The sequence below is a fragment of the Ursus americanus genome, chromosome 17, assembly GCF_024610735.1.
Source record: "Ursus americanus isolate L20-20 chromosome 17, mUrsAme1.1.p, whole genome shotgun sequence".
Classification (NCBI taxonomy): Eukaryota; Metazoa; Chordata; class Mammalia; order Carnivora; family Ursidae; genus Ursus; species Ursus americanus.
In genome coordinates, this window is record NC_142143.1 from 788404 (window position 1) to 929135 (window position 140732).

Here is a 140732-nt window from a genome sequence, read left to right on the forward strand (position 1 = left end):
CGGACGGCGCCACGGTTCCAGAACCACCCGGCGGGCACAGGGTGGGATGAATATGTGAGGGGGCACCTCCTTGGGGCCAGTGCTTGGGGGGCGTGCTCTGCAGCCCCTTCCCACAGCTCCCACGCAGTCACCCACATGCCTCACTGGACAACAGCAGCCCGAGGCCACAGGTTTTAAAAGCTGGACAGAAAAGTAGACCACCTCAGAAGCAACAGGACCAATGCGCTGCAAACACTTGTGCTCTGCGGGCCTGGGGCGTCTGCAGAAACGACCGGATGGACGGCCAGGGCTGCACTCCAAGAAAGATCCACAGACACGCAGCCTAGACCATGGGCTCTGATGAGCAGGGACTATGTCCACATTAACCACCATGTGCCAGGGGCTGGTCGGGGCCCAGGGGAAGGAGGGCCACTGGGTCACCGAGTGAACAACGTCTGTATCCTGCGCTTCCTCTGTGCTCCCTTCTTTCAGGGCACAACCCACGACGCCCAACAGGTCGCCCCTCCTGCCCACGTGCAGCCCCGCGGAGTCACCTCCGTCCGCAACCCCACAGCCGACCGGACGGGGCTGCCCAAGCGCCTCTGGGGCTGGAGCCCTGCTCTGGCAGGGGGGGCGGCCTCCCCCAACACCAACAGGCTGGGGAGTCCTGGCACAGGCCGCCAGCTCACAGCTCGCTGTCCTTGCGCGGTCGGACCCTCCCCAGACGCAGGCCTCAACAAGTGTGCCAAGTACACTTGTGCCAAGTACACACGCACACGCATGTGAGCGCCCGGCACTCCACTGGAGCCCCCCTCAGCTCCCAGAACTCACGGCAGGTGTGTGCAGCTCTTCACGTGCAAAACGGAGACACAAGAGCTCCTTGTCCGGGAAAGCCATGGGCTCTGATACCCGAGCTTCAAACAGCCGTTCTGGACGCGCGGACTCGCTTCCTGAAGCTTGGTTAGATCCCGGCTGGGGAAGACCGACGGCGGGCGGAAGCCCCACGTCAGCACGATTCTCTGGTCTGTCCCTGGCCGGTGCTCCTTGGGTGTTTGAACACAGGCTGCTCTCGGGGGACGCGCGCCGTGCCTCGCAGCTGGGAGGCCCGGGAAGGGCGTGCGCGGGCCGCACGGCGGAGGCCACCCTGTGCTGCCCGCAGGCTCTTCCCCTGCGGCACCCAATACACAACAGCACTGGCTGTGGACACGGGACCCGGAGGTCTCGCCGTGTCGCTCCGTCATCAGAAACGCTATCCCTGACGTGAGAATCACATCTCCGCCATCCCCACCCCAGGTCGGGGGCCAAGACGGAAATTCCGACCCCGGAGGCTGCACAAGCGTGGCTCCCCAGAGCGGGACCCTCCTGTCATCCGCAGAATAAAAAGCCAGTGTCGTCCAGCGTAGAAAATTGCAAATAAAAAGTTTAATTTCAAAAACTGAGTTCACCATTTATAAATACACTAAAACATAGTCAATGCAAATCCAGATTAATAATATTTTTTTTTTAACAAAACAACTTTTCTAAAAGGTCATAGGCAAATGAGTGACTTGTTTCATCCAGAATATTTAATTGGTTTGAAGTAAGAAAATGAACCCTTTTTAAGATGTTGAAGCAAAAATTCTGAAGACATATCATTGTTAAAAGAATGACAACTGACGCTTCATTCTGCTGTCCTTGGGATTCTAAAGCACCCCAGCGATGGCTGAATCTTCCCTATTATATATATAAAAAAAAAATCTAGATGCCTAAGGCTATTCTTACAACTGCAACATAACAACCTCCTCCCTGTTAATGAGCCATCTCTTCTAAAAAGAATTTTATACATAATTTGATCAAACTGGGGTCAGTGGGGTCAGTGCACAAATCTCAAAAGATAGCTTCCTGGTGTCGAGACAGCAGGTGTCCGGGGCTCGTGATCAGGGTCGACCACATGAAACCTGAACGCGGAAGCACAGACCGGGAACGCGCTCTACCGAATCACCGCAGAACCGACATTCCAGGACACGTCTAAGTGTAGTTTCCTCTTCAAATGCCACACCTCTGCTGCAGTAAACAGTTACGTTCCAGAATATTCTCTGTACTCGACCTACTTTAGAGCCTGCAGTTAAAAACTGCTCAGCGGGATGGCTTGAACTCCACCTCCTATTTACAGATTTCATCGAACAGCCACAAAAAGCTGTTCTGTTGAATTAAAGCAATTTTTAACTACGATACAGTACCTGATTTGTGGTTTTTACATAATTGAATAAAAAGCCTACAGAATAAAACTGTTTACATCTCCTCTGCCATTCTAGGAAAACAAATTACTAACCCCCCACTTTAAAAAAACTTTACAGTTATGAAGGAAACCCTAATCATCGTATTTCATCATCGGCAAGACAGGCTCTTCCTTGCGGGCCTGTGGGAAGCCCGCGGCGACGCCCGGCCTGCAGGACTGGGATTAAGGCACACGTAGACATTACAGTGACGCCGGACGGTGAGGCTCGTGCCCGCCTCATCCCACACGGCCCCTCCCGGGGCGCGCCCCACCCGGGACAGACGGCCGGTGCCTGATGAGCAACGACGGTTTTCGTCCGGCGGCTCCGCTGCCAGTTTCAATACTGAAAGTATATCAAGGGAAGATTCACTTTCAAAAAGATGAGTTTTTCAAAATGTTCCATCATGAGCCTGGACTGGCCGAAGCTACCGTTCTCCGTCGGTGTGTTGAACAGCCTCTCGGAAGGGACGATGCTTGGGGGGCAGCCCAGGAACCTGACGGCCAGCGCGGACAGGCCCGGCCAGGCCGACTTCTTCAGGCTCCAGTAGGTGAGGGGGTCACAGCCGTGCTCGAGCACCTCCTCCTCCAGATACGCCAGCACCATGTCCTCGGGCACCTTCGTCTTCTCCCTGGGGCCCTTCTTCGTCATCTTGGCCATGAGGGACCACAGGTTGTCCTCCCCGACCGCGGCCTGCGAGGGGGAGCCCGCGTCACACCCGTTGGAGACGGGCGCGTCCTCTGAGGTAGAATTCAGCACTTCCAGTTCCCTGATAAGATCCTGCTTGTACTGCTCCGCCTCCTCCTCCGAGAACAGGGAGGCCTTGTAGCGAGGGTCCAGCAACGTGGCGAAGATGTACCTGGGGTCGTGCAGCGCGGCCGCCAGCCGGCTCGCCATGGCCTCCTTCAAGGACTTCAGCATGGTGTCGATGCCCGTGGTCTCCTCGAAGAGCATCTCGACCTTGCGGCTGAGGATGTGGATCATGGGGATGACCTGGCTGAGCGTGGACACGTGGGTGCTCATCTCGCGGCTCGCGGCGTCGAAGGGCTTCAGGGCGTGGCACACGGACTGCATGACCTCCCACTGGTCGCAGCTGATGAGCTCTCTGAAGTTGCACTCGATGGACATCTCGTTGATGGCACGCTTCTGCTCGATGAGCCGCTCGAGCATGTGGAAGGACGTGTTCCACCGGGACGGCACGTCCTGCAGGAGGTGGTGCTGCGGCAACGCGTACTCCCGCTGCAGCTCGGCCAGCCTCTCCTTGGCCCTGGGCGACCGCTGCACCCGCTCGCACAGCTTCCGGGCGATGCTCAGGAGACCCTGCACCATGCGCTGGCTCTTGAGGGCCTCGCTGACCGCCAGGCTGACCGTGTGGCTGAAGCACTGCACGCTGGCGCGCTCGCCCTCGCTCAGCGTCTTCCCGATGCTCGCGTTGTCGGTGACCGTGATCCCGATCTGAAGGCCGGTGGACGTCACCCAGGCCTCCCACCAGCACTCCAGCTGCTTCCGGATGCCGCTGCCGCTGTAGTCACAGTCGACCTGCGACACGTCCAGCAGGGCCGAGCAGTGGTGGTCCTCGCAGTACGGCCGGGCCGACGACGCGAAGGTGACCCAGTGGGCGGTGAGCGTCAGGTACTCGCGCGTCTGGTTACTCATCCATATTCCGGACGTGAAGTGGATCACGCCACTCTCCGCCTCCTTCAGGTGCGACAGGACTATCTGTTTCACATTATTGTACATACCTGGGATGGCCGTCCTCGAGAAGTAGGAAGGTGAGGGCAAAGAGTACTGAGGTTTCAAGTATTCGAGCAGCCTGTTAAAGCCAACATTGTCTACAAAAGAATATGGCTGGAGATCAAGTGCAATCATTTCCGCTATGAGACTTGTGATTTTTTTGGCAACTGGATGGGAATCATAAAACTTCTCGTTGGCGTCGTCGAAGGAGGACGCTCCCGCCAGCTGCGAACTCAGGGGCCCCCGGAGGCTGGGCGAGGAGGCCCGCGGCGCCCTGGGAGCGTCGGTCTTGAGCACGCTGCTGTGGAAGCGCTGCAAGTGCCGCAGCAGGCAGCTGGTGCCCAGGTTGGTGGGCTTCTTCCCCCTGCTTATCGTGCGGCCGCAGTGCAGGCACACGACCTTCGTGGGGTCTGCGGAGCAGATGGAGAAGTGGTTCCACAGCTTGGAGGTCTTCTTGCTGCTGACGGGAAAGAGAACCTGATTGTTTTTCGTAACCATGGTTGGCAAGTCAGTCAGTTTGGAGGAGGGACCTTCTGCGGAAGCCAGGGTGGCGTAGGGAGAACCAGCCAGACTGGCGCCCAGAGAGCCCTTCTGGCCGCCCACAACCTCCGGGTGGCGTCTGCAGAGGTGCCGCATCAGGCAGCTGGTGCCCACGTCGCCCCTCTTGCCCCGGCTGATGACGCAGGCACAGTGTCTGCACACTGCCTTGAGGCTGTCCATGGGAGCCAATGAAAAATGCTGCCAAACCTCTGACTTCAGCCTCTTCATGACCTTCTTGGTCTGCTGGGACACGGCACCACACTCCAGCAGACTGGGGCTCGCCCCGCCAGCCTGCGGCTTCTCGGGGGAAGACGCCAGCGAGGCCTCGCCCACGTCGTCAGAGGACAGCGCTGACGCGTCTTCCATCAGCGCCTCTCCGGCGTTCAAATGCACCTGCAGGTCCTCGGTCAGCCGGTCGGGGGAGGAGGACGCCGAAGGGGACTCCTGGACCAGCTTCCCAGGAGAGGAGGACACGGAGCTCGGGTCTCCGTCGGGAGGCGGCAGGGCGGGCAGCAGGGTGGGGGGCGCAGCATACGGGGGCGGGATGCCCGTGCCCCCGCCGTTCTCCTGCAGCACGATGGAGCGGTGCGCCCGCCACATGTGTCTGATGAGGCAGCTGGTGCCCAGGTCCTTCCCGTTCTTGCCCCGGCTGAACTCGTTCATGCAGTGCACGCACACCGCCTTGGAGTTGTCCAGGGGCGACAGGTAGAAGTGCTTCCACACGGCCGACCGCCTCCTGGACCCCGACGTGCTCTTCGGGAGCGGCGGGTTTTTCTCCACCCCGTTCTCCGCGCTCTCCTCACAGGGGAGGGTGGGGAGGTGCGGCGGCCCCCCCAGGGCCTCCCCCCTGCCATACTTGTCAGGGGCGCACCCATCGGAGGGGCCCTCTTCAGACGAGACCGCAGACACGGACTCCTCCGTCACATCATCGGGGGATGGGACCTTGGGCGCCAGAGCCGGGGCGAGCTTGATGGGCGACAGCACAGCGCCCAGGTCCCCGCTGTCGGCGGGCTGTGGCGGGAGCCGCAGTGCAGGGGGCGAGAGGGAGGGCAGGGCCGGCAGGCCGCCGTTCTCCTGGTCAAGCACCGTAGGGTGTGCCCGCCTCACGTGCCTCATGAGGCAGCTGGTGCTCAGATCCTTCTCGTTCTTCCCTCGGCTGAACTCCTTCATGCAGTATGTGCAGATGGCTTTCGTGCTGTCCCGGGGGGAGATGAAGAAATGCTTCCAGGCCGGAGACTTCTTCCTGGAGCTCACGCCCCGGCCCGAGAGCAGGCTCTGTGTCACGGCCTCCATGGCCACGTCGTACAGCGTGCTGCTGTACTGGGAGAACAGAGACCCATACTCCTCCTCCTGGTCAGCAGGGAGGCACTTCCCAGGGGGCTCGCGGCCCCGGCCCGCCTCCCTGGCCTCCGCCCGCTCCCCACCACCCTCCGCCTGGTTACTGTCCTGCTCGTTCTTAAACGCCACTCCTTCCAAACTGTGATTAGGGATTCGAACAACATCTTCCTCTTCTACTTTAAAATTTATTTTATCAGAAACAAATTCACCATCCCTTTTGGGATGAGTTTCCTGGTTATTCTCCATGACTGACCATAACTACTCTGGCTGCTTCGTCACGTTATCTTAGGTGGGTAAAGACCTGATCCAAAGTGTCATTTGTGCCCCCAAATGTACGTTATCTTCAGCTTTTAAAAAATAATTCCATCTTTCGAGCTGCGTATGAATGTGGCTGATCATAAACCTGACCGAAGACTACGGCACGTGGAAAGCACGCCACCTCATCTCAGGGCGTGGTGTGCCACCTGCCAGGCGCCCCGCCACGACCCGCTTCTCGGCGCAGAGACGAACTGACGCAGCAAAGACCTGCGTCTTGTCCTGGAAACCGGGCCGCCGTCATCTTGATAGCAGGGTGACCCTCTTGCATCATCTATAAAAGAAGATGGAATCAAGGTGAGCACTGACCTAAATCATACACTTCAAACCTATCCCGTCATGGATAAAACAGCCTCAATACACACAGGAAAAATTCCATAATGGTAAGTTAAAATTGAAAACACTTGTTCCTTGACGTTTCACAATCCACTTACACAAGGAAAATATCCCAGAACTACAAAATAAGCAAAATATAAAGACGTGAGCTTAAGTTCCAACGGCCTATTCGTTAAGGGTTGGGGGAACAGGCTGGTTGGGCCCCACAGGGTCCAGAGCCCCCAAGAGCAGCTCTCCTCATACTTTGCTGTAAGAACGAATATATCAACTGGGGACGAAACCCAGCTGACCTGTGAGACTCAATTCACAGACCAAACACTGAACGTCACAAAGGAAAGAGCAGCTCCCAGCATGTGACAGGGAGTCCGCTAGAGCCGAGCTGCGCCGGGCCAGGTCCTGTCTGTCCACGGTGCTGCACAGGCACCAGGAACCGGGACCGGCAGCAAACGCGCAGAGCCGGCCTGTGCTCAGGGGGGGGGAGGGGCACGACGACAGGAGGCCGCCAGGGTGGAGGGAGCAGCTCACGGAAAAGCTACTAAGGCAGCACGCGAGGCCGTTCCCGCGCCCGGCAGCAGAGGCACCAGGAAGAGGGCGTGTATATACAACAGAGGGTTCTAGAAAACCTACACCAAGCTTACTTATTTTCCCCCTACACCAGCCAGGGGTTTACAATAAATACAATCAGCACAGAAAAACTTAAAACTATTCATAACCCCAAACCAGAATGCCAAGTGGGAGGACAAAAGGCAGATTCCTGACCCTTTGGCCCAGCCAGCCCCCAAATAAAAGCCAACAAGGAGGAGAAATCAAGAACATGAGAGACAAAGAATCTGTGGGCGGAGAAGGGGTGTGTACAGAGTGGCCACGGAGGCCACGGGTCAGGGAGGACCAGGTCCCTCAGCATGACTTGGCCAAACCTGAGCTGCCCAGGGCGCTGGGGCCCTGCCTGGCTGGGAGGCTGTGCCAAGCCGAGGGCAGTGCCCATGCACATGCCCTGTGGGGTTAGAGGGTGGCTGCCTGGGCTGCTGGGCTGGGGTCTGGCATGGGCTCTGCATGCACGTTCCAGTGCCCACGGAGAGGACGGGATCGCTGCCTGGCCCATGCCGGCCTCAGCCCCAGCAGTCCCTGGGAGTCCGGCCCCAGACTCACTCCGCGCCTCCAGCATCTGCACGGACACGGCATCCTTGGCCATGTCACGCCCATCCTGCCCACCTGATGCCAGCCAGCGGGGCCAGTGTCTAAACATGGCGAGGAGCACTTCATCCACCGGCGCAGCAGCGGCAACCCCATGGGGCTCTAGCTCATCCCTGGCCGGGCCCACCGGCTGCCCTTGGGCTGCAGGCCCCACAGCGAGGGCCCCACGAGCTGCTGTGGAGCTGCTGCCTCGGGTCTGCCCGGGCCACCGCGAGCCAGCTGCTCCCTGCAGAGCTGACTGCCCTTCCGCCGAGGCCCCTGTGGCCATGGGGACGGCCCACGCCGGTGGCACGGAGGTTGTCAGAATGTGAGTGGTGAGAGCTGCTTGGTCTATACCCCTGCCCCAGCCAGCGCCACGTCCCCTTCCTGTGCCCCTGCCCTGTGCCCAGCCACGCCGCACCCCCTGGACGCGCCCTCTCGCGTGGCAGCTCCCATTCCCACCTGGCTGCACGGCTCTCCCGCCTCACTCATCAACGTGCACCTGGGCATGCCAGCGAGCAGGCCCGAGCAGCGGCTGTGCCCTGCTGTGCAAACCGAGGCTGTCCGGGGGCAGCACCCGACAGCGGCCATGCCAGCCAGCCGGGCCGTCACCAAGCGCCAGGAGCCAAAGCAGCGAGGCCAGCCCAGACTGTTCCAGAGCAGCACGCTTCTGAGAGCAAAAGGAAGCAGGACCAATAATAACACTGAGATGACAGGCTCACTCGCGGCCTGCCCGGCAAAGCAGGACATGCGGTCACCCTACAAAACTGGGTGCACTTGACAGCTAGCTCCCGCCAGAAGCAAATGCAGGTTTTCCAGAAAGCATCCCAAATCATGAATTCCACAGTCAGCCAAATACTCAGAATAAAAAATGAACTTCTAAATAAAATGTCAGGAAGCACCAAGGAAGCAGGCCACCAGGAGTGATAGCCAGCAGAGGCACCAGATTCAGAGCCTCTGGACTCCCCGGCATCACGGCAGAGCACAGAGTCGTTACACGTAACCGTATTTCTAAAACAGAGCGTGTAATTACACAGCTCGTAAGTACAATTAAGTGGACAGTTTTCTCAAAAATAAAATACAGAAAACAAAGAAAAATGAGCAAAAAATAAGACACTATAAAAATGAGAAGCCAGATTTGGAAAAGACTTTTTAAAAAATAGAACTGTAAGTATATAGACATCAAAACCACACTGAGACACCCGCCGGGATGGCTCGACTCAAAAAGACAGACAACAGCAGTGTTGACAAGGATGTGGAAAATCGGTGGCCTCACGCACTGCGCTTACCCTGGGGCGTAAGACGGTGGGGCCCCTTCGAAAACCACTCTGGCAGCTTCCCAAACGTACACGAAGTCGCCATATGACCCAGCGATCCCACCTCTGTGCAGATACCGAGGAGGAACGAAAACGTGTGCTCACTCAGAAACCTGTACATGACGAGCAGCAGACCAGAAGTGGAACCGCCCAAACGTAATCCGTGAGTGGATGAAAAAATGTGGCGTCTGTACAACCACAAGACCGTGCCCACCACGGACCCTGACGTCACCGAGCTAAAGGAAAGCAGCCAGACACAAAAGACCTCACACCATGTGACTGAACTCACATGCCACGCTCACGGACAGGCGGGTCCACAGACACAGAGCAGTGAGGGGAGGCGGGGGCCGGGGGAGCACGACAGGAGTGACCGCTGATGAGCTGGGAGCGTCCTTTGGAGTGATTAAAAACTCCGGAATCAGATAGTTGCAACCTTACGAGTATTCTTCAAAAAGGTGTATTTTATGGTGTGTGAATGACATTTCAATAAAAAGAAATTATATAATTTTTTTTTTTTATTTGACAGAGATAGAGACAGCCAGCGAGAGAGGGAACACAAGCAGGGGGAGTGGGAGAGGGAGAAGCAGGCTCCCAGCGGAGGAGCCTGATGTGGGGCTCGATCCCAGAACGCCGGGATCACGCCCTGAGCCGAAGGCAGACGCTTAACGACTGAGCCACCCAGGCGCCCCAAATTATATAATTTTAGAATTAAAATCAAAAGAAGGGACACAGGTGATGACAACCAGCTGAAGAAGCAAGTAACAAACTGAAGACAGGTCCAGACAAAGAGACTCCTGAGAATGCAGCGTGGACACGGGAGCAGACAGACACAGAGCACGGGCTGGTTGCAGGGAAGCAGGCGGAGGAGCCGCGGTGTCAGGGGGGCTCCCGACACAGCGCCCACAACTAAGGGCAGACGTGCATATACACAGAAGCACACGGTACAGCAGACAGACTGAGTGAGTGGATCCAGACAGACACACGGACGAAACTGTAGAACAGAGAGGGTGGGGGAGACCTCACAAGCAGACACTTGTCAGGACCCAAATAAAATAATATATTGCAAAAATTACGAAGAGAGTTGGAGCAATGTGAGCACTAAGTACATATCCGGATCTGTTAAGTATTTATTTGGAGGGTGAGATGGTGTTATGATGAAGTTTTATGTTCGAGTGTGTACAGACGAAACGCTATGCTGTTTGGGCTGTGCTTCAAAATAATCCTGTTTGGGGTGAGGGGTGGACAGAAGGTACAGATGAAGCAAGACTGTCCACGTGGATGATCACGGAATGGGCACGTGGCGGGCGTCACTGGATGCAGTTTACAGTTCTCACTACTTGTAGATATGCTTGAATTTTCCATAATGAAAAAGATTTTAAAATTACAGCCAATAATCCTCATAAAAATAAAATAAAATTCCTTTTAAAACATTAACAATTCAGATTCAGTAATAAAAACTGTAATACACCAGGACCAAACAGGGCTAATCTAAGAATGTAAAGTTCATTTAACATTTGAAAACGAGTCAATATAATTCACCACAGCAAGAGAATAAAAACCAATCATTTCAACAGTGCAGGAAAAACACTGGATATAATTCAACACCATTCATGATAAAAATTCTCTGCAAATGAGAAACAAAAATTTGTTAACCTGATAAAGGACACATAAGAACAGCCTACAGTCAGTATCGCTCATGCTTCAGGACAAAGACTGAACACCACCCTCCTAAGACGGGAAAAGGACAAGGGTGTCTGTCCCATCACTCCTGATCAGCGTAATGCCAGCAGCAGGGCCCAGAGTGGGGGGGGGGGGGCGGGGGTATGCAACATAAGACACAGGACACACAACCTGAAAACACGGCTGTCAGATGGTCTTCACTCACGCTGGACATGTGTGGGGTAAAATCATAAGGAATCTACAAAAACTACTAAAAATAGTAAGTGAATTTAGAAAATCACAAGATACAAGGTTAATATAAAAAAGCAATTGGGGGCACCTGGGTGGTTCAGTCAGTTAAGCATCTGCCTTTGGCTCAGGTCGTGATCCCAGGTCCTGGGATCAAGTCCTACATCAGGCTCCCTGCTCAGTGGGGAGTCTGCTTCTCGCTCTGCCCCTTCCCCCTGTGTGCTCTCTCTCTAATAAATACATAAAATCTTCAAAAAAAATAAAAAATAAAAATGCAATTGTTTTTGTATACAGAATTGAAAAATGAAATGTTTAAAAATTCCACATTTAATATATAAATGTAATATATAAAGATATAAAATATGTAGAGATACCTTTAAAAAATATATCCAAGACCTGTACACTGAAAACGGAAACACTGCTAGAGATGGAGTTCTTGATCTGGAAAATCCAATATCGGTAAGATATCAGTACTTCCTGAATTGATCTATAAATTCAATGCAATTCTAATCAAAATCCCAAAATGCTCTTTTTGCTATAGCTGATAAGCAGAGCTGAAAATTTATATGGAAATACAAAGAACCAGGAATAAATAAAGTTACAGTTTACCCCTGAATGACACAAGGAGGTTAGGGCGCTGACCCCCATGGACTCGAAAATCTACGTGTAACTGCCGATCCCCGCCCCCCAACTTCACTGCGGCTGCCTGGAGACACAGCGGGTCTTGGACAGCACATGCATCCACTTCTACACAGATTCCCCCCCCCCCCCCCCCCGCTCACTACAGGACAGTTCTTAATAACAGTTTCTTTTCTCTAGCTCACTTTATTGTAAGAATACGGTATATAGTAAATATAACAGTCAATTGACACATTTTATGGTTACATACATTGTAAAAAAGAACACAGCTGGAGGACTTACAGTGACCTCCGCTTCTGGCCATGATAGAGTGATGGGGGTGGGCTCGCCTTCTCACATTAGACAACTAGTACCCCAGATAAAACATATGGAACAATGTTTTCCAGACCCTGGACAAGAGGAGAACAGGAAGCACGGGGCAGGGATCCAGGACACGGAAAACGAGTGTGGTGAGCCCTACGGCCAGCAGGCTTGCCACCTCGAGCACAGGCTACCATCTAGGGCGCAGGAACATACACAGACCCGGTGCTCCCACCAGGCAGCCTGGTTCGAATCTGCAGCACAGAGGACTGAAGACGAAGAAGCTTCACGGAGCCCAAGGGACCTGTACAGGGCTCGCTCACTGTCACTGGTTGATGGATCTGGGTAAGTGTAAGGAACCACCCTCAAAAAACCAGTGGAAAAAGCAGATGGAAGAATGACCAGGGCTCAGAGGGCTGGGAATGGCTTGTGTTCCCAAGAGGAAACAGCAAGGAGAATCCTCAGAAGGGCATAGACTCAGCAGGACACAGAATACTAAAGGCAGCTCAGAAGCCACCCTAACAAAGCCTCAGCACGAGCCCCAAGAGGGTGAAACTGCAACTAACTCATCCCATCCTAAGACAGGTCTCAACACTGCTTACAGGAACGTACAACACACCACACCCAATAAAGTAAAATTCAAGATGGCTGACATCACACATAAATTACCAGACACACAAAAAGACAGGAAAACCCGACCCCGAACCAGGAGAAGACCATGAACAGACACAGACCCACCTAGGACACAGACGGTAACACTAGGAGACGAGACCATTAAAACAGGCATTACAAACACAATGGTATAATCTGAGGAGGTAAATGAAATGATAAACATAAGGACAAACTATAAAAAAGACCTAGGGGTGCTTGGGTGGCTCAGATGGTTCAGTGTCTGCCTTCAGCTTGGGTCAGGGGGATCCTGGGATCCAGCCTGGCATCCGGCTCTCTGCCTGGCAGGGAGTCTCTTCCCCCCTTCTCTGCCCCTCCCCCTGCTTTTGCATGCTCTCCTTCTCTGTCAACTAACTAAATAAAATCTTTTTAAAAAAGGACCTGGGGTGCCTGGGTGGCTCAGTTGGTTAAGCGACTGCCTTCAGCTCAGGTCATGATCCTGGGGTCCTGGGATCGAGTCCCACATCGGGCTTCCTGCTCAGCGGGGAGCCTGTTTCTCCCTCTCCCTCTACCACTCCCCCTCCCCCTCCTCAGGCTTTCTGTCAAATAAATAAAGAAAATCTTAAAAAAATAAAAAAATTTTAAAAATGTAAAAAAGGACCTGAATTGAAATTTCTAGAGATGAAAATACAGTATTTGACATGAAAACTATACTGGATGGGATTGACAGCAGTTTAAACACAACGAAAGAAAAGATCAATAATTATGAAGACACAGCAACAGAAATAAAACAAGAGGAAACAACAAAGAAAACAACAGAAAAATTTAAAACTTGTGCTTCAAACACCACCACTGGGTGAAAAGACAAGATGTAGAATGAGAGAAAATATGTGCAAACCCTCTATCTGATAAGGGGTTAATATCTAGGGTAAACAACTGCTACAACTGAACTCCCCAACTCAAGGATGGACAAAGGCCTGGAGCAGACATACGGACGGCCAGAAAGCACATGGGAAAGGCCTGACGTCATTAATCTTACAGAACTGCGAACCGAAAGTACAAAGAGTGATCACTTCACACCATCAGGATGGCTAGTATTGAAAAGTAACAGTAAGCAGGTGAAAAAGCGATAAGGTGTGCAAACAGTGCAGGTGTGTTCCTAACAGGCGACAAGGCTAGCATTTTACATGCATCTCTGCCGTCCGCAGGTCTGTACGAAAGACCTGCCTCTGCTCTCGCTAGGCTGGGCAGTTCCTAACTCTGAGTTCTGAGAACTCTCTGTGTATCTGGAAACAAGCCCTTTATCACATAGGTGACTTGCAAGGGTTTCCCCCGGTCTCAGACTTGTCTTTGCCTTAGCAGTGTATTTTGAAAAGCAAAAGCTTTTAATTTTAATGAAGTCCAGTTTACCAATTTGGTTTTTTATGGATTGTGCTTTTGGGGTTATGCTAAGAAATCTCTGCCTAACCCAAGTCACAGAGATTTTCTCCTGTGTTTTCTCTTCTAGAAGTTTTACCACTTTATGTTTTACATTTAGATCTATGGAATATTTATATTAATTGTCTTGTATATGAATACCTAACTGTTCTAACACCATTTGCTCAAAGACTACCCTTTTCAACAAAGGATAAATGCCTTTGTAACTCTGTTGAAAATTAGTTGTATGTAGACATACATATGTGGCTTATGTCCACACCAAGGTTTGTACACAGCATTGACAGCAGCTGTTTACCTAAACAGGATATAAATGTGTGTATTTATTTATCAAACTGTGTACTTTAAACATGTGCTATTTACTGAGTATCAATTGATTCCAGTGTGGATAATATGAGAAACATGCGTGTTGGTCTCCACCCCCGGGTCCTGGCACAGAGCTCCTGAAACCCTGCTAACCTCCTGGGAGCCTGGAGTGTCTTCTATTGTGATGAGGCAACTCTGGGTGGGCTCCTGGGTGGGGGCTGGTCATCAGAGAGACCGAGCTGGGACCCCAAGCTGGGATTTTCACCCCACTCCCCATTCTCCAGAGGGGGGAGCAGGGCTGGGGATTCAGTAAACACCTGATCACACCAATGTGATAAAACCTCCATAAAAATCCCAAAGGTGTGGGAGTCAGGGAAGCTGTAGGTTGGTGAGCACGTCCACATGCTGGGAGGGTGACGCGCCCCAACCCCACGAGGCCAGAAGCTCCTGTGCTTGGGGCCCTCCCAGCACCTACCCCGCACGTCTCTATCCGGCTGTGGATAGACGCAGGATTGAGGCTGTAGACCCAGCTTCATCCGTACCCCTCATCACACCCTTCGCTAAGTGGTAAACGGAGGAATGGGAATCTGCCCTCCCCTGAGTTCTGCGAGCTGCTCCAGATGAGAAGATTCCAGAAGGGGCTCCTGGGAATCCCATTTGGAGCCACATTGGACGGAGGGACCTGCCCCACCCGAGTGCTGCCTCTGAAGCGGGGGGCAGTCTCGTGGGACTGAGCCTTTCCCTGTGGGACGTGACACTAACTCCGGGCAGATGGTGTGAGCACTGCTCAGTTGGAGGACACCCCATGGGGGCTGGAGAACTGGTCACGGTGGGGAAAAGCACCCACATATTTGGTGACCAGAAGCAAAGTATTCTGTGACTGGAGAGTAAGAGTAAAGGAGAAACAGGAGAGTTTCCCTAGACACACAATTAAACCTGCTTTTTTTTTTTTTTTTTTAAAGGTAGGGATTGTCAGATTGGATAAAAAAGCGAGACTAACACTATCGCCCACAAGAAACAAACTTTAAACAAAGACACAAACAGGTTAGAAGCCAAAGGATGGAAAAGGTGTCCCATGCTGATACCAATCAAAAGAAAGCTGCAGTGGCCGCATTCGCGTTAGATGGAGATTGAGAATGGTATTCCAGGGACAACAGGGGCACCACGTAAAGTGACAACGGGCCAAGGCACCAGCCACGCACACCGACAGAGCCAAAGGGAGACGAGAGGGGGCCGCAATCACAGAGATCCAGCATATCTAACCCAACAAGCAGACAGAGCGCCCGAGAGCGCACAGAAGCTTGAAAACACTGTTCTCACACGACCTAACCGACATGCACTGAACTGCTCAGCCAGCAAAAATAGAATACGTACTATTTACAGATGCACACAAAATGTTCGTCGAGATCCATGGTTCTCAGGACAATAAAGTCAATTTCAACGAATGTGAAAGAACCAAAATAAATCAAAGAAAGGTCTCTGACAAGGGAGCTGAACAAGAAATCAACAACAGAATATCTGGAAAAATCCAAAATGTTTTCAAATAAATAACCCTTCTATATTAAGCCAAGGGTCAAAGGAAAAAATCACAAGGAACAGTAAAACAAATTTAATCCCAAAGTAAACAGAGAGAAGACAACAATAGAGAAAAGACGTGAAGTCACTGAAATCAAACACTCGTTCTTTGGAAAGATCAGTAAGATCAAAGACAGAACATCACCAACACCAGGACTGAAAGAGGGGACCACCCTAAATCTCATAGGAGTAAGGGTAGTAAGGAAGTACATAAATAACCGTATGACAGTAAATTCAACAACTTAGATGAAAGAGACAGATTCCTGGAAAGACACACATTATAGAAACTCAATAAAGAGGTAAGCCAAACATCTATTTAAAAAATTGAACCTGTAGTTAAAAAACCTTCCCCCAAAAGAAACTTCTAGGCCCACCTGGTCGCATTGAATTCTACCAAACGTTAAAGAAAAAGAACCAGTGAAACACAAACTCTTCCATAAAATAAAAGAAATACTTTCCAGCTCTTCATGAGGTAGTATTACCGATACCAAAAGCAGAAAGACACTACAAGAAGATTCATATCCCTACGATCACAGAAAAACTTCGACAAACTTAGCAAGTTCTTAAAAATTTAGCAAATCAAGGGGCACCTGGATGGCTCAGTCAGTGGAGTGTCTGAGTCTTGATTTGGGCCCCGGTGGCGATCTCAGGGTTGTGATACTGTGATATGGCGGAGTCGAGCTCTGTGCTCTACAGGGAGTCTGCTTGAGATCCTCTCTCCCTCACCTTCTGCCCCTCCCTCCCCACCCTCATGTTCTCCCTCTCTCTAAAATAAACAAATCTTTTTTAAAAAACAAATTAGAGATAACATACTGTAAGTGGGGTGATCACAAGAGTAAAATATTAACAGAATAACGGAGGAAAGCCATGGTCACATTACAAAGAGAAACATGTAACACAATGCTTCTATCCCCATTCGTGACAAAAGTACTTGACGAAGCAGAGAAGACAACTCCCCAGCCTTCTGAGGACCACTGGGAAGAGCTACGGCCGCCAGCACGGTACACAGGGATAGACAGAGCTTGTACCCTGCAGAATGGCGCCCCAGCCACACTCCCGCCAACACTGTACCGAAGCCCAGGCAACAGGCAGATGGAAAGGACAGGGGACACTGCCGTCCTTCACCAAAGGCACAGTAATCTGTGTAAGAAAGGTCTTAAGGCTCTACAGAAAGACACTGGTCGTGCAGCACAGCCCTTCTGTGCTGGCCGCTGTCTCACCCCCCAGTGCTCACTTTCCCGTTCGGGGACCATGCTGTCCTCCGTCCTCTGCAGGTGGTAAGGTGGGCCATACTCACTGAGTGTTTACTACGGGCCATCTGTTAAGAGTCACCTGCATTATCTCATTTAAAGCACATGATGGGCCCCTGAGCTTCAGCTGATTAAGCATGCAAGTCTTGGTTTCCGCCGTGATCTCAAGCCCCATGTCAGGCTCGACACTCAGCGTGGAGCCTGCTAAAGTTTCTCCCTCTCCCTCTGCCCTCTCCATGCTTGCTCTCTCTCTCTCAAATAAATAAGTCTTTTGAATAAATAAATAAACAAACCATGTGACAATCTTTTGAGGACGGTTTACTTTGCCTTTTCTCCACAGAGAGGCTGAGAAACCCATCCCGGGCACACTGGCATGGGGGGGGGGCAGGCACAAACAAGAGCATGGGAAAGAGGTGGCCTGACAGCACAGCAATTCCCAGCATGAATGAACGCCTGCAGACCACAGGCTCGAGAACCCCTACCAAACCCAAAATTTTTATTTAAGAAGTGCTGAAAACAAGGGATAAAACATAAAAATTACAAGGGACAGAGGAACGTGTTTAAACAACACCAGAGTGATAAAATCAGCAAAATCCAGATTATGGGAAATTCTTCAGGACAAACAACCCAGTTTCCTTAACAATTTGTACTTGAATCCCGACCTTAACTAGCAAACTATGTATGAACATTTTTTAGACAATGTGGGAAATCTAGATACAGAATATTTGATATGAAACTATTTTTAAAGCTATGATAAAGGTATTGTGGATACAATTTTTTTAAAAGATTTTATTTATTTATTTGACAGAGAGAGAGACAGCCAGCGAGAGAGGGAACACAAGCAGGGAGAGTGGGAGAGGAAGAAGCAGGCTCCCAGTGGAGCAGGGAGCCCGATGTGGGGCTCGATCCCAGGACCCTGGGATCGCGCCTTGAGCCGAAGGCAGACGCTTAATGACTGAGCCACCCAGGCGCCCCATGTGGATACAATTTTTTTTTTTATTTTTTAGATTTTTATTTATTTATTTGACAGAGAGACAGCCGAGAGAGGGAACACAAGCAGGGGGATTGGGAGAGGAAGAAGCAGGCTCCCAGCGGAGGAGCCTGATGTGGGGCTCGATCCCAGAACACCAGGATCACGCCCTGAGCCGAAGGCAGATACTTAACGACTGCGCTACCCAGGCGCCCCAGCCATGTGGATACAATTTTAAAAGAATCTCATTGAAATAGGTCCAAGTGAAATGTGATTTCGGGTATTTGCTTGAGAATAACTGAGCGGGGGAGACCGATAAACAAACAGCCATGAGTTGGTACCCGCTGAAGCTGCGCGAGGAGTGCATTTCCTAATCTCTGTCAGAATACTTCCGCAAGAAGTATACTTCCATGAGAAGTAGTCTAAGAAAAAGAAATCAGACAGACTGCTGACTTTTTAAGAAAAGCAATGTGACCTAGGAGACAAAGGAATGATACCTTCAAAGTCCTGGGGAAAAAAAAAGCCAAACCAGAATAAAATACTCAGTGAAAATATTCCTGCAGAAATTGATATAAAATAAAAACACTGTCAGAAAAATCAAACACAGAATGTGTCCCCAGGGGGCTTGGACTGAAGAGAATGCACAAGGGGGTCCTTCAGGCAGAAATAACACAACTCCCCAGGGAAGTTGAGTAACGCAGAGAGGACAGCAACCACGAGAGAACAGTAATGGTTGGGGTACAGAGCAAGGTGCTTGGTCCGCCCATTGCACCTGAGGGCCTGTGCTTCCGGGCCCATTCAGTGGAATTAACTAAAACCATCAACACACAAGCAAACCTACATGCGTGTGCACGGTGAATAAAAACCAGAATTCTCACTGATACCTCCAATCTCAACTCAACATCCCAGGATCATTCTAGCCTCCCTTTTTTCTGTATCTGTAACTTCTCTCTCCAACAGTGTGAAATCTGGCTCCCACTCTCCTTAAATGGCATACTCATTTGCTCAATCCTACAATATCCAGAAAGTAGTTTCAGGACACTAACCCATACTACCAAGGATAAACAAGCTTTCAAAGTAGAGACAGTAGTTTATAAAAGCTCCTCTTTGGGCTTGCAGGTTTAGCACTGTGTCTAAGAGTTTCTTGGGTCAGTCTTCTCCCTTAAATGTAGCTGTTTTATTCATCTGAAATACAATTAGGTTCACTTGTTTCTGATGACAACACAGCACAGAACTAGAAGACCAAAACCACAGTCTCAAGGAGGATACCAGCACCAGCGCAAAACCAACTAGGAATTTCCTTAACTCCAAAATATAAGCACAGAGAACAAGCCAAAAATATATAGAAGGCCCGTGTGGTAGTAGATCTGTCCGGGAAAAAGCAGCCCTGGGCAGGTGATACACTGAAACCCCGAAGCAACCCAGAGGTGTTCGCTGGAGCCCCGAGGCTGCGCTGCTCGAGTCAGGGGTGTTTCCTGCACTGCGGTGCAGTGCTCAGGGGTCCACGGGAAGGTCCAAAGACGCTGGAGCAGAGCAACCAGCCAAAAAGTTCCTTCCAGGGCAAAGATGTGCATGAAAGAAACTGTGGGAACAGACTACATCGAGCAGCTTGGGGATCAAAGAAGAGAGGACGGTTGAGAAGGGGCCTCAGAAAGCCAGCCACTGCTCCAGAACGTCAGGATGAGGACCTCTGGAATCCACAGCTCCATAAGAACCAGGAGAGCGCTGCCAAGTTGTCCGTGTCTGAGTGGCCAGAGCTCTGGGGATTAACGAAAGGCTCACAACAATCTGAGGAGGGCTTACTCAGAAAACGACTGGGCCTCTGTCAGAACAGTGACTTGTGACATTTGAACGGCCATCCTTCTTCCCCACGGGAGCCGTGAAACCAGCAGCCCCACAGAAAGTCCCACGCGACAGCCCTGCCACTATTTGACCTTTGTCACAGGTTCCTGGAAAAGCCCCATTCACAGGGCATGGCTGTGAGGCGACCTGACTCAGAGCTTGCTTTGTGAGAAAAACCCTCTCCCCAGGGAGTTTGCTAAAAAATTGCAGCTGTTTGTTTTCAACACCACAGCTGCTGAAGCTGCAGTACCAGTCGGGGCCAGCAAAGAGCCTGGTCAGAGGCTTAAAGGGAAGATCTGGGCAAAAGATGTGTGTGGGGAGCTTTGAAAAGCTCTGACAAGTTCCTGGGGGTGCAGAAGGACATGCACGCACACAACTGTGCACACACCCAGGAAAGACCTGGACAGACACCCCAATCGCTCCCCTCTGGCCGCCCCTGAAGTGCGGCGCAAGCAGAGGGTGACGGCGAGGGCAAGGTGCTCCAGGGCACAGGGTGACGGCGAGGGCAAGGTGCTCCAGGACAGAGGTGCATGTGCACACACAGCCTCCAGCAGACATGGCAGACACACCAGGTCAAGGCATTTAAGGAAATCTCTGACCAGTCCTTAACTGACCACTAAGCTACCCAGGCAGAGACTTCACTGGCCAAACACTACAAGGAACACAGACTTTCTAGAATTCCTTCAGGAAAGCCACAAGAGAAACAGGCTAAAACAAAACAAGTCGCCAGCAATAACAACAAACACGAGAGCGAGGAGGATCTGATGTCCAGTTCTCAACAATACCAACGTATTACAAAACTTGCAAAAAGCAGCAAAGTATGGCCCATATATGGAGAAAAAAAAAAAGTCCAAAGAAACTGTCCCTGAGAGGGCCCAAATGTTGGACTTACTAGACAAAGACTTTAAATGAGGCATTAGAAATGTGCTGACTGAATTAAAGCAAACGGTGTATAAAGACAACATACAAAACAATGAATAACAGTCTCACCAAAGAAATATCAATATAGACGGAAAAATCATAAAAGAGAACCAAGCAGAAATCACTCGTTGAAATGTAGAAGTACAAGGGAACATTCCCTAGATGGGTTCAGAATCGGGCAGATGAACCAGCAAACCTGAAAACAGGTCAGCTGGAACAGCCGGACGGGAAGCCAGCTGAGCGGCAGAAGACCATCCACCACCCTGCCCAACGGCTGCACCGACACCCGCCCCCCCCCGCCCCCCCCCCCCCCCCGCGCAAAAGGCACCATATGCGAGGCCAGGAAACAAGCTTTACTACATTTAAAAGGGCTGAGACTATACAAATATGTCCTTCACCTGCAATGCAGTTAACTTATTAAACAGTAACAGAAAAGAATTTGAGAAATTAATAAATATTTGGAAATACAAGTACATTTCTAAATAATCCATGTGTCAGAAAGAAATTACAAGGGAAATTAGAAAGTATTTTCATCTGTGGGGCACCTGGATGGCTCAGTCGGTGAAGCGTCTGCCTTCAGCTCAGGTCATGATCCCGGGGTCCTGGGATCGAATCCCACAGCAGGGAGCCCGCTTCTCCCTCTCCCTCTGCTGCCCCCCCCATCTGTGCTCTCTTCCTCTCTCTCCGTCAGATAAATAAAATCTTAAGAACAACATATTTTCATCCAAATGAAAGTAACATAACCCACCAAAATTTATAAGATGCTGAAGTGCTCAGAGAGAAATTTATATCTTTCAATACTTGTATTAAGAAGAACTTGAATCAATAATGTAAGCACTTCTTCAAAACACTCCACCCCAAAACCGTAGAACACACATTCTTTTCACATGCACATAAAAGGCCACAAAACAAGTCTCAATAAATTCCAAAAACTAAAATCATACAGAAGTGCTGACTCACTATGTTGTATACCTGAAACTAATGTTACACTGTATATTAACTGGAATTTAAATAAAAACTTAAAAAAACCCCTGAAATCATACCATGCATGTAAAAAAAAAATGATAAAGTAAGCATTCATCTTAAAAAACAAACTGGAAAAAAAGGCAGGAAAAGAGGCAATAATAAAGACAAGAGTTGGTATGAATGAAATGAAAAACAGAAAAGTGGTACAGAATATCAACAACACCGGAAGTCGATTCTTTTAAAAGGTCAAGCAAATCGACAAGTCCTTACCTAGATTAGCCAAGAATACAAGACAAGGTTCGCGAAAATGTGGGAACAACTTTGTACCAACAAGTTCAACAACTTCAGGTACAATGGAAAAGTCCCTAGAAAGTGATAAGTTACCAAGAGTGACTTGAGAAGAATTAGAAAACCAGAATGGACCTATAACAAGTACAAAAATTGAATGAGTGATTTAAAATCTTCCTGCAAGAAAGTCGTGTGCCCAAATGGCTTCATTAGTGAATTTTTTCAAACATTTACAGAAGAAATACTATTGACATGCCACGAACTCTCTGAAAACATAAGAGGATGGGATATTTTCCAGCTCAGTCTAAGAGGCCACATCACCTCCATCCCAAAGCCAGACAAAACAGCAAGGAAGAACTACAGATCACTAGATGCACGAAGGAGGCCCCAATGTTTTCCAGAGTACAAGAGGACCACAGGGAAAGCAGCACCATGGAGCCAGAAAAAGTTGCCTAAGTCATATCACCTTACATTAAAACAAACAAAACAAAAAACCCTAGTATTATATAAACACAAATGTGACAGACAGAATAGTGGGCCCCTCAGAAGTACATGTCTTAACCCTCAGATCTGTGAGTATGCTGGGTTACATGGCAAGGAGGAATTACTAACCAGGCTGCTTGTGGAATTAAGGAAGATTATCCTGGCTTATCTGCGGGGAACCGAGTGTGATCACAAGGGTCTCTGTAGTGGGAGAGGCAGAAGACAGAAAGGGAGTGACACCTTCAGAAAAAGGGCCATGTTGGGGCACCTGGGTGGCGCAGTCGGTGAAGCGACTAACTTCACCTCAGGTCATGATCTCAGGGTCCTGGGATCAAGCCCCGCATTGGGCTCCACACTTGAGGGGGGGTCTGCTTCTCCCTCTGCCCTTCCCCGCTCATGCGTGTGCATGCTGTCTCTCATATAAATAAAACCTTAAAAAAAAAAAAAAGGCCCATGCAATGTGGTGTTGCTGGCTTTGAAGACTCAGGAAGAGGCCCACTGGCCGAAGGATGTGGGCATCCTCCAGAAAGAAAGGAAGCCTACCAAAAAGACCTTGATTTCAGCCCAGTGTGACCCATCTCAGACCTGACCTCCAAATTTATGTTGTTTTCAACCATGGGTCCTAAGAAAATATGAGAAATAAAATACCATTTCAAGAATAAAGACTTAGCTAGAAGCACCGTAAGAATAAATAAACTCCACAACTGATTTCACTTAAAAGAAACAGAAGAGGAGGGGAATATTTTTTTAATGAAAAACAAATGAAGGAATAAAAAAAGACCCCAGAGAAATGAATTGAAAGGGTGGTAAAGAAGATCCAACACACACATAATCAAAGCCCCTTCCCCACCCCCGCAAAAATGGAGGCGACAAAGCCAGGGACAAGAATACTAAAAACTTAAAAACCTTTCCTGAAATAAAACTTGTGGAGCTCCATATTGATAGAGCATGCCGTCTGAATGAGAAATCCATGCCTCGCAACACTAAAAAAGAATGCTATTCAGGCAAAAAACAAAGTCGCTGATACGGGAAAGAAAGTAAAATTACCATGCATTTGACAGCAATGCTTTATGCTTGAAGACAAGAGAATAATATTTAAGGTATTCAAAGGAAAAAAAATGTGAGCTGAGGATTTGACATAAAGTCAAACTGACTTTCAATTACAGCGGACACATAAAAACTATTATCAACATGCAAGAATTCAGGTAATATTTTCCATGAGTCCTTCCTGAGAACCCCAGGAGAGAAGAGATCTCAACCAAGAAAGTCTAGAGACACCAACACAGGGACAGGTGTGAGCACTTAGCATGTATTTATTTGCAGAGCTAAGACTGATGAGGGTTTCTGGGAGAGAAACGCTAGGCTCTGCAAGGACTATGGAGGACAGAGAGCAGGTCTCATGCAAACCGTGACGATATGGGTGCCGTGCTACTGCCGGTCAGTCTGAGACAGTGACACATGTGGCGACACGCACAGCAAATGAGCACCTAGTGATGGTCTAACACTCTCCTCCGTCCTGGAGAACCGGGGTTCCTGGTGGAGAGAGGTAGGGATGCAAGATAAAAAAGGTCAAATAAACAGGCTGCCGTCTGTGATCAGAATATACATGCTGGCTCTGTCCACCGCACAGACCCAGAAACAACCACCAACCCAAGAGCCATGAGTGTCCCTAACGTGCAGACTGTGGATCTGAAATATCATTTCCTATCAACAAAGACCAGGGCTTCTTGACAGAGTGGCTTATCCCAGGTCTGGGGCAGGAAGAATTCACAAGCCTGGAGCATCTTGGCACATCAGAGAGCAGGAACCTGGGAGAATGAGCTAGAAGTGTGCCACAAGTGTCTGGGGGCTTATAAAGGCTGCTGCTGCTCAAACGCGAGACGATCTCAACATAAGGAAGGACCATGAACAAGACAGGAAAATTCATCCAATATGTTTATTGATTTTTTTAAGATTTATTTATTTATTTGACAGAGAGAGAGACAGCCAGCGAGAGAGGGAACACAAGCAGGGGGAGTGGGAGAGGAAGAAGCAGGCTCATAGCGGAGGAGCCCGATGTGGGGCTCGATCCCAGAACGCCAGGATCACACCCTGAGCCGAAGGCAGACACTTAACGACTGAGCCACCCAGGCGCCCCCATCCAATATGTTTAAGTCTGAGTTCGTAATACTAAAATAAAATCCTCAATGGGTCACCTTTGGAGGATGATAGAAAATTGATTCATTATTTTGAAAACATGAAGAGAAGAACCGAGCATTTATCCTGGGTGTCCTACATGAAGCGTAGAGCTAGGTGACCAAATCATAATGATAGGCCCCTCTTACTAGAAGTCCAGCTCATAGACAAAGCAGCAGTGACTCTGCCAGAACACCGCACTCTGTGACCTCTGTGACCTGTTACGAATTAATGCACGTGCGTCTGTGCGTCGCTGGCTTGGCCAGCATCAAAACAGAGAGACACCAGGGGCACCGGGGCGTCTCCGTTGGTTAAGCATCCTATTCTCCACCTCGGCTCAGGTCTTGATCTCAAGGGTCGTGAGTTCAAGCCCCGTACTGGGCTCCGCGCTGGGCACAGAGCCTACTTTTAAAAAAGAGAGACACCAGACGTTAGGTGCCTCCTCAGGGAGCAACACAACATCCCTGTGAAGCAGTCCTGCCAGAGGCTGAAAACCAGAATCTGGTCAAACCTCTATATCCAAGTACCCATTTACAGGAAACCAAGGATAGATCACACTACACGGGAGGACCGCCACCAGCAAAATCTAGACTGTGAGAAACACAAGCCCAACCACAAAAAACTTCCATGGGAGCGGGGAGGTGAGCTAGTGTCTTCTGAATAAACAGGCAAAACTACTATTTCGAGGTACGCAACTCAGCCATCAAATATGAAGAAAAGGAAGGAACTGCCAAAATGGTGAGGTCAGCAGTTACTTCTGTCAGGAGGAGGGAGGGAGGGACACAGGACAGGGACAGGATACAAGGGAGGATTCTGGGGCCAGCCAAAGTTTCTTTCTTGACCCAACCGATGGTCACAAAAATGTCTGCCTTACAATAACCCCTCAAGCTGTACATTTACTTCACCCAGGTTCTGTGTCTGTGCTAGACTTTAAAAAGTTTAAAAACAAAACAAAACAGGGGCGCCTGGGTGGCTCAGTCAGTGACGCGTCTGCCTTCAGCTCAGGTCATGATACCAGGGTCCTGGGATCGAGCCCCGCATTGGGCTCCCTGCTCAGCGGGGAGCCTGCTTCTCCTTCTCCCGCTCCCCCTGCTTGTGCTCTCTCTCTCTCTGTCAAATAAATATATCTTAAACAAACAAACAAAAACCACCTTATGAAACTACACTGAGGGTATCGTGGTGTTGGGTCCAGGGGCCAACAGACCGACGCAGACTGGAGAGTCCAGGAACAGACCCACCCACCATGTCTGCACACACCTGGTTTCTTAAGCCAGAGATGATGCGGAGCAGTGAGGAAGGAGCATCTGTTAAGGAAATGGTGCCAGGACAATGAGATCGCTCTGTGGAAAAAACACACTCGACTGCTAGTTCACACCAGCCCCCAAATCACACTACATGGACGGTCACACTAAAAACAGAACAACGAAGAAGAGGGGAACATATCCTTTTAACCTTGATTTAGGGCAAAACAGATCTACCGAGGGAAGATGGACAATCAGGCCACGTGAAAATTAAGGAAGTTAAAAGTCAAGGAAATACAAATTAAAGCCACAGCAATGTATACTTTGTAAAATGGCTACACACACACACTCTCTCTCTCTCTCTCTCTGACCGGATAATGCCAGATGCTGGTGACGGTCTGCGACAGACAAGTACGGCCACACTGGAACACGTTTGCTAGCACCTGGTAAAACGGGTGTCATCCATGACCACTCACAGGGTCACACCAACAAGATGCGCGTAGACGCGCGGCAAAGGACAAGTCCAAAGGTGTTCGTGGCAGTATTCGTACTGGTCCAGAGCTGGCTACTGACACACGCTATGATACATCCAAGCAGTGGAATACCAAGCAGTGTAACACAGAGGAAGCAACCGCCCTCGTACCCAGCAACTACACCGGTGAGCAGGAACTGGACACCAAAGAACACAGGCTGTGGGATCCCCCGGATATGAAGGACAGCGGTATGAGCCACAAAAATTATGAACTTTAGGTTTGGAGGGATGGGGGCACAGGGGCAATTTTCCATCTGCTGACTGGTGACGACTCACTAAGATAAGCACTTCTCTGCATGCATATGCACTGCTGCACAGTGAAAGGTCACGGGCACCTGGGTGGCTCAGTGGGTCGGGTGGCCCACTCTGGATTTCGGCTCAGGTCAGAATCTCAGGGTCATGTGACTGAGCCCCGCGTCAGACTCCACGCTGGGTGTGGAGTCTGCTTGTCCTTCTCCCTCTGCCCCTCACCCCACTCACGTGCATACTCTCTCAAATAAATAAATAAATATATAAATAAAGAAAATCTCTTTTTAAAAAAATAAATAAAAATAAGAGTTAAAAGCTGGAAATCCTCTACGCATCTCTCGGCAGCGGCCATGTGAGTGCCCCACGATGCCTCTGTCCCACCTGAGCAGGAGGGAGTGCCCCCACGGCGGCCCTCCTGGCAGATGAGAGGTCGGCCCGACTGCCCTGGGTGTGAGCGTGCATCCACACACATACATGTCTCCAAGGGTGTGTAAAACTTCACTCCAATAATCATGAAAGGCTTACACTTTCTATTCTATTTCTCTATTGCTTGACTAATTTTGCTGTTATTTCATAATCATGATTAGCAAAAATACTGTCATTTAATGCAGCAGTTTACTACTAAAGAAAATCATGTTTTCCTACTATTTCAGCACAAATTAAAGGAAAAAAAGAAGCATGTTATCTTTGGTTTTCAAGCCACAAAAGGATTATGTTGCTGAGGCAGTTTTGATAATTTTACATATGTGTAAAGACTAATTTGGTTTTTGCCACCTACCCCAAAACTCAGGAGGGGATTTATCTGGATGGCATCCGGAAGCAGTTATACTATACCATGGCTCTGACTATTCTCCAGCAAACAGAAATAGGGTAATCAAGGACAATGTGTAACACAGAATCCTTCCAGAACAATCGTCGTCACTGCTACTCACAGCCTGGGTCCCCCAGGACAGGAGGCGGCCCCAGCTCTCTGCAGCCCAAGGGCTACCTGGATGCCGGGCACTACGACGATGAAGGAAATAACGTCATACTCTGACACGGAGCACAGCAATCCCAAATTGTGATGAGAGCCAAGAGACGGAAGGGAGAGGAGGAGAGACAGAAAGAAGGCACCCAAAACCAAAGTCTCTTGAATTTATTTACTTTTCATTTCAAACACAAAACTACCAAAAAGTAAAAGGGAGCTCATCAGAGGTTCCTTCCTGTAGGCTAGAGAAAGTAAATGCACGGAAATGGTCTCACTTGGAGAGTCTACCGTTATTTTTTATTGAAAGGATGAAAGAAACCGCTTTCCGACTACTCCAATGCGGAGGGCAGGAGCAGAGACGGCGCTCAGAGGCACAGCGGCCCGGCTCCCGCCCGTAGCCGCTCACACTCGGTGACCTTCTAACACAGCCATCTATTTCACGATGTCAAACCCTTCGGCTACCAAGCATTTCCGATGTAGTGAAGTATATTTTCCCTTTTCACATCCAAGTTAAAGCATATTAAAGAAACACTACTCCAAGAATTGATCTCACTGGGTCAGACTGCCAACGACCCAGAGCTGGGAAACATTCTCCGTCCGCGAGGCTGTAAGAAGCACTCATGGGACGACACGCGCGGCGGGGGGCGGCGGGGCACGCGACACACATGAAAACACCTCCTACAATCATATCCCTGGACCCAGCAATCCCACAACTAGGACCAGACCCCCAAGATAGAGCTCATCAAGTACAAAACAACACGTGCCCCAGTCATCACACACACACCGTCGCACTCCCCAGGCCGAGCTGGAAAACCACTCCACGCCCGTCAGGAAGGGCCGCTACAGTCACAGACATGGTGAATAAAGAAGGGAGATACACACAGTGTGAACAGTACTTGCTACCTTTTATGACAGACGAGAGAGGAAACCCAAGATTTTTGCAGGAAAACCAGAAACAAAAACAGTTGCTTGCCTATAAAGAGTGGAGGAAACAGGGATGTGAAATTTCTGATATCTTTCATATGATTTTTGACTTTTGAGCCATGTAGCGATTTTGAACATAAAAATAAAATTTAAAAATTCCAAATCTGAAACAAAAAAACCTACCTGTATATCAAATGGACAACACAACCACAGACAAAAGAACATTCATCAAGAGGCTTGTTTTCAAACACAGCACTTAATCCTCAACATAATATGTACCAAGAACAAAAGGAACTTAAAAACAAAAGCACCCAAGGGGCACCAGGGTGGCTCAGCCGGTGGAGCGTGCAACTCCTGATCTCAGGGTCATGCGTTCGAGCCCCTTGGTGGGTATAGAGACTACTTAAAAATAAAACCTTAAAGACAAACAGACAAATACCAAAACACCTTAAACTCTGCTAAGGAGTCCCATTAGTAGTAGTAACACAATATACTAATTTTACACCCTGTTTTATGTATACTTGAGCATAAAATAAGTAATTATGCCAATACATTAAGAATCAAGATTTTCAGGATAAGGATAAATTTTAAAAATCAAAGAAATTAAGTAAAACCATATAATTTCGTACTGAAAATATCAGTATGAACTCACCATGTCTTAAAAAAACATTTCCTAGTTCTGTCCATCAGATAGGTGCTTAAAATCGTGACAATATGCAAACACAGTGCACACACCAACACTTTTCTGCACGGAAAGGGACCGCAGCACTTTGGAGCAATCCCTGCTGGCAGGTCGGGAAGGGAGGGCTAGGGGCCAGAAGCGCTCTCAGAACGATGCTGACGCCGCGGGAGGACCAGGAGCTGGCGCAGCGGGGCGCCTAGCTGCTCAGCTACAACCATGTGAACGCCCAAACACAAACAGAAGATCTGAATAGACCCTAATACAATGAATACATAAAAATCCATTACTCCGCACTGATTTTCAAGACAGAAAAAGGAAAAACAGAAGCATTTACCACAGTGAAGCTAAATGTCATGAGTACTGCTCCCCTGATGAGTGGTGACAAAGGGGGAGGGTCCAGCATTTGTCCTTTCGTCTCAGGACACCCAGATGAGGGGACGCAGATAAAATACAGAACATGGGGAAGCTGGCATCAGTACGAGGACAGCCCCCAGAATGGTGCGGCAGGAAGCACACAGCATCGCCTTCATGAAAACGTGCCTGACTCCAACTGAGCCTCTTGCCACCAGATCACAGCACACGGGGAAGCACGGGAAGCAGAGGAACAAGTAAAACGACACAGCACAAAACAGATCCGGAACACTAGGCAGACGCAACACAACTTGTCTAGTCTCTTCAAAACGTCAATGTCACGGAAAACCACCAGGGTGGGCGACGTTTTCTCCCCGAAGAACTAAAGAGACATAATGGCCAATGATGACCTAGACTCGATTCTGGTTTGGAGAAATCAGCTACCGAAGATGACTGGGGGCAAGTGGGGGGATGGAGGCAGGGACTGGCCCGGGGGGATGCAAAGAGATTACTGTCCCCTGTCCTAGATGTGGTTTCAGTGATGGTGTGCGGGTCCAATAAGAAGAGTCCCTTTCTGCCTCTTTGGAGAAAAGGACATTTAGGGGTGACATGCTGGGATAGCTGCAATTTCCTTTGGAAAAGTTTGGCAAGCACCAGATGGGCAGAAGGTAGCAGTCACGGCTACACTCTCACAAGCGTTCTCTGTTAAGTCGGAAACATCATGATAGAACCTTCAAAACACTGAAGCACAGCTGCGTCCAACTCAGGGTTCACACCCTCTCGATGAATCAATGAGCCACAGCGATACCCCTGCCTGGTTCACACTTGGAGACAACAGTCTTCCCACCAAGGTCATAAATTCAGATCTGGTCTATGTCTGAGAGTACCTTTCACATATTCTGAGCGTGTGTCACCATAACTAACGCATTCTAGGGGTGGCAAGAGCATCAAGTGCCTCAAAGTCACTGTGCTCACACAAAGAAAAACTATAATCCAATACCAGCTATGCAGAGATGGGGGGCAGAGCCAAGAGCCAGGGACAGCTTCTAAGGGTTAAACTTCAGAAACCCAGAACCAGAGCCCTTTCCATGAGATGTGGTCAGAAATCGTGATAAGGCTACCTTGGAAACAAAGCACATTCCAAAGCAAGCAAACAGACCATGTTAAGGTCAGCTGGTCCCTGTTCTGTCCCTGAAATGTTCTGGGTCACAGACCAGGGCTATTTGGGTGGTTCTGTTCACTCGTTCTTTGTGTCCCCTAACCCAACACCAGCACCCTTGCTGCCTACCTTTTTCCACGGGGACCGGGGCAGTCCTATGAGGGATAGGTCTCAAATTGCTGCTGTGGCTGGAAGCTACCAAGAGTTTTTAAAGCGTCCTTTTACTTACAGGATGTGGAATATGGCCTCTGCAACAAAGTCACCAGAGCTCTCCCGAAGAGCTCACTGCTCCTGACGCTGCTCCCTCGCGAGACAAGCAAGCGAGCAGACCATAAGGTGAGAATCAGTTAGCAGTGGCCTTGGGTGAAAACTCAGCCTCTCATGGTCACATCTGTGGAGGTGGTGAAGCAGGACAGAGCAGGTGCAGGGCCACACAGCCAAGGGCCAGCTCCTCCCCATCTAGATCAAGAAGCCATCGCATAGAGAGCACAGCGGTGGGCCAGCAGGGGACAGCCCACCCCACCCCAAACCCAGGCCACTATCAGCGGTGAGTGCTGGGGAAGGGCTGGGGTGCAGCTGCTGGGGGGCCTTTACAGAGCGGTGCCCATCAGGAGCAAAGGCTGCCGCGGACCCGAAGGGTACCCATGGGACTCGGGCTCAAGCAGAGGGGCCAGCCTCTTCACCACACTGAGGCTTCTTCCTTGGAGCCTCCATCTGTGGCCCCAGACCCTTCATGCTTGACTCCCTCCGAGAAGAGGTCTTCCTGAAACATACTTCTCAAACAGAAACTGCCCATCACCTCTGCCCACACCTGCCTGTACTTTTCCTGGGAGCACTCGCTGGGCCTTTTTCTCTGGTTTAAGTCTATCCCCAGCATCACTGCTTAGGTTGCCTGAGGGCAAGGCCTTCTTTTCAAAACCATTGCTGTCCACTGCCCCCAGCAGGTAGAACCGTGCTAGGTACAGAACAAGAGGCCAGAATCCTCACAGAGTCAAGCACCTGTGTGTCTCCCAGGACCCTGTGCCTCAAAATTGGGAGCATGAGAAGGAAAGGCCTTATTTTTCTCCTAGCAGTGCTTTCCAGAATTTGAACCACCAAAAGCACATTATCAAATAATTAACAGGAAGTGATCTGAGCCATTTCAAAATGAAGAAACATCTGGGTGCTGGAAAGTGGGGTGAGGGAGAAGGGCAGGAAGACAGGGATGTAAAGAGGGCGAGCCCCTGGGAGGGGCATGGACCGGAGATCTGTGGAGTCCCGATACTGCAGAGGCTACAGGAGGGCCAGGGTCAGAGGCACATCGTGACTCTTTATGCAGCTAAATTCACTAAAACACAGAACGTAAATAAGAACGGATTCCTACAGCTCATGTTCTCAAGCCCTGAGATTTAAATAGTGCCTTAAAAACCAAAGAGTAATCAGAGGAACGATAGTCGCAGACTGGAAACTGTGTTTTGTGCAGAGAAGCTCAGAAGGAAACAGAATGCTGGCGAGGGAGAGCCATCCGAGGCTCTGGCGCCACGTCCGTGCCCAGCATCAAGCACCTGCTTCCCTCCCCTCACAAGGCAATCATCCCGGCAAAGAAGGAAATCAGACCAGAGTTCACAAACCGAAGGAGCTAAGGCCAGGCAAAGGAAAGCTGCAAACGCAAAGCGAAGACAAGGCATGCACTGCCCATGATCCCTGTTCGGCCTGCTGCAACGGCTCCACCTCCCAGTTGTGCTCACTGTCCAAACTCTATGCTGGACAGGGCCTGAAACGCACATGCACACGGTTCCTCCACTCAGTGAGTACCGCTCATCAGCTCCACGGCACAGACACAGGATTCAATCAACTGCCCTCATAATGTACTTTAAATCTTTCTCCAAGGTGTTAGAACATTCTTTCTGCAGCGTGAGCTACTTACAAACCTCCTTGTTTGCACACAGTGACATTAAAGGAGAGCAGAGTCTTCATGGCCAAAATATCAGAAATAACCAGAACAGTGTGTGCGGGAAGGGGAGGCTGTCAGGTAGTCACCTGTCAGGTACACGGAGTCCCAGCTTTCTTCCAACATAGGGGATTAACCACGTCCTCTGAAACGTTGTGGATTCACAGAATATGTCTTACATCGTGCTAGATCTTGTACTGAGAAAACGCAGAGCATGACAGGGAGATAGGACCTGCGTTAGGGTTTTGGGAGGTGTGTGTCCCTGCACCAACATCCCACAGGAAGCCCTCAGAGTACAGTCCAACTCCTGTGTGCGCTTTTCTCTCAAAAGGTAGCTTTGTTTAGTGACCAACTGAAATTTGGCTTATTCATAGTATTTTTTTAAAGACTCCAACTAAATCCTTTCAAGTCTCCTAATTTTATCACAATATAGACAAAACAAATATTAATATTTCTATATAAAAAATTACAAAGGATACCCTTGCTTTAACAAACCCTCCTCATTAAAGTCTGAAGTGATTTTTTTAAAAACATTTATTTATTTATTTATTTATTTATTTATTTATTTGACAGAGAGAGAGAGAGACAGAAAGCATGCGCACGAGGGGCAGGGGGAGTGGGAGAGGCAGAGGGACAAGCAGGCTCCTCGCTGGGCAGGGAGCCCCATGCGGGACTCCATCCCAGGACCCTGGGATCTCGGCCTGAGCAAAGGCAGGCTCTTAACCATCTGAGCCACCCAGGTAACCCTGAAGTGGATTTTTAAAAAACTATGCACTTGATCTAGTTAGAGTTAACTTCAAAACAAATAACTTCCCTTTTTTTCTTTACAAAGAGAATACCAGCAGACGCTTCTCCTGATGGCCCAGCCTGGCAGAGACTTGCTTCCAGAGAGGTGCACGCGTGCACGGGGGGTCACCCCACAGCGGCAGAAAGCACAGGGGCCGCAGGGGGCCCGGACGCCCTCCAGCAATGGGGCGCGGCTCACAGAAAAAGAGCGAACGAAAGAAGACACACAGATGACCGAGTTTGGGTCTAGAAAAACTACGGCTGAAAAGCATGTGCAGTTACACTTCGCAACCTGACTCACATCTTATCCACGAAATCTGAACAGCGGCACCCGGACAGAGACGACTAACGAGCCTCACCAGCATGTGCTTCCTGAGACATTTAACCGACGCCGCCGGCTCGCTCTTCCCGGAACCACCACTCAACACCAAACACATCTAGAGATAACCCGAAAGGCAATTTCTAAGGCAGCGCGCAGGAGCGGCGGCGGGCAAAGTGCTCGGGGGAGACTCGAGGAGCCCCAGCACCTAACCCCCGGCCGGGCCTCCCCGGCCCCCGGCCCCCCAGCACCCGGGCCCGCGGCGGCGAGGGGCGGCCGGCCGCACAACTTTCTACCACTCGAGGTGTTTTGTCAACAGAATGCTGCCGTCCGGAAAACGCTCCTCGGGCGCGACCTGCCCGGCCCCGCCGCGCGCCAGCTGTCAGCCGGGGGGCCTGGGCGCGGGGGCACGGGCCGGGGGTCCCCGGGGAGCGGGCCGGCCCAGGCGCTGCGGGCCCCGCGGCCGAGTCGGGCGGTCCGGGTGGGGTCCAGGCCACCGGAGGCCGCGCCCGCGCCCCTGAAGCCGCCCCCGGCCCGGCGCACACAATGTCGCGGCGACCCGGGCCACCCCACCCCACCCTCCCGGCCCCGCGGCCCGACCCCGACCCCGCCTCGCCCCGCCCCCCGGCTCCGCCGGCCCCGACCCCGACCCCCGACGGCGCGCCAGGACGGCCGGGCCCGGGGCGCGAGCTCGCGGCCGAGGCAGAGCCCGCCCCGGCCGCCCGCCGCGCACTCACCGCGGGCGCGGGGCTCGGGGCGGCGCGGCTCCCGCCCGCCTGCGGACGACGGCCGGCGCGGGCGGACGCTCCCATTCATTAGCCACGGCTTTGTCTGCCCCCGCCGGCCCCTCCCGCCGCCGCCGCCGCCCGCCGCCCGCGACGCCGCCGGACGCTGCGCCCCTCCCAGGGCCCCGCGCGGCGCGGGGCGGGGCCGGGGGCGGGGCCGGGCGGGCGGGCGGCACCAGAGACCCATGCGCGGCTGACGGGGCGAGCCCGGGCCGACCACGCAGGCGCAGTCTCCGTCCCTGGGCCGGGCCGGGCCTACTACGCAGGCGCGGCCCTGCTCCCGGACCGGGACGACCGCGCAGGCGCAGTCCCCGCACGTGGGCCCCGCCTCCGGGCTGGTGCGGACGAGCCTCTGAGGAGCAGATTCCGCACGCCGGCCTTTTGCCCGGGCCCGGCCAAGCCGGCCGCGCAGGCGCAATCTCCGCGCGCCGGGCTGGTACCGCGCCCGGCTGGGCCAACCGCGCAGGCGCAGTCCAGGCGCGCCGGCCCCGCCTCCCCCCTTCTCCGGGTTGCTGGCGGGTGGGCTCCTGGAAGGGCTGCGGGTGGGCTCCTGGAAGGGCTGCGGGCGGTGGCTGGGCGCGCGGTAGCCGTGGCGCCCCTGGCCCGGCCGTTGGCGGCGTCCCACTCGCGCTTGCCCGGCGTCCAGCCCGCCCGGCCGCGGGGCCCCGGAGTGACGGGGCGGGGAGCCCACCTGCTGCGGGCGCGGGGTCGCGCTGCCCACGGGGCCCACGGTCGCGGGACGCGCAGCGCGGGGAGCCGGGCTTACCCAGAAGCAGCGCGAGTGTCCTCCTTCGTGCACAGGGGCTCCGAGGCTGCTGCGGCTTCGTGCTGGGTGCCTTTAAGCCCTTAAGTCTAAGACGATAAGGTGCTTCCACGCGCGGCCTTGTTCTCTGGACCACAGGGATTAAAACTTAAACCCTGTGGGGGCGAGGGAAGAAGACCCTCCCTGCGGTGACCGCACCCGGAGGCCTCAGGGTGGTGGGCTGGGGCTCCTGAGCTGCGTTCGGGGGGGGGGGGCGGCGCCCAGCGGCGCAGCTGCTGAACACGCGGGAACTCGGGCCCTCAGTGTATGCAGGAATCTGGACGTTTAATGTACAGTTTCCTGATACGAACTTGTGTGTCGACCGACCGGCTTGTGCAGACGAAATGTGTCCTAGAGACCGCTCCTTGTCACCCCGTTTTAGACTACAGCTGATTTTGCATGAAAACGAGGCGGGTGTTCACACGTCTTCACTCACAGACTGGCCCGCTGCGGTGAGTCGGGCTGTGCCCCCCTGCCCAGCGCCCTCCATGGCTCCCTTCGCACCCCTCCACCGGTCCGTGACCTTTTCCCGGGCACCGCTCTGCTCCAGCCTCAGGGGCGTGACTTCTGTGACCGAGCCAGGCAGACGGGGCTTAGGACTTCCACATCTATAACGTGCTAGCTTATTATCAAATTTCAGTGGCAGCAGAGTGTTCTTTTTTTGTTTTTTGTACTCCCTGACGGTCCGCCTCCGAGAGTGCTGCCTGGCCCAGAGCAGCGGTGGGTACTTGGTGGATAGCTTATCCGGCAGCGTGGATACTACGGGCACAGTCCAAATCCAACCTGCCACGTGTTTGTGGCTTTCGGTTTGTTTGTTCTTTTTTTTAATTTGCCCCGAGCTAAGAGTATTTTCTCGTTTTTTAATAGCTGGGAAAAAATCAAAATAACAATATTTCATCACATGTGAAAATTATATGAAATTCAAACGTCAGTGCCCTCGTGGGGTTTACTGGAGCACAGCCACGCCCGCTCACTCAGGTACTGGCCACAGCAGCTTTCGCAACATCCAAGCCAAGTGGAAGGGTCCTTGAAACAGACACGTGAGGGCAACAGCTAGGAATATTTGCTACCTAACCCTTTGCAGAAAAGGTTGTGGACTCCTGCTCTAGATGAATCAACAGCCTCCTGCCTGGTCCCTGCTGTGGTCACCTGTGCACTGACACCTTCCGGGCGCTCCCTGCGTCCCTCACAGCCAGAGTTCTCGCAGCTGTGGTGACCAGGCCCACACTGCCCTCCCGCGCTGATTTGGCTCCAGCTAGGCTGTCCTCTGTGCCGCACCTCGGGCCTTGGCTCAGGCCGTTCCCTCCACCTGGAATGCTCTGCCTCAATTGTCTGCCTGCCTCACCCCTCACCTGTGCAGATCTTTGCCCAAATGTCACTCTACCGACCATTCTCCATAAGGTAGCACCCCTACCCCCGTCTCCCAGTTTCATCGTTCTCTGAGGTTTATAGGGCCAGCCTCCCTAACTACAATGAACACTCGGGAGAGCGGGGCCTTCTCTGATATGTGCCCTGATGTATCCATACCCAGCATGAGAAGAGCACGCACGTCCTAAGTGTTGGCCGAATACGTTGAGTCCCCACGACTGCCAGGCACAGGCTAGGTGTGGGCATGAGCGATTCCCCTGGCAGAGTGGCAGCAACCCTTCCCAGGTCACCCTGCCTCCTGCACCTTCCACAGCCTGCGGGTCAGCCGGGTGTGGCCTGCTCTGGTCCCTCCCAGGAAGGATTTCATTGTGTAGGTAGGGTGGCCGTGTAATCGCAGGCCTGAAAGGGACGCTCCGAGCGTGAAGGGGAGTGCTACTGACCATGAAGCGAGCACCCACACAAACCGGGCTGTCTCAGCCGGTCAGGATGCATGGCGGCCCTATTTAAGAGCTGTGTCCGTTCACGTGACACATCTTGGATGAGCACTTTCCACCCTCCTGGGAGACTGTGGCGGGAAGGTGACACAATGGTGGCAGGTGCAGTTGGGTACTGACCCCAGGTGAATCCAAAGTCTCCGGACTCCAGAATTCCCACCCTCCTGGGCAGCCCCCCCCCCCACTATGATCCCCCACCTGCGTATCCCCCATCCAGGTATCCCCATCGCTGCTCTCCTGGGACCTCTCAAGCCTCCTGGGGTGGGTGTGGCCCAGAATGGAGGCTCCAGCCCCCCAGGACCTGTGGGAGGAAGTGCCCTGCGGCATTCTGTTTTTGTAGCGTTTGCATTGCCAGCTTGTACCATGAGAGGCCAGAGAAGTCCAGGCCTCTAAGGTAAACGTGTGGAGGTGCCCCACAGTTTTTCTCTGGGGCACTCATGGCCTGGAGCGACCTTTCTTTTTTGGGCTAGATGAGCTGCAAGGGCCTGCACTTCACTGCTTCCGGAAAGCCGGCCACACAGCCCTGGAACCTCAGAGCTGTGCCAGATGGTCACTGTCTTGGTGCAGGAGGGGACGTTGGTGTCAGGGTACTGCCAGCCAGCCTGCGGAGTGATGCGGCCAGGAACAGCCAGGTGCGCGGCTCCCTGGTGCAGACTAGGTGTGCAGTGAACACTGGCACCGGCTGCCCATAGCTGATGTCAGGGCAGGCGACCCGGCGTGCCCAGGGCCACCGGCCAGCCGCCAGCCCCAGCACTGCTGCTGAGACCTCGGGGCTTCCCTCTCCGCACCGGAGAAGTGGGAATGACGGTAGCGAGGGAGCATGAGGACGGTGTGAAGCATCCCCCGGAGCCCCCGCACCTCCAGACCTGCTCCTCTGCTTGGAGGGTGGGTGGAGCCTGTCTGTGTGGAGGCCGCAAGGGTGGAGACAGCCAGCTGGTGAGAAAGTGAGGGTAAGGAAGAGGCTGGGAACAACCCCTGGGGGCTTCGTTGGGGTTTAGCCCTTCCTGGGGTGGAGAAGAGGGGGTTGAAGGAGAACTGGGGTTGACTGTGTCAGAACCTCTCAGGGTGGGGGCGGCACTGAGATGATGGTCCATGGGGAGAACCACAGCGTCTCCAGCAGACACCGTGGGGGCCTGAGGAGGAACATACAAGACTCAGTGAGGGTCTGGAGGTGACAGGAGCTACAGGTGGGGCACTAGCAAGCCGTGATGACCTCAGCGGAGATGGAATGGCCTCGGGGAACACTGACAGCAGTGCCTGGCTGGACGAGCCTCAGCACATTGGGGAGACGAGGGGCCTGGTGCCTGGGCTGGGGTCCTTGGAGGGTGCTCACAGAAAACCTCAGGCACCAAAGCCCTGGGACAGGCACCAGTGACGGTGTGGAAGGTAAGTCGAGCAGGGAGGGGCCAGGTTTCGGAAGGGTCTTGAGGGTTGGAGTGGGCAAAGGGCCAGGGACGAAGACGGATGGTGACCTGATGATCCCAGGGGGAGCAGCGGTGTCTGATGCTGAATGGAGCCGCCAAAACCTGGGAAGCACCGTTGGTGAGAAGGGGCGGGTGCCCAGGTGAGAGCAGGCCGCAAGTGGTGCAGAGGGGTCAGGTGGACGCACGCTGGCCCTGGCCTTCCTGCACGGAGGAGCCTGCCGCCTCGGGTTCCACTTTATTTTCCAAGGTGGAAATGGATTTGGAGTTCACGGTCATAACTAGGATTGCCAGATTTGGCAAGTAAAAGTACAAATATTGCAGGGGACATCTTCATATGACAAAATTATCTGAGTTTAAAATTTAACTGGGTATGCTGTAGTTCATCTAGCAACCATAATCATAACAGGAATGCCCTTGGCCACAGACAGTCCAGCCAACACCAAAGGAAAGGAAAATGGAGACCTATCTACACTCCCGCCCCGAAGGATGACCCGGAAAACAAATTAGGTGTGTTTTATATACAAGCTCGCAGATTACAAAACAGAAAAGACTTTACTGTGTGTACTCTTTTCTAAGCTACTGTTTTCACGTGACCAAGTACGACTCACCTGTGTTCAGATCACAGATGCTGCCGCGCAGGCGCGTTTCCGACGGCTGCTGGTACCGCACGGTGCGGGCGAGCGCACAGCCCGGCGAGGCGCCTCGCCGGGAGCCCTTCTCCGAGAAGCCCACCTGCTCTGATGCCCTGGCAGGTCCCTCGGGTTATTTCTTCAGAAAACATTCTTAGCAGAGGAGTGTTTTCAACTGAAAATTGTACGGAGGTAATTATAGACTCATATGCGATGCCAAGAAAAGACGCGGAAGGATCCCTGTGCATGTTAGTTATGCCCGAAGGTCACCAACGTTTTTTAAAATGATAGTAGGAGGGGCGCCTGGGTGGCTCAGTTGGCTGGGTGTCCAACTCTCGGTGTTAGGCTCAGGTCGTGATCTCAGGGTCCCGCGTGGGATCGAGTCTTGCATGAGGCTCCGCGCTCAGCGCAGAGTCTAAGATTCTCTCCCTCTCCCTTCCCCCCTCTCAAATACATAAATAAAATCTTTAAAAATAACTAAACAAAATGATAGTAGGAGAATCACAGGCAGGGTATGGACGCTGATACAGTTCACTGATGTCACTCCAGGTTCCCCAGTTTTTTTTTTGTTTTTTAAAGATTTTATTTATTTATGTGACAGACAGCCAGCGAGAGAGGGAACACAAGCAGGGGGAGTGGGAGAGGAAGAAGCAGGCTCATAGCGGAAGAGCCTGATGTGGGACTCGATCCGGGATCACCAGGATCTCGCCCTGAGCCGAAGGCAGACGCTTTAACGACTGCGCTACCCAGGCGCCCCGAGGTTCCCCAGTTTTACTTGTACTAGTGCATGTATTAAATTCTGCACATTAAAAAAAAAAGTTTTTTTTTTAAGTAGGCTCCACATCCAGCACAGAGCCCAACATGGGGCTTGAACTCAGACCCTGGGATCAAGACCTGAGCTGACATCATGAGTCAGACGCTTAACCGACCGAGCCACCCAGGCGCCTCTGATTCTACATGTTCTTTGCGCCCAAGCTGGTTCGTGGATCCACAGTGAAGGCTGAGGAGTTCCAACACGGATTGCTCCTGCCCACCTTTCGGAACCACGGCCACCTCCCTCCTGCCCCTGCCCTGCCCTGTGCTATTCCTAAAATTGTGTCATCTTAGTGTTGCACAAAGGGAACCACGTGGCGAGTAACCTGCTGGGCTGCGCTCTTTTGCTCAGCGTAACTCGCCGGAGATGCGGCCCAGCTGCTGGGTGTCTGTGGCTTGTCCCTCCGCACTGTGAGCGGTGCTCCGCCGTGGGTGGCGCGCGCCGTGTTTCCCTTCTCACCTGCTGGAGGACATCTGGTTATTCCGGATTTGGTCCATTTACTACGAGAGATGCTATGAATACTTGTGTGCAGCTTTCGGTGTGAACAGAAGTCCTCATTTCTCTGGGATAATCGGGCAGGAGCACAACTAGGTCATGTGCCGGCTGCGTGTTTCGTTTTCAGAGCAACTGCCAAGCTGTTTTCCAGAGTGGCCGCACACTTTTGCTTCCCCCCCCCCCCCCGGACGGCGAGCGAGTGTTCCAGTGTCTCCACATCCTCACCAGCGTTCCTGTTCCCCGGGCTCACCACCTTTGACCTTTGACACCTAGTTTGCATTTCCCTGCTGCCTAAGGCCCTGGACATCTTTGCATATGCTCTTGCTTGGAATGTCTCTTCCTGTCTGTGGCAGGGTTTTACGTGGACGACTTACTTTTTTGAGAGTGTATATATTCTGTCTCTCAGCCCTTTGTCAGACAGGTGGTTTGCAAACCCTTCCTCCCGGTCCGCGGCTTGTCTCTCCGTGCTCTCCAAGGGTCAGTCTGAGCAGAGGTGTCTGATGTTCATGAGGTCTAGTTTAGCAATATTTTCTTTTATGGTTGTGTCTTTGGTGTCAAGGACTTTTTGCCTAGCCCTAGATCCCAAAGATTTTCTCCTATTTTTCTCTAAAAGCATTATAGTTTTAAGTCCGTGATCCATTTCAAGGTAAGTTTTGTATAAGGTGTGAAACCCTCAGGTTGAGTTTCTTCTCCCCCTCCTTCTCCTCCCTCCCCTCCCCCTCTTACCTCCCCCTGTCAACTCCCCCTTTCCTCCATCTCCTCCTCCTGTCTTTCTTGCCTTTGGGTGTCTAATCGCTCCAGTGTGATTTGTTGAAAAGGCTATCCTTCCTCCGCTGAAATGCTTCTGCGTTTGTCAGGAATCAGTTGGACATGTTTTTGTGGGTCTATTTACAAGGTCTCTATTATTTTCCATTGATCTGCGCTTCTCTCCCTCTGCTAAAACCACACAGACTTGATTACTGTAGCTATAAGTTCTTGAAATCAGGTAGACCAGTTCCTACCACTTTCCTCTCCTTTTCAAAACTGTTATAGCTAGAATTGTTCCTTTGCCATCTCATATACGGTTTAGAATAATCTTGTCTGTATCTAAGAAAACTCTTGCTGGTATTTCGATAGGCATTGTGGTAAACTCGTATATCAATTTGGAGAGAACTGGCATTTTTACTATTTTGAGTTTTCTAACCATGAACATGGTGTATCTCCACATTCATTTAGGTCTTTGACTTCTTTCATCAGCATTTTATCATTTGCAGCATACAAGGTCCATACACGCTCTTTAGATTACTCTTAGTGTTTCACTGGATTTTGAATAATTGTAAATGGTTGTGTTTTTAATTTCAGTGTCCTTGTGTCGATTGCTAATAGTTGTGGTAGAAGCAAGAAGAGCTGATGTTGCAGATGAAGTCAGAAGGCAGTCTGCGGGAGAACTCCCCCTTGCTTGGGGGAGGTCTGCCTTTTGTGCTGTTCAGGCCTTCAACTGATTGGATGAGGCCCACCTACGTTATCAGGGCAATCTGGTTTACTCAAAGTCCACTGATTTAAATGTGACCGTCATCAAAAACACCCTCACAGAAACAGCCAGAATAACATTTGATTAAATACCTGGGCACCGTAGCCCAGCCAAGTTGACACATGAGATTAACCATCACAGTCCTCTTAATACCCTTTTGATGCCTCCTGTTTCATTCTTGATGTAATTGTCTTCTCTCTCTTCCTTCTTTGTCCGTCTTGTGTGAGGTTTGCCAACTTTCTGGACCTTTTCAAAGAACTAGCTTTTTCTTTTTCTCTTGATTTTCAATTTCCAATTTCATCGGTTTCTTTTTTAAAAAATATTTTATTTATTTATTTGACAGAGAGAGAGAGTGCTCGTGCACACGAGCAGGGGGAGGGACAGAGGGAGAGGGAGAAGCAGACTCCCCACTGAGCAGGGAGCCCGATGGGAGCTCGATCCCAGGATTGCAGGACCACAACCCGAGCTGAAGGCAGACGCTCAACCGACTGAGCCACCCAGGCGCGCTTTTTTTTTTTTTTTTTTTTTTAAGATTTTATATATCTACTTGAGAGAGAGAGCGGGTGCCCGTGCACACAAGCAGGGGGAGGGGCAATTTCATTGATTTCTACTCTTATATTTCTTTCTTCTTCTTGCTCTGGGCTTATTTTACTCTTTTTTTTTTTTTTTTGGTAGGTACTTAAGGTGGGAGTTTAGATTATTGATTTGAGAATTTTCCTCTTTTCTCAGATATGGATTTAGTGCTATAGGTATCCCTCTTAGCACTGCTTTTGTTAGGTCCCAGAAATGTTGATATACTGTATTTTCATTTTTTTCAGTTCAATATTTTTAAAAAGAATTTATTTATTTATCTTAGAGAGAGAGAGAGGAGAGAGGGTGGGGGAGGGGCAGAGGAAGAGAGATTCTCAAGCAGACTCCCCACTGAGCACGGAGCCTGATGCAGGGCTCGAGCCCACGACCCCGAGATCCCGAGCTGAGCCAAAATCAAGAGTTGGGTGCTCAACCGACTGAGCCACCCAGGCGCCCCTCAGTTCAATATTTTTGAATTCCCTTAAGCTTTCCTCCTTATTTAGAAGTTTGCTGTTTAGTTTCCAAGTATTTGGAAACTGTGGTCTTTCTGCTGTTGATTTCTAGTTTGATTCTGTTATAATTAGAGAACATACTCTGTATGATTTAAATTCTTTTAAATTTGTTGAGGTTTGTTTTGTGACCCAGGATGTGGTCTAGCTTGGTTAATATTGCATGAGTGCTTGAAAAGGATGTGTATTCTGTCGTTGTTCGGTGGAGTGCCATATGAATGTTTAGATCCCATTGGTCTCTGGTGGCATAGAGTTCTCCATCTTTGTTGACTTTCTGTCTCCTAGTTCTATCAGTTGCCGGGAGTAGGGTGTGCAAGTCCGTGACTGTAATTTTGTTTTTTGTAATTTTAGGTGCATTTTCCTCCTTTTAACTCTGTAATGTTTTGCTTTATGTATTTTTAAACTCTGTTGTTTGATGCATACACATTTAAGATCACTGTGTCTTCCAGACGGATCGGTCCCTTTATCTTATGTAATGTTCCTTTTTGTTCCTAGTAATTTTCTTTGCTCTCAAGTCTAGTTTATCCAACTTTAATATATAGTATAATAAATGATAACATAGCATACTGTATATATTGTAGTGCATAATAAATAATGTACCATGGCCACTCCTACATGTTTACTAATATTTGTGTTATATATCTTTTTGCATTCTTTTATTTTTAACCGATACGTCATTATGTTTGAAGTGAGTTTCCTGGAGACAGCACATAGTTGGGTTGTATTTTTTTTAAGTAGGCTCCATGACCAACATGGGGCTTGAACTCATGACCCTGAGATTGAGAGTTGCATGCTCAACTGACTGAGCCAGCCAGACATCCCAGGGGGGCTGTATTTTTTTAATCCATTCTGACAATCTGTGGTTTTAATCAGTATGCTTAGACCATTTATGTTATTTTTTTTCATATATCAGGGCTTAAGTCAGCCATTTTATTATTTGTTTTCTGTTTATTCCCTCTCTTTCCTATTCATCTCTTTCTCTTTTCCTATCTTCCTGCGGGATACCTGAACGTTGTTTAGAATTCTGCTTCAGTTTTTTTTATGTGTTTTTGAGCATAACGGTTTGTGTAGCTTTCTCAGGGGCTCTCTTAGTATTATAGCACACAGGCCACTGCCTCCATTTTAGCACTTGGAGTGAAGCATAGAAACCTCACTTCCACGTAGCTCCCTTTACCATCCCCACTTAAAAACATATATAATCGTTTACGTTATTTCCTATATAAACTTAGTGCCACATCAGACAGTCACAAGTTTTGTGTCAGCCATGCCATATAATTTAAGAAACTCACGAGAAGGATGATCCACTACACTCACCTCTGTTTCGCTCACTCCTTTGCTTTTCTTTCCTCCCTGAAGTTCTAAGCCTTCTGTTTTCATTTCTTTTCTCTTTGGAGAATTTCCTTTATGTGTTCTTTAAGGGTAGTTCTGCAGGGCTTAAGTTCTTTTGGTTTTCGTTGTCTGAGAATGTTTTTATTTCACTTTCATTCCTGAAGCATGTTTTCACCTGAGTCAGAATTCATAATCTAGAGCTCTTTCCTCTCAGCACTTGAGAAATGTGCCACTTCCTCCAGCCTCTGTGGTTTCCGAGAGAAACCCACCGTTATTCCCATTGTTCTACTCTTATAGGCAATGTGCTGTTTCTCTCTGCTTTCAAGATTTTTTCATTGCTGTTAGTTTTCAGAAATTTAATTATTGTGTATGGCACAGATTTCTTTGAGTTTATCTTGAGATTTGCCCAGCTACTGGAATGTGCCAAATTTGGGAAGTTTCTGCCATTAGCTCTTCAAATATTGTTTCAGCTTCAGACCCTTTCTTCTCTTTCTGGGGTCCAATGATACAAATGTTAGATTTTTTTTTTTATAGTCCCATGTGTTCCTGGGGCTTTGTTATTTTTTCTTCAACCTCTTTTCTCTCTATCGCTCTGATTGGGTAATTTCTGTTGTTGTATCTTCTGGTTCATGGATTCTTTCTTCTGTCATATTCATTACGCTGTTGAACCTCTGTACAGTGAGTTTCTTACTTTGGTGTATTTTTCAGTCCTGTAACTTCCATTTGTTTTTTTGTTTGTTTCTAAGAATTTCTATTTTCTCATGTGTTTTAGGGTAATTTATAATTAGTTGTCGAAGCATTTTTGTGATGGCTGCTTTACAGTCCCCATCAGGTAATTCCAACATCTGATTCATCTCTGTGTTGGCATTTGTGGATTATTTTTTCTTATTTCAAGTATGATTTCCTGGTTCTTGGTATGACAAGTGATTTTTAAAATTGTAATCTAAACAGCTTGGATATTATGTTAGGAGACTCTGAATCCCATTTAAACCTTCTATTTCAGCAGGCATTCATCCTGTTTGGGTGTAGAACATCCTGGCCCACTGTTGTGGGTTGTGGTTCCAAAGGAAATTTAGTTCTTAGAGCCCTTGCATTCCTACTCTGGTCTATTTTTTTCATCTGGTACCACTGAAGCTCCCACTTAATTCTGCTGGTGCTGTCTATGGGGATGGAGGTGATTCCCTAGGCTCCGCAGAGCTGGTAGGTGGCTGTGCGAAAGGATGGTTCTGTGGGATGGAGAGTACTTCCTAATCTCTGCCAGTTCCCCCAGGGGAGGATAGTTGGGCTCCCCTCAGCTGCTGGGGGGAGGGCGGGGAGAGGGTGGGCCTGGGCTGCTTTCTGCCACTGGTTGGTCTGGAGATGCTGGACCTGGACGGCCTTCTGCTGAGTAGGGCATGGGAGACTCCAGGCTTCTGTGCTATTCCTCAATCCTGGGTCCCCAGCCAGACTCCCTCCATTTTTCTATAATTGTCTGCTGTATTGTTTCCTGGTTTTAAAAGTTGGATGAGCAGGGAGAGAGGAGTCCACATCATCTACTCTAAACCAGAAGTCTCTCGTGTTATTTTTTATTTTTACTTACGTGATTATTTCTTCAATATATTTTTACAACAACTTTCTTAAGATGTCATTCATATACTATACAATTCCACTCATGTTAAATGTACGACTCAGTGGTTTTTAGTATAGGCACAGGGTTGTGAAGCCCTCACCACAGTCAATTTTAGAACATCATCATCCCCAGAGAAGTCCCATACCCATTAGAAGTATGTCTCCATTTCTCCCTTCCCTGAGGCGTTTTCTGTGTCTGTAGATTTGCCTATTGTGGACATTTCACGTACGCGGGATCAGTCAGTATGTGGCCTATTGGCATCTTTCCCTTTGCATAATGTTTTCTAGACTCTTCCATGTAGTACATTTCAGCACTTCATCCCTTTTTGTTCCATTCATGGATATGTCGCACTCGCTATTCATGAGTCGATGGACATTGGTTTATCTTCACTTATTAACTATCACAAATCATCTGCTACGAATCTTCATGAACAAGTTTCTGTGTGGACATGTGTTTTAATTTCCTTTGGGTATATAACCAGGAGCGGAATTTCTGGGTCATATGGTAACTCTATGTTTAACACTTTGGGAAACTGTCCAACTGTCTTCCAAAGCAGCTGCACCTTTTTACATTCCCTCCAGCAACATCGTCCCCACATCCTCACCAACACTTGTTACGATCTGACGTTTTGATCCCAGCCACCCTAGTGGGTGTGAAGTGCTATCTCTTTGTGCTTTGATTTGCGTGTCCCAAATGATAAATGATGCTGTACATCTTCTCATTTGCTTATTGGTCATTTGTATGTCTTTTTGTCTATTCAAGTCCTTTACCCATTTTTAATCTGGTTGTTTGTTTTTTCGTTGTTACGTTGAGGACTTTGGCTTTTATTCTGAGAGAGACGGGGAGCCACTGGAAGGTTCTGAGCCCAGAAGTGGCAGTATCATTTGGGCTGCTGTGTCGAGAAAAAGTATACAGTTTCCCAGGTGAAACAGAGACTAGTCAAGATACTGAGATAATCTAGGTGTGAGATAATAGTGACTGGCTCTGGGGTAGTAGCAGAGGAAGTGGTGACACAGGGCTGGACACAGTTTGAAGGGGGAGCCAAAAAGATTTGCTGATGGATCTGATGGGCTTACCCAGGAAACATGAAGTTACCATTTACTGAAAAGGTGGATTAGTACCCTACGGCTGCCATAACAAACTGGCCACAAACTGGGTGACTTAAAATAACAGAAATGTATTGTCTCATAGCTTAGAGGCCAGCACTCCCTCTGAAACCCGTAAGGCAGGATCATCTCCTGTCTCTGCCAGCTTCTGGCGGAGAGCTTTCCTTGGGCTTGTACCTGCATCCCTCCAATCTCTGCTTCCGTCCATGTGGACTACTCGTGGTCTGTGTGTCTGTGCCTAAATTTCCCTGGACACCAGTTGTGGGATAAGGACCCACCCCAATGACCTCATCTTATCTTGACCATCTGTAAAGACCTATTTCCACGTGAGATCCAATTCACAGCTACTGGGGATTAAGATGTCAACATATTTTGGGGGACACAATTCAACACATAACAGATGAGGAAGGCAACAGAAGAGAGGTTTGGGGATGAAGGCCAGGAGCTGAGTATCAGGCATGTAGAGTTTGAGATGCCTATTAGACATTGTACAGGGATGCTGAGAGGCAGCTAGATGTAGGAACTATCAAGACATTATTTTCAAAAAGTTAAAAATATGACTCTACAGCTCTAAAGTGAGGATGTGTCCAAGACTTATTTAAATAATTATGAGGAAACCAGCTTGATGGTAAGGTTGGTTCAAAAGACCAAAGATGGGGCACCTGGATGGCTCAGTTGGTGAAGCATCTGCTTTTGGCTCAGTTCATGATCCCGGGTCCTGGGATCAAGCCCCATGTTAGGCTCCCTGCTCAGTGGGGAGTCTGCTTCTCCCTCGTCTGTTTGTGCGCTCTCTCTCAAATGAATAAAATCTTAAAAAAGACTGAAGACTGAAGGGAGTATTGGTGGTGGCTGAAGACAAGCCTGCTTGAGCAAGCCTGGTAATTTAGATTAAAACTGGGTAATGATCTACAGGGCCATAAAATGGCAACCTCTTCCAATTGTAATTTCTTTAACCAGACAGAAATAATTTCTGTCACTTACTACTGGACAAAATTCATGTGCATTGCTATCAGACAGGGGTCATTTTATCTAGCTGTTTCCTACAAGTTGAAGTCTACCCTTAATGATTTGTAAAAAAAAATAATAATTAATAGTAAATAGCAGTGAAACAGGTGCACACTCTTGAGAATAAAAAAAATCCTCTTGGCAGGTCTGCTAGATAATATTTAGCCTCCCACCAAAGGACCCACTACCATCCCTTTACCCATTCTTTTTTTTTTTTTTAAGATTCTATTTATTTGAGAAAGAGGGGAAGAGAGTGTGAGCATGGGGGGGGGTGGGGAGGAGAAAAGAGAGAGAGGGACAAGCAGATTCCTGGGCTGAGCACAGAGCCCAACACGGGGCTCGATCTCACAACCCTGAGATCATGACCTGAGCTGAAATGAAGGGTTGGGACTTAACCGACTGAGCCACCCAGGTGCCCCCTTTGACGCATTCTTAAGTTTTGGAAAATTTTTATCAACCCCTCCTTATGATGATAAATTATCTACAAAGGTTATTCTTGACCGCAGAAAGCTGGGTCTTCCTATGTTGGGAACTGATTCATCTACAAAGGTGCTGTAGAAGTGGTAATTAACCTGTATGAGCCTCCTTGTTGGGCTGGCCCATCTGAGTCATGTGGTACTACCCAATGATCAAGTCCAGAAAATCAACTTCTGTTTGGAGATGTCATCATAAGGAATGTGGGGTTGAGCCTCTCTTATGCCTGAGATTTCTTTCATTTGCTCTTTTATTCCTAATTAGGAAACAGAACCAAACTAACCTCCCTCTGATTTCTTTGCAGCACCTGTACAGGTGGGTACGTCCCTCTCTTCTCAAGGACCATGGTGCCTGGCACAGTTCTTGCTTCCTTACTGCTTGTAGGATGAAGGTCGGGCATACCACGGGACAGGTACCTGAATAGGGTGGGTCTGAGGGCTCTGTGGGCATTGATTCAACACAGATGCTACAACCCTCGTTCCTAAGGTGGGTGGGTCACACTGAATGTAGTCTCAAATGTGACACCCACATCAGGTCTTGGTTGCACAATTTCTCTGATTCTATTTTGGTAAAAAAGAGGACTGATTTCTATTGAAACTCTGCAAATAACTAAATTTCTATTAAAAGAGTCAGCAAAAATGATTTTTTTCCCCTGAATTCTGAAGTGAGAATACCATTTAAAGAATGTTGTGTTTGTTTATGGAAGCACAATATACTAGATCAAAGGTTAGAGCTAGATCAAACACAAAGAAAAAGGACTTCATCTGACTTCTGCTAGAAAAATAGAACATGACAAAAGAACACTGATGCCCTCTCCTTGCCTCTGTCAGGCCCAAGCTCTCATCTGGACATCTTTTGGAGGTACTTCTTAATGGAGGCGGGGTACGGGGTGGTGGTTGAGGTCTTGGGTTAACTTTCTGGCTGGTACAGCCTCAACACACAGTGGAGACTGAGCGAGCTACCAGGTGAATGCACAGAGGCTTTCCACTGTTTCAAGAGTTCTACAGAGAGAGGGTAGAATGAGATCTGTTGGATCGGAATTGGAGCTGTCTGTATGAGCTTAAGCTTTATTAACAGATATCAAAAAAAAGATACGAGGTGTGTGTACATACTTACACGTGTATTTCCTAGCTCACTCTGTTGAGTGTACATGGAATCACGCTTTATATTACAGTCTTGAGTTACTGCCGTTCAGTATTGTGTCTAAGATTCGGCCACATGGCTCCAAGTGGTACAACCATTCATTTCAGCTGTTGTGTGTTATCCAACCGTTGTATGGATGCACCTCACTTTATTCATTTTATTGTCCAAAGACATTGAAAGTATTTTTTCCTCTCAGCATTCTGCTATTAAAAACACTGCTGTCTTGGGGCGCCTGGGTGGCACAGCGGTTAAGCGTCTGGCTTCGGCTCAGGGCGTGGTCCCGGCGTTGTGGGATCGAGCCCCACATCAGGCTCCTCCGCTATGAGCCTGCTTCTTCCTCTCCCACTCCCCCTGCTTGTGTTCCCTCTCTCGCTGGCTGTCTCTATCTCTGTCAAATAAATAAAATCTTAAAACAAACAAACAAAAACAAACACTGCTGTCTTGAACACTGATGCACATCTCCCTATGAACCAGTACAGGTTTCTTTGGTGTTATGTTCAGGGATGGAATGGATCTAGGAGTACGTATCAGCTTAACCCTAGAGCTGGGAATCGGTGTGCACATGTGGCAGCTTGCATTTTCTCCAAGTGGCCACAACTTCTCCCATACCACATGTTCCTTCCTCTTAAAATGTGACTTTGACACTTGTCTCCACAGAGGGCAGAGGTCGGTGTCTCATCTCTCTAATCTGGACAGGCTGGAGCACAAGTGATGCTTTGTGACTTCTGGGACCACAATATGAGAAGTGATACAGTTCCCACCTGGTTCTCTTGGAACTTGGACACCATCCCACTCAGTCCACAGCTGGAACCAGCCTACCAGCCACATGAGTGCACCATCTTGGATGTGGGCCCTCCAGCCCCCAGTAGGGAGACCCCAGGTGGGGAAGTGTGGAGTAGACAAGCCGTGCTTGCTGAATCCTGCCCAAATAGGAGATCCCTGTGCAAAAGGAACAATTATTGCTGTTTTGAGCTACAAAGTTTTGCACGTAGTCTGTTACGCAGCAATAGACAACTGATACACACGTCCAGCTCTACCGGGTAATGCCTTATTACTACCGAGATAATTGTACCGCAGGACATTCCAGCCAGCAGAATATGCGTATTTCAGTTGACCCACCTTCCTGTCGTCACTGGGTTTGACTTGAACGTTTGTGCTCATTTCGTGTGATTTTAGTTTGCATTTCTAAAGTTACTGGTGAGGTTACTGGCCCTTCCATGTTCTTTTCTACAAAGAGCCCGGGTATGGACTTGGCCCATCATTCTATTGGCTTGTCTTTTTCTGATGGATTTGAAAGGATTCTGGACACTAATCATTTGCAAGGTATACATGTTGCAGATATCTTCCAGTGTAGGTGTTTGTCCATCTTCTTTACAGTCTCATGAGGAACAAAAGTTTCCATCCTTTTATTTTCAATCTCTCTGTGACATTTTTAGATCTTTTTTTTTTTTGTAAATAGTAATGATATATGCCATTTTGAGAGTCTCTTTTAATAGATGAATTTAATTCAGTTGTGTTTGTGATTATGCAAATGCTTGAATTTCTTCCTGTCATTTCACATTATAGTCCTTATTTATCATACATTTATCTTTTTCTGTTTTCTGCTTTTTCTTCAGTTTTCCCCCAACTTCTTTCTAACAATTTTAAAATCCTCTAATAGTACGAGAACTTTAGTGTGCTTTTTCTTTCCTGCTGTCACCTCCCCTTGCCATATGCCGTATTGGGCTCATCCAGGGTTTTCTCTCAAGTTGTTGTTTGATTTTCTTTGCTGGCATCCATGTCTTACTCTTGGATACTTTTCATTTTGCCTTAGTCTATCTTTCAGCATTTTTCTAGAGACTTTGTATGCAGTAAACTTCGATGTTTACAGACTGTGAAGACACCTTTATTTTTGCTGTGTCATGAATGAGTTTCACTATATATGGAATTCTTGGTTCAATTCTTAGAATTTTGACAACTGCTTCTTTGCCAAGTGACAATCAGATTCAGTCTGATTAAAGAAGACCCTTCTTCCCGGAAGGTTGTTGAGCTCATCTCTTTATCCTTGGAATTCCAGAATGTCACTCTGACATGACTAGGTGTGTGTCTTTTCTTCACTCCTCCTGGGCATTCCTTCTGTCATTTAAGAAGCCACCCTCCCTCTCCTGTACTGTGAAGAAGGGTGTCCTGGTTCTCATCTTGTTTTTCAGGAGCCTCTTACTTTTGCTCCCTGTCGTGAGATCCTCCAGGTTGTGGCTTTGCATGTGGCCGGCCCAGCCCGCTTGTCCTCTACTACTGGGTGCCCTGGCGAGTTCCGATTCTCATCAGTAGGTGTCTGCAGAGCAGAGGACACACTTGCAGCTCCGGGGTCTGGTGCAGATGTGCTTGGGGCCGCCATGCTGGGCCAAGCATGTGTCTGGAGGGGGCACCAGCTTCAAGGGGGGACTGTGGCTGCAATCCTAGACCACCCTCCACGCCTTCACTTCTCAATCCATAGAATGGGGCAGAGAAGCACAAGCACTGGTCAGCAAAAGGCTGGTGGGCTCTAGCTCCCACTGAGAGGTTTGGGATGTCAGAGCCCGCCCACTTCAAGTAAGGCCTTAGCTGGAGGGTCCCGGGCAATGGACTCTGCCCTGTCTGCCCATATAAGGAGAAGATCTTACCAGCTCAGAAGGACCTAGCCTCTGCCCTGGGGGGAGGTGTGTCCCTTCTCTCCCTGAGGAGCCTCTCAGGCTGCCACAAGGAGGGGCCACCTGCCAGCTCCTTTCCCCCAGGGCCCCAGCCCTCCTTCAAGGTCACTGTGCTAACCAGGAAACCGAGGAACCTATCTAGGCTTCTCCCTGGACACCTGGGGTTCACCTCTCCCCAACCAGCACCCCCAGTCTGGTGGCCTTTATCTTGGGAATCCTCCTCCCTCCCCTGCCCAGTGTCCTGTCCCCACTTCAGGTTAGCCCTCTCCCCCGGCTGGCGACCCTTAGTCCAGTCGCCCTCTCTGGCCCTCAGCCCAGTGTCCTGTGGCGCCCTCAGTCCGCACATCCCGTCCCTCCCCAGGGTCCCCGCACACCCCCTTGGGCCCTTGGCCCCCACTCAGGCCCCGGCCTCCCCCTGAGGCCCCCGGGCCCCAACTTAGGCCCCCTGGCACTGGGTCCTGGCCCTGCCCTGAGGCCCCCTGGTCCGCGGCCCTCCCCCTCAGACCGCCGGCCCAGGGTCTCCGCCCCCCCTTGAGGTCCCCGGCTCTCCCCTTCAGACCCTGGGCCCAGGGCCCTCCCCCGAAGCCCCCGGCCCAGGGTCCCAGCCCTCTCCCTGAGGCCCCCGGCCCCCCCTGCGGTCCCCGGCCCAGGATCCCCAGCCCTCCCCCTGAGGCCCCCGGCCCCCGACCCAGGGTCCCGGCGCACCGTCCTCCCCCGCCCCCCGGTCCGGTCGCCCCCTCCTCGCCGGCGCCCCTCAGCCCGCCCCTCCCCCGGCGGCGCGCGTCATGGCGGCGGCGGGCGGGGCGCGTCTCGCACGCAGCGCGCCGGGCGGAGCGCTCGCCGCATTGTTTGCTTCGCTGGGGAGCGAGCGAGCGAACGAGCCGGCCCGGGCGTCCGATCCTCCCCGCGCCCGCGCCCGCTCCCCGCGCCCGCCGCCGCCACCGCCGGCCGGGCCTCCGCGCCGGGCCTCCCCGCCGGGCTCCGCGCCGCCCGCCGCCGCCTGCGAGAGCCCGAGAGCCCGCGAGCCCGCGGCCGCCGAGCCGAGCCGGGCCGGGCGCCGCCGACAGGAGCCCGCGCCCAGAGCGGCGGCGGGCCGGGCCTGCGCGGCCGTTGGCGGAGGAGCCGCGGGCGCCATTAGCGCCGCCTCGGCCGCGCCGGCCTCCGCGCCCGCCGCCGGGCTCCCGCGGCCGCGGCCCCGAAGGTGAGTGGGCGGGGGCCGGGCCGGGCCGGGGCCGCCGCCGCCGCCGCCGCCGCCGCCGCCTCGCCCGCCGGCCTCTCGGGTGCCTGTGACGACGCCATGTTTGGCGGCCGCGGCGGGCGGCGCATTGTCCGCGGGCGGGCGGGTGGGCGGCCTGAGGGCGGCCGGGGTGGCTGGGAGGTCGGGCCGGGCGGGAGGAGGCGGAGGTGGCGAAGAGACCAGGCTGTGGAAGCCGGGGTGTCGGGGAGGCCGGGCGGGGAGGCCAGGGAGCCGGGGTGTTGAGACCAGGGAGTCAGGGAGATCGGGGAGGCAGGGTAGGCCGGGGTGGGAGATCGGGGATCGGGGAAGCCGGGGTGTCGGGGAGCCGGCGTGTCGGGGAGGCCGGGCGGGGAGATCGGGGATCGGGGTGACCGAGGAGGGAGACCGAGGAGCCGGGGTGTCGAGGAGGCCGCGGTGTCGGGGAGGCCGGGGAGGCCGGGGAGCCGCGGCGTCGGGGCCCGGGTGTCCGGGAGGCCGCGCTCGTCCCCGCCCGGCCCCCCTGTGCCGGCCGCCGCGGTGACTGGCTGCAGGAAGGGCTGGGGGAGCGGCCGCGCGTCTCGACCGCGGGCCTCTGCCTCAGAGACGGCGTGGTAACGCGGACCGGAGCGTTCATTGTGCCCGAGCGGGTCGCATTATGTAACAGATACACTCGGTTTGTTTTGCCAAGACAGGAAACTCCCTGCAGTAGGGCCGGACTTTAAACGTTTCCTAACCGAGAGCCTTGGGCAAGCCTCGCGGATCTGGCGCTCGCCGGCTGGTGGTAGGTGGGTGGCCGGGCACGGGCAGGCGCCGCGCAGAGTCGGTGGGAAACGCGCTCCGCTCGCGCTTGGCTGCCCCTTTTAGAAGCAGCAGCTTTACCGAGGCGGAGTGTAGAGCAGTGTGCCCACTGCTGTGAGGGCACAGTTGAGTTTTGACACAAGTCTGTGCGCCCAGGAAACCGCCACGCCCATCGAGAACGTTTTCATCAGTCCAGAAATTTCACCGGTGCTTGGGCCCGCGTCGAGTCAGGGTGGCATTTCCGAAGCTGCTCTGCCGGGCACCGAACGCAGCACGGGGGCTCAGGCGGTCCTCCCGCAAGCCTGTGAGCCTGTGAGCCGAGTGCCGTTGGCAGCAGAGGCTGGGGTAGTGGATGTGACTTGTCCCCAGCCAGGCAGGAAATGAACTGATTGAAAACGTGAGCTGATCGTTGGTGTGCGGGCTTCCTCTCTTGTGGCTCACTCGGCGTTTCTGCGTGGATGTAACTGAATTATTGCTGGAAGGGCTGGCTTATTGTCCTTGCTGACCACCTCCCAGTGGGAATGCTTGCTGCTCTAGGGAAGCGCCCAGTGTGGATGGGGCCTCGTGGCCAGTTGCAGTCAGTGGGTGTAGGGAGTCTATGGGACAGGAGCCGGTCGGTCACTCTGTGCTCCTAAACGCCCTTTCCCCAGCACAGTTACATGTTCAGATTATAGACCTGCCTTGACCAGTAAGTGTTAGATGAACTTCTTGTCGAAAGTGGCTGAAGAGCCCATTGGGAGAGTGTGGGTTTTGAAGGCTGGTTATAGTTAGAGCTACTTGGTGCTGTGGCTAGAGGAGAAAATTACATGTTTGCTTTGAACCTGGTGAGTAGCCAATTGTCGCTCCTGCCCCATCTCAGGAGCAACATGTGACGTTGTCCCTGGGTGCATTAGGGTCCCCTCCTTGCAGGCTGTGGTGCTGACACCCTTGGGGTGCACCCAGCTCCCTTCACAAGGGATTGCTGGTCCAGGGCTGGCTGGCTGGGGGCTTGGCTGCCCATTCTGGCAGTCCAGGGTGGTCCAGGGCTGAGTGGGCACCTGGACACTCCTGACATGCAGGTGAGTTGGGTTCCGGCTGGCCACAGTGTTTTCTGTGCTTGGTTTTACAGGGAATTCCTGTTAAGTTTCAACATAAAACATGGATTCCTATTTGACAAAAGGAGAAGAAAAATCTGAAGTCTGCTTAAAAAGTGCATTTAGGGTCTGCTGGGATTGCCTCTCAGGACTTACCAAGTGCTCTTTGAGGGCTTTTCCCCAAGACCAGCTGGGTTGTTGTGAGGCTGTGATTCAGGCTCCTGGGGGCTCCCTAGTCTTGGCACCCCACATATACAGTGGGCCTGGGCTCCAGCTTGGAACGTTCATTTGTGAGCCAGTCTCTTAAAAGATATCTTGCTTCCTATCAGTAAAATGTGGTGGTTTGGAGGGAGGAGTCAGTGGTCCTCATTATCAGCTCCTAGGGTGACATCTTGCTTGACGGCTGGTGGTCCAGAGTCAGGAGTCTTCATGTGAAGGAGACTGAAAATAGATTCCGTTACTGAGTTAGATGGTGGAGGTCTGAAAAGAGCAAATTCTTGTAAACGTCTGTGGCCAGGCTATCAGGCACCTGAACCACTGCTGGCAACCCCAGGGCGGGGGCCCTGCGGTGGTGTGTGGCGGTCAGGGGTGGCGTTCACTGTGGGGGGTGAGCAGAGATGCCCTCCGAGGACCGTTGCACGTGTCGTCTGGTTGTACGTGATGAGGAGGAAGGCACAGCCGGCCCCACAGTCTCACCAGCAGCTGAGAAGTACCCCTGGGGGGAAGGGGCAGGTTGGCTGCGCTGTGGGGGTTTCTGGGGTGGTCGCTGCTGACGCCCTCTGGAAGCCGGGTTGGGCCTCCTGGGGGTAAAGACTGCTCCCCAGACCCGTATGGGCCTCCCCACTTTGGCCCTGGCATGTCTTAGTGGCCCTGTGCCCCAACATGGTGTGGAGGCCGTGTTGACGGAGAGGATGGACCACTGTGGTCAGACCGCCAAGGCTTCTGGCAGCTGGCAGGGGTGTTGCCCTGGGGCTGCAGGGGCATTCCTGGGCAGCAGCAGGGCAGGGGAAGAGCTGGTTAAGGGGGGTGTTGGCCAGGAGTGGGCAGCCACTGAGCATGCTCGCGTTGCTGTCGTGACCTCCATGCTTGCTGGAGTCCAGCCCTGTGTGTGGGCTTTCTTGGGCTCAGGGCTGGGACCCCTCAGGAGGGATGCTGCAGTCATCTTGGTGACCTGTTAGCGTGGTCCAGGACGGTGACTGGCGAGCCGTGGGAATCAGAGTGGCCTAGAGGGACTTGTGCCTCTCAAAGGCCACTCCTTGCTGTTTCTTGCGCCTTCTGGTCCAGGCAGTCCATGAAATTTGATCGTGAGTCCTGGGATGAGTGGTTTTGGAAACCTTGGAGCGATGTTAGCTGGGAGTTTCATTTTGATTTAGATTGAGTTGGTTGGTTCGCTCTGCCCCCAGCGTGTTTGGTGGTTTTCTTGTCTTGTGTCTTCCGCAGGGAGTTAACTTTATCTCTGCCTCTGTTTTAGGGAGTCAGTACCAAATGAGGAGGAAAGGACGATGTCATCGCGGCGCTGCAGCGAGGCACCCTTCCTCCCCGTGCAGTACTAAGCACTCCCCCACGCGAGAGACTCTGACCTACGCGCAAGCCCAGAGGATGGTGGAGATCGAGATCGAGGGGCGCCTGCACAGGATCAGCATTTTTGATCCCCTGGAGATCATATTAGAAGATGACCTCACTGCTCAAGAACTGAGCGAGTGCAACAGCAATAAGGAGAACAGTGAGAGGCCCCCAGTGTGCTTACGAACTAAGCGCCACAAAAACAACAGAGTCAAAAAGAAACATGAAGCCCTCCCCAGTGCCCACGGCCCGCTGGCGTCGGCCAGTGCGCTTCCTGAGCCCAAGGTGCGGATCGTGGAGTACAGCCCGCCCTCCGCCCCGAGGCGGCCTCCGGTGTACTATAAGTTCATCGAGAAGTCGGCCGAGGAGCTGGACAACGAGGTGGAGTATGACATGGACGAGGAGGACTACGCCTGGCTGGAGATAGTTAACGAGAAGCGGAAGGGTGACTGCGTCTCGGCCGTGTCACAGAGCGTGTTTGAGTTCTTGATGGACCGCTTCGAAAAGGAGTCCTACTGCGAGAACCAGAAGCAGGGGGAGCAGCAGTCCCTGATCGACGAGGACGCCGTGTGCTGTATCTGCATGGACGGCGAGTGCCAGAACAGCAACGTGATTCTCTTCTGTGACATGTGCAACCTGGCAGTGCACCAGGAGTGCTACGGGGTGCCCTACATCCCCGAGGGCCAGTGGCTCTGCCGACACTGCCTGCAGTCCCGGGCCCGGCCCGCCGACTGCGTGCTCTGCCCAAACAAGGGAGGTGCCTTCAAAAAGACAGATGACGACCGCTGGGGCCATGTGGTGTGTGCCCTGTGGATCCCGGAGGTTGGCTTTGCCAACACGGTGTTCATTGAGCCCATCGATGGCGTGAGGAACATCCCTCCAGCCAGGTGGAAACTGACGTGCTACCTCTGTAAGCAGAAGGGCGTGGGTGCCTGTATCCAGTGCCACAAGGCGAACTGCTACACCGCCTTCCACGTGACGTGTGCCCAGAAGGCAGGCCTCTACATGAAGATGGAGCCCGTGAAAGAACTCACTGGCGGTGCCACGACCTTCTCCGTCAGAAAGACCGCTTACTGTGACGTCCACACGCCCCCGGGCTGTACACGGAGGCCTCTGAACATTTATGGGGATGTCGAAATGAAAAACGGTGTCTGTCGAAAAGAGAGCTCTGTCAAAGCGGTCAGGTCCACGTCCAAGGTCAGGAAGAAAGCAAAAAAGGCTAAGAAGACACTGAGTGAGCCCTGTGCGGCCCTGCCGCCTGTGTGTGCTCCCTACATCCCCCCTCAGAGGTGAGTGCACGCAAGCGTGGGATGGAGGGGGAGCCTGGGACGGGGGGCGGGGTGCCAGCTGGGGATCTTGGAGCTTTCTGTTGACCTGGCTTTCTAATGGTCCTTTCTCCCCTGAGCTGCAAGGACCTCGGAGCCCATAGCTTCCGACTGCAGGAATTAGGGTTTGGGGCCCTGGCGCCACCACCTTCGACGTGATAAAATGCTGTTCCTCGCTCTGCTCCTCCACCAACTTTGGGAGCCTTGTGGCATTTTAAGAATAATTTCTTGTAAAATGAAGGGGAGGGTAAGTGACGAGTGGAGATCAGAGCGGGGCTGCCAGGAACTTTGTAGACGGAGGCCGCTGGTCTCCTTCCTGTTGTGTGACAGCCTTTCTGGGTTTCCTGACCCTTTCCTTCATGGTGTGAATATTGCCTGGTCAGCGTAGGGCTCTCCAACTTAGAGCAATCCACAGCGATGGTGGTGGGGGGGAGGTCCACAGTGACTGGGGGGATGGGGCCCACTGTGGTTGTGGTGGGGGGGGCCTCAGTGGTCCGGAGGGTTCACCGTGGTGGTGGTGGGGTCCACAGGGGTGGGGGGTCTGCAGTGGTGGTGGTGGGGGGGGTCCACAGGGGTAGTGGGGGTTCACAGTGGTGGTGGTGGGGTCCACAGTGGTGGGGGGTCTGCAGTGGTGGTGGTGGGGGGTCCACAGGGGTGGTGGGGCCACAGTGGTCCGGAGGGTTCTCCGTGGTGGTGGGGAGTCTGCCGTGTGGGAGGGGGCTGCAGTGGTGGGGTGAGGCCCTGCCTTGCTCTTACACATGTCCCCGGGGCCAGTCCCCATCCAGCTGTGTCTGCTCTTGCCCCTGAACTTGTCTCCTCCTCTCCGCCTGTTCCTGCCACGGCTGACTTCCTCTTCGTATTTTGTTGGGAAGGTGAGGGAGTGACTTCATGCTCTGATAGCGGAGCCTGAGTGTGGGAGAGCGGACGCTCACTCACACGCTTGTTGAGCTTTGAGGATGAGCGTGGGGCTTTCAGGCAGTTTGTGCAGGAGACGGCCCTGAGACGGTGAGGTTGAGGTGCACATCGCTGTGTGCTCCTGGGAGCAGCTTGTGCCTTACTACCTGCAGGGGCCTGGACGCAAGTGTGTCCCCTGGAAAGAGAACCTGCTCGTCTTACAGACTGAGTGACAGACTTGCGGGATATTTTAATGACTGAGAAGTAAAAGTTATCTTAAACGTATCGAATATTAACGTTTCGTGTTGTTTTCTTGTGTGTCTGTGATGTAGGAATTCATGCCTACCTGTTCGTTGTGTTTGAACAGTGTAGTTTGGTTTTAACATGTCACGAGTTGCGTCAGGCTCGCTCAGGAGGTTGTAAGATGTCGTGGGATGTGTCAGGTAGAAGACTGTCTTCTCCCGAGAGAGTAAGCACTTGGCATCTCTGAAGAATTAGAAGTAGGGGCTCCCGGGTGGCTCAGTTGGTTAAGCGTCCGACTCTTGATTTCGGCTCAGGTCATAATCTCAGGGTCCTGGGATCCGGGTCCGCATCGGGCTGCATGCTCAGCAGGGAGTCTGCTTCCCTTCCTGTTCCCCTCCTACCATGCACACAATTTCTCTCTCTAGAATAAATGAATCTTTAAAAAAAAAAAGAATTAGAAGTATGACTTTTTTCTGCAAATGAAATTTTGTGGAGCAGTACATACTCGTTATAGAATCAGTAAATTCAGACAGAAGCGAGTAAAAGTGCTCGTCCCTCGTATCCAGAAAAAAACACCGTCAGAACCAGGGTGTCTCTGCGCAGATCAGTCAGCTAGACTTTTTAAAAGATAGTTTTACTTGCATTTCTACCTGTGGGGCAGAAAGCGTGAGATTTGCATCAAGAGCTTCTGTTGAAGAGCCCTAAAACTTTAGCTCTACTGTACCCTAAGTAACTGAAGGGAAAAAAACGCGACCTAACAAACTGAGAAGCCAGACGTGCAATGTGCTCGCTTCTCTGTGCCCAGCACCATGTGGTTACATGCTTCCGACGAGGGTGCTGACGAGGGACTGGGCTGGGGGCTGCTAGGCCATTTGCAGGAAAAAGCATTTCCAGCTGGAGAACGTGGGCACTCACAGGTCTCCGGTGACCAGGCCTGACTGAGAAGAAAACTCGTGCTTTGCACCTGAGTACTTCAGAGCAGGTGACGTAGCTGAACCGCGTACCGAAGGTGTCGTCTGGCCCGTGTTTGGTTTTTTCTTCTTCTAGTTTAGAAATAAACTATTACTTCACTTTGGAGCAGAGACCAAAGATGGACCTGGGTAAGGGTTTGTGGCCGTGCCGTCTGGGTTGCCCAGACTTTGGGAGACCTCGATGTTTTAGATCTCCCAGCCACCCTTAGCCAGTGGGTAGTCGTGGTTGGACCACCCTGTGGGTTGTCAGGGCCGGTGGCCCGGGCTTGCCAGCCACTACTCTTAGTACCCTGAAGCCGTGGCCTGAGGTGTGTCTGGTCTGGGGGCCCTGCTCCTACGGAGCGTGCGGGAGGCGCCAGTGGAGGGTGGATGGGTGGAGTACTGTGCTCTGCCTCGGGTGGGCTGAGTGGAGTCTGGCGGGGTCCTTGCGCTGCTTCGCGCTCTGCCTGGGAGGGTCCCGCCGTCAGTGTGGCCGGCAGCCACAGAGTTCTTCAAGTGTTGTTCCAAGGTCTGAGTTGTGCCCGTCCTTGTCTGTCTTGTCTCCATCACTGACTTTCATCACAATATTTTTCTAACATAGAAACGATATGAAACTGCAGCAGATAGAAAAAGTCAAGTCTAGAGAGAGGAAATCCCATCTCCTCCCTTTTTGCTTGCCTTCCAGGAAAAATCAACGCTTTGTGCTGTTAGAGGCCTTTTTCTGTTCTGAGTGGTGCCTTTTCTTGAGTAGCTGCTCTTCTGATGAGACCCTTCTCTGGTTCCTCATCGTTCCGTGCTGCTTCTTGGTGGGGGGTGGGTGGGGAGAGACCAGTCGAGGTGGGCACTGGAGAGAGGGTGACAGGCCAGAAGGAAGGACTCGGAGAGTTGTAGCTTTCTAGTTGCCTTGGAGTAGAGTTGCCCCAGAGCCCCAGAGCTCTCTCTTTTGTTGCTCTTTGCTGGGTGCTGCTCTTTATTTGTGGAGGAGAATGGCCTCTAATGAACAGAGGCTGATTCGCTTTGTTGGTCTGGATACCAGCCTGGTACCCAGACGCTTGGGCCATTTATGTGTGCGTGGCTCAGGGTGCGTGCACACCTAATAAGTTGTTAGCTAACGATGAGATGGAGGATTGGGTCCACAGCTCAGTTAACTCGGGCATCCCTGGTAGGTGCCCTCCTGCTGACCAGACGCCAGATTGGACAGACATGGGAGACTGAGTCCTTAGTAGCCATTTGACAGAGAAATCTTACGCTTGTTGAATATAACTGCAAAAAGTCTGGACTTGAGCTTCGTATGTCTTTTTTGCCATGTTTCTGGCAGTTAATTTGACTATAATTGAGAAAAGCTCTGTAGGGCTGTGGTTTGGGGAAAGGAGAGGAGCGCTGGCTTGGCCCTTCTGGCAAGGTGGGAGCTCTGGCCACCCCACAGCTGCGTGGGCCCTGTGTTTGCTGCCATCTGAATGTGGCGCCCTTGCCGGCGTGGGGTCCTCAGGGAAGGGCCTGTGTAGGGTCTAAAGCAGCGGCTGCTTTGGAAAGAAGCGTTAAAAACCAAACCGAGAAGTAAACCTGCAGGTTGTGAGTTGTGTGTTCTGTGGAAAAGCAAGCTGCTAGTGTTTGTGTCCAGCCATTTAGAAAGTACTGGAGTGTGGGCTTCCAAGTGCTCTTGGAATATTCTCATTCCCACCTACCCTGACCTCTGCTTTCCTTGGTTTGAATTCAGGTCGAGGGGCTGGGGTTCTCATCCTGGGAGTGTGTCCTCCGCAGACCGTGCAGCCCTCCAGGGCTCTCTTCCCGGGAGGCTGGGGGAGGTGGGGGGGGGCCGGGGAGGCGCAGGGTACGAGGCGCAGGGTACGTTGCAGCTGGCGAGCAGATTTGTTTTGACCAGAGAGCCGAGGTGAAGAGAACGAGAGCTGGGGAACCTGGGCGCCTCACGGTGTGTGTGTCGCCGGCTCCTCCCAGTGTTGAGCTTAGCAAGCTTAGTGAGCGAAACATAGCGTTTGTGAGTGCGGTGCCGTGGGCCACGGGCCATGGCCACGGTCACGCAAAGCATCAGGGCACCTCGGCCCGTGCCTGGTGCGGCCCCTCCCACCGTCGGACCCCTCCCCCCGGGGTGCTCTAGTGGGTAGTGGTCTCTGCAGGGAGCCGCTGTGCTCAGCACGCCTGCATCCTCACCGTCCCACTGGATCTGGGTCTCTCCCCCGAGCTTCCCAGGTGCTCAGTCCATGGGAAGAACCTGCCAGAGTAGTGAATTCTGTCATTTCTGTTTATATTCATTGTATTTGCTTATTTTGGCAGAAAGAGGATTGAAACTTACTAGAAGTTTTCTGTAATCCTGGCAGTGGGTAATTGCCACACCGTCTCACCACTGCTCCCGCCTCGGTGTTACCTGGGCTGATGAGGGGCAAAATCTGTGTGCTGTGCACTTGGAGCCCGTACTTGCCCGCCACGGTAGACGGACTGACGGTGTTGGAGCGCTGTTGGAGGCGTCACGAGGGAATGCCTTCCATAAGCCCGGGTTGAGGGTAATTATTTCAATTTTTTATCTGGAAATAACTCTAAATTTATAAAATGTTGCAAAAATAAGGAGAGAAACGCCCAAATCGTCTTTACCGAGTCATCTCTTACTAATGTGCCATCCCATTTGCCTGGCACATGGAGTAGGCCCACGTGTCCCCCCGCACATCTCCTAGGATGGGACCGACCTCTGGGTGAGCAGCGGTGAAGCAGGGCCTCCATTCGGGACCTGTCCTGTTGGGTGATCCTGCTGGGATCTGGACGCTTCCAGAGCTACTCCCAAGTGGGCCAGTTTTGGAGAAGACAGCCCCTTCTACCCTAGCAGAGTGAGCCTTGTTTTGGGTTTGTCTGGTGTCCAGAGAGGTGCCATGTGTCCCCTGCCTGGAGGGAGCGACATTCCCCACTCCCTGGTGACCACAGTGTTACTGGCGCCTCCGTGGGACAATTTCTGCGTTTGTGTTCTCCCGGCTTCCAGCCCACGGTCTGGGAGAACCTTGGAGGCTGTGCGGCGACCTGACTCCTTTTCACAGTGGCCTAGGTGTCCCGCCTGTGGGTTCTCTTCCCTGAGAGGGCTGTAAACGGGTGTCCACCTTAGCCCTCCCTCCAGTTTCTCCTCAGCGGGATCTTTCCCTTCTCCTCTCCTTGTGCTTTGCAGTAGGACCTGGACAGGTGGGAGGTGAGCATCTGGTGGCCCAGCTGGCTGTCGTTGTCGACCTGACCTCAGGGAACTCGGCCCTTGGTTAGGTAGCTGCAGGCAGCCGCCTTGTCTTGGGTGACATACGTGCCCCAGCCACCTCTCTGTTCCGTGATTGGAGTCCTGAGAAGGTGTGGAGGGGACGTGACCTGCATCAAACTCCTGGGAGCCGTGTGCACAACCACATCCCTCCCAAGGCAGATTCTGGCCTTTTCAGGTCGCAGGGCTTGGATTTCACGCTTGCCACCCTGACCTCATCTGACCTTTGAGCTGTTCCAGAAGCGAGTTGTACCCATCATAAAGACTCGGGACACTTGAGAAGGTGTTACGAAGGGAGGATGGGATCTAAAATCCCACTCTTCAGAGGTGATGCTGAACGCTAAAGGAGCGCTGCCAAGTCCCTTTTGGGCCCCTCCAGTCCCGTTAGCCCACCCCTCACAGCAGCCACTCGTGAATTGGGGTGGGTTCCTCCAGTTCATATTCTGGTTTCTCAGCACTTGGGCGCACACGGTCTGCTGCTGGTTACGCACTGACCTTGAGGACCGTGCTGTCACGTGTCGCGTCTCCTGGTGTTGCCGTTGGTCTGGAGGTGGGCCGGTGGCATTGCAGAGGACCATGCTGCTCGTGTGGGAGTTTCCCTGGCTCGCTTCAGAGCTGGGTGTTCTTGGGTCCTGGCGTGCTGCCCTCAGCACGAGCTGGTGTGTCTCAGTTGCAGCCTGGGGCGGGGGCGGCGGTGTGCGTGTCCCTGTGGCTGAGGAGGCCCCCGCCTCGAGCGTGCGTGGCGAGGTGGCTCTTCTGTGCTCATCGCATGCGTGTCTCCTCCCCTCGGCTTCTCATCTCGTTTGTAATTATGTCTGTAAAAAGACTCCAGCTTTGGAAATCCGGAGCCCCCTCCAACAGTTACTGCACCTGGAGGTCTCCCTTGCCTGTCCCTTTCTTTCTGTCCTCATCTCGTCCAGTAGCAGGTCTGTGTAGAGAACAGGTAAGAATTCTTTTACTTACTTATTTGAGAGAGAGAGAGGGAGAGAGAAGCAGACTCCCCACTGAGCAGGGAGCCAGATGTGGGACTCGATCCCAGGACCCCAAGACCATGACCCGAGCTGAAGGCAGACACCTAACTGACTGAGCCACCCAGGCGCCCCTGAGAACAGGTAAGAATTCTTAACACAACCATAATGTCCTGGTGTCTTGATGAACGGAACTTTGTTCATTTTACTGTGTTTTCCTGTGCGGCATGTGCGTCCTGGGTCTGGTCTCAGGCCGCCTCTGTCCCTCCTCCCCCGCGGTCTTGCCGCTCTCCCGTATCTCCTCCAGCAGTCCGTAGCCCTTCTGTCTGGTTTTGTGTCTTCCCCACCACGGCCGGCCAGCGGCCCAGTTCTGACCCCACAGCTTCCAGCACTCAAGCCCCATCCCTGCACCTCTGGCCGCCCTGCCTGACAAGCACGTGGTGTCCCTACAGAGCCCTGATCTGCATAGGGCTGACCCTTTGTTGGGTTGCTCTCCCCACATGCGGGCCCAGGCCTACTTCTCGTGAAGGCCGTATCCCTGTGGGAAGCCTGGACTCCACGGCATGGCTGCTGCGTAAACACGAGCAGCCCCGCCTCGCTGCGCGTGGGGGCTGTTTTCAGGTCTTGCAAAAGTTCGTGGTGTTCTCATAAAAAATGGAGTATTGTAAGTAGTGTGTTTTTTCAAGTTGTTTTTTTTTTTTTTTCTATTTGTAGAGATGCAGGTTTTTTTTTAGATTGATACAATGCATTGTACTTTATTAGATTATTTTTGTGGACAGTATGTGAGGAAATGATGGTGTGGGTGGGCTTTTCTGTCCGTTCGTTTTTCCTGTCTTTTATCCAGGCCCGGGGCGGGCCAGGACTGCCAGCCCAGAGTTGATTTGATAGGGTGGGAGTGGACATCTTTGCCTTGGTGCTGGCACTTCACAAGAGTTTGCCTTTTATTGCCCACGGGTTTGTATTTGCTTTATTTTATGGTTGGTGCTTGTCGTATCTTGCTTAAATAATCCTTCCTTTCCCTGAAGGCCTCAGGATGTTCTTCTGAAAGCTTTCAAATGGCCTTCCCTGTCCGTGTCCCGCCATCTCCTCAGGCCTCAGTGCCGACCAGTTTCTCTCGATTTAATGGCTATGTCTTGGCTGTGGTTGGCCTCCCTGCTCGGGGTCAGCCCCCAGGGCGGGCCACCGTTCCCCAAAGTGTCCCAGCGTGTGTGTCAAGGCCTTGGTCACTTGTTGAATCTGTGTCCCTCACGTCCATGTCTTCAGTCACTTGGGGATGAGTTTCTTTAATTTTTCGGTGTGGATAACCATTTTTCTCTCTCACCATTTACTGAGCGATTTCTCCTTTCCTAGAGGTCTGTAATTGCTCTTCCAGCCACGGGCCAGCTTCCTTGGCCTCCTGCGGCCCTAGCAGCTTCTTCGCACACGTGTGGTTCTTGCTCACCTGCGGTCCCTTTGTGTAAGTTTTAGAGTCATCTTGTCAGGTTTCTTGGCAGCCCTTCTTGGGAATTCGGAAATTCCATGGAATCTACAGACCAATTTGCAAGCGATTTGTATACTTTTTATGTCTCGTCTTTTTCTTGCTAATCCTACTTAGTGTTGAGTGTCTCTTATTTAAATCTTTGAGGTCGCTCAGTAATGTTTTATACTTTTCTCCCCCCATGAAGGCTGTCCACATCCAGTCCTTAAATTTTCCTCTCGTTTCCATTGGCAAGAATATCCTCTGTAGGGACACCTGCGTGGCTCAGTCGGTGAGGGGTCTGCTTTCGGTTCAGGTCATGATCCCAGGGTCCTGGGATTGAGTCCCGCATTGGCTCCTTGCTCGGCGGGGAGCCTGCTTCTCCCTCTGCTGCTCCCCCTGCTTGTGCGGTCTCTTGCGCTTGCTCGCTCTCTCTGGCAAATAAGTAAATGAAATCTTAAAAAAAAACCAAAAGAGCATCCTCTACAGTTCTCGTGGGAGCGGGGAGGGCGGGCACGCTCAGGTGGGTTCTGGTCTCGAGCAGCATCTCCCCCTGCGCCTGTCGCTCTGGGTCTCGGGTCCAGCCCTGCTGGCAGGACCCTCGCTCCTCGGTGTGAGTTGTGCCTCGTGGTTCACCTGTTGCTTTTCCACATTTTTTGAGATAATCACAGTCTGCCCTCTTATCCGTTGGTCTGTGAGTTCTCTTTATAGGACTTGGAATCTCAAGACCACTACTTTGCCTTCCTGGGACAGACCCACTTGCTCGTGGTGGGTGGGGTCATTTTATACCCAGATGGACTTGTTTTGTTTCAGTTTTGTGTGTGTGTTTGCAAGTGAGTTTGGCCTTTCCCTGTGTCCCTGCTGCCCGCGTGTTGGGGCGGCGGCCTCCTTGGGATGGGCTGCACCTGCTGTCTCCCCAGCTGTTGGCAGGAGGTTGCCTGGTCTGCTAGTGGCACCTCTCTTCTGAGAAATGGTCTTTTTTCTTTCCTTTTGGGGGTAGGAGGAGAATTTTAGACTATTGATTCTGTTCCTAAAATCATTACTATGAATCTATTGAGGTTTTCTTTGTGCTTCTGAAGCCAGTTTTGGGAGGTTGTGTTTTTCTCTGTGTTGGTTTCCCATCTCCGCTTTTCTGAATCTCATTTTTAACTGATTTCCGGTTGTTTGTCCTCTCTGCGCTCAGGCCGTGTCTGTCCTCCTGCTTCCTTGGGCAGGGCTCCCCAGAGCTCGCTCACCAGTCTCTCCGAGTGCGGCACAGGTGGCTCCTCATGTCTTCCTGTTTCCGTTTCACTAGGTGTTGCTTGTTTGGTTGTCCTTGACAGACAGTGTTGTCTGTTTCAGGTGACAGCGCGGTGATGTGAAACTCGTGGGTATTGTGGGTGTTGAGCCAACGGCACGCCCTCTGTGGCGCGGAGCCGAGGTGGCGGTGGCGGGAGTGGTGACCTGCCGTGAGCACAGGTCCTGCGGCCGGCTTCCCGACTTCCCTGACTGGGGTGCTTAGCATGTTATAGAGTCAGCCTTTCTCCTTTCTAAGGCATTTTGGATATAAACCACCAAAATAATTTTGAAAAGCAGTGTACCACCTCCCACATTTTTGAGTTGAAATCCAGCGTTTTTGACCCTAAGATCAAATAGGTGAAAGGTGTAATTTTTGAAATATCCAGAACAGGCACAAGTTACGAGGTTTATCATTCCCGAAAGTGAATTGAGTGAAATCTGGGTAGTCGGGCTGTGTGCCTCTGTGTCCTCCCCCCTGCCCCCCCGGGGCCAACCGCTGTCCCGCCGCCACCATCTCTGGGCCTGGAGTGTCAAGGTTTCTTCCTCATCCGGTGGGGCTGCCGTTGCCAGCATGCCCTCGAGCAGACGGATGCTGCTTGGCTTGAGGCTCCTTCCGCGTGAGGGCGTGTGCTGGGCGCATGTGTTCAGGAAACAGGGCTTTGCGAAGATGACTGGTTCGTGGATGGATGTCCTTGCTGCTCTGATGAGACAGCCCTCCCTTAACCCTCTTCCTGGTTTTTGTTGTTGTGGACGTGGACCTGCGTCTTGATCGCGGATGTAAATAGATGGTGTCAAAGCAGTTTTATCATCGCAGGTACTCAGTTTAAAACATTTTGTGCCAAATTATAAGCAAAGTCACAAATTTATGTTTTACCAATCGACCTTCTGTCAGGCCCTCCCTCAGTTTCTCCAGAAGCCTGGTTATTTTTCATTTGAACGCACTTTGTGTATGAGATATATTCAGATAGGCTTGAGAAAATCAATCTTTTAATCCTTTTATATACCTTTGGCAAATACTGTATTTAAAAAAAAATATTTAAAGGGGCACCTAGGTGGTGCAGTCAGTTAAGCGTCTAAACTCGATTTCGGCTCAGGTGGTGATCTCAGGGTCGTGAGGTAGAGCCCTGCGTCGGGCTCCCTGCTCAGTGGGGAAGTCTGCTTAAGATTCTCTTTCTCCTTCTGCGCCTCCCCATGCTTGCATGTGTGTTCTTTCTCAAAGAAGAAAGTTTTAAAAAAAGTATTTAAAGTAAAACAAAAGGAGAAAGGATCATAAAACAAATGTGTGGCTGTGAGGTAGACACACCCTCGTACACACCCTTGTGCCATGTACTTGAGAAGACAGAGTCTGGCCGCCCCCTCCCGAAGCCCTTCCTGCAGCCCTTCCTGTCCCCAGGACTCCCACTGTCCTCACCTGTGTGGAACTCACCTTTTTACCCTCTTCCTGAACACCGGGGTGTGCCGTGCCTTTAAAATTACACGAGTCTTCTCTGTGTCTGCTCTCGTAAAGGTCCCTTTTGGTCTCTGTCCCTTTGGAGTAGCTGGGTCCCCGTCCTGCCGCGGGTCCCCTGGGCCCCTGTCCCTTGGCCAGGCTTGTGTGGCTGGCCTGTCTGTGGTGTGGTTTAGCATGTTCCTTTGCCCTCCCTCTGCTCGCTGGTTGGGCTGGGTGGGTGCAGGGTTGATGTGGGCGTGCTCAGCATGGGCCCTGCTGCTGCTTCCTGGGAGGTGCTGTGTGTCCGACAAGGTGCGTGGTGGGTGCCTGGGTGCTCTGCGCCCACCCTGCTCCTTCAGGACTCTTTGCAGCTGGTGAAGGAGAGTCAGCTCAGTGGAATGCGGCTTTTCAGTGAATACTCTAGGACACCTTGAAATCCATTTTCATCAAAGCCGTGTTGCTAATGTCTGTGAGCTGTTCGTGGCTCAGAGATCCAGACGCTGAAGAGATGGTGGCTTGTTTCATGAGGTTCAAAGTCTGTATTTATGAGCGTGTCGTCAAACAGCGTTTCCTTGAACTTCAAATTGTTAAGAAGTACTTCTGTTCACATTGCCTCATTTCACTGTTGAAGCAGCTGAGTGTGTCCTTGCATTGAAACACCTGTCTGCAGACGGGGAGATCCACCGAACCGTGCGCGCTCAGGCTCGTGCTCCTTGCTGCACCTGGATCGTGCCGCAGTTGCGAACGGTCAGACAAACGAACAGACAAGGCCCCATGAGAGTCAGCACGGGCAGTGCCCAGGACCAGCACAGCCACGTCTGCAGCCGAGGAGCTTCGTGCAGAATCCAGGCATTCCCCAGCACCTTCCGCCACGCTGGAGAAGCTCGTGGGTGCTGCGACAGGTGTCCTCCCCCCGCCTCCTGCAGAGGCCGTGTGAGCCAGGGTCCTCGCATGTGCAGACCCACGGCCCCATGCTCCTGGGCAGGCTGTGGACAGACTTGAGCATGGGTTCTGCACCTGCCCGCACAAGCTCTTGGCGTCTTCTCTAGGGTCTCATGGGGCTTTTCTGGCAAAGCCTGGCTGTGTCTGGCATGGAGCTGCCCCCTCCGTCAGTTCCTCAGTATCGAGTCCCTTTGCGGGACAGACACTCGAGCTGTGCCTTGCCATGAGAGGCCGCGTTGGTTCTGCGCATGGAATGAGGTCTCGCGGACACCGGAGCAGGACGGCCCTGTGGGAGGCGTGCCCTTCAGAAGTGAGCAGGCTGACTGGCAGCAGGGCTTGGAACAACCTTGAAAGGACGTGGGGCTGGACATTACAGAGCTGGGGGTTCTGGCTGTCTTGATCACGGATCGTTTTGTAAAAGTTAGGACTTACAGTCTTCAAAATTTGGTCTTAAAATTCCTTGGTTTCGTCCTGACATTTTGATGTTGGGTATACAGTGAGGCACCTTTTGTTTCGTTTGTGTTTGCGTTAAGTTCTTGGTTTATGGTTGAGTTTATGTTCTCTTTCAGTGTCTTTGTGAGGCATATTGATGGATCATTGCTTTGTTTCAGCAGGGAGGATAGTAGCAGGGATGGGGACGCTCTCCGGCTCACCTTTTAGGTTTTTAGATGATGATTCTCCTCTGTGCAAGTGTTTTCACAAACCCCGTGCATTTTATAGTCCCTGAAGGGAAGCTGTGTCCTGCGACTTGCAGATGCCCGTGGTCGTGCTAGTAAGGAGCAGCTGCTCTGTCTGCAGCCCTGACCTCTTTCCCTCTTGCGGTGACTGAGGGGGACCAGTGCCTCCTCACCCCACCTGGTACAGCAGCTTTTCATGGACCTGGGTGTGGTCGGCGTAACATGGAAGGAAGTGAGAGCTTCGCTCAGTGTATTTTCCTTTTCCGTGTCTGGTGTCTCTGGTAGACACTCGCGTGGCTTACAGCGGGTGTGACTGTGGGTAGCTGGAGGTCGGCCTGGTCCTGTGCACCATGGACGGCTGGAGGGCTGAGCATAGACCATCAAGTACGGACATTGGCTTGTGAAAAGTGACCCTGTTCTTTCTAGTTTCCACGATGAAAACATGTTCCTGTGCTCCTTTAAAGCTAAACTCTTGAGTTTTCCGTGTTTTAGATTAAATAGGATTGCGAATCAGGTGGCCATCCAGCGGAAGAAGCAGTTCGTTGAGAGAGCCCACAGCTACTGGCTGCTCAAAAGGCTGTCGCGGAACGGTGCCCCCCTGCTGCGGCGACTCCAGTCCAGCCTGCAGTCCCAGAGAAGCACGCAGCAGGTACGTGGCATCTCCTGCTCTCCCGACACACGGGGCCGACACAGCAGCTCCCGTCCCGCCCCAGGCTCTGGTCTGCAAGCCCCGTCTGGTCCGGTGCTAGACGCGCCCACGGGCCTGTGTCTGCTCCGGGCTGTGTGAGCTGTGGTTGTGTGGGTGACTCTCATCTGTCCTTGTTTCTGTACATGTTGGGGGCGCCCAGGGAAGTTGTTAACCGTGCTGGTCATGTGGGGTGGGCGTGCCGGGGGTGGGGGGAGCAGCAGGAGGTGAGACCTGGGCCCCTAGGACCTGGGTTTGTGTGCTGGGCTGGGAGTTTGAGTTTTGGAAACGTGCAAGGAGTGGTTTGTTTCTAGGGCTTTGCTCTGAAGGCCTGCTTCACGTTGACCACATTGGGGGGAGGGAGGGGGACGAGAGCCCCGATGAGTGAGAGGAAACGGGCTTTGCCTTTTAAAAAGAACAAAACCAGACAAGCTCTTGTGTTTTAGTACATCTGGTTTTGTAGAACCATCTGAGAGTGCGATGCGGTTCTGGAAGGATGGATTTGGAGAGTAAGAAATTGGCTCCATGAGATGTCACAAACATAAAAGGAAGACAAAAATGGTTCTTCGGCACATGGCCCAGAATTCTTGAGTAGCGCACTTCGTGCTGTGGGGAGCGGGCAGCTTGGTAGGGAGAGCTGTGTCTGTGATTGGCCTTGGGCTAGGCCACCTGCTCAGGCTAGGAGGCCGGGGGGACACGGCAGAGAGTGCAGTCTCCTTGCTGCTCTTTCTCTGCCATTCTGGGCACATAGCGGAAACTGTCCTTCCCGAGGGTTCATGTCGGATTGCCGTGTGGGTGCTGTGCTGCTGTTGTCTGAAAGGCTTTGCTTCTCTCCTTCGATTCTGAGTCACCAGGTGGCTGTGTGTGTCGGAAGGGACACCGTCAGACTCGGCTGGACGCTGTGCTCCCTGGACCCACTGGATTCCTGGTTTGTGGGGTTGTCTGGGGGTGCGGTCACCCCCTCTGCGGTGTGCTGGGCTCAGGCTACAGCTCCCTGGAGGGAGCTTGGCTGTACCAGGCGCGGATCCGTCCCTCGTGTCGCCACCCTCCCCGTGCCGGCAAGGGGCGGCCTAGATGAGTGTCTGGCTGTGTGGTGATGACACCCCGTTCACCCCATATGTCAGGAGAGGTAGCTCCTGTATGTCTGCTGTCCCTCTGTCTTGGTCACAGCTGGAGACCCAGGTCAAGTGTGACCCTCTTCTCATTGCCCCTGGCCTGGAGGATGGTGGGGAACCGTTCACCTTGACTTTTTTTGATTCTATGGCCAAAAAAGATTCAAAATATTAGCACATTTAAGTGCTCAGTTAAAAAAAAATGTAGGTTTTAACATCTTTTCTATACTTTTTGAAAACCACAGCAAAAGTGAAGATTCTGGGCCTCTGTGGGGTTGCCCTTAATCCTTTTTCATCTCTGGGGAAGGAAGGGCGTGTGTCTTGGAGCCGATGCCCCTCTGAGGTGTGGTGATTGGGCCGACCCCCCCGGTGGTCCAGGCCGGTGCCTGGTGCCCTCAGCACTGTCTGAGTCACTTCCACGGATGTCCAGGGTTGCTGGGCCAGGGGCTGCTGGGTGGCGTGTTCCAGTGTACTGAAGGGGGCCCGCTTAATCTGGGGTCCCGGTGATGCTGGATGCACGCACCCTTGTGGCCAGGCTGCTCCAGTGTCCCGAGGTGCGCCGGGCTGTGGGCTGGCGCGGACGCGTCCCTTGTGTGGTGCACCTGCCGCCCGCCCTGGGGGCCACACGCAGCCTGCACACGCTTGGGCCTAGGCCCTCAGAATCCCTGCTAACCCGCATCACACTGGAGGTCTCTGTTAGCGACGTCCGCTTCAGTGATGAGCTGCCTGTTCGTCCCTTCCCTTCTCCCCTCTGGGGATGGCGTTGGTGTTTGTGCCCGTGGGACACGTGGGCCAGTGGGAGTGACCTGCCTGGGGCTGCCACGTATGAAATACACGTGTAGGGACAGGAACGTGAGCTGTGGGAGTGTTCGTGTCCTCGGCAGGAGGGACCGCCTAGGCTTGAGTCTCTCTGCACAGCTTGAATGTGGGTGTCCTGGAGCGCACCTGGGTGGAGTGCACCTGGGGTGACCTGCAGGGTGAATTCCTGTGGGGTGAGTTAGTGTGTGGTTGTTGGAAGCCCCCTGGGCAGCCTGCATAGGCGCCCCGGAGTCGCCCTGTGGAGGGACTGCATCCAGACTGTCCTTTCCTGCTTTACCCTGTAGGGCTGATGACTTTGCGGGGTCCAAAACAGTAACGTTCCACGTGGAACATTTAGGGCTTAGTGTAATGTTCATATGTTTTTGAAAATTGGGGCGTACTTGATGTTAGGGTTTAACTGGACTCGTTTGTCTGTATTTCTGGGTGCCCACTCTGGGCCAGGCTGTGGAAGAGGTCAGGTGCAGCCCTTCCCTCCCATGGCTGACCTTGCAGTGGGGAGATAGACAGATGGGACAAGCTGGTCCAAGAGCGAGGTCCCCCACGTCCAGGCAGGCAAGGTGCCTCGGGTGCCGGGCCCTCAGGTTGGCACTGCTGGACGCTGCCGTACACAGTGGTCTTGGAGGAGCTGCCTCTGCTCTTCTGGTCTGGCCTGGAGCACAGGGTCCCTGTGGGCACCTTCCTGGGGCCTTCATGGCCCAGTCTCCAGAGCCCATCTTCCACCATCCTCAGACGCTGGTTGGGATGAGGGTCAGTGGGCGAGTGCTGGGGGCAGGTGGAGGGCAGAGCTCCTGTGTGTCCTGTCCTGCATGCCCTGGAGCCAGCATATCATATCTCTGGCCCAGTGCGAGGCTTCTCTCTGATGGCGTCTCCCCTTCCTCTCTTTGGGACCTCGCGGGCACCTGCTGTGCCGGGGCTGAGCTTGTGGCCTTCCACCCAGCTGCTGTGGGCGTGAGGTTCCGCAGTGGGGCTGGGTCCCTCTGTCCGTCCTGCTGCAGGGCAGGGAGTGCTGCCTCAGGGATCTTGAGTCCTTGGTGGTGTCCTGGGACTCGGATGGATGTGCTAGGTCCTCACCTCTTGGGCCTGGCCTGCCCTGTCCCCTCCTTCCAGTACCCTCCCGTTCTTCAGGAAGGTGGTAAACATGGGGTTCTGAAATTCTCTTTCCTGATAGCTTTTCGGTACCAGAAGCCGCTTTGCTTTTCTTCCACTTCACGTTGTCTTCCCGGGTAGGTTTCGTGGAGGAAATCAAACTCACTGGACAGCAGAGTCAGGAAACTCAGGTGCTTTTGTGTGGATGGACCTGCTGAAGCCTGCATGTCAGGGCTGGGTCCTGTCCAGCAGGCGTCGTGTTCGGGGGCCGCGGAGGGCGGCCATGTACGCTGTCTCCCAGCTAGGACCGTGAGCGCCATGGGCAGCGCAGCTGGGGGGGGGGAGCACCCACCGCGTTCCTTCTGCTTTGTGGGATCGCCAGGCTCCATGTCCTCTTGGTTGATGTTTTCGGAGTGTTTATTCAGACCAATAGACAAGGGGATTTTCAGATGCTTTTGGGGAATTTGGTTTGCTAAATCTACTTTTTAATGTATTTATTGGTCACGTTTATACAGCTGATGTCGCTGTTAACTCCTACTTAGTGCGTGAGATTTTGACGATTTTTAAGTAGGCTCCACAGCCACTGTGGGGCTCGAACTCATGACCCTCAGATCAGCAGTGGCACGCTCCACTGACTGAGCCAGCCGGGCACCCCAATGCCTGAGACTTAAATAACGTTAAAACAAGCTCTGTGATTGGCGTTGGCGGAGTGGGAGAGGGCCTGGAGAGGAGGCCCTGGCCCAGCCTTCCCGGCCCTTTGATAGCAGGGAGGGTCTTGGCAGCCTCGCCAGTGACTCTCTGCCCTCAGACCCTGAAGTGAGGACACCATGTCACAGCCCCCTGTGGCCTCAGGGTCGAATCTTGGCAGTTGTCACCTGCCAGGTGCTCAGATTGAGACAGAATGAGGGGTGCCTGGGGGTAGGGCCCTGCCTGGCAGGTGCGCCGTTTCAGCTGTCTGGGTGCGGCGGGCTGGACACCTGAGGGACAGAGGCTTCCAGACGGAGAGAAGGGGGTCTGACGCCTGTGGAGTATGTCCCCGAATCCGACGGTGAGTGACTTGTCCGAGGCCGTAGGTATGTGTCTGCAGAGCAGTGAGGTAAAGTCACCGGAGCTGGGGAACGTTCTCTCAGTCCAGGGTGTCATGTGCGTGCATGTGCAGTGGGCATTCTGGACCGCTGTGATCAGGGGCCCCGGCCATGTGCTGGAAGACAGCACAGGGACAGACGTGAGCGTCTTAGCATAGCTGGGGTTCAGGGGCGGGGGGAGAGTGCCCCAACTGCTCCTTCCTCTGCCATCTGCACTGGCTCTGCCCCAGGAGCTGTGGTTGGGCAGAGGGGGGTCTTCCGCTGCTGCGCAGACAGACCCAGAGGGGTGCTCAGCTCCCCGGCATATGGCCTTTGTGGGCTGTCCATATGCTGCGCCAGCACGCGGGGTCTGGAGCTGAGGACAGGCAGCAGCCGCAGGAGTAGATGGTGACTCCTGGGCCTGGACAGACCTTAAGGGACAGGAAGGGAAGTGTGGGGCTGCGAGTGAGGGCAGTGGGACCGTGTGGGGGCCTAGGGAATGGCCGACCTGGTCCTGGGGCAGGTCGGGGCAGCGAGGGACGCATGGACGGGAGCATGGAGGGCCTTGGGTGGAGATTTCCTGGAGGCCGAGCGCCGCTCTGTGCTGGGAAGGTCTCTGGCTGTCGCGTGGGGACGTCCTCGGCTGCTGTGGGGCTTGTGTTTCGGTCCGGCTGCTCCCTGGTGTCTCCGGCACGGCCAGAGCGGCAACTCCTGCGTCGTGGTCCGAGGTGCACCGGGCAGGGCCGCCGTCTGTCTGCTCTTCACTGCCCGCCATCTCCTTGCTCTCTGGGTACGGCATGTTTATTTTTGAAAACGCCGGAATGGAAATGGGTCAGTCGAGGGCTGTGTTGAGGTCAGTGGCACGTGTGTTTTGCCGAGGAAGGAGGCGGCGCTCAAGTGGGGACCCCACGCGGGCCGATTTCCCAGCCGCTGGGTGTGGGCGTGCCCCTGGGGTGTGCTCCCCGGGCCGCTCGTCCGTGCCCCGTGTCCTGGCCGGGGCGGCCACGGCCCCGACGGTGCCCTGCTCCCCTCAGCTCCTCCTGTGCGGGGCCGAGACGCCGGTCCCTGAGCTCGTGCGCGGCGCAGGTCCGGCCGGCTCTTGGCGTCCATAGCGTGCCGGCCTCGCACGACCCGCACTGCCGTGTGGGGCGCGTCCGTGCGCGCGGACGTCGGCTCGGGGCTCGTGGCTCTGCTGGTGGGCGCCCCGGCTGCCTGTGGGGAGGGCTGGGCCTCCGTGGGCGGCCCGTGTTCCGGGGCCCGTGTTCCCCCGCGAGCGGCGGTGCGGCTGACTTCGGCTTCATTTCCTCAGAGAGAAAACGACGAGGAGATTCAAGCTGCCAAAGAGAAGCTGAAGTACTGGCAGCGGCTGCGGCACGACCTGGAGCGTGCGCGCCTGCTGATCGAGCTGCTGCGCAAGCGGGAGAAGCTCAAGCGGGAGCAGGTGAGGCCCCGCGCCCCTCGGAGCAGCCCTGGGGCTCGCGTGGCCGGCCGTGCCGTGTCTGGGATGGCGTGGGGCCGGGGAGGCGGGGAGCGAGGCCGGCACGCGGTGGGTGTTCGGGGGCGCCCCGTGTCACGGGCCTGGTCAAAGGCGCTGGGCGGTGGTGGGCGGCAGCTGAGACGGAGTGCGCCAGGGCATTCGAAGCAGGCACCTCGAGGGGCCGTGGAAGGCAGGAAGGGCATGTGGCGGGCATCACAGCCGGTGCCGTGTTCCGCAGGTGAAGGTGGAGCAGATGGCCCTGGAGCTGCGGCTGACCCCGCTCACGGTGCTGCTGCGCTCCGTCCTCGACCAGCTGCAGGAGAAGGACCCGGCTCGGATATTTGCCCAGCCGGTGAGCCTGAAGGAGGTGGGTGTTCACACGCCGGGCCCGCGCGGGACGGGGCTCGCCCTGCTCCTTACGTAGAGGCTGTTCGCTAGGCACAGGGGTGCGCTTGTCTCCTCCTAGTGTTTCGTTTTTATTTAACACATTTCCTTTTAAGTTATCAAAGTGATAGTTTCATTGCGAAGTAGGGGGACCGAGAGGCCCGGGTTCCCTCGTAGAGAGAAGCCGTCCGTGGACGGCGGCTCTGCCCGGAGGAGCGCACCGGTGGCTGTGTCCAGTCTGGGGAGTTGAGTCAGAGGGGCCCCTGCGGGAGGCGGGTGTACGTGGGGCGCGTCTCTGCGCTGCACTGTCTGCTGTGTGAGAGGCCCCGGTGCCGTGCGTGTGCGCGTGCGTGTCTTGTGCGGGGTTGTGTAGGACGAATAAGAGTCCTTCTTTGTTTGTAAATGCTTATTTTTCCTCCCTGAAATTAGGTACCAGATTATTTGGATCACATTAAACATCCCATGGACTTTGCCACAATGAGGAAACGGTTAGAAGCTCAAGGGTATAGACACCTCACTGAGTTTGAGGAGGATTTTAATCTCATTGTAGATAACTGCATGAAGTACAACGCCAAGGACACGGTGTTCTATAGAGCCGCCGTGAGGCTGCGCGATCAGGGCGGTGTCGTTCTGAGGCAGGCCAGGCGCCAGGCGGACAGCATCGGCTTCGAGGCGGCCTCGGGGATGCACCTGCCTGAGCGGCCTGCTGCGGCCCCCCGGCGGCCTTTCTCCTGGGATGACGGTAAGCACCAGCCCCTGAGCTCAGGCCCCGGTGGGAGCACGCTCTTGCCCGCAGACCGCGTCCGCACGGCCCAGTGGGACTAGAACGCGAGCCGCATGTGTGACCGTACGTTTTCCAGTAGTCTCTTGGAGAAAGAAAGGAGTTTAAAGACATGTTTTTAACTTAGCACTCCTAACGTATTGTGGTTTTAACACATAATTACCATAAAAATTATGGAGCATATTTTCCATTGTTTTTTCATTTTTCTTTGCCATGCAGTGTGTGTTTTATACCCCTTCCACATTTGTTTGTGTTTTGGGGCCCATTAGAGAGAGACACGTGGCCAGTGGCCCCGTAGGGAACAGCCTGCGTCTGAATGATACAGACCAGGAAGCAGTTTGGTTGGGGGCTGAACCCCGGGTGGGTCTTAATCCACTTCCGACGACGTCTTGTGGCTGAGGGAAGGCCTCAGGAGTGGCCAGCGCCCCTGGACTCTGGCCTCCAGTCGTCCTCGCGCCGCCATGGGCCTCTCAGATGGGGCACAGCGGTCTGTTCGCTTGTTCGTATCCTTGGAGACGGTGGGGGCTGCCTTCCCTGGACCTTGCCCGGGTCACGATGCTCTGGCCACCGTGTGACCTCCCTGGAACAGGAAGGGGCTTGTGGGCTTTGAGGACATGGGCATATTGGTCCCCATGGGGTTTTCTCAGTAAAGTTCCGCACCCACGTTTTCACTAGGGATAAACTCAAGGATGAGAAGTCTTCAGTTTTTTCCGTATTTGTGCAGGGAGGTGGCGGAGCTAGTGAGCACGCGTCCCGGGCCGCGGATGCGCCTCCCTGCCTCCCCGTTCAGTCCGTGTGGGCACCAGCTGCCTTCACGGTGTGCCGGGGCCCATGGGCTGCCGCTGGGTGGGTGTCACTCGTCTGCTTAAAGAGTGAAGATCTGACGAGGCCATTTTTGGGAGGCCTTCAAATGACACGATTTTTGTTTATGTGAACATTTTTGAGGCTGTTATTTGTGAAATTTTGTCAGAGATGGTATGGATACAAGCGAGGCCGTTAGGTTTTAGCCATTTTTATTTTGCAATACTAATGTCTCGTTCCTTCGTGAAAGCTCAGATGCTTCTGGTAAACTAAAGCTTGTCTGTGGAGGAAGGTGCCCCTCGCAGCTGTGCTTGGCTTCTGTCTCCTCCCACCCTCCCTCCCCTCTTAGATCGAAAGAGCTGTTTCTTTCTTAGCCATCTTTTGCTAATTTCAGGTAATTTGTGTTTTATAAATTTTGTTGTTTTGGTGAAGTTCAAGTTGCTAGGGATGTTGATAGTAAATATGCCTGAAACTGGGAACGATCTGTGTGCTGTGTGGCCTGGTTTTAGGAAAGCCCCACAACGGCCTGGGTCTGAAGACCAGCTGAGACGTGAGCCCCAGCCAGGTTGCACCCTTGCCCCTGTCTGCACAGGTGGCCCTGTGCATGTGGTCAGTGGAGCGCACCTCTCTTGGGGTTCGTCCCGTTGTGCCTTCTTCCGGCCCGGCCGCTGGTCTTCACTCCAGGGCTTGGTTTGGGTGCACACCAGGAGAGGTGCTAGCCCTGCTTCCGTGCAGTGTGTCCCCGTGCGCCTGGCCAGCCCTCCAGGGATGTAGAAACTTGCCTCCAGGGGCGTCCTGACGTCCCTGGGTAAAAGCGTGTCTCCCTGTGGCAGCAGCCCGTTGTGGGTTTGGAGGGAGCGTGGAGGGCATTTGGGGCTCCCGTGGGCGGGGCCGATGCCAGTGAGGGTGTGTCGGGGGCACCGTGGTGGATGACTGACGGAGTGTCCTTTGACTTCAGTGGACAGGCTGCTGAACCCGGCCAACAGGGCCCACATGGTCTTGGAGGAGCAGCTGCGGGAGCTGCTGGACAAGCTAGACCTCACGTGCGCCATGAAGTCCAGCGGGTCTCGGAGCAAGCGTGCCAAGCTCCTGAAGAAGGAGATTGCTGTCCTTCGGAACAAACTGAGCCAGCAGCACAGCCAGCCCCCGCCTGTGGAATCAGGTATTGGAAGCTTTGAAGAGGAAGGTGCTCAGCTGGGGCAGGAGACGGGGGAGGAAGGTAAGCACGTGCTGAGTGTCGGTCTTCACTGACTCCCTAGAGCCCCTCCCGGGCTTTGGTTTCCTGTCACAGTTGGTGCCGTCTGTGCCGCACGTCGGCATTTCAGTAGTCACAAAGCTTACGACACGGAAGAAGACTATTTTTTCTTAAGTCGTTCTTGAAACACTGTTTAAAAAGCGTGGTTTAGGCGTTGTACACCGTCCAGAGTGGTTGTAGAGTAGAAGTGGCTTATATGACAGGAGGGATGGTTTTTGTGGGTCACATCAGCTCTCGAAAGGGCCGTGATGCCACCATCACTTGAATGCTCCTCTGTGATGTCCGAAGGGTGGCAGGTGACGTACAGACTGTTACCAGGGAGCAGGGATCTGACCTGGAGCTGCCTCCTGGGCCTCCCGACACGTCACGTGCACAGCGATGAGAGCTGGCGACCTTTCCTGGGGCACATGCCTGGGAGAAGAGCTGGGCATCGGGCACGTTTCTGTGCGTAGGGAGTCAATGAGGAGAGGAAACCCAGCCACCCCGCGGGAGCCCCGGGAAGCCCAGTGCTAGTGGAAACCACAGGCGGCCGCAGGTGGTGGGCCTCGTGCTCGGGACACGGACTGTCAGGGGAGCACGGTAGCCCAGTTGTTGGAGCACAGAGAGCCTGGTAAAAGACGCGCCCCGCTCCTCCGCGCGCTCTCAATGTTAGTAGAGTCCACACACTCTAGTTTGGCAGAAGCGAAGACGGCACGGGAGGACTCCCCACCGCCACACTGCTGGCAGTCGGCCTCGTCGTCTTGAGCGTCTTCGCGGCATGTCCACGGCAGAGCAGCAGGAGCAGTAACCTGTGCTGTGGGCGTCCGTGTCCGTGGGGCAGCCCCGCTGTGTGCCCGGTGCGGGCGCTCTGCGGTGCGGCCTGTCCCTGGAGGGGGTTGTGGGTGACCTTTGGTCCCTCTGAACCCGACACGGTCCTCCCGTGTCGCTGCTCCCGTTGATCCTGCTGCACGAGACGAGAGCTACAGCCCTCGAGCCTGTCCTCCTCCTGGGAGGTGACCTCTTGTGCACACAGCTCAGAATCGTTCAGGCGCCTTCCCTCGTTCTGTAGCTGCTTTGTTGCAGTTCACGGTGCCTCTGACTAGGCTCCCCTAGTGTGAGGTGCAGATTCTAGAACCTCCCTTTTGGGTGACAGGAAGAGAGGAGAGGCTTCTGGTGTTTTGGTTTTTTCTGGGAGAGGGAGGGAGAGAATCTCAAGCAGGCTCCATGCCCAGCGCGGAGCTCGACATGGGGCTCGGTTCCATAACCCTGTGATCCAGACCTGAGCCGAAATCAAGAGTCGGACGCTCAACCGACTGAGCCATCCAGGCTCCCCGGGACAGTTCCGTTCTAAAGAGCACCTGCTCTTACAAGCTTTGGTGCTGGCTGCCCCCTCTTTGCACCCTCATGGTCCTTGGGGTCCAGGGTGGCCCCAGCTGTTAGGCCTGGAGTCGGATGTACACTTTCGTCCTGTCCAGTCCCTTCCCGCTGCCTGAGCTGTCACTCTGGCTGAGCTGATCTTTTTCTCTTTGTGGAAAACCCACTCTTGATATGTTATTTGGTCCAAAAAGAGTGAGTTTGGGGAAAGCTTGTGAACCAGTCGTTCACCGTCATCGGCTGTCTGGACGCAGTGTCTTCCCCAGTCGTTCCAGCCATCTTCCTGCACAGCTCAGGTCCCCCGTCAGGCAAGCGTCCCCCCACTCCAGCCCACGTTTGCTGCTCTGAGGTCCTGGGGTCGTTTTGAAGGAAGACAGTAGGAAGACCTGACAAAAGATGGCCTGGAATCCACGTGGAGAGAGCCTTTCACTGGTGGCTGGTGGGAGTGGTGCAGGGGGGGCCCTGAGGCAGCAGTGGGACCTCCACATGAGGGGTGGGTGTCGTCCCATGAAGGTTGGCGCAGACAGCTAAGAGCTAGCGTAGAAAGGGGAGCTCGTGGTCCTTCTCGTGGGACAAGGGCCGAGAATCTTCTGAAAGGTGAGGACGCGTGGCTGCAACGTGATCCTCACCCCTCAGCACGCTGTCTCCATTGTGAGCGAACAGGGCTTACGATTGGGTTGGGCCCGCTGAGGTGCCTCCTCTGAAGGGAGGCCGCGGGGCCGTTGCTCTCATGGGGGCCCTTCCTTGCACCCTCGTGTCTGGGGCCGGCGCTCCTGCCTTGGCTCCGTCTGCAGTGCTCTGGTGGTTCTCCGGGCTGGTGCGCGGGGCTGGGTAGCCCAGTCACGGCCGCAGGCGCCTGGTGCGTGTGGTCCCCGTCCGCTGGTGCTCTCAGCTTAGTCTCTGCTTCTGCCTGGAGTTTGGTCCTGTTGACTGACTGGGTGCAGTCGTGAAGACAGGTGGCTTGGGGAGAACGGCAAGCTGTGGGCCAGCAGGGCGCAGGGTGCCGTCACCCAGTCGCCGGCCAGGCCTTTCCCTTCCAGTCGCTGGGATTTACGTCGTGCTTGGAGCTCTGGCCTCGTGTTCTCTTTCCCCTCAGGCTCCCTCAGGCCTGCTCCAGTCGAGTGCAGCCGAGAGTCCCCACGGTGTGCGGGGCTGTGGTTTGGCAGGCCCCGCTGCAGTGGGAGAGGACCCTGTCGTGTTTCATGTTTGTAAGAGGTCTCCCCGGTCTGCAGTGTGCAGAGGTGGTGTTTTGTCCCTCGAGGATTGCTAGAGGAAGTCCGAGGCAGGGGTAGTGGTAAGACAGCGTGCAGTCCGGGGTCACGGGAGGCCAGTGCCTCACACTGGAGCCTGCCCAAGTTTTCTGTGGCTTTGATGTGGACGCATTTGGTGTCGTTGGCGAGTGGCTGACCTGCAGACGGAGCTGCCTCTTCGGATTTTCCAGAGGAGCTAGTTTCAGATCCTGAACGGGGAGCCGTGTGGCTCTTACGAGGGAGTGAAGTTTTGGACTTTGATGTTTATGTTTACAAGTCTAAGTCAAACGGAGTCTGTTCTATTCTTATGTGCAGTTAAACGACATAATAGAAGCCAGTGACTTTTCACAAGTGACGTTCACATTTGTGTATTAATTTCCAGTGTGCTGTCGGCTCAGGGTCCTGACCGGACACGCCCGCCCGGAGGGGCTGGGCAGGAGAGGGGGGTGCCGGCTGACGGGCACAGTGGTGCAGCTATGGGGCTCACCAGGCACCGGCGCTCTTTTCTTACGGGTGAGGAGAGTGAGGCCCAGGGCTTCAGCAGCCCCCATGGTGTGGCAGCTGGTGGTGGCAGTGGTTTGCACCTGGTCACCTAGTAGCCCTTGACGGCTGGCCCCCATCTGCCCGCCCTTTCATGCCTCAGAAATGCTTCAGTGAGCTGCCCAGGCTGACCACAGAGCAGGGACGATGGACAGGCAGAGCGTTTGTGGCTGTGCCCCAGGCCGCCTTCGGGTAGAAGGAAGGGTGGGGAGGCCCCTCTGATGACGTCTTCACCTTTGTGTCTGGTGAGGGGTGTGAGGGCAGGAGAAGGTCCTCTGTGGGCTGAGCATGAGATGAGGAGAAGGTGTGCGTGGACCTCGGCGGCCCGGGGCCTTGTGTACCTGGCCAGGGATGTGGGTGCCTTGGCAGCCTGCCGCCCAGGCAGGGGTGGGCAGGCTCAGCAGGCTGAGCCAGGACGGGAGTCTGAGGTGGGAGCACGGACAGGGCATGCGAGGAGGGGGCTCAGGAGAGCCTGGGGAGGGAGTTGCTCCCTCAGGCTCTAGTGGCCGCTCCCTGGTGTTGCCGAGGCCCACCTGGCTAAGATGGAGGCGGGCCTCTGGCCGTGGCCGTGACCGTGGCCCCATGCTGGCCACAGGGATTGGGGCAGGGCTCCTGGTGCAGTGGTCAGGATGGGGGCCCGGCGTGGGGGCCCGAGGGAGAGGCCACAGGCGGGGACAAGGGGCAGGTGGTGAACTGAGGTGCGTGGTCAGGGAAGGGGCAGCAGTGGTTCCTTTCGTGAGTTTGCGTGGGCCGCAGGCGTGAGTGCCTGCCTGGCCTCAGGGTTCTTGGGAAAGCTTCCCAGCAGCAGCAGCTCTTTGTGGTCTCCAGTTTCCATTTGCTCAGTCTCTCTGGGTGGTTCTGAATGTTATATTCAGGGACTTGACGGGACAGGCAGGAAGAACTCTGCCCCGTGTCAGTCAGTGTCGTTCGTGGTTCAGTGTTTCCGCGTCACGGACACCCGACAGTCCACTCGGGCAGTGGTGCAGCCGTGGTGGGGGGACACACGAGAGGACTTGTGTCCCATCTGCCGCGGACTCTCACTCGGCCTTCTGCTGAGGAAACGCTCCCTTGGGGTTTGGGTCCCTGTGACGTGCTGTGTCCAGCTTCGAGGGGCGTCGCCAAGCAGGGCTGTGTCTGGGATGAGCAGAGCCCCCACCGCTCCAGCGGCTTGAGCCTTGCTTGGCTCCTTCTCCTGTTCCTTAGGGAGAATTCTCAGGACATTTGCCCTGAGACATGAGTGGGACCCAGGAGCTGTGCAGCTTTCTGCTTTCAAAATTACCAGATTTAAAATACTACTTTCTTCTGTATTTTTACATGGTTTGGGGGCAGTTTGAAAGTTTAATAAAATAAAAAGTGTACTTAAATGAGGATATATATACCACTTAGGGTCATTTAAATTGTTAGTCTTGGTTTTATATCACACGTCTTGTAGCCCAGAGCGGTGGCCTGTCCCAGAGGGCTGCACCCTCACCCGGCCGGCCTGCTTGGTCCCTGCAGGACCTCCTCTCCGGGCACTGGGATAAAGCTGTGTTCCGTTGGGTCTTTAGACTTTGTGTTTTTGTGTTAATAGTCTTCTTCCAAAGACTTTTTATTTTTGAAGTCAGATTCGAGAAAAAGAATCTACATTAAATAACTTTTCACAGTATGGCGTAGATGGTAGTGGAGAGCCGAGTGGGAGGTTTTCCCGCTCCTGTGAGTCGTTCCCAGCCACCCGCCACTCATCAGATGGGCCTTCTCATCAACCCAGAGAGAACACCCTGGTCAGAGGTCAGATTTACATGCTCGTGTCCTGCTTGCTGACCGTGTGGCCCGGGTCAGGACTGTGTGGGAATGCCCAGTTAGCCCCCCTAGTTGTGGGAAGTATTTTTCTTCCTCCAGGTAAGTGAACGGTTGATTGTGGAAATTGTCATGAACTCAAATGATGTGTTAGTACTGGCATATGTGGAGGGAATCCGCGACGGTCGTTTCCAGAGAGTAACTTGTACACCTGGGCCCCTGGAGCCCGGGCGCCAGGCCACCGCCGTCTTCGGTGTTAGGGAAGCGCACACAGTGTCACCCGACGGCCCCGGGCCCCGGGCCGCTGCGGCCCCTCCCTGTTTGCAGACAGTATGTGTGATGCTTTGTTTCCTTAATTGAATTAGTATTTTGGTGGACTTCACATTTATAGTAAGTTTTATAATAGATTTTATAATTATCAGTTTTCAAAAATCACTTTATTTATAATTTTTTCAGGAGATAAATCTCCCCCTAAACTTGAACCATCAGATGCATTACCTCTTCCTTCAAACTCGGAGACTAATTCAGAACCACCAACCCTCAAACCAGTAGAACTCAACCCCGAGCAGAGTAAACTATTCCAAAGAGTCACATTTGATAACGAGTCACATAGCACTTGCCCTCAGAGCGCACTGGTAATCGGACACCCTGCACAGCCCACCCTCGCCAGTAGTGGCGATGCGCCGGCGGCGGCGGCCTCCGCGGTGGCGGAGCCAGCAAGCGATGTAAACAGACGCACTTCTGTTCTCTTCTGCAAATCGAAAAGTGTAAGCCCCCCAAAGTCTGCCAAGAACACTGAAACCCAGCCAACTTCTCCTCAGCTAGGGACCAAAACCTTTTTGTCTGTAGTCCTTCCGAGGTTGGAGACTCTTCTGCAGCCAAGAAAAAGGTCGCGGAGCACCTGCGGCGACTCTGAGGTGGAGGAGGGGTCCCCGGGAAAGCGCCTGGACACAGGTAAATGCCACGGAGCGCCGTGTTCTCTCCTCCAGGGGTGTTGGTGGAGCTGCCGGGCGGTGGCCCCAGCCGCGGTTCGCGGGGGACGGTCCGAGGGCCGCCGCGGGGTTCCTTTGCAGGTGGCGCCACCGCAGGGGGCCGGGGGCCGGGTGGGCCTGGCGGGGTCGTGTTGCGCACGCTGTGTGTCCCGGCACAGGGGGGCGCGTGGGCGGCCGCGTCTGGCTCTGGGAGCGGGTCCGATGGCGTGGGCCCGGGGCTCGGAGGGGGCCTGCCCCCGGGCTGCGGTGCCGCGTGGCACAGTTGACCAAAGAGCGCTGTGACGTTCCCTCGCTGTCCCGAGGCGGTGTCCTGTCCGCGAGCTGCCGAAGGAACACGAGAGCCTGTCAGTCGTTCGGCGCCGGGCTTCTGTCCTCGAGTTCTTTGCTTTGCCGGGAGGCTCCGGGCAGGTGTCGGGGCAGCAGCAGCCTTGTGGCGGGGTTCGCACCGTGCGGGGCTCCCGCTGAGAGCTGAGGAGGCCGGGCCGCCACGCCAGCACGACTGTTGCTCGTTCCTGCGTCTGTCCGGCCATGGCTGTGCCTCTGACGCCTCCTCCTGGTGGCGCGCTCGGACGTGCGTGTCCTCCGGGTTCTTGCTGGGGATGCGGGGCCGCCTGTCACGTCGACACACAGAAGTGCGTTTTCGTCGGGTGGCTTCTCGGGCGGGTGAGGCGGGGGGACCGCACACGCCGCCCCAGCCTTCGCGCTGGGGTGTGCTCCCCCCACCCCCCCCCCCCACTAGCACGAGCGTCCTTTTGTTGCCCGGATCACTTCTTAGGAATTTTATTTTAACGTGTGGAACATTCACTTTAATTTTATAGAAATCCTTTGTTCTCGTGCTCACATTGTGTTGGGTTAAAGCTTTGTTTCTGTTTCCAAGTAATGTGAAGCTGCGCGGGGGATTCCTAGGCCGTAGACGGCGCTCAGTGCAGCGCTCCCTAGTCTCTGAGACCGCACGTGGCCTGTCCCAGCCAGGCTTAGGGAAAGGCTCCTTCCGCGTGTGGTGCGCGTGCGCTGAGGTCCCGTCCCCGCACGAGGAGGTGAGCCAGAGCGTGTCGTGCCGTGGGCACCCGGGCGTAGCTGCTCGGACATCGTTCAAGGCTCCGGGCCCCATGCCAGAGCCTTCGACCGCGGCCCAGGTGCAGGGCGGCGCCGGCCAGGGGCCTCCGCGGCCCAGGTGTACCACGAACCTGGTGTCAGAGGATGGGTCCGTGGGGCCCCACGGTGGCCCTCACCCGGCCAGGCTGGTCCTGCTGTAGCTGGTGCCACCCCTGGGCCTCCCACCATCGGTGAGGCTCCACCGCTACCATGGTGGCCACGCTTTCGGGGGCCTTGGGCACCCTCGTCCTTGTAGGAAATGTCCCCTTCTTCCCACCTGTGTGCAGCCGAGTGGAGGGTCTTGCAGGTGTGTGGTGCTGACGGCAGTCCTGCAGGAGCTTCTGAGCGGGCCGCGGTGTGCGTCTGGAGGAACGTGTGCTCCCTGTGACCTGACTGACATGGGGGTGTTTGCTTTCTTGTTCCAGAGTGGCAGTAGATACAGTGGACGCATGATGAGTCCTAACGCTGTCCTGAGCGGCCCGGGAGTCTTAGTAGCCCTAGGATCTGCTCAGCACGCAGGCAGAGGGCCGCGCCGCCTCCTGCTGCCCACCCGGCACCATTGCTGGCTCCACCTCCGCTCAGCTTCCTGGTGCTCTCTGCACGCCCTGGATCGCTCGCTCCGAGGGGCGGTCTTCGCCGTCCGAGGACTTGAACTATTCTGAACCTTCCGCTTTTTCCAAAGATTCATCCGTGTGCTCTGCCTTGTAGGGGGTTTTTCTGGCGTCCCACAGCACGCTGCAAGATTCCCAAGTTAGAGTGGAAACGGGCCCGTTCACTTGGAGACACTCGGCCCCTGGGGGCCCTCCCTGCTCTCGAGTCGTGGGAAGCGCCGGTGGGCCAGAGTTAGAGCCCCTGACCCTGCTTTTCCCAGTGTCACGCCACCTGAAGCCCGCGCGCTGTCTTCTCGCTTCCTCCTTCCGCGACGCTCATCTGTTTCCCCTAACGAACAGCTGGGCTGGAACTTCTGTGCTCCCGGTCTCTGCTCCTGAGACTCCTGCTGTGTGTGCATCCCGTGGTGTGTGTGTGTGTACGAGAGACACAGAGATGGACAGACACAGAAACACAGAGAGACATAGAGATGCAATGCCAGAGACAGACACAGACACAGAGACGTAGAGAGATAGAGATAGACACAGAGACAGAGAGAGATGCAATGCCAGAGACAGACACAGACACAGAGACGTAGAGAGATAGAGATAGACACAGAGACAGAGAGAGACGCAATGCCAGAGACAGAGACAGACACACAAGAGAGACACAAGAGGCAGAGCAGACAGAGACAGACACAGACAGAGACAGGGACAGAAAAAGACACACAGGGATAGAAACAGACGCAGAGACACAGGCACAGAGAGACGGAGACGCAGAGACAGGCACAGAGAGATGGAGACGCACTAGAGAGAAAGAGAGGGAGTCGCATTCGTCCTCAGGCTGCTCAGGGCGGAGGCTGGTCTGGCGGCGCCCCCAGTCAGACTAAATGGCTTTTTCACTGTTTTCCAGGTTCTCAGTTTAACTACTAACATGCTGGGTAGCTCACTCTTTGGACCCTAACTGTTCTCTCTTACTCACCTCGGACTGGAGCCTTGCTCAGCGGCGGTTCTGGAGTGCAGAAAGATCACTGCATCCGTTCAGCCATCTTCCAAACAAAACACAAACGCCAGCACGTGGAGGACACGGGCCCCACCCCGCCCACCCCCTTCTGTAAGTCAGAGCCAGACGCCCCCGCGAGGACCAGCGCAGGTGCCGGGGAGCCGCCTGGTGTCCCTCCTCGAGCTGGCCACCGCTGGCAGGGACGCCTCCTCGGCCCATCCCGACCCCGTGGGTAGGTGCGAACGATGCCGAGCGCGGCTTTAGAGCCACGTGGCGCAGAGAGCCTGTGGCACCCGCAGACGACTTACGTGGACCGAGATTCTGATCCCGCTTCAGCAGGCCCGGAACTGGCCTGGAAGGACCAGGGGTTCCAGGTCGGGCGCGGGGTACGCGGCACAGCTGGAAGATGTGTAAACACTGATGCCTCCCCTCGCTCGTCGGCGTCTTGTTCCTGGGTTTCTACCTGGTCTCCCTTCTCCTCTTACTCGTCTCTCCCTGCCGGCCGGCCCCCAGGGAGTCCTGAGCGAGCGGGGCGGCTCTCTCTGCTCACCCTGCCGAATGCCTGCTGCACGTGCGGGAGTCCTGCCCGTGGGGCCTGGAGGCGTCCCATGGGAACCTCCCCTGCCGCCGCCGCCGCTTCGAGGAGCCGGTCTAGGCAAAAGCAGGGTGGTTGGGGTCTTATTTGCTGTGTGTTTATGAAAAGGTTGAAAAATGCACACAAAAAATGCAGTTCTATTGCCAGTAGTACAAATAAAAATGTATAAACAAAGGAACGGGTGGCCCCCAGCCCTTCAAGAGGCCGAGCGCGGTCGCTGTGCCCACCGGCTTCTGAAGCTGGCCCCGCGTCACGCCCTGGCCCGTCATGCTGGGGAGCCGGGGTAGCAGCCTGGGTGGTGGCAGGCAGAGCACTGGTGTCCACCCCACATGGCCCGTGGCGGACAGCAGTGAGTGCGGCCCACCCTGCTTCTCTGCCTCTTGCCGGGCACCAGTCAGAAGGTTCCTTAAGGAGCAGCGAGGGTGTGGCAGGTGTGGGCCTTGCCCACCTGGAGGAGCGCCAGGAGCCTCTCCCCACCTGGCAGGTGTGAGCCGTTCACCGCAGACCTCACAGCTTCTGGAAGCTTTCTTGAGCGCTTTGCTTCTGACAGTGTTGACTGGCTGTCTCAGGAGGCCCCTTGGGTCATCCCCCCATGTGGCCCAGGTGTGCCCCAGAAGGCCTTGATGGGGGGGAGCATCTGGGCCAGGGCTCGGGGTGTCGTGCCTGTGGGGGCAGAGAAGGAGGTCCTTGGTCCCGGCACAGGGTCCCGCGTGCTCTGGGGGAAAGCGGGGCGCACGTGCTGGAGGACACCGGCCTAGTCCACGTGGCCACGTTGTCTTTTGTGTTTTGTAGCGCACTGACCTGGCGTTTAGTGTTGAAAAAATTGTTTTTTTCTGAAGTAGTTTTCTAAAAGTTGGTGTGGACACGGTTTTGGCTAGGGGCTCAGGTGCTGTGTGGATGCCTGCTCTTTACGAATGGCTGGCGGGCCCATCTCTGCACAGACCCCAGAACCTGGGTGTCATTGCAAGTGCTTGTAGGGTGTCCAGGGTGGGGCCGGTGGGCTCCCTGAGCTGCAGCCGGCTGGCAGAAAGCGTCTGTCTGCACAGGGAGCCTTGGGCCGGGGAGGGGGCGGAGAGGCGGTGAGTGTGCAAGCTGGTGCCCCGGCCATTGGCCACCGGCCACCTCGAGGATGTCGGGGAGGGCTGGGGGCTTGGGGGGCCCCGTCCCGGCACCAGCAGCCTCTTCTTGTCGGGCTTGTCTGTTGCCTGCTAGTTAGCGGGTGTTCAGTGACGTTTCCTGGGTAACGGATGAACGGTGTGTGGAGCTAGTCACCGTGGACATGCGTGTCCTCTCAGTCCTCTGGGAGATCGAGGGAGCTGATCGCCTTTCTCAGACGGAGCCCCATGTTTTCACCTTTCCCCTTCGCGTCTCACGGGGAGCACGGCTTTGGGTGGTTCTTGCCTAGTACCTGGCGCAGGTGCTGTCGGTGCTGCCTTCCTGGTCGCCAAGTGAAGCCTGGAGCCACGTTTTGGGAACACGCGTGCCAGGTGTCCTTCTTCCCGGATGCCTCTGTGCAGGCGTTGGGCCCCAGTCTGACCTTGGCCAGGGGTGCTCTGGAACCGGCGTCTTGTCTTGTTTTTCTGAGTGGTCACAGCCCGTTGCGGACAGGGAGGGGTCCTAGCCGAGTTCTTGTCCGGTGCCTCGCACGCCTGTCCCGGTCGGCCCGCTCCAGCTCTGCAGGGAAAGGCACAGGCAGAAGTGATGACAGCACCTGGAGGTCAAGGGGGTCAGGTACCCAGGGAGGCCATCCGGGGTTACCAGGCCCCAGTTCCAGGTTGACCCTGCGCGTCCTTGTGGCTTGGACTGTTGCCACAGGGCCAGTCAGGTGATGTCCCGGGGTGCAGGTGGTGGCTTCGTGGCCTCGCTGCTGCCGGGTGCTGGACATGCACCTGCGGGACTGTGGCTCCGTCCTTCTGTCCGTTTGCTTGGGTGGGGCGGGCTGTCTTGAGTGGGGGTCTCTCAGCTGCCTTCTGCAGCTCCTGAGACCTGCCGGCTTTGGGGGACTCTGGGTGCTGCTTTCCTCTTCCCGGTGCCTCTGAGCCGTTGGTGAGTGTGGCTGGAGCCGGTTTCTGGCCCCGTGGCCGCTGCTCTGCTGGTGTACTTTATGGGCCACAAACGTCCAAGTCCCATCACCAAGTGCGGCACCCCAGCCACCTTCCGTTGCTGCTTGCGCGCGGGCTAGAACCACAGTAAAAGTCCTGCGTTTCTCTTTGAGGCCTGTGGTGCTGAGTCCCACGGAAACGGAGCCGGATGTCTAACAAATTCACTTAAGGAAAAGGAGTCGCTTCCGTCTGTTCCGCGAGCAGCAAAGCCTGCCCGCTGTGTGCGTATTTCTTAGCTGCGGGCACGCTCGACTCACGCGTCCGCGCCGCTGAGAAAATACAGAGCGCGCGGTAAAGCGATGAGAAACCCTGTAATCCGGCCACCGCCTTCGAAAGACATCTGAAGAACTGGATTTAACATTCTTTTAAGCATGAGAATGAGATTCTTTTTGGGAAGAACAATGTGCTGGACTCTCCAGCCGTTGCACCCCGAGGGAGCAGCCCGCCTCCCCTGCTCACCAAGCCCCGTCCCGTTCTGGCCTCGGGCTCTCCGGAGGCCGTGGTTTGGCTTTGAGAGTTGGCGTGGTTCCAGACGAAGTGTGTTTTGTTCAGTGATGTGGACTGAACGCTAGGCAGTTGCAGCTTCCCCGTGGCTTCTGTGCTGCGGGGCACGGGGCGGCCTGGGTTAGAGCGCGTTTTCTGCTTTCACACGTCTCGGGTGTTTTCGAGGTGCCTGTGTTTCCTTCGACTTGCCGTTCCCGCGGAAGCTCCCGCGTGCGAACCCGTTCTCCGTGGTGGCGTCCCCCGGCGCGGGGAGGCTCACGTGGGCGGAGTCCTTTGGTCTGGGAAGAAAGAACTGGATGCTCTTGGCTTTGCCTTTGTGGAGCCTGTGCAGACATTTCTGCTTTTCGGAGAAGAGCACCTTGTTCAGACCGCTGCTGTCTGGACTCAAAGCACTGCCGCGTCTCCTGCGTCGTCCACGCTGCGGGGGCGGGGGACACGGGGCAGACACGACGTTGTGCGGCCTCGGTCGGGGCGCGCTCTTGTGCAGCGTGGCCCCTGGCGTGCGGGACTGAGGCGTCTGTGTGCCTGTGTTGCAGGTCTCACCAATGGCTTTGGGGGCGCACGGAGTGAGCAGGAGCTGGGTGGCGCCCCGGGGAGGAGAGCTGCGCCCCGACGACGCTGTGCCTCGGAGTCCAGCATCTCGTCCAGCAGTAGCCCGCTCTGCGACTCGAGGTGGGCACTGCCCTGCCAGCTGGCCCACCTGCTCCCGCCTGCCCCGACCCTGCCGCCGTCCCCACCGGCGGTGCGTCTGTCCTGCTCTTCAGGGCCCTTGCCCTGGTTCTCTTCGTCTGCCTTGTAGAATTTAACCAGACACGGGAAATGTAACCGTTCATAAAAAATGAGCAGTTTCTGAGTCTGTGGTTATATTTATTCTTTGTCTTTTCCTCCCAAACTTGTGCCCTGATTGGAAGAGTGGCAAGCACAGCCCTGCCCGTCTGCCCCACGGAGACCCCTTTGTAACCGGGGGCCCCTCACACGCTGGCTTGTTGGGCACGGTCTGCCCCGTGTGGCTTCTGCGGGGCCCGGCTCGGGCTGCCGACGGAGCAGAGGGGAAGGAGCGCTGACACAGCCTTGCTTTCCCTCCTGCAGTTTTAGTGCTCCCAAGTGTGGCCGGGGCAAGCCCGCCCTGGTGCGCAGGCACACGCTGGAGGACCGCAGCGAGCTGATCTCCTGCATTGAGAACGGGAACTACGCCAAGGCGGCCAGGATCGCCGCAGGTGAGCCTGGGCCCCGTCCTCCGCGGGCCGTGACGCGGGCGCCTGCTCTGCTGGGCGGGATCAGGCTGGCCTCCGTCCTGGGGTGACGTGGGAGCTCCCTGGAGACCGGGACAGCGGCCGCTCGGGATGGGGGGCCATGGGGACGACAGGGACGGTTTTGTGCTGTGTCGCTTTCTTGTATGGAATACTCAGTTCCGAATGTTTCCTGGTCATGCAACTTTGGAGGCCGCCCGGTGTTAGGCTTTTCTGTCATTTGCAGCCAAATGAGGGACTGCAGGCCTGCTGGTTCCCCAGATTTCAGCATGTAGCAGAGTGTGAGGGACCTGCTGGGCTGGTGCTGGCCGCGCCGGGCTTGGGGTCAGGTGGGAGTAGCTGTCGCCGGTGCTCCTGCAGGGGGGGCCTCAGGCGTGCACGGCGCCCCACCCTCCTGATGACTCACAGTGTCCTTTCTCCGCCCAGAGGTTGGTCAGAACAGCATGTGGATTTCGACCGATGCTGCGGCCTCCGTTCTCGAGCCTCTGAAAGTCGTGTGGGCCAAATGCAGTGGCTACCCCTCCTACCCGGCCCTGGTGAGCCTCGGGGTAGCAGGGCATGGGGCCACGACCCTGGTCTGTGCATTGGGGGGGTCCGTGGGGCTGCCCTTTGGGGAGCCAGGGTACTGAGCGGTGTGGCCCTGTGCCGCGAGTCCGGGGGCCGTCCCACTGCTGTTGCAGGGCCGGGTGTCCCGTGAGCGCCTGCCGGGGGACATGCGTGCAGGGTGTCGGCTGTTGGGGGACTTCCTTCAAAAGCCACCTCAAGTCGGAGCCCGAGGAGCGTTCCGGGGGCGTGGCAGATGGGCTCGCAGACGTGACCGGCGCATGTCCTCCCTTGACAGATCATCGACCCCAAGATGCCACGTGTGCCTGGCCACCACAACGGGGTCACCATCCCGGCCCCGCCGCTGGATGTGCTGAAGATAGGTGAGCACATGCAGACCAAGGCTGACGAGAAGCTGTTCCTCGTTCTCTTCTTTGACAACAAGAGAAGCTGGTGAGTGCAGGCGTCCAGGCTGTGCAGGCGCCGGCTTTGGGCTTGCTGTCAGGCCGGGTCGATGCACCTGGGTCCTGCTGGGGGTCGTGTGGCCAGCCGACCAGGCCTGGTCTCGCTCCCTTTCTTATCTGGGTGGGTCCACGTGGTGCTCTTGTCCTGGGCTCCCAGACCCCCGACGTTGCTCGGTTCCCATGCTGTCCCCTGAGCACTCATGTGCTGCACTTTGGCGGTCTCCGCACTGAAAGCTCCCCGTCCCGGCGATGGGCTCCTCGGCACAGAGTGGCCGTGTACCACCAGCATGGGTGCGTGCGGCTGGACCGGGTTCTGCCGTGCTCTGTGGTGACCGTGAGCACTGTCACTCCGTCTTCTCTCCTCGCGTGACCTGGTCTCGGGCAGACCTGGCGGAGGCTCGTGTCCGCCTGGTCCAGTCCAAGGGCTGGTCGACTGCCCCACGGCTGGCTCCGCCTGCCTGCCCCTCCTCGCCTGGCCTTGCCCTCCCCCGCTCACCGTGCGAGGCTGTGTGCACGTGTGCCTGTGAGGGCGTGTGTGTGCGTCCGCACGCGTGTCTGTGTGTGCCCTTGGTGGCCACTCAGGAAAGGTGTGGAAGACTGATGGGTCGTGCCTGTCTCCTGCCAGCCTCCAGGATGGGGTGGCTCCTTGGCAAGTGTCGTGGAGGACACGTGGTGACGACTCGATTTTCACACCTTCCCTGAGCCCCCAGACCCTCCCAGCGTTGGCAGGAGGGTCGGGCCATGCCCCCCGCCCTCAGTCCTGAAGGCTGGTCAGGGCTGGCTACTGGAGCGCCTGGTGTCCGCTGCACGTCCCTGCTGGCCTGGGGGCTCTGAGCTGGTAGGTGGTCTGTGAAGCCCCCGCAGGTAGCCGTGCGGACAGTTCTTACCGCTCCCCTCTCTTCTCTCTTGAAAAGGCAATGGCTCCCCAAGTCCAAAATGGTCCCTCTGGGCATGGACGAGACCATAGACAAACTGAAGATGATGGAGGGGCGGAACTCCAGCATCAGGAAAGCCGTGAGGGTCGCCTTTGACCGCGCTATGAGCCACCTGAGCCGGGTGCACGGGGAGCCCACCAGTGACCTCAGTGACATCGACTGACCTGCCCGCCTTCCCGTGGCCTTGTCCATAGTGTGGATAAGCTGTACATGCGTGTATATTGTTCCAGACTTAACTTATTCTGATTTCTAGGCCTGGTTCTTTCATTCTTCCTCTCCCAGGGAGGGCAGGTTTTCTTTCCCAGTTCTCTGTGAAGCCGTCCCCGTCTGGGCGCCCTGTGAACGGCGTGGGTGCGTCTTCCGAGCTCGTCTGTGCGCATATCACAGGTCGGGCCGGAGGGTGCTGTTCGCGTCACTTTCTGTGATCGGTAGCTTTTTTTTAAAGACTTTTGAATGTTTAATAATTTTGTAAATCATACTCTTTACACGGAGTACCACTATTTAATAAGATGGGATGTAAATTTACAATGACAAATGTGTATTTTAAGAAAGAAAATGACATTATTTTGATGGTACTTTGTGGAAAGAGGTGGAGAATAAATTTATGCCGTGTACGTCACTTGCAAATCACCAAAAACACTCCGCCGCCCCCGTGAGGGCCGGGGCAGGCGCTTTTCCTCTGGGTGTCGCCGTCCTCACGTCCTGTCCGCCTCCAGCCTCCGCCCGTCTGCCCTGGCCTTCCACGGGTGTGCCTCCCAGCGGATTATTTATTGTAGAAAGTGTATTCATTTGCTTTATAATGAAAATAAATTTGCAGAAGTATATTGATATGCATTTTTATACAGGCACATAAAGATTCAACTTGCTTTGGGAGCCGGATGTGTTGGTTGTCGCGTCAATGACTCTGGCTGTGTCCTTTGATTTTGTAACTTGTAATCTTTTGTTTACAATGAGGGGCTTTCTGTAACTTGTTTTAATTTAGAACACTTTGGTAGCAATAGAAACTTTGGATACATTTTTGTATGGTACATGTGATGTATATAGAATTAGTACTTTATTTTTATTTTTAAGAGGTAAAGCATTATGTTAGGGGAAAAGGTAGGGTGGGTTTCCAAAAATGCGGTTTTTATATTAAAAAATAAAGTCAAGATTTGGACGGTGTGGCCACTTCATTCCTCCCTCACCAGGGCGCTGGGCGGGCTCGCGGCAGCCTGTCCCCGCCGGCTCATCGAGGCTCGCAACATGCCTTCATCTTAAAGTTGTCATGGGATGGCATTATTTATTATTTTACCTAATCATATTTTTATTTTAAACCGGTAGTTTTAAAATTTTTAAATGTTTTTTTCCCCCTTCAGTCTCCATTGTTTGTAACATCTCCATAGAAACTTGAAAATAAAACGTCTTCCTTTGATAGCTTGTCCTGTGTCTGACAGACGCTTCGTACCTGCCGTGGCTCCTCCAGGCCCGGCGGCCCGTGCAGAGGGCCCGCTGGCTGTGGGGGTGTCGCTGTGGGCCAGGCGCAGGCGGGACCTCCCACCCGGTCGCCCTCAGGGTCACAGGGAAGGTCGGCAGAAGGTGCTGTCCGAGTCGGAGCAGAGCGAGCTCTCCGTTACTGGTGTCCACGGGAGCGGAGTTGTGCTTCGTAGCGTATTACCGGTCACCTGGGACAGGCTGCAGGGGCGCAGGGTTCCTGGGTGGCCCTGTCCCGGACCCCAACCGGGTGCTGCCCTCGGGGTTCTTTAGAAGCCAGCCTGGCCCCCCAGGGGCTCGGGGCTCGGGACTCAGGGCTGGGGTCAGGGCTGCCGCTGAGGAAGGTGAGAGGGAGGTGCGGGAGGGGAGGCACCGCCGGCCCCCACTGGGGCTGGTACATGCTGTCCCCTTGCGGCTCTGCTGGGTCGCCTGGGGGCAACCCGCTCTGCGCCCACCGGAAGGGGGACTGGCTGCTCCCTGTTTGCCTAGGACTTCGGCACCAGCACCAGAAGTCAGCATCCCGGGAGGGGAGTCGCTTCCATCCCAGGTGGGTGGGGTGGTGGTCATCCTGCATCCGGGCCCCCCATTCATGCGGAGGACGGGGCCCCTTTGCTCTCAGCGCAGCTCCCGGGAAGCGCATTCAGTGCCGCGCTCACCCTGCTCTGAACGTGGCTGTGCTTTGGCCCAAACCCGGGGTTGGGCAGGGTGGCGGTGACCCAGCTGCCCCGGCGCGGTTTGGGGGGCGGGCTGTGGGACCTCGTAGACCTCACTGCCCACTTTGGTCAAGCACTAAGGGGTCCGGGGCGCGTGTGGCCGTGGCTTTTCTTTCTTGAGGTGTTTTACGACTTAGGAAAAAATGTGTCCAGGAGTCGGCCCCCTGCCTCTCCTGCCCCTCCTGGAGTTCATAAAAAAGGGGTCGGCTCTTGGTTACCTTGTTACTATTTCAGATGTGAATCCGGAAGGTGAGTGAGACGGGGTGCACCCGCGTGGGGTGTCAGGCTACCCACCCTCTGCAGACGTCCCCAGGGGGGCGCCACTTTCTCTTACCCACAAGCATGTGGCTTTTCAGGGTGATTTGAGGCATCTCATGGGTTGAAACGCAGGGTGATGAAGGCAGGGACACCGTGTTCAGGGGCTCCTTTGGCTCTGGGTCATGGGAGGGGTGTCCAGGCACTCAGCTCCTGCTGGGCCCTCACCCTGCTCCCGGCGTCCTGGGTCCCCCCTGCACCTTTGCCCGGTGGAGACAGGCTGTTCCCCGAGGACCTCTGGGTGAGTGGGCCAAAGGGGCAGCTTTGGAGTGCTGGGGGGGTGGCATGCAAGGGCCCAGCACAGGCGTTGGGACCTTGGAAGGCGGGAGCTGGGCGGCCGGGGGCAGATGCAGGCACCCACTGCGTGCTCCCCGTGAGCCCAGCCAGCCTTCTCTCCTGCTGCACCTGCAGGTAGTCTGGGTCCAGGGTTCTGTGGTCTCTGGATTGCCCGGTGGACACTGGGGGGACACTGGGGCCTGGGGACTCACGCCTGGACCCCCTCTGCGTCTCCGCACCAGGCGGTGAGGCTCTGCTCCAGGTGCGGGTGTCTGAGATGGTGTAGGCGGAGCTCATCACGTGGCTCAGGTCAGAGCCCCTGTGTCCCCACCTTCTCGCTCCTGTTCTCAGTGGGCAGAGCTCAGGGTCTCCCCATGGCAGACGGGGTCCCTGTGTTCCCTCCCGGGTCATGCCCTCTCCAGGGCCTCCACCTTTGGGCGAGCGGGCTCTCCTTCTCAGCATGCCACAGGAGAGCTCGTGGCCGAGGCCCCCACTGACCCTGCCCAGCCCCATTCTCTCTCTCTCGTTTTATTATGTTATGTTAGTCACCATACAGTACATCCCCGGTTTCTGAAGTAAAGCTCGATGATTCATTAGTTGTGTATAACACCCAGTGCACCATGCAATACGTGCCCTCCTTACTACCCATCACCAGTCTATCCCATTCCCCCACCCCCTCCCCTCTGAAGCCCTCAGTTTGTTTCTCATAGTCCACAGTCTCTCATGCTTCATTCCCCCTTCTGATTACCCCCCCTTTCTTTATCCCTTTCTTCCCCTACTGATCATTCTAGTTCTTATGTTCCATAGATGAGAGAAATCATATGATAATTGTCTTTCTCTGCTTGACTTATTTCACTTAGCATAATCTCCTCCAGTCCCGTCCATGTTGCTCCTAATGTTGAGAACTCGTTCTTTCTGATAGCTGAGTAATATTCCATTGTATATATGGACCACAGCTTCTTAATCCAGTCATCTGTTGCAGGGCATCTCGGTTCTTTCCACGATTTAGCTATTGTGGACATTGCTGCTATGAACATTGGGGTGCATATGGCTCTTCTCTTCACTACGTCTGTATCTTTGGGGTAAATACCCAGTAGTGCAATGGCTGGGTTGTAGGAGTGGCTGTACCAACTTGCATTCCCACCAACAATGTAGGAGGGATCCCCTTTCTCCACATCCTCTCCAACAATTGTTGTTTCTTGCCTTGTCTATTTTTGCCATTCTAACTGGCATAAGGTGGTATCTTAGTGTGGTTTTGATTTGAATTGCCCTGATGGCTAATGATTTTGAAAATTTTTTCATGTGTCTGTTGACCATTTGTATGTCTTCTCTGGAGAAGCGTCTGTTCGTATCTTCTTGACCCAGAGCTACACTTTCAATGCTATCGCGATCAAAATACTGAGGACATTTTTCAAAGAACTGGAACAAATAGTCCTTAAATTTGTATGGAAACAGAAAAGGCCCCGAATCTCCAAGGAACTGTTGAAAAGGAAAAACAAAGCTGGGGGCATCACAATGCCGGATTTCGAGCTGTACTACAAAGCTGTGATCACAAAGACAGCATGGTACTGGCACAAAAACAGACACATAGACCAATGGAACAGAATAGAGAGCCCAGAAATGGACCCTCAGCTCTTTGGGCAACTAATCTTTGACAAAGCAGGAAAAAACATCCGGTGGAAAAAAGACAGTCTCTTCAATAAATGGTGCTGGGAAAATTGGACAGCTACATGCAAAAGAATGAAACTTGACCACTCTCTCACACCATACACAAAAATAAACTCCAAATGGATGAAAGACCTCGATGTGAGACAGGAATCCATCAAAATCCTGAAGGAGAACATAGGCAGCAACCTCTACGACATCGGCCAAAGCAACCTTTTTCATGACACATCCCCAAAGGCAAGAGAAACAAAAGACAAAATGAACTTGTGGGACTTCATCAAGATAAAAACCTTCTGCACGGCCAAGGAAACAGTCAAAAAAACTAAGAGGCAGCCCACGGAATGGGAGAATATATTTGCAAATGACACTACAGATAAAAGACTGGTATCCAAGATCTACAAAGAACTACTTAAACTCAACACCTAAAAAACGAATCCATTCTCTTTTTATCTTGTAAGGAAGCCTTTTGGAATAATGACTTCGTCCCCCCTGACCCCCTTGTAGCTGGGTGAGGCCAGGAGACCAAACCAATGGGAAGTAATGGGAAGTGTCACTTCGGGGAAATGCCCTCTGAAGGAGGAGGAGTGCTCTTCCCTGCTGTTTTTTTCTTTTCTGTTGGCTGGAATGTGGATAGGATGGCTGGAGCTGCAGCAGCTGTTTTGGGTCATGGAGAATGGCAGAGCCACAGGATAGCTAGAGACTGGGTTTCCGGTAGGCACACACAGCTTTCCTGAGGATTTGTTTTCTTTTTTGTGATAGAAACATACATTTATACTCTTTTAAGGACACAATTATTTTTCTTTACAGGTAAATGTCAAATGGGTCAAAGTGAGATAATTAAAATTCCAGGAAAAAGTCATGAAATGATCATTTATAACCTCAGAGTGGGGTTGATTTTTTAAAATATGACTGCACTTCCGGAAACTATAAAAGAAAATAGTAATATACTTAACAATGAAAATTGAAAAGTTTGTGCATGCATGGCCCCCAAATCTGTTATAGTGTCAAAAGACAGTTAAGGGGAGTATTTGCAACTCAAGCCACAGAAAAGGGCTTTCCTTAACATAGAAAGCTTTACAAGTCGTCTTTTTTGTTTTTTAAAGATTTATTTGTTTGTTTTTTGGGGGGAGGGGCAGAGGCAGAGGGAGAAGAGTCCCAAGCTGACTCCACGCTGAAGGCGGGGCTTGATCGTGCAGGGCTCTATCCCACAACCCTGAGATCATGACCTGAGCCGAAATCAAGAGTGGGATCCTTAACCGACTGAGCCCCCCGGGCGCCCCTTACAAGTAAGTCATCTTTAAAGAGACCAATGATAGGACAGAAAAAATGGGCAAACTATGGACTCACTTCACAGAAAAGTAAATGCAAATGGCTCTGGACAGAGGAAGGGCTCAACCTTGGCCCCCGATGCCACGCCATCCCCAGGGCCTGGGGGCTCTGCTTCCAGAGATGCTGCAGCTCGGCCCTGCACTGCCCCCACTGCCCCCGTAGCTGTGGCCCCAGCCCTGGAGCCCCGACACGGCAGCACACCCCCAGCCGTGCACAAGCTTCCCGCTGCCTCCGCGGGGTGTCCCTCCCGTGCTCAGCCCTTTGGCCTTTGCCTCTCTGGCCTCTAAGTGGTCTCAGCTGTGGCGACGATGTCCATGTGAGGAAGGAGAGGTGGGAGCCTGGGTCTGTGCGTCTGCCCTGCTCCGTGCACGGGGCTGCAGCTGCTCTGCCCAGGCCTGTCTGCCCCCAGGACAGACCCTCCGTGCCCCAGCCAGTGCCCCTGGTGAGGAGCGGCCCTGCCACGCGGCCCAGGCCTCCGACCGCCAGCCACGTGCTCTTGGTGTTTGCTAGCGATTCTGCATTCGATGCGAACACAGGCGTTGTGTGCGTCTGTCACGATGTGCTGTCGGCTGCAGCTGGAGCGGCCGAGTGTCCCCTAGAGAATCAGCACGTTTGTTTCAATTTACACGTAGCAGGTGCTTTGGTTCTGCCCATGCACCGAGGGAACCGCCGTCTCCAACCGGGATGGTTTCGGCCTCTCTCTCCGGGACCTTTGTGGGTACTCAACAGCTCTGAGCCTCCCGAGGAGTGGGGTGTGGCTGCTGGATCTGGGGTTCCTTGGGGCTGCCGCCGTCCCCGGCACCGGAGCCCCTGTGCACGGCTGGTATGGAGCCGGGCCCTCCTTCGTGTCTGGAGACCAGCTCAGGTGGTAGGTGTGCTCACCGGCAGCGAGGCCGCTGGGCCGTGGGCTCTGGCTGCGGGCTGGGCCGTCTGGGGGTTCTGGGGTTCAGAGGGCCGGGGTACAATCCAGCACGGGGGCAGGTGCCCCGGGATGGGGATTCAGGCCCTTGCTGCCTGAGCCCGGTCCCAGGGGCTGCCCGCCTCCGCTTGGGGCAAGGGCTGCAACCCTAGTTTTGTGGACAGGCTGGACCCGTGGAGCCTGAGCTGCAGGGGGGCCGGCGGGGGGCCGTGGCTGGAGGTGGGAGCCCTCCCCACAGGTCCTTTCACTTCCTCTAACAACGCCCGAGAAGGCCTTCACTGTTGGAACCGCAGTATTAGTCCCCCGTGTCCCAAAGCAGGAGCGGGGTTTGCGGGGAAGTTACATGCTTGGGGACCCTGGCGTTTGGTGACCTCACTGAGGGAGCGACATCACGTCCCTGTGCTGTGTTCTCTGTCAGAAGGGAGCTGCCAGGTCCAGCCCCACACGGGCCCTGCCCGGGGCTGCCCCTCAGGGTCATGCGGGTCGGTCCTCGGGTCCCTCTTAGTTTTGGGGACATGTTGGGTGTAAGGATTACTTAAAAATAAAATCTTAAAAGAAACAGAGAAGTTAATGAAATTGGACATAGAAAAATAAGAGAGAAGACCAATGAAACTAAAAGTTGGTTCTTGGAAAAGGTTAATAGAATTGATAAACCTTTAGCCAGGCCAACTAAGAAAAAGAGAGAGAGAATGCACAAGTTCCTAATATAAGAAAGATGGTTCATCAGTACAGATCCTACAGACACTGAAAGAATAATAAAGGGGTGTTATGAAGAACTCCGTGCCACAAATTTGATGACTTTGATGAAATAGATCAATTCCTTGAAAGGCAGAATCTACCAAAAGTCACACAGGAGAAACAGACAATCTGAACGGGCCTATATGTATTAAAGAAATTAGCTCAGTGATCTATAACCTTCCCAAACAGCACCAGGCCCAGATGACCTCACTGGTGGGTTGTAGCGGACGTTTAAGGAGGAAATTGTACCAATTCTCTACAATCTGTTCCAGAAAAGAGAAGCAGAGAGAACACCCCATAACTTATTCTGTGAGGCTACATTGCCCTGCTCCCAAGACAAAGGCATTACAAGAAAACTCTATTTCAATAAAAAATCCTCAACAAAATATTAGCAAATCAAACCTGGCTCCGTATGAGAAGAATATACAGGGACCACGAACACGTGGGATTTATCCCAGATACGCAAGGCTGGGTCCACATTTGATAATCACATCAACAGACTAGGGAAGAAAGATCATATGCTCCTCCCTAGAGATGCAGGAAAAGCATCTGACAGAACCCAACACCCACGCGTAACAGCTTCCCGCGAACTAGGCGTGGAGCGGGCTCTGCTCCGCTCAGATGCCCTCCAGGGAACCCGCAGGGACCGTTGTACCTGACGGAGTGAAACCAGCTGCTTTCCACTCGTGTTTGAAGCCTGAACGCAGAGGCACCTCTCCAGAAGGCTTCTGCATTTCCTCTCTCTCCCCCTGGTGAGGGGGCCTCTTCCGTGGCGTGCACGGCCCCTGGTGTGGTTGTGACTCGTTGCCTGTGTGACTGCTGCTCTGGGCCGTGGGCTCTCGGAGGGTGCGCTCGGGGGCCCCGAGTCTGGCAGGGGGCCGCAGATGTGTGCCGAAGGAGGGGTGAGACAGCACGGGAGGAACGAGGTCAGTTCTGCAAGCGCAGAACATTACTCAAGGCGTTTTTGGAGGGAGCAGCTGAATCCGGGTGAGGGTTACAATCTAGATGTTCATTGACTGGTGTCAGGTGGGTGGTTGGGGGGGCGTTGCTGAGGTACATGCAGAATCCAGGCCGGTGACAGCCAGCCAGTCCCCAGGGGCTGTTCCCTCCACCGTGTGGACAACTGCGTATGATGGGGGGGTGGGTGGGCGCCACATCTCAGGGAGCTGTAACCAACGGAAGGAATGCGTTCTCACAGGTGCGTGAGCACTTACCTGGGAGTGTTTATGGCACAGCTGCCGGATACGAGGAGGCTTGGTGAACAGCAGGGTCATAAAGAACTTGGGCACTTCCTAGTGACGATGAGCGTGTCATCCATCTGTCCCTCCATCTCTCTGCTCAGACATCCGTCCAGACTTCCTCCCCCCATTCATTACTTCAACCATCCATCCATCCATCATCCATCCATCATCCATCCATCATCCATCCCATTCTGCAGTTTTGCTTTTTCCAGAACATCATATAAAAGGAGTCGTACAACATGTTGCCTTTTGCGTCTGGTTTCTTTCACTGAGCACAGTGCATTTGAAAATCTTCCATCCGCTGTAAGCACCAGAAGTTCATTGTCTGTTACTGCTGCGTAGTATTCCATTGTGCGGTTATACTAAGACTATTCAATCCATTCATTCGTTCCGGGCTGTTTCCAGTACTTGCCATACGCACGCTCGGATCACTGTAGGGGCGTGTGTTCATGTCGCTCGGGTCAACACCCAGGCGTGGAACTGGTGGATGACATGGTAAGTGTGTGTTTAACCTCATGAGAAGCTGCCCGTCTGTTTTCCAAAGTGGCTGCTTCACTGTCCACCCCACCAGCAATGGGCGAGACTCCCAGCAGCGCCACGGCCTTGCCAGCGCTGGGTATGTTCAATTTTTTGAAGAAATAATGGTGAAAAATTTCCCAAATTTGATGGAAACTATAAAACCACACATCGAAAAATCTCAATTAACTCAAAGCACGTGAAGAAAATTACATCAAGGTGCATTGCCTAAAAGGAATGCTAAAGAGAAAATCTCAAAGGCGGGCAGAGGAGCACAGATAAAAATGAGAGCTGACCTGTCCTCAGAAACGGTGCCGGCCGGGAGACAGTGGGCGACATCACTGAAATAGTGACGAGAAACACTGCCAACCTGGGACTCTATCCAGGCAACCGTTTTTCAAAATTGCCGGCAAAATACTTGCAGGCACACGAGACCTAAGACTTCATCACCAGGACACACAGAGTGACCGCGAGGCTGTCTGCTCATTTTCCTGCTGATGGAGCTCAGACCCGCGTCTCTGTCCGGCTGCGGGGGACGCTGGCCTGTGGCTGCCCTCCTGAGGCATGGAGACCACCACAGAGCCTGCCTAATCAGAAACAGGGCTCTTCCTGGGGGGCCAGGGTAGGCAGGGAGGACCCCCAGAGTGTCCATGCCCCGACCTGCACCCCGACACTGAAAGATCCCGCGGAGCCGAGCTTCTTACTGGTGGGGCCGCCAGGCTCATTGGCTGCTGCCTCCGCGTTGTGTCCAGTCCCCCGCTGTCCCACCCTGTCGTCTTCCTTGTGTGCCTCCTGGAATCCAGATAGCCGGTGGGTTCTAGCCTCGGTCCAGCCACAAGCGGCCCCACCGTGTGCCGCACACAGCTCCACGCCTGCGCCTTCTGGGCTCTGGGGACAGGCTGCAGTGCCCGTGGCCTGCGAGACCGGGGACGTGCTGAGCTGTCCCCAGCCCAGCCGCAGCCCTTTTAAGCTCGGAGGCTGCAGCTTCATCGAGGGTTTGGTCTTGATTCTTGTTCTCGGTGGGAACCCGCCCAGGTGAGCTTTGGAGGAAGCGGAGGCGTGTTTGAATCCTGTGTGTCTGTCCCTCCAGGGGGTTCCTGCTAACTCAGGGACAGGGTCCTCTTGCCTGTGCCCAGCACGTGTGGGGCACGCACGGCCTGGAGGGTGAGGGGGGACGTGGCTCCTCAATTTCCTTCTGGAGCCCTGATCACTACCTGACCTCAGCCTTACCGTCAGAAGCAAACGCTGCCCGTCGGGCTAGATGCCAGAATGTGCAACGTTCATGTTTTAGAAAGTCTAATAAGACCCCGGCTCGCGGCCTTTTCCAGATCTTCATCTAATTTGCATGCCTTGATCTCTGAGGATGTGCTGGAATGTGCCCCTCTCCAAGTTCACGCCTGTCGGCCCCAACCCCTCACCAGGTGCGGACTTAGCAGGTGGCCCTGGGACGGCGTGGGACGCCCGCCCTACAGCTGGCTCGCTGCTTATCTCCAAGAAAACACTTCGAAGAGATTTTAAAACAATGTGTCTGCCTCAATTATAAATCAAGACCTAATTAGCGGTCCACTTCCAACTTTGTAGACAAATAGTTATTTCAATTTCTCAATAACTGTACAGTGATCACGGGTGAATCATGATGCTTCAGTTCTCCTTGTCTGTGCAAACGTAAATCACCACCTTCAAATAAACGATTACTTTCTAAATTATCCCCTCCGAGCGCAGGGTCTGTAGGAAGCAGAAGGGACTGAGCATCTCAGCAGGGGCTTGGGGTTTGGGGACTCCTTGGATGCCCCCAGGGCATTGTGATGTCACGGGGTCCTCCCAGGTCCTACGGCTGGGGCTGTGGGGGGCGTGGCCTCCTCCAAAACGGAGAGGAGGCTCTGGCTTTGCGGGAAGTCTGCATCCCAGCTGGGGAGTGTTGGGCTCCCTCCCTTGAGGACTGAGGGTCCCTGCCCTCTCAGTGGTCTGTCTGGCTTTCAGATCGCTCTCCACTCCCCAGCGTTCTTGCCGGGTCAGGCCCTCGGGCCCTGCTCCCGGGACGCCAGGATTGCCAGGATCCCGTGAGGACAGGTGCTCTGCGGTCACTCCTGCCCCGCTGCCGTCTGCCTCCTGCAGACACCTGCTGTGTGCTGGGTGCTGTGGGCGGTGTGTGAACGGGACAGGTGCCTCCCTGAGACCCGAGAACGTCACTGTTACGGATGCCGTCGGCCTGCATATCATCATCAGGTTTTAAGGGACAAATTGTAAGGTTGCTCAGGGTCTATTTAAAGAGGGGTTTTAATTAAGATTTTTATTTATTTATTTATTTAGACAGCGAGTGAGGAAGCAGGGGGAGGGGCAGAGGGAGGGAGAATCCCAAGCAGGCTCCACGGCCAGTGCGGAGCCTGACGCAGGCCTGGATCCCATGACCCTGAGATCGTGACCTGAGCCAAAACGAAGTCAGATGCTTGACTGACTGCACCACCCAGGTGCCCCGAGAGGATTTTCTTTTCTTTCTTTTCTTTTTTTAAAGATTTATTTATTTATTTGAAGGGGAGAGTACAAGTGGAGGGGGGAGGAGGGGGGAGGGGCAGAGGAGGAGGGAGAAGCAGACTCCTCGCAGAGCAGGGACCCCGATGCGGGGCTTGATCCCAGGACCCCGGGATCACAACTTGAGCCGAAGGCAGACGCTTAACTGAGCCACCCAGGCGCCCCCCAAGAGGATTTTCTTAATTGCAATGTATATGCAGTGATTTTTATTAATAAAAATAAATTGTGTTTAAAAGTGGAAAAATATACCAAAGGTTACTCAGAACTTGAATTTATGTGAAGTAACTGATCTGAAATCAAGCAAGAGAAGGAAGTCAGGGTGAGCTCGGCCGGAGGGACTGGGTTTTCCTGGTGGGGAGCTCTCTGCGCCCGGAGCCCATGCCTGGTGGGGCTCTGGGCAGACCCCACCCCTCAGGATCCCCGCAGCTTTATCTGACCTGGTGTCCACCTGACCAGGGCTCACATGATTTGCTTTCCGCCCTCAGGGGTCAGTCTGGCCTCCCTGGGCCTGGGGTCCACAGACTGGCCAGCGTGGCCCTGCCCTTGTCCTGTGCTTGGGGCCTCGCTGGGACCCAGGGGTGCTTGGGGGGCTCAAAGTCCTGCGTGAGGTGGGGGTGCAGTCGCTCCAAGACCCTCTCCTTCCAGCTCCTTCGCTGGACCCCTCCCCAGGCTCCCCAGGGCTTCTCCTTGTGCACCCAGTGTCTGAGCCCGCAGGGCCTGTTCTGGGAGGGGGTCTGTGCCCACCAGGCTCAGGAACAGTGCGAGGAGGCCCAGGGTGGGGTGGGATGCAGACTGGGGTCCTCCAGGCGCTTCAGGATGTTGCAGCTGTGGGCGTTTTCTGCAGCATCTGAGAAGCTGGCTGTTGTTCTTTAAGCCCCCACCCCCACCCCACCCCTGCTGTCTGAGGGTTTGCTGGGCACCCCTTGCCCGGCAGCGTCTCCGCGTGGCCACCAGGTGGCAGGCGCGCTCTTCGCCGGCCAGCTCGGCAGTGGTGCTCAACCTGGACCAAGACTGATCGCTGTGAATCCCAAGTTTGGGAGAAAAGCAGAAAATATTTCACAGGAAAAGGCTAAATAATAACTGAGGGCAGAATTGAAACGTGCCCTTGGACTTTGAAATGATGCCTATTTTAATGGGTGAAGAACCTGGGGGCGTCTGGGTCCCTGGGCCGGGGGTTCGGGTGAGGGTGGGGGGCCTGAGCGGGGAGGGGCTCAGCTCTGGAGAGCTTGAAGTGGGGGCCTGAGGAGGAGCTGTGTGGGGGCTGTGAGCACAGGGGCCGCCACTCTGACCTGGACCCGTGCTGGCAGGGAGCCGACCGGATGGGATCCTTCTTATTCACCGTGGCGCCCAGGAAGCCCCCGGCCCCTCCGCAGCAACCTTGGGGTCCCCATCGGGGGGGGGGAATCACTATTTGGGGGGCTGATTCATGTCCATCGTCCCCTCAGACTGCGACCTCCAGGGCAGGGCCGCGTGGTGAGGCCGCCTCCGTGTCCCCAGCATACAGCTCGGAGCACAGAGCGCGTGCGGTGAACACAGCTACAAGTATGGGGGTCCCCTGTGCTGCCCAGGGAGGGGCCGGGAGAAGCTGGCGTGGGAGGGGCTCGTACCGGTGCCGGTGACGCTTGGCTGGACCTTGGTGGAGGACACAGGACAGCCAGGCATTGGGGTGCCGGGGCGGTCAGGTTGAGGACGGTGGGGTGCGTGGTCTGGGTGGTGCTGCGGACAGAGCCTTCGGCAGTGTGTGGGTGCCGCCCCCCCAAAGCCCCCAATGGAGAAGCTCTGATGCAGGTTTGGGGGGAGCTCAGGAGTCAGGAATGACCAGGAATTCCTGTTGGAGCCACGGGGACCCTTGAGGCTGCAGGCAGCCTACCTCGGTCCCCCCTGCTCCGGGGCCCTGTCCCTGCTCTGTCCCCATCCCATGCTACCCCCACCCCCACCCCAACTTGGTCCTGGGAGCCCTGGAAAGTTCTCGCTTTCTCAGGATACTCCTTGCGGACTCATAGAGCGGCTCATACTCTGTGAGGCTTCCCCTTCTGGGGGCCTCCTGGGCCGACGCTCTCTAGGGACCGCGTCTGTCCAGCCTGGGCTCTCAGGATCCCACGTGGCCGGTCGTCTGGGACAAGCATTACTTTTGGGCAAATGAATGACAGAACCCGAGCGTGTGAATGAGGGACAAGGACGCTGTCTCGGCTGCGCTGTGAGCTCACTGTGCCCGGCATGGGCTCGGCCGTGGCAGCGCCCTTCCCCCATCGAGGCTCACACCACCCGGAGACCCAGAGGGAGAACTTCAGGCGGAACTGCCTGCGGAAGGAGGTGGGCGGGGGGCGGGGCCCTAGGTGAGTCCTGGGCCTGCGGGGAGGGAGGGGGCAGGGGCGGCTGTCTTGGCTTTCCTGGGGAGGCAGGACTTGACCTCTGCCCTCGGAGCCTGAGAGCCGTGGCGGTCTCCGTCCAGCTTTGCCCTGGACCCTCGGCAGCCGCCTGAGGGTGGGCTCCCTGTCTCCCTGGACGGCGCGTCCTGGAGAGGCCTGAGCTGCCGCTGGGCCTCGGCTGGGCTCAGACCGCAGAGCAGCCCTGCAGCCTCGGCCTCAGGGGAGGGTGTCTTCACAACACACGGAAAGTAAAGTGAAGGTGTCCTCACACACAGGCCTGCTTCCTGTTCCCACCCTGATCCCCTGCTCTCTCGCCCAGGCTCCGGGCCTCAGCTGACCTTGGCTGACCTTGCTTTGGGCCAGGCTGGGGTCTCTCTTCCTCCTGCATTCACCCCCACCTGCCCAGCTGCTCAGGCCAGAAACCCGGGGGTCTTCCCCCAGTTCCTGAGACTGACCGCCCTGTATCTGTGCTTCCCAAGGTCCAGAAACGGTTCCTTCCACGTCTCCTCCGCCTCCCCCCTGCTCGGGCCACCCCCTCCCGCACACTCTGCACCCTCCCTGCAGACCCTCCGAGACTTGGCAGACAGCACCCCTGCCCTGTGACCCTGACATTCAAGCCTCCGCGGCTGGCCCTCGACCCCGCCCACCCCGTCTCCGTCACCTTGCTGTCCTGCAGAAGGGCCCACTGGGTCTCACTGTGTGTTTGCTTTTGTCCGGGCCTCCCTAGGACGGTGCCCTTGGGCTCTTCGCCAGGCCTCTCCGACTTCACCCCTGCCTGCTTACCTCTCTTCCTCTGCAGAGGCTGCCCTGCTCGTTGTGGGGTCCTTGGCTCCCGAGCTCCGGGACGGCTGGACCCCTTCCATCTGGTCTCATCTGCACAGAGCTGGGCACCTGCTGGTCTTCGAGAAAAGGCCATTCTCAGTGAAGACCCTCTTTCTTTCTTTCTTTCTTTCTTTCTTTCTTTCTTTCTTTCTTTCTTTCTTTCTTTCTTTCTTTTTATAAATAAATCTTTTATTTATTTTTAAGATTTTATTTATTTGTCGGAGAAGAGAGCACAAGCAGGGGGAGTGGCAGGCGGAGGCAGAAGCAGGACCCTGAGATCACGACCTGAGTGGAAGGCAGACGCTTCACCGACGGAGCCCCCCAGGAGCCCCTCAGTGGAGACTTTCTTACTGCAGACCTCGGAGGCCCCCAGCCAGCCAGGTACTGAACCCGGGCCCCCCGTGGACCCCAGGCAGCCGCTGGCCGTGGTCAGAGGTGGGGTGGGGGCCTGCTGATGTCAGCGTGGTTGGTGAGAGTCCCGGACGTCTGCGGGTTCCTGCAGCGAGCTCGGGGCGGGGGGGGGGGTGCGGGGGGCGCAGATCCTGCTGCTTCCAGGCGGGTGCTGGATGCTCACGGGTCCTGCTCTCTCCCTGAAACCGAAGTGTGTCGTTGGAAGGAGCAACGCCAGTCACGCACAGCATAGTGTGAATGCATCACGGGTACTCTCACGCTTCCTTCGAAGTGTGGAAGCTGGAGGAAACGTGTCAGAGCAGCTCACACACCCTCGGCCCCTGAGCGCAGATGCTAACGCGTCGTCCCACCTGTGTCCACTGGTTCATTGCTCCGCGTCCCCCAGGACAGCCGTGCAGCGGTCTGGCCCCTGCGCGTGCCGACGCGCCCTTCCTCGGCGAGAGCTCACCCCTCAACGGTACCCAGCGTCGTTCTCGTGCTGCAAGCATTTGTGCGAATGCGACAGGTCCGTGTAGGTCCTTTCTCGCCGTTTCCTGCACCTCGGCACGATGTTCAGGCCGGTAAATGTGCCTCATTCAGAGCGAGCCGGGGGTTGGCGACGCCCTCGCCTACTGGGGGTCCGCGTCCTGGTTGACCGCGCCGGAAGCCTCACCCCGGCCCTGCCCCTCAGTGGCACCCGCGCTCACCCAGCGTTTCTGGGAACTTGAAACTGGAGGTGGACGTGGAGTTTTCCGGAGACCCCGTCTACCATCTGGCCAGCCTGGGAACTCCTCTGTTTGATCCCCATGTCACAGTTGTTCTGAGGGTTCCAGTTCGAAGGACCGGACCCTGCAGGTTCCAGACGCTTCACCGCCTAACTCGCTGGCAGGGGGGCAGAGTGCGGCCCCATGACTGGCGTTGGGTGGGATGGGTCCACTCCTGGAAGTCAGAGGTCAGTGTGGGACAGCCCAGGCCTCTCCCCGTCTGCCTGGGCCTCTGGAGAAGCCGAGGCGGGAGCACGGCCTCAGTGACTGCGTGGGGGGTAAGTTGTTGGGCAGAGAGGGATGGTGAGGGTCTGACATGGGGGTGCAGGGAGAGGCTGGGGACGGGCCTGAAGCGGCCCAGTGGGGCCCGAGGACAGAGGAGGGGGTGCACTTGGAGGAGACTCACGGACAGGGAGCTCGGGCAGAGGGTGTACTGGGGGATGTAATGAGTTCATGGAAAGCAAAGTGGGGTGTCCTGGAGGCAGCTGCAGGTACAGGTGGGGGGGGTGGTCTGGGCTAGAGACGGGAACTGAAAAAAAGGAAAGTAATAGGAGTCCCACCGCCAAGATAGCAGCGCGAGGGTCTCCACAGACCGCTCCCCAGCGAACAAGCAAAGCTTAACAAAATTATGAAAAAAAAAAAAAAAGAAAAAGCCCTTTTAAAGTCTCTGGAAATTGTCCTAAGGGCATACATCAATTGAAGAAATATTTATTCAAGAAAATCTACGGAAACTTGCTAAGATCCTGTGGCATTTGGGCCGAGCTCCTCTCCCTTTCTCCCTGCCGCCAGCTGGCTGACAGAAGCGGCTCCAGGCAGACAGACCAAGAGCGTGGGGTTCGCGCTCCTGCAGCTCCCAACCCAAGGGCGGGGAGTCTCGGGGGCCGCCCGCCAGCATCCTCACCCCTCCCAGCTCCAGGGGACGAGGCTACCCTGCTCCCCCCCCCCCCCCCCCCCCCCCCGGCCTGCGTCACCGGGAGGCTGTGCCGGCTGTGGCGGGCTGGCCAGGCGGGGGCGTGACCACCTCGGCCCCAGGGCTTCCAGAGGACGGAGATGCCACGCCAGGAGAAGGAAGCATGAAGCGCAGCGGCTCAGAGAGTCGTCTGGGGGAGAGGCGGCCGGTAAGAAAGCACCAGAGTGTCCCCAGGAACGACACACAGCATGACGGAGTTCAAGCCCAAGATTGCCCTTCTTGACCCACAGCAATACCCTAACCCCTGGGCCAACTCGTCCGCTGGAGGGACCAAAGGAAGAGACAGCTTAGAGCCCCACTGGGTCCGCGCAAACCTCAGAGACTGACCCCGACACCCACCCCTGCCTGAATGTAAGTGGATTACCTGCTGAGCAATTCCGTCCCAGCAGTAGAAACAATAGAGCAGAGCTGGTCATTAGTGGAGCCTCACTGGCTGGGCGTGAGCACGCGGGAGGCACGAGGCAGCTCAGCGGAGAGGTCAGGGAAAGAGAGAGTCGGGGAGAGCTCTGCTCAAGCCGCTGCCACACGAAGACCGCACACGCCCAGGGCTGAGCCCTCTGACAGCGACGCCAAAGTCCACTGCACCGGGGCAGCCTGGACAAGACGCCAGACAGACAGATGACAGCAAAACAAGTCCGGGTGGGAGCAAGGTTGGTTTAACGCCTGAAGACCAATGAATGCAATTCACAACCTCAGCAGAAAAAAGGACAAAACCCACACAATAGATGCAGAAAACACATTTGACAAAACTCAAATCCCTTCACGATAAATGCACTTAAGAAACAAGGAACAAAATTGAAGTCCTCCCACCTGACAAAGGGCATCTATGAAAAATGCACAGCTCACACAAGACCGAATGGTGGAAGACTGGATGCTTTCGCCTTAGATCAGGAGTAAGACAAGGACGTCCACTCTAGCCTTCCTAAAGTCACACTGGAGGGTCACCTGGGGCATTAGACGAGGAGAAGAAGTAACAGGCGTCTATACTGGAAAGGAAGAGGTAAGACTGTCTCCATTTGCTGATGACATGGTCCTGTGTGTATAAAACCCAAGGAATCCACTCAAAACTAGTAGAGCTAAAAAATTAGTTCAGCAAGGTTGCAACTTACAAGATCAATATATAAAATAAATTGTTCTTCTGTTCAGGAGCAATGAGCAAACTGAAAATGAAATTAGGAAAACAATCCCATCTACAATAGCATCAAAAAGAATAAGGAATTAGAAATAAGTTTAACAAAAGAAATGCAAACTTACACTTCGAAAACTACAAAACATTGTTGAAAGAGATTAAATCTAAACAAGCCTGAGGATAGATCTATATAATAGTCCAAATTATCTAAATAAGTATCTACACAATCTAAATTAGATCTTAAATAAATGGAAAGACACTCCATGTTTATGGGTCAGAAGATGTAACACTGTTAAGACGGCAGTACTTCCCACATTAATCTACAGACCCAGTGCGGTCAAAATCTAAGCTGACCCCTCTGTACAGATAGAAAACTCCATCCCAAAATTCATAGGGGAACTCGCGAGACCATAAATAGCTAAAACAATCTTGAAAAAGAAGAACAAAATTGGATGACTCATACTTCCTGATTCTAACACTCACTGTGAGGCTGTAGAAATGAAGACTGTGGCACAGCGTAAGGGTAGACAGTCAGCTGGTCAGTGGGACAGAGCAGGGCGGCCCAGAAACAAGCCCTTTCTTTTGTCGTCGGCTGAGTTCTGACAAGGGCGTCAAGACGTTCAACAGGGGGACGTTGGAACAACTGGACATCCACAGGCAAAGGAACACATCTGGATCCCTACCTCACACCAAATACAAAAATTGAGTCAAAATAAATCAAGGACCCAATTATAAGAGCTAAAACTATAACACTTTTGGAAGGAAACAGGTATAAATCTTTGTGACCTTGGATTAGGTGAATGGTTTCTTTTTGTTTGTTTTTTAAAGATTTATCTATTTTAGAGAGACAGTGAGCAGGGGGAGGGGCAGAGGGAGAGAGAGACAGAATCTCTGTCTCTATGACACCAAATGCATAAACCACAAAGGGAAGAATAGGTAAGTTAGGTTTCATTAAAATAAAGAAATTTGTGCATCAAGGGAACTATTGAGCAATGAAAAAACAGCCCACAGAATGAGAAAAAATATTTGTGAATCATATATCTGCTAACGATTTGTATCTAGAATATAAAAAATTATATAAGGTACAATTACAACTCAATAATAAAATGATAAGTGAATTAAAAATTGAGCAAAGGATCTGGACAGATGTATCTCCAAAGAAGATACGTAAGTAGCCAATAAGCATAGGAAAAGATGCTTGACGTCATTAGCCATCGGGGACACGCAAGTCGAGACCACGAAGAGGGGCCACTTCATACCCACCAGGATGGCTGGAGTCTAAAGGACAGATGGTAACAGGTGTTGGCTAGGTGAGGGAGCAACTGGGGCCCTCACTGCTGGCCTGCATGGCATCGGTGCACCCACTCTGGAAAAGGTCTAGCAGTTCTGCTTGTTAAGCAGAGTGGGACGGGATGACACGGTGATCCTTCCGCTAGGTACTTACCCAGAGAAATGACGACATATCTCCACACGAAAACTTGTACATTAATGTTCATGGCGGCATTACTCACAGTGGCCAAAGAAGTGGAAACAGCCAAACGTCTGCCAAGGGGTCGATAACATTTAACAAACGTGGAGTATCCATGACCCGGAACAGCACTCGGCCCTAAAGGGATGAGGCACGGGCACACGCTGGAGCACGCGTGCACCTCGAAGACATCAGTGAAAGACGTCAGTCACAGAGGGCCTCACCGTGTGTGTTCCAATTTATGTGAAATTTCCAGAATAGACAAATCCTTGGAGATGGAAAGTGAATTTGTGGTTGCCAAAGGCTGGGGGCAGGTGGAGGATTGGGGTGATGGCGAGGAGAACAGGATTTCTTTCTCTCTCTGGGGCAGAGAATCGTCCGCCCTCCTCCCGTTGGTCGTGGTGAAGGATGTGCGGCTCGGTGAGTGCGCTGAGAGGGGTCGGCTCTAATGCTCGGAGTGGGCTGTAGGTATGTGGCTCGTATCTCAGGGCAGTATGACAGACTACAAACGTTAGTCATACAAAAGCCCCTTTACCCACCCCACTGGGCGGCAGGGGCAGGAGGGCACGGATCTGAAGAGCCTCAGCTTTGGGCCCCAAAGATGAAAGGTGGGGCCCGCGTCCACGGACGCCTTGTACACGTGGCCTTTCTGGAGCCTGAGCCAAGCCATCGTTTTCGTGGGCCTGCTTTTCCACTTACGGCCATATTTGTGATTAGTTTGGGAACCATTAAATGTCTTATTACTCTTGTTTTTTTTTTTAAGTCAAAATTCCCTGCTAATTACTGACCATAACTTCAAAGACCAAGGGCGGCGCACGTCTCTCTGACTCGGGCACATGTGTATTGACTTTTCATTCGCCTGGCGATGAGGTCATGCATATACATGAACTGTGTGTTCTCTTTTTTCTCGGCAGGGATGCTGACCTCCCACCCCAGGGCCCAAGACAAAATCAGACCCAGACCAGGCCATGCAGGGCTGCTGTGGGGAAGGATCAGGTGTCTGGAATCCCAGTGCTGTGGAGGCCTCTGGGCCTCACAGGTGAGCCTATGACCCCTTGCCTCTCAGCCGGGGGCATCTCCTTGGGGGGGTGCTATGACTGGTTGGATGGGTTCAGATCAGCCCATGAACCAGAGAAGTTGAGGCCAAATGGGGCCAAGGGATGCCATGAGGAACTGGTTGAGCTAAGAGGAGAATCACAGTTTCCCGAATCCCTGCCAACTTCCTCAGCCACTTGCCGTCCCATGGCCATGGCACAGGCCTGCCTAGGTCCTGTTCTGGCCACATGGTAGGACCAAACTCCTTTGGCCTCATCCCCTAAAATGAAGAGAGTGGCTGATTCCTCAAGTGTGAAGTGTTCTTTCTTTGGTTCACCCATCCATCCATCCACCCACCCACCCACCCACCATTCATCCACCCACCCACCCACCATCCGCCCACCCATTCCTGCCGTAGTACTAAGGACCACTATGTCCCAGACAAGTGGATTTCCATGTGTCCACTTCTGTTCATACAACAATATAAGTGCTGTTCTCGTGACCATTTTACAGGCATGAAGACTAAGGCCCAGAGAGGTTAAGTGACTTGTCTGGAGTCACACAATGAAGACCTGGGGCAGGAGAGGGATTTCGGCCCCTGTCTGGGTGGCTTTCTCCTGTAGGACACTCCCATGGTGGTGTTTTACACAGTGACTCTTCCTGGACTGAGTGAGGGGACGTGTGATCCACACCTGTCTGACACAGTGCCACCTGCAGGGTTGGGGATGGCCAGGGTGGGGACTCAGGCCCACCTGGCTCTGACGGAGGGGACTAGGGAGGGGTGAGCACCTTGACTCGGAGGACCGAGTCAGGGTTGTGGAGGCCTGTCTAGTGTGTTTGGGGGTTGAAGGGTGGTTACAGGTCCTGGGGCTTGGGGTGGGGTGAAGGGAGCCGGGAGTGAAGCTGGAGTGACAGGTGTGGTTAGAGTGCGGGCTGTACCATTTGAAGATGCCCATGTGGGTAAGGTCAGATGACACAGTGCGAAAGGTTGCTCTGGCCCTGTACCCCTGGTCCTGCCCCTAGCCCTGCCCCCCTTACCCAGTGCCCCTGGCCCTATCCCTTGCCCTGCCCCAGGCCCTGTAACCTCGGCCCTGTCCCCTGGCCACTCCCCTGTTCCTGTCCCCCAGCCCTGCTCCCCTGGCCCTGCCCCCAGCCCTGCTCCCCTGGCCCTGCCCCCAGCCCTGTCTCCCTGGCCCTGTCCTCCTGCCCTGTCTCCCTGGCCCTGCCCACCCCAGCCCTGTCCCCTCTCCCCACCGGAACTCCTGCTCCCTTCTCTTTAGAATGTGGGGAAACGGAATTTCCCTGGCCTTGGACGACTCAGAGACAAGCTCAGCCCGCCCCTGTTAGGTGGTTCCGGAAGCCTCAGAGCCGCACGTCCCTCTGTTAGGCTCGAGTCTCCTGCTGAGGAGCTTGTCAGCAAAGTGTTGACTGAGCCCTGGTCCCCACAGGGATGCTCAACACCAGCTCCATTCAGGGGCACACACTGATGTGTTCTGAGGACAGAACCCCTGACATAGGAGCCGGGTCAGCCGTTAGCTGGGATATAAATGGGGAGATCCTGGGTCCTGCAGGGTGGGTCTGATTCAGTGAGCTGGAAGGCAGGACGTGGGCAGCCCCTCTTCTTCTCTGGCATTGGTCTATCATCTGCCGTACCCACTGATCCTGGCCTAGCCCCTGACCCTGGCCTAGCCGCTGACCCTGGCCTAGCCCCTGACCCTGGCCTAGCCCCTAACCCTGGCCTAGCCCCTGACCCTGGCCTAGCCCCTGACCCTGGCCTAGCCCCTGATCCTGGCCTAGTCACTGACCCTGGCCTAGCCCCTGACCCTGGCCTAGTCACTGACCCTGGCCTAGCCCCTGACCCTGGCCTAGCCCCTGACCCTGGCCTAGTCACTGACCCTGGCCTAGCCCCTGACCCTGGCCTAGTCACTGACCCTGGCCTAGCCCCTGACCCTGGCCTAGTCACTGACCCTGGCCTAGCCCCTGATCCTGGCCTAGCCCCTGATCCTGGCCTAGTCACTGACCCTGGCCTAGCCCCTGACCCTGGCCTAGTCACTGACCCTGGCCTAGTCACTGACCCTGGCCTAGCCCCTGATCCTGGCCTAGCCCCTGACCCTGGCCTAGCCCCTGATCCTGGCCTAGTCACTGACCCTGGCCTAGCCCCTGACCCTGGCCTAGTCACTGACCCTGGCCTAGCCCCTGACCCTGGCCTAGCCCCTGATCCTGGCCTAGTCACTGACCCTGGCCTAGCCGCTGACCCTGGCCTAGAGTGTGAGTGTGAGTTCCTCTTTATACTTCCAGGTCCACTCTGAGACTTCTATCTCCAGGAAGCCTTCCTAGGTTGTGCCCTTCTTGGGACTCCACTGGACCCTATCCTGGACCCTATCCTGGGCATGGGACACCCAGAGGGAGAGGCAGACATGAATAAAATCAATTCCTGGGACGGGAAGAACGCCTGGCAGGGCTGGTGAGTGAAGGAGGCGAGACCGGTGTGGTGGAGCCCAGGACTGCCAAGGAAGGCTTCTAGGAGGTGGTGTGCGAGGAGACCACTGACAAGTGAGGAGGCGGAGGATGGAGGGTTTTTGTGCTGGAGGGCAGGAGGAGCCCATGGGCCACTGGGGCCATCGGGGGTCCTGTGCAGCCGCGGCAGGGTGGCGGGGCCCAAGGCAGGTTTTGGGGTGCGGGGCCCCAGCTGTGGGGTCTGGAAGGACAGGGCTCCTGGTGAGGGATGCAGCAGCGCGTACCTGACAGTGGGAGGCCCACCTATGGACTGGTGTCCCCTTTGGCCGCTAAATGATGCCGCGTGGGACCTGAGCCCTGGAGCTCGTGACGGAGGGGGGGCAGCTTTCCCAGCTGTGGGGGCCCCGGACCTCCAGGCCCTGCTGCCACGGTGGTGGGCAGGTGGGAGCTGTGACCAGGGCCCCGGCCTTGCACCAGCCCGCAGGGGGAGGGGAGGGCGACCCTGGCAGGTGCAGCCCCTCCTCGCAGGCAGAACGGGGACTCTGGGAGCTTTAAAATCCCTTCCGAATTTGAGGCAAAGAGATTTGTCAACACACAGCTTCTTTTTACAAAACAAGAGATTTCCTCTAAATGAGATTTGCAGCTGAAAGTGAACTCGGGTTCTCAGACCTGTAATCCAGGCTCGTTCGGAAACCCGCTCTCATTTGGCCTCATCCTGTGTTTTATGAAATAAAGTCAAAATTGCTAACACATTTCCTTATATTTCCGTTTGGGAAGGGGATATAAATAAGTGGGCTTGGTAGAAGCTGCCAGCCGATATAGACACACAGCTGCAAACCGTTCTGTCAAGAGCAGCAGAAACTCAGCCCCCGGCATCGGGACCGGCTCGAGCGCTGAGTAAGTGAGGACACGGCGGCTGGACAGGGACCCAAGGTCACCCAGCAGGGCCAGTGAGGTCTGCCTGCCTCTACAGACAGGAACCCACACTTCTTGTGGGCCAGGTACTATGGTCAGAAATACCTGCCAGGCCCGGGAGTTACCGTGCTGATGGGGAGCTCACCCCTTCACATGCACACCTCGTTTATCTCTGAGCAATTTCCTGCTCTGGACAGTGCTTTCTTCCATTGAACTGAAGCCCAGCAAGGCTGCCCGGCACAGTTTGCTCCTTCCTTCCCTGGCCAGCCCTGGGGTCACCATGCTGTGCCTGCTCGCTCAAGGACACTCTGCTTGTTCTTCCGTGGTCTGTTGCTGGCAAGGCTGGAATCCCAAGCGCGTTCACCACAACCGGCCCTTCTGCTCGAGCTCCGTCCAGTCTTGTGCTGGCCCTGGCCGGAGCTCTGGTTGGCTCAAGCCCCCCTAGCTTGGGTGGGAAAGAGCCAGGAGCCTGGAGATTTGCTGGTAACTGAGTGGCAGTGGGCAGAGAGAGCCCAGAGTTCCTTCTGTCCCTGGGTGGTCCCTATGCTCCTCCGGGCCTCACTAGCCCCTGAGAACCAGGGTTTTTGCAGAAGCCCACCTCCTGCATCTCTGTCCCCGTGCCCCCGTGGGCAGCATCCTCCCTTCTCTGAGTCCCTGGTTAACGGGTCCCCGTGCTGGTCAGGAACTCAGACAGCACCCCTCCCTCTCTGGGAGCCAGAGGCTGGGGTGGGGGGACCGGTTACCTGTCCTCACGTGTGGTCTCTGCCCTGCTCTCCTGTAAGGCTGTCAGGGCTGGGCACCTCCTTCTCTAGGTCCCTAGAGGCTGGCCCTTTCCACCGACACTCGGCCTCCCTCAGCAAATCACCTGGACTTATTCTTTGCAATGAAATCACCAACCGAGGGCGGGCAGGGGTCAAGTCCTACGGGAGAGTGGAGCTCACTGCCGTGGGGGGTCAGCGATGGACCGCCAGACCTCGGGGGTGTCCACTGTCCCAGACAGGAGGAAGCGGTGGCCACGCCTTTCCTGGAGGCGCACTTGAGGCACAGTGAGCGTGAGGCTGCCTGTTCCCTACGCTCTCCTCACCTTACGTGCCAAGGTTCCCCTTTCCCTCCCGGACCCTCTGCTCACTGGGACACAGCAAGTCTGCTCTCCCTGTCTGGTGACCTCCCTTCCAGCCCGATCTGACATCCTCTGGGGGTCTCTCGGGGTGCAGGGCCCTGAGGAACATCTCTCTGTCCCCTACCGCCCAGCCTAGCCCCTGGCAGTTAACGCAGGTGTGGGTGGGAGCTCCTGCTGGCTTGGAGGCTGGGAGCCGCTCCAGGTGACGACGCGCCCAGACCCAGCCCAGAGGCAGCAGGAGCTTGCTGGGGGTGTGCGGGAGAGCCCTGTTTCTGTGCCGTGTTTAGGTGGAGGGAGGAGGGGGAGCCATGTGCAGGTGTGTGGGGGGTGGAGAAGCCCACTGGGGTCAGAGTTGCTGTGGGGGGGGTGTCTTTCTCCAGCTCCTGCCCTGGACCCTTGGGACACTCAGGGCCCCCGACCAGGACTCAGCCTGGACAGGGTTAGGTGACCCTCCTCTGTGCTGTCCTGGTACCTGGATGGAGTTGTGTCCTGGAACTATCTACCTATACCTTATGGAGGCACAGGGAGACAGAAGACACACTAAAGGAACCCTAATGTATGTATTTGGTATTTCTGAATAAGAACGTAAATAAGTAAAACAGGACACATTTACTTTAAGATGTGAAGGAAGGCTCAGCAAAACACTAGAAAACCAACTTTCGCAGCTCGTTAAAAGGGTTATGCACCAGGACCAAGTGGGAACTATTCCTGGAATGCAAGGATGGTTGGGTATCTAAAAATCCTTGCATGTAATACATCACATTAACAGAAGGAAGGAAAAGTTAAACCCAGCATCACCCCAATGCAGGCAGAAAAAGCTTCTCACAAAATTCAACCCCCTTTCATGATAAAAACACTTGACAAACGAAAAATTGAAGGAAACATCTCAACATAACAAAGGCTTTATACACAAAACCTGGCAGCTAACATCACACTCAGCGGTGACAGATGGAGAGCTTCCCCCTCGTTACCAGGAACGCGGCAAGGACCCCATTCCCACCACTTCTGTTCAACACGGCACTGCAAGTTCCAGACAGAGCAACCAGAAAAAAAAAAGGCATCAGATCAGAAAAGAAGAAGAAAAATTATCTCTGTTTGTAGGTGACGTGACCTCATGTGTAGAAAACCTAATGATTCCACAACAAAACCTTGTTAGGGTCACAAATTCATCAGGGTTGGAGGACACAAAAGCAACACACACATCAGTTGCATTTCTATACACTGCTAATGAACAATCCAGAAGGAAGTTAGCAATTCCACTTACAATAGTGTCAGAAAGAATGAAGCACTTAGGAATTAGCTTAACCAAGGAGGTGAAAGACCTGTACAGTGAAAGCCACACTCACCGCAGAAAGGAGTTAAAGACCTGAATTAATGGCGTCTGTGTCCACGGACAGGAGCTTGATACTGTTACGATGTCATTACCAGCTACGGTGATCTACAGGTTCGGTGAAATCGCTATGAAAACCCCAGAGACAGGTTTTATTTATTTATTTTTTTTTGCGGAAAAGGGAAAATCCATCCTAAAGAAACGGTCTTGAAAAAGAAGAACAAAGTTGGAGGACTCACATTTCCCGATTTCAAAACTTACTACAAGGGGAGCCTGGGTGGTTCAGGTTGGGGATTTGACTCTCGATCTCAGCTCAGGTCTTGAGCTCAGGGTCGTGAGTTCAAGCCCCACGTTGGGCTCCCCACTGGGCACAGAGTCTACTTAAAAAAACAACTCACTGCAAGGAGTTACAGTAACCAGACCGTGTGGTGTTGGCATGAAGACAGAGCGTAGACCGATGGACTAGAATCAAAATCCCAGAAACGAACCCTCATGTATATGGTCAAGTAATTTTTGCCAAGACCATTCGATGGGGGAAAGGACAGTCTTTCAACAGATGGTGCTGGGGAAACTGAGTCTCCACAGGCAGAGGAATGAAGCTGGACCCTCACCTGACACGACACACGAAAACCGTTTAGGTTTCTACATGGATAGAAACCTAAACGTCAGACTTAAAACTGTACAGCTCTGAATAGGAAAAGTAGGGGAAAGCGTCATGACACTGGGTTGGCAATGATTTCTTGGATATGACACAAAAAGCAACAAAAATGGAGAATAGATAACTGGACTTTGTCAAAAATTAAATACACAACGTTCTTTTGTGCGTCAAGGACACGATCCACAGAGTGAACAGGCCACCCACAGAATGGAAGAAAATATTTGCCAATCACATATTGACAAGGCTTTAATGCCCAGAACATATAAAGAACTGCCCCAGGTCAACAGCAACCGAACAACCTGATTTAAGAAGGGTGAAATATTCAAACGGGTATTTCTCCAAAGAAGATGTCAAAGAGACTAATTGTTAGGGGAAAGTGGATCAGAGCCACGTGAGCACGGTGTCACAGCCACTCCCATGGCTGCCGTGAACCCCAGGCTGTACCAAGGGCTGCTGACGGTGTGAGGAACGGAGCCCCTGCGCACGGCTGGCGGGAATGCCCAACAGCGCAGTCGCAGTGGAAAACAGCACCGCGGTTCCTCAAAACACTGAATGCAGAATTTCCGTACGACCCGGGTATGTGGGTGTATGCCCCAAAGAGCTGAACGCAGGGCTCGGACGAACGTTAGCAGACTAGCGTTCATAGCAGCGTTGTTTGCAATAGCCAAGGGGTGGAAACGGTTCAAATAAGAGATGGTTGCATGAAGAGAATGTGCTAAGTACACACGTGGAATATTACTCAGCCTTAAAAAGTAAGGACCGTCTGACACCTTCTGCAGCAAGGTGAGCCCTGCGGGTGCTGCTGAGAGAGGCAAGCACTGCAGGAGGACGAGTACCCGGGGGCGTCGGATTCACAGAGACAGAAGGTAGAACGGGGCGGCCAGGGGCGGGGAGGCACCTGGAGGGCTGGCGTGCAATGGGGGACAACGTGTCAGCTTGGGGACACGCAGACATTCTGGGGACAGATGGGGCGACGGTTGCACAGCAGCGTGAATGTGCTTAATGCCCTTGAACTGTGCACTTCATGGTGAAAATGGTGAATTTTACGTTGTGTATATTTTACCACAATAAAAAGCACGTAATGGAAGGAAAATGTTAGTTGAATGCAAACACTGGAAAAACCCAGAAGGATGAACGTCAAGTCACCTTGTCCGCACACTCCGGCCACATGGAGCGTGGGAGCAGGGAGCTGGGCAGGAAGGGCGTGGCGGGCGCCTGGTGGTGGAGGAGCCGCGGTGGCTGCTGGGGGAGCGCTGATGGCGGAACCCGGGCAGGTGTTCTCGGTGAGACTCAGGCGGTGAGCAGAGACGCGCAGAATGTCCTCAGACCCAGCGCCAGCAGGTGACCGTATGGCTGTGAGGACTTGAGAACGTGCAGTCCCAAAGCACCCCAAACTTCCAGTCCGTTGTTGTAATTTCCACTCCCCTACCTCGGTTTGTTGGGGTTTTAAAGCAGCCTTGGTGAAGGAGCAGCACACTTCAGCTACATCTTTACGTCCACTTCAAACAATCCATTAATTTCAAGGGCAATGTAAACTTCTTAACGGAAATTAGCATCTGTTATATGACCCTACTGTTACAAAATTATTCCTTCTTCTTCCGGGACACCAGCTTGCAGAGATGTCTGGAGCCATTCACTCCACGGTGAGATTCTAAATGTTCACTTTTCCTTTTTTTCCTCTATCCCACAAGTTGCAAGGCAGTGATGAAAACTGTGCTTTGTGCCTGATCTGTTATTCAAAAAATGAATCAATTATCTCCAATTAAATTTCGGATTTCAAATAAGACTGGGTTTCCAGCTCCTCCTGGGCTGGGAGAGCATTTGTGGTCCTGAGCACGGGTCCCCAGCGGCACTAAGTGGTGCAGAATCTCGCCTCCCCACACTGCGTTGCCGGTTTGCTCCACTCACTGACCTGACCTGCTCCAATTCCTTGTCTTACCGGTGGGAAAACCAAGGCCCCGAAGGGTTAAGATGCTTCCTAGGGCGAACCTTGATGGACCGCCAAGAGCAGAAGGGTTCACCTCCCCACAGCTTGGGTCTCTATGAAAGCTGTACTGCCAGCTCAGTTGAACACTCCCAGCAACAGGGGGCTCACTGCCACGATATTTCCACTCTGAGCAGCTTTCTCTGTTGGGAGTGTGGCTTTAGCAGCATGGAACAGAATGGAAACACTGCCCTTCCAATGCAACGTCTAAACAAAGGTCTGATGCTATTTCAGGAGGCAGGAAGCAGATGTGACCACACCAGTGGGGTGTGGATCAGAATTCGCTATAGTTCCCATGAGCCTGAAGTGTGTGTTTTCCGGGACCCAGGACAGACGGTGAGCGAACTCCCGGTGGTCCATCCGGCCCCTTGATTAGCGGGTGCAGAAATGTGCATTCCAGCATGAATGTGAGGGTCACAATAATGACATCTGGACGTAAAATAGATACCCAAAAAGAGGAGAACATTTTAGGAGCCGTTTCTATGTAGATCGTGGAACATCTGTAAGAGAGTACTTTGCACCAACTAAACATGTCTGCGGTCGGGAGTTTTACTGACATGGGGACAAAACACAGCACACTGCAGGTGAAGCACGCATGGTCAAGATGACACACACACGCGATCTCGACCGTGAGTGGACACAGACGCGTGGGTGTCAAAGCCAGATCCTGGAAGGAAGTACACGGTACGAATTTCTCTGGCGGGAATCCTTCCATACTCTTGAGAGCTGTTTCTCTGTCCGCAGCTGTTTGGTTTTGGGGACCGGAGCCTGGATGCTGCCTGTCCTGGTGCGTCTTCCTCCACCACAGACCATTGGGAGACCGCGTGGGGCTTCCTGGGCCTCCGCACACGCCCGGGATGACAGTGGCCCTGCCCGTGGGCCGGCTGGGGGGTGAGGTGAGCTGGTCCACCTGACACAGCGGCGGCCCTGGACATTCTCTGCCTCTGTTCAAATTTTGCTTATGTGGGACGCCTGGGTGGCTCAGTCGGCTGAGCATCTGCCTTCGGCTCAGGTCGTGATCCCAGGGTCCTAGGATGGAGTCCCGTGTCAGGCTCCCTGCTCACGGGAAGGATACTCCCCCTCTCCCTCCCCCACGGTGCTCTCTCTCTCGCTCTCAAATAAACAAATAAAATCTTTAACAGAGAGCACGAGAAGGGGCAGAGGCAGAGGGAGAAGCAGACTCCCCACTGAGCAGGGAGCCCGACGCGGGACTCGATCCCAGGACCCCGGGATCACGACCTGAGCTGAAGGCAGATGCTTTACCGACTGAGCCACCCAGGCATCCTAATTACCAACATTTTATAAAAGTAAGAAAGTCAATCATGTTTTATTATTTATCCCATCACTTCCATATTTAATGATCTCCAACCACGGTAGGGGCATTAACACTTTTCTAGCTTTTTGTTTTATTTAAAAACACTCAACTTTAACTGGTTTTTGGTGTCTGAACAGTAGGAGGTTGGGCTGTAACTTTCTTTTTTGTAACTGCCAAATAAGGTCCCGTTCTGAGGCTCCAGGACATGAGCTGTGTTTGGAAACTACTCTGCCCACTGCCCCGCCCGCCCACGGCTGTGGCCAGAGTCGCCGGCAAGGTCTGGACCCCAGAGCACAGACCCCGAACATGGGGGCAGGGGCAGAGGCTGGAAAGCATGGGTTCGCTTTACCGTCTCCCTAAAGTGGCGTAACATTTACACGCTCTCCGTTTACCCCTTTGTGATACGAGTGGATTGTACCCACCGTTGGTATTTGTGATCGGCTGATTCCTGACCCGTCCTCACTTGGGAGGGTGACCACCAGAAGGGACTTATAAAAGTAAGTATCAATCGGGCATGCACCTCTCACGAAGACTGGGCTTTTTAAGGCTTTATTGTTTTTAATTGTGGAAAAATATATGTAACATGAAATTGACCATCTTCACCGTTTCTCAGTGCAGAGTTCGGGGGCATTAAGCACATTCGCGCTCCCTCCCAGGGCCTCCCAGCCCCTCTTGCAGAGCTGAAACTCCGTGTGGCAAGGACCCTTCCTGCTCCCTGCCTCGCCTGCTGAGAACCCCCTCCTCCCGCTCACACTGCAGCCATCTGCAGAAGCCTCTGGATGGAACGGCCGCCTCTGTCCTGTGCCCTTGCTTCCCGCCTTCTCCGGCCAGGGGACTGGGTCAGGCCCTGGACAAGGAGGTTGGCTGGGGTCAGTGTGGGGTGCTGATTCCCTCCAGGAGAGGTGTGAGCCTGGGGCCCCTCCAAGCAGGGCCGCGTGTCTGGCCCGGGCACTGGGGAAGGCTCGCCGCGGGTCTGTCCTCTGTTGGAGGGACGCTGGCAGCAGGGGCCCCTGAGGCCGGTCCCCTGGAAGCTCACTCCGCCAGAGGCCACGGGTGGAAACCCTCGTAGGCCTGGAACCTGGAATCACTGCTCTACGACTCCCAGTGATTCTGGGAGATTCTCCCGGGGTCAGCAAGGTTGCCAGCTGCAGCCGACAAGCTCCCGTTGCCGTGGGCAAAGGTTTTCCCACGACTGACCAGGAAGCTTCTCAGAGTAGTTTCGTGCTTCAAACAGGAAAACCCAAAAGCACTTTGGCTCCTCCTTCCTGGGAAGCTCCTGACGGACGCGGCTTCTCATCGAAGTGTGTTCTTCTCCTGCTGTCTTCAAGCCCACGGGTTACAGACACAAAATAAATCTGTTCATTGATGTTTAGTAGAAAAGCCGTCAGCTACGAAGTTTGGGCGCATTCCTGAGAATGGCGCTCTGAGAAACAGAGCTGCCGTCGTGGTTCGTTTAGGGGTGAGGCGCTGAAGGGGCAGCTGGTGAACGTGGTAAAGGGGAGCGTGGGGCCCGCCGACCGTGTGCGATTGCGGGAACTGAAGCGTGGGCTCCCGATGGCCCATCAGCGAGAAGGACCCCTCACTCTCTCCAGCGCTGAGACTGTGCACGTGTGACACTGGGGGCTTTGAGGTGTCACAGGGCACGTCCCCGAGACCCGGCTGGACGTCGTGCGCCTTCTGTGGGGAGACGCGTCAACAGATCAGTCTGTCAAAAGCACGAGGCAAACAGAGAATGTTTATGAAGACTCTGTTTCCAGCAGGGCCTGGAACAGGGCCCTGGAACGGGGGGGGGGGGCTTCCCCGTTCACAAGTTTTGCTTGAGTTGCCTTGGAACTGCCAGCTTTCCCCACGTGCAGGGTGTGCTCAACCAGCCGTCAGGTGCCACCGTGGGCCTAGGGTGTGAGCGGGCGCTGGAGAGGGAGGCCTGGGGGGGGGGCTGACAAGTGCTCTGGGGAGGGAGAGGCAGGGAGAGGGGGCAGCGATGGGTCTCTTGATTTTGCAGGCTGGGTAATGGAGCTCTGGAGCTCACCGTAGCCACACGCCGTGGGGCACTGGCTGCGCCGGTGTCCCCAGTGGGAGCCCTCCCAGAGCCCACATTCTTTGTGCCATCACTGTGCCGCTGCCCCCAAAGGACATGGAGTCCACCTCCCCGCTCTTTAGTCTGGGCCACTGATTGTTGTGGGGTGACAGTGTGCCCAGTGTGACAGCGTGTCTTTCACGGACCCCCCCCCCCACGAAACCAGGGGGGCTAGACTGCTGCACGATGACCGCACACAGGGGTCCAGTCACGGCCATCCTAGACTAGCCTACGGCCCGCTGACCCCCAAACATGGGATACAGCCCAGCCAAGGTCAGCAGAACTGTGTAACCCAACTCACAACCGACCTCAGGCATGAGATCAGGATACCCAGCTGACCTACGAACTTGTGAGCAATTGTACACGTTTGTCATTTCAGGCCACTGAGTGAGGCATGTTTGTTACGCAGCAGTAGCTCACAGATACAACCACCCGTTGCAACTGGACACACAGGAATGCAGCGCTGGGTACTAACAAAACACTGATTTTTTTTTTTTTTTTTACTTTTTAAAGATTTTATCTTCAAGTAATCTCCTCACCCAACACGGGGCTCCAGCTCATGACCCTGAGATCAAGAGTCGCACGCTCTTCCCATGGAGCCAGCCGGGCGCCCCGATAATAGAATACTTTAAAAGTTCACCAGGAAGAAGAGAGGAAGAGAAGGGGATACTGGTTGTGGGGGTCATGGGCTGGCCTCCTGGTTCACGCTCACTGCTCTCTCCCTGACGGTGGCTCCCGAGGGGCTGCCCAGACTCCGTGGGTGTAGACTTGCTGGGCTCAGAAGTGAGCAGAAACTTTTCTGGTGCTTGAATATCAGCAAATTCCTTTCACGTGCTGACGGCAGACGGGGACAGAGGAGACTGCAATTTGGAAATTTAATTATATCTCTGGAAAAAATGTATGCATCTTAGAATGATTTTATTTAAAAAGCCCCCCAAAATAGAACTTATTTCCCCCCTATCTTGTGATTAATTCAAACCAAATAAAAGGAACCAGTGAACTCTTACTGACTCCCTCTGGGGAGTTTTCATTTGCAGTATCTGTAAACCCTGAAATCTCAATCTGTGTCAACTAAGCTCCTGCAAGTACGCTCTGGGTCCCGTGACAGCATGTCACATTGTGTTCCATTTAAATAAATTACACACTCGATCACTGCAGCATTATTCCATCTTCTTTTTTTTTTTTTTTTTTTTAAAGATTTTATTTATTTATTTGACAGAGACAGCCAGCGAGAGAGGGAACACAAGCAGGGGGAGTGGGAGAGGAAGAAGCAGGCTCATAGCGGAGGAGCCTGATGTGGGGCTCGATCCCATAACGCCGGGATCACGCCCTGAGCCGAAGGCAGACGCTTAACCGCTGTGCCACCCAGGCGCCCCAGCATTATTCCATTTTCTAATCAAATTGCCAATCTGGCGGGTCTGGCGGGGAGGGGACGGCGGCTCCCTGGGGCCGGGGGCACGGTGGGGGCACGAGGTCTGCGCAGATGCTGGCGGCCCGGCCCCCAGAGTGAAATGAGGCTGTGGATACAGCTGTGATGAGGGCACATCGGCCCAGGCGCGGACGGCGGGGGCTCCTCTGCTCGGTAACGGGGCTCTGCTGTTTCTTCCCCTCACCCCAGGTTTGCGTTAGAGCCTCTGAAACAATGACCAGGGACCCAGTCTGAGGGCTGGGTGGGCAGCAGCTAGGTGCCATCCCATCCTGAGGCCCTGGGGGCCCTGAGACCACTGACTTACATGTGTGTGCATACATGTGCCATGTACATGTGTGTAAGTGTTCCTAGGTGCACGTGCACACACGTGTATAGTGCTCGTGAGCCGTATTTGGGCTGGTTTGTCTTTGTGAGCATATGTGTGCATGTGTAAGTTGTGTGTGTGTCATGCTGTATGCACACACGTGTTGTGTCAGTATATGTGCATGCGTGTGTCTCTGTGTTTGCACGGTAGCATTGTGTTGACACGCGTGAGTGGGAGGTAGGTGTCTATGCGTCTGTGTGTGCATGCATGTAATACACGTGTCTACATGTGACTGTTCCAGCCTGCAACTCGCGTGTCTGCCTGTGACCCCACCAGTGTATGAACCTGGGCTCAGTGGCACCGTATCCCACCCACTGTGGCATCCACCAGGAGTCCTGCCCTCCTGCCCCTGGTGGCGTCCTCTCCCTAGCCCCCACCGTCATCCTGGCTGCAGGGCCCCATCTGTTTCCACAGTCCACCAGGCCACTGCTACCCTGGGTGCGACTGTCCCCGGGGACTCGCATGGGGCCAGGGGTCATGTCCTTGAGCCTGGGCCTCGGTACTAGAGGTCAGGCACGGGAGGAACCGAACCCCTGAAAGCAGGCCCGCCCAGCCGGGAGCGCTCGTCTCCTCCACTGTCCCGGGAGCCACTGCCTGATGTCTGACCCACCGGAGAAATGCGGATGGAGCAGGGCAGAGGGGCTCGGTGGCCCCCAGGCTCGCGGCTGCGGCAGTGGAAGGCAGCAAATGATGTCAGGGAGAGAAGGGTGACCGGGGGTTGTGGGCGAGACGCGCCAGAGCGCGGTGTGCGGTCAACAGGTCAGGACGGGAGGGCCGGCGACTTGGGGGGGCAATTCGGGGGGCGCGGGAGGCCACGCGGCAAGGCGACATCACACGGGGTCACGGGAGGTGGGCCTGTGTGCTGCTGCCTCTTCGTAAACCCGGCGCGCCGAATCCTTCCCTTTGCAGACGAACCATTTTACAAAATCAGAAATTTGAGACACGGTCCTACTGACCCGCTTGGGGAAGCCAAGTGTCGTGGGTCCGCCGAGCTTCCTCCCTGAGCAGCCGTGCGGCACCTGTGGGCGTGCTCACTCTCCTGTCCTGCAGTCGGGCAGAGGTCGGCGTCGGGGACGTGGGGACGGTGGGGACGTGGAGGGGCGTGGGGGGCGCGGGGGATGTGGGGGGCGTGAGGGATGTGGGGACGGTGGGGACGTGGAGGGGCGTGGGGGGCGCGGGGGATGTGGGGGGCATGGGAGACGTGGGGGACTTGGGGGCGTGGGGGGCGTGAGGGATGTGGGGACGGTGGGGACGTGGAGGGGCGTGAGGGATGTGGAGGGCGTGGAGGGCGTGGTGGATGGGGGGACGTAGGGGACGTGTGGGATGTAGGGGGCGTGGGGGCGTGGGGGACGTGGGGACGGTGGGGACGTGGAGGGGCGTGGGGGGCGCGGGGGATGTGGGGGGCATGGGAGACGTGGGGGACTTGGGGGCGTGGGGGGCGTGAGGGATGTGGGGACGGTGGGGACGTGGAGGGGCGTGAGGGACGTGGGGACGGTGGGGACGTGGAGGGGCGTGAGGGACGTGGGGACGGTGGGGACGTGGAGGGGCGTGGGGGATGTGGGGACGGTGGGGACGTGGAGGGGCGTGGTGGATGTGGAGGGCGTGGAGGGCGTGGTGGATGGGGGGGACGTAGGGGACGTGTGGGATGTGGGGGGCGTGGGGGCGTGGGGGACGTGGGGATGGTGGGGACGTGGAGGGGCGTGAGGGACGTGGGGACGGTGGGGACGTGGAGGGGCGTGAGGGACGTGGGGACGGTGGGGACGTGGAGGGGCGTGAGGGACGTGGGGACGGTGGGGACGTGGAGGGGCGTGGGGGATGTGGAGGGCGTGGAGGGCGTGGTGGATGGGGGGACGTAGGGGACGTGGGGGCTGTGCGGGGCGCGGGGGGCGTGGTGGATGGGGGGACGTAGGGGACGTGTGGGATGTAGGGGGCGTGGGGGCGTGGGGGACGTGGGGACGGTGGGGACGTGGAGGGGCGTGGGGGGCGCGGGGGATGTGGGGGGCATGGGAGACGTGGGGGACTTGGGGGCGTGGGGGGCGTGAGGGATGTGGGGACGGTGGGGACGTGGAGGGGCGTGAGGGACGTGGGGACGGTGGGGACGTGGAGGGGCGTGAGGGACGTGGGGACGGTGGGGACGTGGAGGGGCGTGGGGGATGTGGGGACGGTGGGGACGTGGAGGGGCGTGGTGGATGTGGAGGGCGTGGAGGGCGTGGTGGATGGGGGGGACGTAGGGGACGTGTGGGATGTGGGGGGCGTGGGGGCGTGGGGGACGTGGGGATGGTGGGGACGTGGAGGGGCGTGAGGGACGTGGGGACGGTGGGGACGTGGAGGGGCGTGAGGGACGTGGGGACGGTGGGGACGTGGAGGGGCGTGAGGGACGTGGGGACGGTGGGGACGTGGAGGGGCGTGGGGGATGTGGAGGGCGTGGAGGGCGTGGTGGATGGGGGGACGTAGGGGACGTGGGGGCTGTGCGGGGCGCGGGGGGCGTGGGGGGCGTGGGGGACGTGGAGGACGTGGAGGACGTGGTGAACGTGGAGGACGTGGGGGGCGTGGAGGACGTGAGGGACGCGGAGGACGTGGGGGGCGGGGACGGTGAGGCCCGCGTGGGGGAGGGGCGCACCTGCCCCGCGGCCCCCAGCCCCGCAGCCCCCTGCAGACACAGGGGCGCCCTCGCCCCGGGGCCTGACCTGCGGGTCCCGAGGCCCTTTGCCTTCCTGAGCCTCTTCATCGATTTCTTAAGGTTCTTTGAGGATGAGGGGTATGTTTTTCGCGTCATGGCTGAGCACCTTCGCCAAGTCAAAGCCGGCCTTCGGCGTTACTGACGTTCTCTCTGGTTCTTTCCTCTCTCTGGGTTCCTGTCTCGTGCTGATCTTCTCTTCCCGGTAACATTAGTCCAGGAGCCCGGCGTCCCCACTTTCCGGAGGAGCGAGCGGGGCGTCCCCGGGGTCTCCGTCCCGGAGACGGACCTCAGCGCCGGGAACGCCTGCGCGGGAGCCGGGAGCGCGTCGCACCGAGAGCGCGTCCCCGGCGCCGTCGTCTGAGCCGCCAGCCACCCCGGGCCCTGCCGCCGGGCTTGCGGGTCCGCCAGGGTGTCCAGGTAAGGTGCCCTTCACCTCGCTGCGGTCCCGGACACGCCTGCGATGGCCCGCGCCTGGCAGCCGTGTGGCCCTAGGAGCCGCGGGCTGTCGGTGCGCGGCCGGCACACTGCGCGCTCGCTGGGGACGGTGCGTCCGGCCGGGACGGTGACGTAGGTGGACTTGCGCGACCGTGCTGTTCAGGGGCTCTGCGTCTCGGCTGGTTTACCCGTCCTCTCCGTTACTGCGAGTGCGGTGTCGGAATCGGCCGTAACTGTGAACTTATCTATGTTTCCGGTTGTATCAGTTTTTGCTTTGGGCACTTAAAGTTGTGTTGAGCGTCCAGGATGGATGAAGTGACTTAACGGCTAAGAAATGACTCTGTTCTATGGCAGCCACTGGGCCCACTTTGTAGGGGACCAAGTCACATCTGGGGGTGAGGCCCCCCGAGGTCATGCAGGGACTGGAGGCAGAGCCCGTTCTCGAAGAAGGGAATGAGCGCCCCACAAGACCCCAAGTCTGCCCAGGGCAAGGCCGAGGGCTGAGCCCTACACAGCAAACGGTCCAGACTTGCGGGTGTGGCCACATCTGTGATGGGATTCCAGTTGTGGTACATTTCCAGATACATGAGGACCGCAAAGGACAGGGCTGGGGTGCGTGTGTAAACAGGACTGGAGACGGTCGCTGGCTAACTGACCATTCAGCCTGGGCACAGACTTGCGCCTTGCGAGCCCCTGCCGTGGAGCTGACGAGGCCAGCAGCAGACCCACTCCTCTGACAAACATACCTGGGGACGGCCCCAGGTGCCCCTCCCATGAGCTGAGCTTCAGTGTCTTTGTTGGAAAGCAGAGATCGTGCTGTTTCTCACAAGACTGCTGTGACGTCTCAGAGAAGCCGTGTGCGGGAAGGTGACCTGGGGACCGTGCACAGTGACGTGTGATTTCTCGTCACTCACAAGCTGGCTAGACGGGTGAACTCGAAGAAGCCCGACCAGGAGCCTCTGTGCCACGAATGGGGACGTCACAGAGGCGTGTCTTGGTCTTGGAGGGACTGGGCCAACGAGCTTTGTGTTCAGAGACGCTGGCCGGCATGGCCATCTCCTGCTACCTGGTCCCAGCAGCCGGTCCTGGGCGCCGTGTCCCCCTCCGTGTCCCCCAGGAGCACATTTGTGTTCTCGTGTCAGATCGGCTCAGGGGGGTATCTGTGGCCAGTGTGGCTCTCAGCCCACCCCAGGGCCAAGGCACCCACAGTGGCGGTTCCTGTGCGTTTGGCGCTAACTGGGTGCCAAGGCTGCAGCTGTGTCAGCCCTTGGACAGTCATTCCCATTTTACCCTCAAGGAAGCTGCAGCTTAGTGAGGTTCCATGACTTTCTAGAAAAACGTGGCTGGTCAGGTTTTGGACCTGGACGCGTCTGATTCCAAAGTCCCTGCTCTTCATTGTCTATGCCAAATGGTCCCGTGAGCCGAGGGTGGTGGGGTCTGGGCAGGGGGCTGCGGGAAGCAGGCGGCCAGGTGGACATGGTCAAGGCCTACGGTCAGGGCCACGCTTGGCATCTGTCCCTCTGGGGATCTCACCCTCCACTCTGCGTGGCACTCAGGGACTATTTCAACACTTCCCCTCCCCCCCCCCCGACCTTCCGAGCGGCCCTCCCTCTGTCCACAGGGGCTGGGCCGGGAAGGCTTGTGGGATCCGAGCTGGACATCAGTCCTTCTCCACGGGCAGACTCTGGTCAGAGGCCAGAAGGACATGGATGTGGTCCCAGCAGGGGGCTCCTTCCTGATCTGTGGAGAAGCCTTTCAGAAGTGGGGAGAGGGGAGACTGAGGCAGAGCTGGGCAGCGGCTCTGGAGCCCAGGTGACAGGATGTGACGTCTGGGCCGGGACAGCCAGAGCCACTGCAACCTCAGGAGAGCATGACTGGGCTTCCGTCCCTCCTGCTCCGGAGACCCTGGTGAGTGCGTGCCAGCCTCCTCAGTGGACAGAAACCAGGGGTGGGAGCTGGCCTGGGGGCAGGGGGTGGCTCAGAAGTGACAGACCCAGGCTGCCTGGCCCCCACTCCTCCTGGGAGGGAGGGGCTGCTCGACCCCAAGGCGGCTGAACTTTCTGCCCACCCCAGCCTCCAGACCAGGGTCTCCTTAGCCTCAGAACCCTCCCTGTCCTCGGGTGGGAGTCGATGCTCTCGGGGAGCGGCATGGTGGCACAGCTAGGACACGACTGTGAATGAGTGACCGGCATTCGGTGAGAGGGCTCTTGTGCCCACGTGGCACCGGCGCTCCACCCCACTGTGTGGCTGCAGGTACCGAGTCTCGTTTGTCCGCGTGGCAGCCAAGTTTTGTGGGTCGGCCACGTGTCCGTCTTCATGTGGCCCCGTCCTCCCCCGAGGGCCAGGACGCTCCTGGGTGCGCGTGTCAGTGGGAGCCCAGGCAGAACCGTGCAGTCCCTGTCAGAGCCTTCCCTCGCACCGCCTGCCCCTCCTGCAGACCCTCCCTCCCCCAGAGTCCCCTGGGAGATCCCGCGGAAACACGGTCTGTCCCCTGCCTCGGGCAGTGGGCTTTGGGGGCCCTCGGGGGGACAGCAACGTGTTGGGGGAGGCAGGCCTGGGAAGGCGATGTTTCTAGGGCCCTGGGTCTCACACTGAGCGCCCTTGTGAGGGAGCACTGCAGACCCCTTCTGGCTCCTTCTCTCTGACTCCAGCAAGTAGCAGCTGGGCAGGCGGGTAGGATTTTGGGATTGTTTTCCTCCAGTCCTTCCCTGGGGGGTGGTCTCTGCATTGGAATGAATCACCAGGGAATCTGGGGGAGTGTCCAACAGCCCAGGTCAGAGCACCTCATCCAGCGACCTTCCCTGACCCTCCGAATGGCCATCACTGCCGGTACCACCTCCCAGCCGGGCCTTGGTGGGTGCAGTCCTCATCCTGTTGCCCCGAGACGCGCAAGGACGCTCTCCTAGAAGCTGAGGTTCGGCCGTGAGACCCATGCTCCCGGGCCGTGGGGTATGTGCTTTGGGACTGAACCACTTGCGGGCCGGGGAGCACACAGGTGAGGGCGCTCCGTCCCCCTCCCGTGCACCAAATAGCTTTCAACAGCACAGGGCCTCTGTTCACGGAGCCCCACATCTCTGCCCGCCGCGGCCTCCTCGGCAGCGGCGAACCCTGGCGGCGTCTCTGAGCTGCATCTCACGGAGGCGGGAGGCCGCCTGAGTCTGAAGTCGGGTGTCGGGGCCCCGGGCCTCCTCAGGGCCTGATAAGTGGGGTTTATCCTCGGGAGCGTAATGAGAGTTGATGCCTACTTCTGGCGAGACTGTGTCGCGGATGGCCCGGGGCCAGACGGCGTCGCCATTCTGAGCAGGCAGGGATCTGTTTGCCGAAGGTGAAAATGTCACTTAAACTGGGGATACCGTTCAGATGGTCTTGGCAATGTGCCGCAGGCAGCGCCAGCCTCCTCCACGTAAACACGGACGACCGAAAATGCTGCGGGCCGGCCGAGCGAGGCGTGCGGCCGTCACGTGGACTCTCCGCCTCCCGGCCGGGTAATTTAGTTTGTACGAGGGAATCAGGTTTCGTGTGGTGAAGGTGCTGCGCGGCTCCGGCCCTTAACCTAGACGTTCCTCACACGTGCCGCCTCCGCAGAGCACCGGCCCAGAGACGTGGCTTCAGCTTGCGAACCGCCCCCCCCCCTGGCGTGTGCGGCTCCCCCCGGGAGGCAAAGGAGAGCGCCCGCCGACGGCCAGGTACCCCCGAGGGGAGGGGCATCTCTGTGACGACTGGGGACCGCGGCCGTCGGTGTGCGGTCACGCAGCGGCCCGTCCCTGCCACGGGGCCTGGCCGCGCCACGGGCTCTCCCTTGCAGTGGTGCCGGCTGGTCTGTGGAGCTGAGATGCGACTTGTGGAAGGTTTGGGGACCCACCCCTCCCGGGAAGAGCCCCTGGTGCCCCTCGCTGGAGAGCTCTGAGGCGACCCCAGATCATCTCATGCAGAGTCTATGCCCGTCCGTATGCCTAGAAGAGCAAAGCGCCCTTTACCTACAACCACACTGTGGGCCTGGGTGACTCGTCCCTGTCAGCGAGCTCTGGGCGGAGGGACTGTCCTCGAGCCGTCCCTGCTCTCCCGGGATTCACTCGTGGAGCAAGCCAAGCTGCTTGCCCTGGATGTCCCCACACGGCGGGTTTGCTGGGGCCCCTTTATCACGTGAAGGCCTGGCATCTGGCACCCAGCCACGTGCTGGTGTCAGGATGTGGGCCGTGGGGTGCTGGGTGCTGCTGGAATCCTCCCATCAGGACATGCTTTTCCTCATCTCCCCGGTTATGTCAAGACAGGCTTTGCACGGGAGGGTCAGGTGAATGGAGTCCTCCCTCCATCTGTCAGTGTTGGGATGATGGGTTGGGATGCCAGCACGCCAGCACTCCAGCACGGGGCTGTGACTTGCGCTCACGGAGCTAACGCATTTACGGTCAGTGCGCTCTGTTCTTTCTCCTCTGGATATGCACGCTGTGTCCTCTTAGGCCAGCGCGAGTCAGTCTGGTGTGACCCCAGCTGCCTTTGACGGCTTCTTTTCTCTCTGCTATGAAGACATTGGAGGCATGTCATGTCTGTGTCCTGCCCCAGGCCTGGAATCAGCCATTTCTCCCCGGATCTTACCACGCAGACCGGGTGGAGGGGACCAGCCTCTCCTGCCCGCCCTGCAAAGGCCAGAGGCACAGAGCTGCATGAAGCTGTGTTTCCACGACACAGCCTGAAACCGTCTGACCCGGGATTCTGCATGGGTCTGTGGGAGGACTGAGCGCGGTCAGACTAGGAAGGGAGCCACACCCGCTGGTTCACGATTTCTGGCAGCCACCCTGGAAAGTAAGAAGACACAGGTAACGTTCATCTCACCAGTGCGTTCTGTTTAGCCCAATACATGCAGAGACCATCCCAGTGAGCCGCTGGTCTGGGTGACCAGCCCCTAGTTCACGTTCCTCCCGACGGAAACTTCGGCATCTAGTGTGTGCTTATGGCACATCTCTGTTTGGAGGCTGAATTTTCACTGGACTCACCCGATCTGGTGTGGATTTTGTAAAACTTACAGCTAAAAAGATAAATTCTGGGAACGCCTGGGTGGCTCAGTTGGTGAAGCGTCTGCCTTTGGCTCAAGTTGTGATCCCGGGTCCTGGGATCGAGTCCCGCGTCGGGCTCCCCGCTCAGTGGGCAGTCTGCTTCTCTCTCTGCCTCTCCTCCTCCCCTGCTCATGCTCTCACACAAACTCTCAAGTAAATAAATAAGTAAATAAAATCTTTAAAAAAAAGATAGATTCACATACTCATGTTGTCCAAACATGGACGTTTTCCAGAAACAGAACTGAGCACGCAAAATGCTTTTCCCTCAACGTTCATGTACGCGTTGATAAGAACTGGCACCTTTATCAGAAGAATTGATTTCACTTTGAAGCAAACGCCCATCAGCTTCAGAACTGTGTCCCAGTCAAGTCCAGCATCAGTGAGTCTGCTCGGGGTTTCGGCCCTCTGGCGGCGCTGGCTGTGTTTCAAGTGCTCGGTGGCTGCAGAGGCTCGCGGCCACGTCCGGGACAGGACTCGCTACCTGATGGCTGCCCTGTGACTTGACAGGTCTGGCTCAGGCGGCCTCGGGGCGCTCCCCTGAGACTCGGAGAACGCACCTGCCTGGCTCCCTTCTCCCTCTGGCCATTTCCACCCCCGTCAGCCACGCCCACCAGGTTCCCCTCTTTCTCCAGGGCTGTCTTTCTCCAGGCTGGTCCCCTGACACGGGCACCTGTCACCAGGGTGGACGGAGGGGAGTTTGCTTTCCAGGAAACTTCCCTTGTCAACCCTCTTCAGCTCAGCAGCAATGTGGCAAATTATGTGGACCGATTCCCACACGTGAAACCAGCATAGCCTTCTGGACGGAGCCGTGCCGTTCTCCTTCCATATGCTGCTGGGTCTGGCTCGCTCGTACCTTGCTTCGCAGTTTCCGTTTAAGTAAGAATGGCCTGTAATTTGAACTTTTAAAATAATACCTGGATCATATGTAAGTATCAAAGGTATGCTGCCTCCGTAAGTGAATTGGGAAGCTTTCACCCTTTCTTTATTCTCTGGAGGAGTTTCTGTAAGATCGACGTTATTTCTTTCCTAAATATTTGGCATAATTCACTGGTGAAGGTCCCTGGAAAACCTTTTTTTTTTTTTTTTTTGAGGAAAGGTTTAAAGTTGTGGATTCAGTATGTTTAATATGTACGTACAGGAGCACTGACGTTTTGTTTTTCTTCTCATGTCAGCCATGGTGAGTTACTCAGAAAGTTTTCTATTGCATGTGAATTCTCAAATTCATTGGCATGGCATTTTTAAAACAACAGGTTTGTAACCAGAGAAACGGCCCTGGTCTTGGTCGGAGGTGTGCTGGCGATGGTCTGGGGTGAGATCAGTGTTTCTTCTTGAGATCTGTTGTCCTCAGTCCTTATCAGCTGTGTGTGTTTATGATTCCGACTCGCGGGTGGGCTCCTCCTGCCTGACCTCTGCCTAGCCCCTGATTAGAGGAGCGGCAGTCTCTCAGCCTGGCCTCATCCGTGGAGAGAAGGCGGCTTTGAGTGAGGGCAGCCCGTGCCTCTGGGAACCTGTCCATCAGGCCAGACAGAAAACCATGGGGATGTGGGGTCTGCCCAGCCCCTTTCTGGCTGCCCACGGGAGGTGACGGCCCACCCACGGTCGACGGTTCTGCTAAACGTTTGCGTGACGGTTTCTCCTTTCTCCACCTCACTCCGGTCTCTCTCCTGCTCTTTCTGAGCTGAGAGCAAGCTTTCCTCCATGAGCTATGACGTTCTTTTGCGTTTTTCAGTCTCTTTGGCCACTGGTCCTTGAGAGCCCTGATGCCCCTGCCATCTGTGGCCCAGGCCCTTCTCTGGGAGAGCTGTCACCACCTCTCTGGGCCCTATCCTGAACGGTTCAACCCTCCCAGAATGTCCTCATCATCAGATTAGCAAGCGGGAATCTGCTTGTTGCTTGAAGTTAAGGCAGAGGTGTTTTCAGACAGATTGACTCCAAACATTCTGGAAAGAACCGAAGCAAGCTCCAGAGAAGACAAACCAAGGACACAGACGCTGGGGAGGCGCCGCTCGTGTTGCAGGTGCTGCCTCTGGCCACCCGCCCTCCTCGCAATCGCACGGCTCATCCATGACCCACAACGGTGTGCAGGGACTGTGCCGTCCTTGGTCACAGGTGGCCGCTCCCATCCAACAATGTTGATTGATTTATTGATAGGACAAGCACATGACTTACTGGCCAACGGGGACCCTTTGGAGAGTGAGGCCCCGTTCATTATTTTGGGGACAAACCGGGATGAAGTTGCCCATTTGTATCTACTCTGTCTCAACCTGCAGCGCACCAAGCTTTGGGGAAAGGATTCTACGTTCATCTTCAGCTCAGTGGACACACGATCAGGGGTGACCAGATGGCGCCTCCCCTGAGCCAGTGGGGGTGTCTCCCCTGCCCTGCGAGGATGCGCTGGATCTGGTGCTCTGGACAGTTGTAGGAAGAAGGACGTCAGGCAAAGGGAGGAGGTCGTGGGGGCAAAGGCCCGGCCCACACGCGTGTCTAGGTGCCACCCACGAGGCCTCCTTCCATCGCCAGTGGTAGACCAGGGTGGGTCCTGGGCTCGTGGGTCCTGGTAGGTGCCGGTCTCCCGGGCTTGCCCCTTTCCTTGGGGGCAAGAAGCACATAGTTGCATTCTCCTTCCCCACACGTGCCTGGTTGCACGTCCACAGCACCTGCAGCCACGGGCGCTCGCAAAGGCAGCAGCGCCAATCCCTTAGCAGGCCGTCACTGGTTAAAATCAGTGACCACATGAAGACTTCCCCTCGAGGGTTCCCCTGTTGCCCCCGGCCTGTCTCCTGAGGAGTCCTGAAAAATTCAGAATTTTCTGTCAGTCCCTGATATGTGTGTTAGATTGTGTCTCACATCCCCAAACAGTAATCACGATTCTCCATAGAAACACATTTTTGGGCATCAGCAAGTAAACCACGGCGTGGGAGAGGGCGGCTGGATGGGCGTGGGTGGGCAGTAGGGGCGCGTGTGGAGTGCGCCGGCCCCATTATCATGGCGGGCGTTGTGACTTTAGTCCAGACTAAACGGGCTGTGTTTCTGGAGTCATGGTGCCATTGATATATCTGATGACAATTTACCTACGAGCAGAATTCTGATGAGCACCCGTCTCTCGCTCCAGGCCCAGCGGGGGCCGCTGGAGGTACGGAGCCTACTGGAGCCAGGGGCTGGACTCTGGTCCTCCCAAGCCCCAGGGCGGGCAGGGGGCAGGGCCAGGCTCCTGAACCCCTGG

The 140732-nt window shown here is 54.8% G+C and overlaps 2 protein-coding genes across 9 annotated transcripts; one reads left to right on the plus strand and one right to left on the minus strand.

The window, feature by feature from the left end:
• Nucleotides 1–1383: 1383 nt before the first annotated feature.
• On the minus strand, nucleotides 1384–34687 carry ZBED4 (zinc finger BED-type containing 4). The gene is made up of 2 exons (XM_045815459.2): nucleotides 34530–34687; nucleotides 1384–6435 (listed from the first exon to the last, which is right to left on the minus strand). The coding sequence occupies exon 2, from the start codon at nucleotides 6090–6092 to the stop codon at nucleotides 2574–2576; it is 3519 nt and encodes a 1172-aa protein (XP_045671415.1). The 5' UTR covers nucleotides 6093–6435; nucleotides 34530–34687; the 3' UTR covers nucleotides 1384–2573.
• Nucleotides 34688–53457: 18770 nt separating this feature from the next.
• BRD1 (bromodomain containing 1) lies at nucleotides 53458–96447 on the plus strand. 8 transcript variants are annotated; one of them, XM_087868600.1, is made up of 13 exons: nucleotides 53458–53728; nucleotides 57086–58466; nucleotides 71076–71232; nucleotides 76659–76790; nucleotides 77065–77193; nucleotides 77640–77952; nucleotides 79751–80011; nucleotides 85423–85920; nucleotides 92381–92516; nucleotides 92934–93061; nucleotides 93521–93630; nucleotides 93936–94090; nucleotides 95016–96447. In XM_087868600.1, the coding sequence occupies exons 2-13, from the start codon at nucleotides 57100–57102 to the stop codon at nucleotides 95197–95199; spliced, it is 3570 nt and encodes a 1189-aa protein (XP_087724726.1). In that variant the 5' UTR covers nucleotides 53458–53728; nucleotides 57086–57099; the 3' UTR covers nucleotides 95200–96447. The 8 variants fall into 8 exon arrangements, 7 of the variants coding, with proteins under 7 accessions (XP_087724726.1, XP_045671400.1, XP_087724725.1 ...); XM_045815444.2 differs by having other exon boundaries at nucleotides 53600–53728; nucleotides 85816–85920; XM_087868599.1 differs by having other exon boundaries at nucleotides 53600–53728; nucleotides 79751–79954.
• The last annotated feature ends 44285 nt before the right edge of the window (nucleotides 96448–140732 follow it).

What these genes read in the sequence shown, in the direction of transcription:
- ZBED4 (XM_045815459.2), bottom strand. Translation starts at nt 6,092, where the DNA reads ATGGAGAATAACCAGGAAACTCATCCCAAAAGGGATGGTGAATTTGTT.
- BRD1 (XM_087868600.1), top strand. Translation starts at nt 57,100, where the DNA reads ATGAGGAGGAAAGGACGATGTCATCGCGGCGCTGCAGCGAGGCACCCT. An exon ending in CCCAGAGAAGCACGCAGCAG is followed by an intron (nt 71,233 to 76,658) that starts GTACGTGGCATC and finishes TCATTTCCTCAG; the next exon opens with AGAGAAAACGACGAGGAGAT. An exon ending in ACCCCTCCTACCCGGCCCTG is followed by an intron (nt 93,631 to 93,935) that starts GTGAGCCTCGGG and finishes CTCCCTTGACAG; the next exon opens with ATCATCGACCCCAAGATGCC.